This window comes from Pseudopodoces humilis, chromosome 26, assembly GCF_049639895.1.
Source record: "Pseudopodoces humilis isolate 2021_Gansu_Grassland_sample_001 chromosome 26, ASM4963989v1, whole genome shotgun sequence".
NCBI lineage: Eukaryota > Metazoa > Chordata > Aves > Passeriformes > Paridae > Pseudopodoces > Pseudopodoces humilis.
The window spans coordinates 2,528,891-2,667,679 of NC_142225.1; the positions used below are offsets into that span (position 1 = coordinate 2,528,891).

At 47.7% G+C, this 138,789-nt stretch overlaps 5 protein-coding genes across 12 annotated transcripts; all 5 read left to right on the plus strand.

The window, feature by feature from the left end:
* The first annotated feature begins 5,727 nt into the window (after window positions 1-5,727).
* On the plus strand, window positions 5,728-16,175 carry AMPD1 (adenosine monophosphate deaminase 1). 2 transcript variants are annotated; one of them, XM_014258911.2, is made up of 15 exons: window positions 5,728-5,840; window positions 8,589-8,763; window positions 9,265-9,415; window positions 10,769-10,931; window positions 11,132-11,351; window positions 11,964-12,093; window positions 12,370-12,564; window positions 12,776-12,907; window positions 12,989-13,152; window positions 13,274-13,400; window positions 13,789-13,952; window positions 14,292-14,412; window positions 14,847-15,020; window positions 15,422-15,532; window positions 15,945-16,175. In XM_014258911.2, exons 1-15 carry the CDS (start codon window positions 5,819-5,821, stop codon window positions 16,098-16,100), a joined length of 2,205 nt encoding a protein of 734 aa, XP_014114386.2. In that variant the 5' UTR covers window positions 5,728-5,818; the 3' UTR covers window positions 16,101-16,175. The 2 variants fall into 2 exon arrangements, with proteins under 2 accessions (XP_014114386.2, XP_014114385.2); XM_014258910.2 differs by having other exon boundaries at window positions 9,262-9,415; window positions 15,945-16,174.
* Window positions 16,176-16,524: 349 nt separating this feature from the next.
* On the plus strand, window positions 16,525-41,590 carry DENND2C (DENN domain containing 2C). 4 transcript variants are annotated; one of them, XM_005530141.3, is made up of 19 exons: window positions 16,525-16,597; window positions 22,888-23,810; window positions 25,268-25,416; window positions 25,957-26,069; window positions 26,431-26,598; window positions 29,254-29,350; window positions 30,054-30,098; window positions 31,712-31,893; window positions 34,247-34,356; window positions 34,803-34,872; window positions 35,211-35,288; window positions 36,047-36,187; window positions 36,835-36,983; window positions 37,390-37,567; window positions 37,894-37,935; window positions 39,241-39,346; window positions 40,137-40,376; window positions 40,674-40,760; window positions 41,354-41,590. In XM_005530141.3, exons 1-19 carry the CDS (start codon window positions 16,529-16,531, stop codon window positions 41,383-41,385), a joined length of 2,979 nt encoding a protein of 992 aa, XP_005530198.2. In that variant the 5' UTR covers window positions 16,525-16,528; the 3' UTR covers window positions 41,386-41,590. The 4 variants fall into 4 exon arrangements, with proteins under 4 accessions (XP_005530198.2, XP_087923143.1, XP_087923145.1 ...); XM_088067018.1 differs by lacking the exon at window positions 16,525-16,597 and adding an exon at window positions 18,381-18,723; XM_088067017.1 differs by lacking the exon at window positions 30,054-30,098.
* Window positions 41,591-41,812: 222 nt separating this feature from the next.
* On the plus strand, window positions 41,813-45,338 carry BCAS2 (BCAS2 pre-mRNA processing factor). The gene is made up of 7 exons (XM_005530140.2): window positions 41,813-41,967; window positions 42,054-42,146; window positions 42,729-42,799; window positions 42,893-43,054; window positions 43,738-43,788; window positions 44,315-44,395; window positions 44,909-45,338. Exons 1-7 carry the CDS (start codon window positions 41,875-41,877, stop codon window positions 45,036-45,038), a joined length of 681 nt encoding a protein of 226 aa, XP_005530197.1. The 5' UTR covers window positions 41,813-41,874; the 3' UTR covers window positions 45,039-45,338.
* A 1,112-nt stretch (window positions 45,339-46,450) lies between these two features.
* On the plus strand, window positions 46,451-85,721 carry TRIM33 (tripartite motif containing 33). Of its 2 annotated transcripts, XM_014258893.2 has the most exons (20): window positions 46,451-46,880; window positions 57,554-57,672; window positions 57,941-58,088; window positions 60,254-60,386; window positions 63,234-63,350; window positions 66,221-66,335; window positions 67,188-67,334; window positions 68,487-68,604; window positions 69,851-70,095; window positions 70,319-70,483; window positions 71,271-71,471; window positions 73,663-73,795; window positions 74,780-74,843; window positions 75,147-75,306; window positions 76,033-76,379; window positions 76,854-76,977; window positions 77,955-78,029; window positions 78,909-79,061; window positions 80,698-80,748; window positions 80,831-85,721. In XM_014258893.2, exons 1-20 carry the CDS (start codon window positions 46,451-46,453, stop codon window positions 81,041-81,043), a joined length of 3,258 nt encoding a protein of 1,085 aa, XP_014114368.2. In that variant the 3' UTR covers window positions 81,044-85,721. The 2 variants fall into 2 exon arrangements, with proteins under 2 accessions (XP_014114368.2, XP_087923197.1); XM_088067071.1 differs by lacking the exon at window positions 80,698-80,748.
* Window positions 85,722-98,955: 13,234 nt separating this feature from the next.
* SYT6 (synaptotagmin 6) lies at window positions 98,956-134,634 on the plus strand. Of its 3 annotated transcripts, none has more exons than XM_005530139.3 (7): window positions 98,956-99,109; window positions 117,466-117,799; window positions 120,352-120,910; window positions 125,010-125,130; window positions 126,358-126,529; window positions 127,134-127,284; window positions 133,191-133,400. In XM_005530139.3, the coding sequence occupies exons 1-7, from the start codon at window positions 98,956-98,958 to the stop codon at window positions 133,260-133,262; spliced, it is 1,563 nt and encodes a 520-aa protein (XP_005530196.2). In that variant the 3' UTR covers window positions 133,263-133,400. The 3 variants fall into 3 exon arrangements, with proteins under 3 accessions (XP_005530196.2, XP_087923217.1, XP_087923218.1); XM_088067092.1 differs by lacking the exons at window positions 98,956-99,109; window positions 127,134-127,284 and adding exons at window positions 104,711-104,759; window positions 105,835-105,931 and having other exon boundaries at window positions 133,191-134,634; XM_088067091.1 differs by lacking the exons at window positions 98,956-99,109; window positions 127,134-127,284 and adding an exon at window positions 104,630-104,759 and having other exon boundaries at window positions 133,191-134,634.
* Window positions 134,635-138,789: the final 4,155 nt, after the last annotated feature.

A 138,789-nucleotide genomic window follows, 5' to 3' on the forward strand; every position in this document is an offset into this window, starting at 1 on the left:
GAGGTTGCTTTGGACAGCTGCTATTCAGCTCTCTCTGTAACTTGCAAATTGTTTTATTCTGAATTATTTTCTTACCACAGACTGTAAAGAGTCTCTTCAAAATGTCTCTAGACTGTAAAATGGAGCTGGAGTTTCCTTGTCAGGGAGGGAGTGTGGGTGGTTGGGGTTGACTCTGTCAGGGGTGCAGAAAGTGGCTGCTCCATCCCTGGAAGTGCCCAAGGCCAGGTTGGACGGGACTTGGAGCAGCCAGGGATAGGGGGAGGTGTCCCTGCCGTGCCAGGGGTGGAATGAACTGAGCTTTAAGGTCCCTTCCAACCCAAACCAGTCTGGGATTGTGTGATGGAGGAGAGAAGGAGCTGCCCCAGACACCTGAGCCAGCTTCTGATCGCAGCATCCTTGCAAAGTGAGGAGGGAAATGAGTCCAGTGATGGCTCAGGGAAGGTGTGGGACAGACTGGGGGGAATTCTGGGCTCTCTCTGACAGCCTCCAGCTGAGGAAATTGTGAGCTGAGTGAGTTCTTCCCAGAACAAAACACCCTCACCTCCTTACCTGGCTGCACAGGTGTGGTCAGTGCTGCAGAACCTTCAGCACCATCCTTGGAGTGCCGTGTCCTCCTCCCCAGCCCCTGTGCTGCTGGGACTGCCCAGGCAGCAGAGCTGAATCCCCAGTTCCCAGGGGGAGCAGGAAGGAGCCCTCAGCCAACAGAGGGAGCATTTGGGCAGTGCCAGGCCAGCAGAGCAGGTGAATTGCAGGAGGCTCAGTTACAGGTTGTTGGTGTCAGTCACACATCATAATTTGGAGTGCTCAATTTCAAATGGACATTAGAAATCAGTAAACAGAGAGAGAGGAATTTTTTCCTTTTAATATTGCTTCCTTCACTACTTATAGTCTTAATTCTCTTCTGGGAATGAAGAGGATCAATCTGCATCATATTTTCTTTATCTGTGATAATCCTTATAAATACTTTTTTCAATTTATTTTAACTTTGACTGACATGACTGATAAGAATTAAACCCACAAAAAAATTAACGTAAAATATAATTTTCCAGCAATATACACACAGTAGTGGGGCAGAATTGCCTGTAGCTCAAGTTCAGTTTGTTGTTGCCCAGAGAAGCTGTGGCTGCCCCATCCCTGGAAGTGTTCAAGGCCAGGATGGAGCAACCTGGGACAGTGGAAAGTGTCCCTGCCTATGGGATGACCTTTAAGGCCCCTTCCAGCCCAAACCATTCTATGACTGATCTTGTGCTGCAGGTTAAATGTGACAGAGATGCCACCACTGCACAGCCAGGGCTGAGAAAGCTTTGTCAGGAAGAGTCTTCTGTGAAAGCTTTCCCTGTGGCAGGAGATGAGGGTCTGCTCTTAAGGAGGTTATTGGCACATGGGCGTCCAGTTAATAAAAACACCCCTGGGAAATGAGGAAAAGCTGTTGGGATGCACATCTGGTCACACAGAGCCAGCAGGAAGGAGCAGTGTGGAGTTTGTGAGGACACTGAACTGGTGACATTCTGTCGTCTAGATCCATGGGTGGGGTTTGATTTCTTGGGAAATGCAGGAATTTGTTTCCTGGCCAGCAGGATTGCTCAGAGCACGGCTGCCTGTGGCCATGGGGAGCCTCTGGCATTTGATGTTTGATGTCAGCCTGGAGAGTTATTTCCATGGAGGTTCATCACAGCAACACTCCACACTGCTCTGCATGCTCTGCTTGGCATTAAAATGTACCAGCTGTAGCTCCAAAAGCTGGGAATTCTCAGAAATGTGGGAACTGACTGGAAAATGCAACTTCTCTCTGCTGTTCCCTTTCTCTTGGGCTCTCTAAAACCTGAAAGGGAAAAGCCCTGGTCTATATTAGTGTCACCTTTGGAACCTTTAGAAGGGTTTTTAGGATTTTTTTTTTCAGTTTTTAGGATGCTGTAGAGCTGACCTGCACAGGTGATACTCCCAACTCCATCACTGTAGTTCCAAATCCAGCAAAAAAACCCCAAAATCAGAATGTCATACTAGTCAGGAGTGTGGACTGAACAGCTGTAATTTGTTTCCAGCTGTCTTACAGAGAACTCTGGGTTTGGTGGCAGCCAAGAGCTGGAAGGACAAAACTCTGTGAACTTTTGGGAAAATTATTTACAAAGTAAGCACAGAAGGTTTTTCACAAGACAGGTCCCTGGAAAAGGCAGTTTAGTAGATTTGATCCAAATATTGTTATTTAGAACAGCACAACTCTGCACTAGTGCCAAGCTGATTTCAGTGCCCTGACTGGGCAGAACAGACATGAACAACTTTTGAGGTAAAATACTAAAAAAGGGTGAAGCTCTTGTTCAGAACTTCCAAGTGCCAATGACTGTAACAAACATTTCTGCACAGCTCTGCAACAGAATTCTGTCCTTGTCCTTGCTAGGACTTTGGATTTTAACCAGGATGTTTAAGCTGCCATCATTTTTAGTGCAGCTCAGACTTAGAATTGGATTTCAAGCTGCCTCAGGCCTGGGGGGGAAGGAGAGCAGTGGAAGTTTGAATTTCATTCTGACCTGTCTGTGCTCCTCAAAAAGCCCAAATCTTGAGTGTCTGCCTGTGTGTGACCCTCAGGATGGTGGAGAAATGTTGGGATCTGGATTTTTAACCCAAGGGCTAATTTGTTGTTACTTTGTTTAATTATTTGCTTTCAATAATGCATCTCATTTGGTTTGAATTGAAGTAAATTATTTTGCTTTTTAAATAACTTTTTTAAAGAATAAACTTGGAGTTCTTTGGTTGTTTTCTTTGGGTTCTGGGCATAGGACCCACGAGTAGGTTACAGAGAGTTTATCACAGTGCCCTCTGCTCTGTCTGTGGGGTGGGATTTACTCCAGTCTGTCATGGGGCAGGGTCAGCTCTGTCACAGGTGTGCCCTACAGTATCAATGAGCAGTGAGGGTGGCCTGAGACCTTGATCCAAAGTCCAGTTTTAATGACTTCACCAATCTGCATCTTGTTGCTGCTGAATCTCTGTTTGCAGTGGGCTCCCTCATGCTGACTTATATAAAAAAATGAAGAGGGAAGCTTCTTTATTTGATATTCCAATGGCAAAACCAGCTATTAAGTTACTACTGTGCCCGAATCATGCTCTGTTAGGCTTTTAAATTGCTTGATTCAGTCTCCTAAAGCACTTCCCTATTGCCTTCCCTCCTGCAAGAAGGCAAATTGTGTCAGACCACACAGTCAGTAAAAGTGCTTCAAGGGTATTTCTCCTCAGACCTTGTGTCAGGCATCTGAAACCTGGAGTCCAATGTGGGTTTTGTGCCAGGAATTTAAAAACAGACCCCCAGGACCAGGGGCACAGAGCTCCAGCAGGCACTGCCTGTGCCTGGAGGATTCACACCCTGAGTTTGGGTGGGTGCTAAGGACCTGGGGATTTTTGGGAAGGTATCCCTGCAATGAGATTGTTCCCTGCACCTGGTCCTGCAGACGAGTTTCCTGCTAGGGAACTGATCCTGGCTGTGCCCTGGACCAGAGGCTGACCCCAGGTTTCTGGATTTGCTGTGGGTTTCCCCAATGCTGTTGATGAAAGGCCCAGCCTAGTCAGGAGTGCCCTGTTCTGTTCATACTCCTCCTCTTGAGGAATTTAAGCCATTTTCTGACAAAGCTTGCCCCATGGCCTCTGTCTGTGCTGTAGATGCAAGGCCAGGATTCAGAAGATCCTGCTCAGTAGCCCCAGCTGCCAAATTTCTGGCATGTCCAACCATTTTCCCTTGGCTGGGCCTGGGCAGAAGGAGGGCAGTGTAGAGGTGAAGGTGTGGGGTTCAGAGCCACCCCAAAGCCTCTGAGTGTGAATCACTCACTTTCCAGCTGAAAAAGAGTGGAAAGACAGGCTGTCTGTGTCAATCCTTGAGTTTGCACAGGCCCTGGATCTAACTTTAGCACAGTGTGCCCAGGCTTTACTCAGATTTCCACCATGAACACACTCAAGCTGACCCTGTGATTAAAAAAGCTGAGGGATCAAGAGACGATCAAGATTCCTTCTTTTGAGGAAGATGACCTCTGTATCCTAAAGGTTATTTTTGGTTTCAGATGTGAATCCCAAGATCCCAAGGGCAGATATAGTCCCTGTGAGAGAGCAAACAAGCAGGAGACAGATTTTATGGACCTTGAATGAAACAGTTCAACAATAATGTGGTGTGGAGACTCTCAAATTTGGAAAATGGATGAGAGCAAGAGAATTTAGAACCTGAAGATTTTATCAGCATGAGAGGGAAACCATCCTAACTTTGCCCTGGTGCTGTACCTCTGCAGGTTGGAGGGAGGGAAATTTTTTTTCTTGGGGAATAACAGGCAAGAGGGGGTAAAATTCCCTAAATTCCGGAGAATTTCTCAGTTGTCACACAGCTTGTTTTGAAGTTGTGCCCATCAAATAGTGGGCACATCTCTTCCAGAGAGTTTCTGGATGCTGTGGAAATTATCTCAGCTGGAGAAGCTGCGCCAGGTCTCAGCTCACTTCACTGGCTGGGCCACAAGTTTCCTGTGCTTCTAAGGACAAAATCCATGGCTTGTTATTTCCAGCTCTGTATTTTATTTTACTTCTGCAGGAGACTCTGTCACCTCTTCCAGCTTTCTTCTTGGATACGACCTTTCCATAGCTGCAAAATGGATCCCATATAATTCCAAATAATGGTGTTTGTTCCAGGTAGTTTTTCTGTTCCCTTCAATGCTCTGACTGAAACCACCCTTTAAACCAGAGCCAGACCATGCCCAAATGCTTTGTCCTATTCCTGAGAAGTTTTTCAACGCCATCAAGAATCGAAGCACAAACAGACAGGGAAACACTCTGCTTCACATCAGAACTATTTCATCCTCCTGGCCCGCTCAGTTCCACCACTCCCCACCAGGAATCTGAATCAGAAGCTCAGAGTTATCCTGGCCACACACAGGACACAACAAATTCTGGCCTTTCTCTTCCCACAGGAGGTGTTTTCCAGCTGCAGGTGAGATCTGAAGAAGGTTTGAGGACACCCTACAGGAGAGTACAACCCTCAAAGCAAACATGCTGGAAACAACCTGCTTCAAATGAAGCCAGGAGGTGCCTCCCAACCTAAGAGCTACTCTGCCAGCCACAAGCTTAAGGCAGGAGTTCCCTGACCCACCTTGGGCTTGACTGAGAGCTGCTCTCTGTCAGATACCCCTTGGCTATGGCTCTCCATATACAGAACTAATTATCAGATCAACATTATGACACAAAATTTGAAAAAGGCAGTTCCTGAAAAGCTCAGGAACAAACTCTGACTCCTTGCACTTTCCTTTTATTTGTTGGATTCAGCTGGGAAGAAGTGAGGACATCTGGGCAACCCTGTTGGTGAAGTCCAGGCTTTCAAAGAGATCCCCCCCTCAGAAAAAATCTCTGAACAGCTCAGGTGAGAGCACATGGTTTGTACCTATCCACAGCTCCTGTTCTGATTGGGAATTTCCTTTAAACCTTTGGTTCAGCACAAAAGGCATCAGGTTTAGTCTCTCTTAAAAGACTGAATCCCACAGATCACATTAGAAAGGTGCAGCTACCCTGGAAAGCAGAAATCTGGCCAGACACCAAGTGACACTCCACAAAGTGTAAAATGCAAACTTGACTTGAAGATTAATTAAATTTGAGCCCTGCTTTCACCTGTTTCAGTGCAAGTGCTTGTGGCTGCCCTTTAAATAGTTCCACAGTTGACCTGCACTGTCCTTTTAGAGTGGGAGAGTCTTATTACAGGAAGGGAAAGCAGTAAAATTAGTGTTAGGCTGACGGGCAGTCACTTGGTCCCTTGTGCCTGGGGACTCTGTGGTGTTCCTGAGGCTCTGCAAACGCTGCTGCGATGTCCCGGGTGAGAATTCCAGGTAGGTCTGAAAGCCCAAGGAGCCATAGGGCAGGTTCCAGGCCCACAGCCCTGGAGATTTGGATGTGTGGTGTCCAGGGGACCTCACTGGGGTCTTTGGGCATTTTTCTTCCCCCTTGGAGACACTTTTGGATAGTGCAGTAAAGAAATTGTGTTACTGTTTAAATCACGCTCTGCTTGTACTGAAGGAAAATATCATTTCTCCTGTGATGTAATGTGTCCTGTAATGACACTATTAAATCCCTGTGGAAAGGCTCAGAGGGATTTCAGGAATCTCTGCTCTGCCTGGTGAGGCTCAGATGTGGGGAACCCTGCAGGGATGGGAGCAGGAGCCAGGCAGGAGGAGCAGGGCCAGCCAGGCTCTGAAGGACAGTGCAGAGGGACATGTGACAGGTGAGTGCAGAGCCCTGAGTGATAACAGCACCGAACAGCCCCGATAGGAACGTGTTTGGGATTGCTGTGGTGTGAGACACGCTGTCCAAGCACATGAAGCTGGTGTTAAAGCCTGGCCCTGCACCATCAGTGGGAGATTATGAACCTTCCTGAGTAATTTTCATCCACTAAAGAGATGAAAGGTCAAACTAAACATTTCTGAGATACCTTGTTGGCAAATGAATTTGTGGAGTCAGGATTCCAGAGTGTGTTGCTCAGGCTGTGCTTCAGGGAGTCAGCAGCTGTGATGCCAGAGCTGCAGCCTGAACTGCTGGGGCAGGTGGAAAGGGCAAAGGCTGCACCCTCAGAATGATGCTGCCACCCTGTCTGAGCAGCAGTGAGCCTCTGTGGCAGTGCAGTGTCTCAGCTGTTATTTATTCCTGTTGGGAATATAGGGAGCTGTGACCACAGGGGGATGGAACTCAGCATCTCTGAAATGAGCACCCATCCTGAGGGCCACAAAGGAGGGTGGGTCAAGGGCAAAAACTAGCAAAGCCTGGTGCTCCGAGTCTCTGGAATATCTGCTCTGCTGGTCAGCAGGAGAAAGCTGTGCCCTGTGTTCTGCTGCAGGTGCAAGGAGAGCCCTCCCAGGCCAGCTCAGCCTCAGCACAGGACTGGTACCTGTCAGGCTCTGGTGGCATGCGGGGACAGGATCTGGGTTCTACAGAATGCTCTACCTTGGACACTGCAGGGAAAGCAGGGACAGTGCCAGGCAGAAGCTGTGCCAGAGCCACACTGGGGTGGATGGGTGAGATGGACCTGCAGTAGGGTTTGGTTCCATGCTGGGGCATCACCAAGGCAATGCAGAACTTCCCTCTTCATGTTCCTCAAAGTGACAACTTCTCTGCCTTTTCCTTCCAGTACCTAAAGGGGCTACAAGAACACTGGAGGGACTTCTCACAAGGCAGGGAATGACAGGACAAGGGGGAATGGTTTTAAGCCAAAGGAAGGTGGGTTTAGATGGGACATTGGGAAGGAATTCCTCCCTGCCAGGGTGGGGAGGCCCTGGCAGAGGCTGCCAAGAGAAGCTGCCCCCAGATCCCTGGAAGTGTCCAAGACTGGGTTGAATGGGGCTGGGAGCAACCTGGGATAGTGGGAGGTGTCTCTGCCCATCAGGTGAGCTTTGAGGTCCCATCCAACCCAAATCATTCTAAGATTCTAAGATTCTTTTATAAGTGGATGGTATGGAAGGTTTTGGCTAAACTTGTACTTTCTAATCCCTTTTAAAAGACGGGTGAGGTGATAAGGCAAAAAGGCTCAGATTTTCAAGGGCTGATCACAACAGCTTTTATTTTGTCTCTGTTTTCTCTCAAACAGCAGAACAGAAACGTGAGTATTGCTGGGTTTCTCTGTGCTCTGTGTGGTACTGTCTAGACATGATCTCTGGAACCAAGCAGCAGTTACATGATAATGAAGATCATGCTATTTCCTGGCAGTGCCAGCTCTGTCCATCAGTGTTACACGGAATGGTCCCACCTTTTGGTTCTTTGATACAGCACCAAAATATGCAGCTTGTTAAATATCATTCTGGCACCCTGAGTGCTGCTGAGAACCCTCTGTCTGTTTTGCTTTGGTCCTCACCTGTGACCATGTCCTGTGTGACACTCGATGGTGAGGTCCATCCTTGGGCACTGATCCTCTCCTTGCTTTGTGTCGAGCTGCCAAAACCTGCTGTCAGTGCCCTTGTGCTGCCATGCACACATCTGCTTCTGGGAGCTGCTGCCTCCTAGCAGAACCCTTGGGCTCTTGTTTTATGGTGTTTTGTTGGCAGTGGAAGGGCTTTTAATCTTCCTTGTCCTCCATAAAGCTCCAGCCAGCCCTGTGCCAGCCGGCTCTGGCACCTCTGCAGCCAATGCACTTGCTGGAAGTGCCTAGCTGGGGCTCCCTGGCTGCCCTGGATGGTGGGAGCTGAGTGCTCAGGCTGCCAGCTCCGCCCCCATCCATATCTCTGTTCCCCTGACTGCTGCAGCAAGTGGATTTCAGGCTCCCTGGAGCTGTAAGAGCTTTGCCAATTTTCCCCTCTTCTACCCAGTGCATACTCCCATAACTGCCCTTCCCAAAGACCTGCTTCTCTCTGGGCCTTTTGGCAGCATTCTTGGACTGTATTTACTTTTCCTGCTGTACTGGGGGCATCAAGGTATGCCTCCAGCCCACCAGGTGTGGCTCAGCCTTGCTGCAAATTTGGGAGGTGGCTCAGAGTCTTCTCTAGGGGCCACGAGGAAATGGCAGCTGAACACGGAGCTGCCTGCAAGGGGCACCTGCCTGTTCCAGTGGCTGGGAATCCCCTCCCTGTGGGACACTGAACTCCTCTTTGCAGAGATGGACGAGTCCCTGCGCTCCTTTGCCGAGAAGATCTTTGCCTCCGAGGTGAAGGATGAGGAGGTCAGGGGGGAAATCTCTCATTTTGATGTGGAAGAGATCTGCCCTATCTCCCGCCAGGAGAAGACGCTGCACATGATGCTCCAGGAGACCAGTGCAACAGTGGAAAAGCGGTGAGTTCCCAGGAGCCTGGGCAAGGAGAGAGCACAGCCTGCAGCTCCTGGCCTGAGCAAATGAGGGGGGATATAAATCAAGGCCTTTGGGCACAGCTCACCACACCTGTGGAATAAATCCTTGATAATCCCAGGGCATCTCTCAGGTACTCCAGGATTTCCTCTCCAACTGTTTCCACTGTTGGACAGAACGACACCCTTGGCCTGTTCCCTGGGTGTCAGCACAGCAATGGCCACAGAACTGCTGGGGAGGGAGACCTGGGGACTCTGGAAAGATGCAACTTCCGAAGTCTGTGGCTACTCCATGTCCTGTGGCCTGTGCTTCTGGCAGCACCTGTTTACGGTGCTCAGGGACCACCAGTGAGCTGGTTTGTGCTCAGGCATCACCAGTAAGCTGGATCATGCTGTACACAGCTGGAATGTGGCTGTGGGAAGTGCCCCTGGCTCCTGGTGTGTGACCATGGAATGGGGCTGTTTGCCTGAGCCTTTCCTCCACAGCAGGAAGAAGCTGATCCGCATGAAGACAACTGTGTTGGCCTCCTCATCTGTACCCAGCCAGGCTGTCAGTGATGGAGCCAACTCCACCTGCCCCCAGAAACAGACTGTGCCCGACTTCCAGCGGGTGCAGATCACTGGGGATTATGCCTCTGGGGTAGGTACTTTCATGGCTGCTCCCTTTTCATGCTGGCCACCCCCCTGGTCCTTGCCTGTCCCTCAGCAGTGCCTTTGACACAGGTGTCTGGACCAGCTCCTATGGAGAGGGTGTCTCCCAGTTCAGTCTGTGCTCACAAGCAGCTGGGGGTGCCCTGCTGCATCCCTGGGGATCCAGAGCTGAATTCCTCAGCAGCAGCTATGGGGTGCTGCATATTCCCATGGGATTCTCCAGGGAGGGGCTGGCAGGGCAGGCTGTGCTCACTCTGTCACATCCTCTCTGCTTGCACACAGCTCTGACTGAGGTCTGTGTACATGGAGGGACCCCAGAACAGCTGAGGGAGGTCACCAGGTGCCTGGTACAGGCAGGGTCACCTAGACCCAGCTTCCCAGGACTCTTATCATATCCCGTGCTAATCCTGCCTTCCTCTCCTCCTCTGCCTCCTATTAAATTTGTGCTGCTTCTAAGAACCTGCTGGAGGGCTGCTCAGCCAGGGGCTGCATAGCAGAGGGGATCTGAAGTCCCTCCCTGCTCAGGGACTGAGCATATTCCTCTTGCCATGACTGTCCTAGCTGGGAGTGCTGGTTTCCCAACCTGCTCCACTCCAGCCTCTTCCGACTGCCCAAAACATTTGTCTGTGTAGTAAATAAAAAATCACTGACATACAGGGTAAGTGCATGTTGTTGTTCCTGCTTCAATTTCAGCCCGGGCTCCAAAAATAACATTAATATTTTGCCCAGGCCTGGCTGCCATTTCAGGACCAATTACTGATTTCAGTGAGGAGTGTAGGAGGGGGTGACATCGGAATTCCCTGGTTTTGGAACCAGGAGCTTCCCTTTGTCATGCCTGGGACTCTGCTTATCATCCCCTCCTTGCCCTGCTCAGGAATTGATATGATATGATTTGATACAGGATATGATGAGATATATGAGATATGATACGATTATATGTGACAGGAAAGTTGGAGAAGGACTTTTTACAATACCATGTAGTGACAGGACAAGGGGAATGGCTTCCCGCTGCCAAAGGGCAGAGTTAGATGGGATATTGGGAAGGAATTCTTCCCTGTGAGGCTGCCCTGGCACAGGGTGCCCAGAGAAGCTGTGGCTGCCTCTGGATCCCTGGAAGCATCCAAGGCCAGGTTGGATGGGGCTGGGAGCACCCTGGGATAATGAAATGTGTCCTTGCCCACAGCAGGGGCTGGAACAAGATGCGATTTAGGATCCCTTCCAGCCCAAACCATTTTTTGACATTTATCTTGCTGTGACCAAAATCTGCCTCCACCTGGGTGCACCAGGGTGTCTCTTGGACACACTTGTGTTCCAGCTGCCCTCAGCATCACCTCCCTTGCAGGTAACAGTGGAAGACTTTGAGGTGGTGTGCAGAGGCCTATACCGGGCACTGTGCATCCGGGAGAAGAACATGCAGCAGTCGCTGCAGGGGTTCCCCAAGACGCCCTCGCAGTACCTGCGCATGATTGAGGGCAAGCCCTGGAAACCAAGTGACGCTGGCCCAGGTACATCCAGGCACCCCAGGGGCTTCCTGTGGCTCCAGCATGGGCAGGGCTCAGGAAAGGGCTGAGCAAGGCACTTGCCCAAGCCCCCTCCTTGGTCCCACAGTGGTGGGGTGTCCCTGCCCGCTGCATGGGGTAGGGGGAGCAAGGCAGGCCTGGGGGGTTTGGGCTGGCAGCCTTATGGAATTCTCATTTTGTTGCAGTGTTCACCCCGCCAGTGAAGGATGGACAGGATCCCTTTGACACTGGGAACCTCCCTGAGGACCTGGGATACCATGTGCAGATGAAGGATGGGATAGTTTATGTCTATGCAGACAAGGCAGCAGCTGAGAGAAATGAGCCAAAGGACCTGCCCTACCCCAGCCTCGAGCACTTCATTGATGACATGAACTTCCTCCTGGTCCTAGTTGCACAGGGGCCTGTGTAAGTGCACAAACCACCAGGCCCTGCCTCAGAGGGAGGTCAGGGTAGCCCCCTCCCCTTCCTGGGAAGAGGGAGGAACCCGCTGCTGACACACCTATCGTTATGATTCGGGACGGCAAAATGATGATACGAGACTCCGAGCCTTCATGGGAGGGCATAGAGCGAAGTTTTGTTAGAAACACACTCTTTTCATACAGAACTTGGGTACAATGAATATGATTGGTCATTTAGAACAACACCCCTTGACCGTTATTTCCAAGTAAATAACAAGTTAGATAAACACAACCTGCTAATAGTTTTTCACCTTCCAAGGATTGTTTGGATTCCTCCTTATGATTTCTCAGGCCAGAGAAAGTTGTGTACTTGACTTTAGCACAGGCTCAGGCTAATGTCTGAAGCCTGAAAATCTCTTATTTGACCACTGTCAGTTCCCACACACACCTGGCTGCCCTAGAGTCCTCAGCCCTTGTTAGCCCTTTTGACTTGGGTCTTAAGCAAAGCCGCACTCAGGGGCTGGAGACAGGACCTGCAGGTAGGCTCCCAGCTGGAATCTGTGTCCCTGTGCCGAGGGATGAGGAGCCCAGTGACTGTTCTGCCCTTTGCCCTCACCAGGAAGACCTACACTCACCGGCGCCTCAAGTTCCTCTCGTCCAAGTTCCAAGTGCATGAAATGCTCAATGAGATGGAGGAGATGAGGGAGCTGAAGAACAACCCCCACCGTGACTTCTACAACTGCAGGAAGGTAAACAGCAAGGCTTAGAGCCCCAGGGACCCTGGAAAGGAGCTGTCATGGTGCTTGCCCCTCCCTGGGAACTGGATGTTAGAGTCTATGTCTGTAGCAGCAGCAGTGAATGGGAATGTGCTGCCTTCAATGCTCTTGGCTAAGTTGTGTCCTCTGGCTGCATTCACCCACTGGGCTGAGCTCTGCTCCCCACACCTGTGCTCACCTGATGGGTTTGCTCACCTCCCTGGGATGGTACCTGAGCATCCCAGCTTGAAGCTGTCCCTGTTTTCCCAGGTGGACACGCACATCCATGCTGCAGCCTGCATGAACCAGAAGCACCTTCTGCGTTTCATCAAGAAATCCTACCATGTGGATGCTGACCGTGTGGTCTATGATGCCAAGGGCAAACAGCTCACCCTGAAACAGCTTTTCCAGAGCCTCAAACTGCACCCATATGACCTGACAGTGGATTCCCTGGATGTCCATGCTGTAAGTGGTAGAACATTTACTCTAAGATCACTCTTGGCCACTCTTGCCCCCATAGCTTTTCCCTTCCCTGTGCACCCACACTTGTTGTGTGCATTCCTATTTGTGTCAGGGCACAGCAGCTCCTGGTTTTGTCATTTTGGGTGGTTTGGCTCAGTCCCTGCTCCCTGCCAAGCTGTGAGGGCAGTGTTTGAGCCTGATCTCCCCACTCCAGGGCCGGCAGACATTCCAGCGCTTTGACAAGTTCAATGACAAGTACAACCCTGTGGGGGCCAGTGAGCTGCGCGACCTCTACCTGAAGACAGAGAACGCCATCAATGGCGAGTACTTTGCTACCATCATCAAGGTATGGAGAGAGGGGAGGAGAACAGGGTGACACTGTGCTGCTGCTGTGGCTTCCCTTGCCATGGTGTGCTCTGGTTTGCAGGAGGTTGGCTCTGACCTGGAGGATGCCAAGTACCAGCACACAGAGCCCCGGCTCTCGATCTATGGGCGGTCACCTGAGGAGTGGGCCAAGCTGGCCAAGTGGTTCAACACCCACCGGGTCTATTCCCCCAACATGAAGTGGATGATCCAAGTCCCCAGGATTTAGTACGGGCTGTGGGGCTGAGGGAGCACTGTGCATTATAGACCCCTCATCCCTGAAAGGGTTGTGGGGACAGAGCGCTGGATTGTCCCTCTGGAAGCAACTAATCCCTCTCTCTGTCCACAGTGATGTGTTCAGGTCTAAGAATTTCCTCCCCCACTTTGGGAAAATGCTGGAATATATCTTTGTTCCTGTGTTTGAGGCAACTGTCAATCCCCAAGCCCACAAAGAGCTGAGTGTCTTTCTACGCCACGTGAGTGTCACCTGGTGATGTTGTCAGGTGTGGGAAGAACTCACATTCCTGTTTGTGCCCAAGAAATGGGGTATTTGCCCTGACATGGAAAATGGCATCAGTGGGCTCTGCCTCAATTCTGGGGAAGGGGGGGTGTGGCCAGAAGTGCGGGGAGGGGTCAGACTCCTTGGGCTGGCTGCTGTGGGGCTGTGAATCGCTGTCCACTCATCTCCTGAGGAGGTTTGAGCTTTTTTTCTAGTCCTGGACAGCTCTTGGGGGGTGTGAGGAGTGAGGTCTGCAGTCTTGCCTGACCTGGGTCTGATGAGCTGTGGTGGGGCAGAGCGAGCCTGCCTGGGCATGATGAGGTGGAGAGTGTGAGATGCACCTTTTTTGTTCCCCTGCCAAGCAGATCACAGGCTTTGACAGTGTGGATGATGAATCCAAGCACAGTGGACACATGTTCAGTCTTAAAAGCCCAAAGCCAGAGGAGTGGACTTCGCAGAAGAACCCATCCTACACTTACTACATCTACTACATGTATGCCAACATCCTGGTGCTGAACAACCTGCGCAGGTGAGGCCTGGGATGTGCCAAAGGGCTGCCTCAGTTCTTTGATTGTTAGTGTGGAAGAAGTGGGGCTCTCCTCACTCTGTCTTTGGAGCATCACGTCCCAGAGCAATCCAAACAGCCTCATCATTACCTCAGTAAGAGGTGTGATGGCCTGGGCTGAAAGTTTAGGGATTGCAGAGATGCATCTATTGCACACACAGAGAAAAGAGAAGGAGTAATGTGCTCCCAGGTCAAGCTGGACTCCTGGGGACTCATGGTAGGGGCAGAGGTAGGGCCTGAAGTCGGGTCCAGCCACCCAACTCTGCTGTTTGGCTGCTCTGAGTGCTCCTTCCCTGTGCCCAGGCAGCGTGGAATGAACACGTTCCTGTTCCGCCCGCACTGCGGCGAGGCTGGGGCCATCACACACCTGCTGGCAGCCTTCATGACAGCTGATAATATCTCCCACGGGCTCAACCTCAAGAAGGTACGTGGAGCAGGCTGCCAGGAGCAGCCCAGGCACGGCAGAGCAGAAATGCTCACAGCTGCCTCGTGTGACAGTTACCTGTGCCTCTGCTTTAGACTGACACAGCCTGGCTTTAGGCAGATGTTAAGTAGTTTTCTGGGTTTCTCCAAGCATGTTTGGGGATGTGGCTGTGAAATGGATTAGATTTTGGGGGTTTAGCCTCCCAGACCCATCACAGAATATGGTTCTTATCACTGGAGCCAGCTGAGATTGGTATCAGACAGCTCCTTGGCCTCTTGTGCTCCTTGGCCTAAAGCAGTGATCACTGTCTGGCCCAGTTCTCTCCTTGCACACAATTCCCTGGGTGGGACCTGGCCTAATCTGAGGATTGACCCTGGAGAGGTGGTAGGTGCACAACTTTATCCCTAATGTGGTACCTCTGCATGTCTTTGCAGAGCCCGGTGCTGCAGTATCTGTACTTCCTTGCCCAAATTCCCATTGCCATGTCTCCACTCAGCAACAACAGCCTCTTCCTGGAGTACGCCAAGAATCCCTTGCTTGACTTCCACCAGAAAGGGCTCATGGTGTCCCTTTCTACAGATGACCCCATGCAGTTTCACTACACCAAGGTACAGTGTGAGCTGAGCACTGGGGCTGGGACTGTAGGGCTGGCACCGTGTGGGGCTTGGTTTTCCTGGAAGCCAGTGGCACTTGCAGAGGGTCCAGTCATCTCCCCCTCCACCAGCAGATGTTCAGGCAAGATATTAGGAAAAACTTCTTCACTGAAACAGGGTCAAGCAACCAAACAGGCTGCCCAGGGCAATGGTTCCTGGAAGTTTAAAAAAAATGAGAACACGCTGCATTTTGTGATATGGTTTTGTCAGCATGGTGGTATTGGTTGAAGGTTGGACTTGACTCTGGAGAACTTTTCCAGCCCCAATGATTCAGTGGTTCTGTGAGCTCTGGAACAGCCCCTGCAGAACATGGGCTGCCCTGGCAGAGGCTGCTGACCCCTAACCCTGTGCTGCAGGAGCCCCTCATGGAGGAGTACGCCATTGCTGCCCAGGTGTTCAAGCTCAGCACCTGTGACATGTGTGAGATCGCCAGGAACAGCATCCTGCAGTGTGGCCTGTCCCACGAGGTGGGTGTCCTGTCCCATGAGGGGTGTCCTGTCTTATGAGGGGTGTCTTGTACCATGAGGGATGTGTCCTGCAGTGTGTCCTGTCCCACGAGGTGGGTGTTCTGCAGTGTCTCATATCCCATGAGGTGTGTCCTGTTCCATGAAGTGGTGTCCTGCAGTGTGTCCTGTCCCATGAGGTGTGTCCTCTCCCATAACGTGGGTGTCCTGTCCCACGCAGGGGGTGTCTCGCAGAGCGTCCTGTCCCACGCAGGGGGTGTCCCGCAGTGTCCTGTCCCACGGGGTGTGTGTCATTCTGGGGCGGTCCTGCCCTCGGCCTGAGAATGGCGACCAGCTCGGCTCGTGGCTCAGGGCTTCTCTCGGGCGCTGCCAGCGGGGGTTCTGAGGTCGCTACCGGAGTCTTTGCCTCTGGCAGGAGAAACTGAAGTTCCTGGGTGAAAACTACCAGGAAGAAGGGCCCGATGGCAATGACATACGGAAGACGAACGTGGCCCAGATCCGCGTGGCGTATCGCTACGAGACCTGGTGCTACGAGCTCAACCTCATCGTCGAAGGGCTGAAGAACGAATAGGCGGGGGCCGGACCGCGGGGCCGGGGCAGTGCCGGACTGGGAGGGGGCCGGGGCCGTGCCAGAATGTGAGGGCGCCGGGGCAGCGCAGTAAAATCCCGTCTGCGAAGAGGCTCCGAGTGCCCTGAGAGAAAAGGGGAGGGATCGTCGTCTGAGTGACAGCCACGACAGCCAATGGGAGGTGGCTCTGTGTGCCCTGGAGCGGGGCGAGGGTGGGCTCTCGAACTGTGTGACAGCCACAGCAGCCAATGGACTGTGGCTCCGTGAGCGTCCAGCGGGAGCGGGCCGAGGCCACGGAGAGACGGGACGGGGCGCGGTGGGGCGGGGCCTCTTCCTGAGTGACGGCCGCATTAACCAATGAAAAGCGGCTTCTGGCTCTCCGGGGCGGGGAGAAGGCGGGACCACAGCTTGAGTGATGGCCACAGCAGCCAATGAGAGGTGGTTCCGCGCGCGCCGGGAGCGTCCTGCGGGAGCGGGGTCGGGAACGGGCCGAGGCCGAGGTGAGACGGGGCGGTGGGCGGCGGGACAGGGGGGGGCTGCTCCGGAAAGGCAAGCGGGCGGCCCGGGGGTTTGGAGCTTCCCGCAGGCGCGGCCGGGCTCGGGGCTGCGGGCCCCGAGGGGTCCCCGTGTCCCGGCTGCGGGCAGGCGGGCAGCGGCCGGTGCAGCATCTTCCCCGAGTCTGACGGGCCGGAGGAAGCAGATGCCTGCTCCAGCTGCCCGGGAGGAGACCCAGCTCGCAAGGAGAGCCGGGGTTGGGGTGGGTTCGTCTCTCCTCGTCCAGATGCCCGCAGGGAGGGCGCCGGGCGGAGGCAGCCGGGGGTGTCCGGTGGTGGACACAGCCGCACACACGGGAGGGCCCCGCTGAGCTCGTGGAATGCTTCTCCCGCTGAGGGCGATGGAGCCTGGGCTGCCCAGGGCTGCTGCAGGGTCTCCCGCGGGGATATCCAAAAGCCTTCCTGCTGTAGGTGCCCCTGTCTGAGCCGAGCAAGTCACACCGCCAGAGGGTCTCTGCCACCCTCGCCACTCTGAGTCTATACAGAGTTTTACGCACTGCTGGACTCTGGTGGTTTAGGTCTCACTGGATATTTGGGCTTTGTTGTGCGTGGGGCCGAGTGGTTACAGAGCTCCTTGGGCATGCTGGAGCAGTCCCCGCTTGCCTTCCCCAGTTCACTGCATACACACACCCTCTGTTCCAGTGACCGTGGCTGGACACGGCCTAGCTAAGAGGGTACCTGGCTGTGGCAGAGCCCAGACACTCCTCTTTTTAGTCCAGGAGCAATTCCTCCTGGCAGCCGGGACTGGTAGCAGCGAGGGATGGAAGGAAAGCAGAAGAGAAGTTACAGGAAAACCAGCCCCTGAAAATGTGTATTTGAGCACTGGTGGCTGGAGGGTCTGAGTGACCTTGAGTCCTAGTGCTGTCCATTCATACTTGGCAAATTTTTATCTCAGTCTTCTGCTTGTAATAATATAATATGGATATGACTCAGTGGGCAGCTCTGGAACACATTGTCTGAATGGTGTCTGAGAGGTTTTCTGTTGATGCCTTGGTCTGCATGCTTTGAACTTCCTGGGGCAGCTGCCTCCGTGCTGCTGAGACATTCCCAAAGGAATGAGTGGCCCCACACAGCCTGTCTGGGGTGGCTCGTGTAAAGCCACACAGGCTTTGTGACTTTCCTTTGGAATCTTACTTCTGATGGTGGCACCAAGGCACTGCTCCAGGATAAGTTGTGTTTGATTTTTAACTCCATGCCCAGCCTGTGTCTCAGTTCTCGTGTGCAGCTGCAGCATTCCTGGGGCTGGCAGCCAGCCTGGGGTGTAGGGGCTGAGTCAACTGCTGTTGTCAGTATTGCTACCCTGGGCATTCAGATGCTGTGAGTCAGGTTAAAAAGCCACGACTTTAAAAATAGTACACTGTGGGTTTCTGTCCATGTGCCCACTGGTGTAGCAGCATTCAGGGCTTACATGTTGGAAGTGCTCTGGTTTGGGGTTTTTTGATATCTTGAGGAAAAACTTGCTTTCAAGAAGTTGAATTTCATCACTTTAGAAAAAGGCAGTCAGTAGAAAAGTTTTAGACTGGCAGAGGCCAGACCCAACCTCCTTTTGCTGTGTAATTTGGATTTTCTGTGTAATTTTCTGCGTCCAGGGGCTGTGGCCATGGATCTAATGAGGCAGAACTGCTCCTCAGCAGGAGGTGCAGCAGCATGGAAGGAGTTAATACCTCGTGGTTAGAGTAGCTTTGTATCGAGATGGAAATGACTAAGCACACTGCATTCCTGAAGAGTTACAGATTTTGATATAAAATCTGCTTGTTTGGTACTGCCCATGTCTTTGAGGCATCAGCATGGCAGAATTGTTCAGAGGAGCTTTAGGGTTGTTCTGGAGAGGAACAGAATGGGAATAGCTGAGAGTTCTGGAAGAGGTCCTTTCCCTGCAGGAATGAGCTGCCAGCTTCCCTAAGCTGCGGAAGACCAGAAACTGTTTTTTATTTGGCTACTGACACAGGAGGCTTGGCGACAAGGACTCTGGGGTGGTTTAGGACTGCACAGCTTTCACAGAAGGACTGAGATTGCCTCAGAGCTGCACGGGCTGGTCCAGGTGGTGTTTGTGCTCCCAGGAGCAGGACAAGGTAAGGTGTCAGTGCCTCTGCTGCAGGGTGCTCTGGGTGCTGGGGGTTCCAGCAGCATGGCTGGTGGGGGGCCATGACCTCAGCACTAGACAGGGATTTATTCTGTAACAGCACTGGCAGCTTTCTCTCCTTGGGAATGTGGTTTCAGGAAATGGAATTGTCTCAAGGCTTTGCATGGAAAATGGGTTGTGTTCTCTCTGGCTTTCAGGGCTGGAAAAAGAGTCAGGGCTACCTGTCATGTGCTGTGAACGTGACTTATTCTTCTGCTTTGGAAGCTTCCAAACAGCGTGGATCAGAGAGCAGTCTTTTGGCAGAAATGGATGATGTTTTGCCTAGAAATTATTTTCCCCCAAACTGCTGCTTCCAGTGAAATGATTCTGTATTCTTAACTACACTGATCTCCTCTAAATCCTGATGCAGTAAGGATGATAAATTTGGCCCCTCTGGAAATACTGGGAAGCACACTGGAGCCACTGAAGGAATTTGGAAAGGGAGGTCAGGATGAAAGCAGTCACAAGTCTATTTATTCTGTGACAGAAATGATTTGTATAGTGTTTGATACAAGTGCTGGCTGCCTGACCCAGGTGGTCTCTGCCAGCTCTGTGTCCCTGAACTGTGTTTTAGTGTGTCCTGGACTGCATTTAAGGATTGCTTAACTTGGATCACACCACCCCACTGTGCTCTTTCTTCACCAAAGATCAGTCTCTACCCTTTCCTGGGCTCACGTGATGAGCTGAGATTAAACACCTGGTTCTTGATAGCAAGCCTAGGCAGGTGAAAAGCTGCATTCCTCTCCTCCTTGGATTGGTATTTTGGAAGAGACAGTCCAGGGAGCAGCACTGAGCAGGGATAACTTTAAGCTTGTGCTTGGTTGTCTGTGGATCCCTTTTCTGCATGTCCAAGGCCAGGTTGGACAGGGCTTGGAGCAACATGGGACAGTGGAAGGTGTCCCTGCCCATGGTAGGGGGTGGAAGGAGATGAGCTTTAAGGTCCAACCTAAACCATTCTGGGATGCTGGAATTCCATGTGCTGGGAAAGGCTTTAGCTTCTCCTCCACGTTTCTCAGCTCCTGGCTGTGCCTTACCATGGGAACAGGGTCCTGGGCAGTGGGACAGGACAGGAGCATTAGGCCTTGATTTTGACCATGGCTTGAGATGAGGAAGGAGAAATGGATCTGGCTGGCTGGCTGAGGAAGCTGCAGCACAGGCAGTTTTTGTTGCAGCCTTCCCAATGTGAGCCGTGGCAGGAAGGATGTGGGGCAGGCTGGCAGCCAGCAGAGCTGCCCAGCTTGGGCACAGCAAGGATGGACCCAGCAGGAAAACTGTGCAGGGCTACCCAGTGTGCAGTCATTTGTCCTCATGGATGGTGTTGGATGTCAGGAAAAGGTTCTTCTTCCCCCTGAGGGTGCTGGGACACTGAACAGGCTCCCCAGGGAATGTGCACAGCCCCAAGGCTGCCAGAGCTCCAGGAGAGTCCTGTGCAAGGCCAGGAGTTGGACCGGATGATCCTTGTGGTTCCTTTCCGAGCATATTCCATGGTTCTCTGTGGATGTTTTGCCAGGCTGCTCCCAGAGGAGCTCACAGCTGAAGTGTTTGGAGGAGAAAGCAGTGCTGTTGGGAATGAAAGCAGCTGTGGGCATGGACTGTGTGTGCTGTGGGGGTGCTGGACTTGCTCAGTGCTGTGGATAAAACCTTGCTCCACACTGCGGGGTGCTTTGGTTTTCTCTCCCTGTGCCAGTCCTGCATCCAGCAGTACTGTGTTTGAGGTCCTGGCAGGCACTGGAGGATCCTGGTGTGAAGCTGGGCTGCTGAGGAGGCTGTTTGAGCCCTGTCCTGCCCTGGCTGTCCCCAGCAGAGCCTGTCCTTTGCCAGCTGGGTCCTGGGGAGTGTCCTGGAGCACTGGAGCAGCAGTTCAGTGGCACAGCAGAGGGAAAGCTGCTTTCCTGTCTGCTAATCAGGGCTGTGCAGACACACATCAAGGAAGGATGGCTCTGCTCTGGCTCAGGATGTTTTGGCAACAATGCCTATTTCTAGGAGAGGGCAGGGGCCCCTTGCTGGTGTGGGAAGAGGGTCTCCAGCAGCTATGGAAGCACTGAGGACAGGCTGGAATGCTGATGAGGGACAGAGAGCTGATGATGGAGCAAATATCCCCAGCTCAGGGCTTACCCAGATTGTCCAAGTTTATCCCATTCACTGCTGAGTGGGAGAGTTACTAGCAGCTGTCTGGGACCATGGGCTGAGCAATTCCAGCCTGCAGGAACCCACGCTGTGGAGACAGGGAGCTGCTTCCCACAGCAACAGTGCTGCTTTGGCAGAGGGGGAGAGTGCAGCAGAGCCAAGGCTTGATGCCACGTATGCCCAAACCATCCCTGAACAGCCTGGGAGCCCTGGGATGTCCTTGACCAGTGAGCTTTCTCACTAGTGCTGTCATGCCACTAGATCTGCCAAGGCCAGTGCTTTGCTTTTAATTGCACTGCAGATGCCTCTGCCAAGCAGATCAGCAGCTCCAGGGATAGCCCCGAGTTGTGGAATTTGAGGTGTGGCACCAGCAATGGGCAGGGTGCGGGTCTACTGTGGTGGGGGCTCTCCACACCCAGCCTGGAGAGTGTGACATGACCCCTTGCCAGGCAGATTTAAGCTCCTCTGTCTCCCAGCTTGGTTTGCTGCCCATCCCTGGCTCTGCCAACTCTGCCAAGCTGTGGTGACTCAGTGCTCGCCGGGTGTGGTGGCTCTGGCTGTGGAGGACACATGCCCAGGGTGGCAGTGGCAGCTGCCAGGCTCTGTCAGCTGGAGCCCAAGCACAGCTTAGTGTGATGCTGGCCCCTGGTCCCACCTGGAGCAGGTCTGGCTGCTTTCTGCAGGGATCCTCTGCTTTTGTGCATGTGTGGAATTCTGCTGTGTCCCTGCCTTTTGCAGGAAGACTTCTTGGTGCCAGGGCAATGTTACCAGAGCCAGTGTGGCCCCTGAGCTGAGCACTTGTCTCTACTGCAAATGGAGATTATTAAATACAGCTGGAGGGTTGGAATTTCTGAAATGGGATAATTGCCCAGAGAAAGGGAGGAGTGGGGCTTGTTAGAGCCTATGAGCTGCTGTCTTCTGTCCAAGATGAATTTTCACCTGTGCTGGCATATCTGGGAATATTGGGGATGCCTTGTGAGCTACAGGGAGAGCCAAAGAGCTCCAAGGCTCAGGATTCCATATGTGAAATGTCTGTACTGAGGCCATGCTGGACCTGCAGGTGCTGGGGTACAGCCACCCCAGTTCTCCCTGGTGGTTTCACCTGCATTCCTTGCTGGATTATCTGGAGGATGTGTGCTGCATCCCCTGGATCACATGTGTGGGAAGTCTCAAAGGGCACAGCTCCTGTTTGTGCAGGCTCTGCCTGGGTAGGAGAAGGCAGAGTGTTTCTTTAGCATTCCTTCTCTGCTGATCTAAACACGGCATGATTTTTCACTTGAAGATGAGAACTCACCTGTTTCTTCTGCCTTTTGAAACTCCCCTGGCTGCAAGCCACAGGCTGGGCACCACTGCCCTCCCATCTCTTGGATGGCAAATTTAGGTCAGGTGTTGACAAACAGAACACCAGGCAGGTTTTCACTTGTGTTGTGGAGCAAGAGAGCACTTCTGGGAGGAGGATGCATTGCCAGAGTCGGGCTCTTTCCCAGCCACCACAGCTCTTCTCGTCCTGTGAAGCAGCAGCTCCTCTCTCGAGAAGCAGATGTGGCTCCTTCTAGAGCTGCCCTGGTGCCTCCTGTCCTGCTATGTCTCTGCTGAGTAGGGAGCTCAGGTGCCACAGGGATTTGTCTGATCCCTGAGTATCAGGAGGAGCTGCACTCTGGCAGAAGGGCTGGCTGAGATCCATGCTGCTGTGTTCCTCTGCCATTAAATAATTTCCTTGAGTCTGGATGCTTGGGATCCCCCAGGGTATTTTGTGCCTGCTGCATTTGTTTTTTAAGCTGGTAAAGCCTCGGCTCCCTCTTGCTCACCCTCCCAGATGTGTGCACAAACAGCCCTTGTGGGGAGCGAGCTCTGGAAGCCTGTCCTGAGCAGGTGATGGATGTGATTTGGGGAGGAATGTTCTGCAGCAGTTGCCAGGGAGCAGCTGGGGGTTTGGGGTGGGGAGCACTGCTGGGGTGCAGCTGACAGCTCTTGTTCTTGCCCGCAGGTCAGAGCAGCCAGCCCGGACTCGGTGACAGCGCCGGGCACGTCCGAGTGTGGTGCCAGCTTTGATGTGTTCAAGACACGGGAGGACGTGGCCAGGGCCGGACATGGACTGTTTGTGAGCACTCTGGCCCCTGCCATGCACCCCACGGCAGCTGGGGACAGCAGCTTCTCCCGCGCGGCTGTGCAGACCTTGTCCCGCAGCCACTGCCGCAACATCAAGCAGAAGATCTCCCAGTGGGAGGGCAGGACACGGGGCTGCCCCAGCAAGGAGAAGCAGCAGCCAAAGGACTTTGGAGTAAAGTATGATCCCAACTGCAATGCACTACCCAAAGTGAAGCCAGAATGCACAGGGAATGGCAGAAAGGCTGGGTCCAAAGATCCAAAGAGCCTGGGGCTGGATTTCAGGGAAGATGCATGGAGCTGCTGGCAGACTGAGGACTGCAGTGGCCCAGCTTCTCAAGCCAAGCAGAAAGGAGAGGGGCAAACAGGATTCCTGGCCCTGGGGGTGCCACTGCCCCCAGGGAACTTCTATACCTCACAAGCTCTGTGGAGAAAAGCAGATCCCCTCCTGCCTGGCAGAGCCCCTCCTGTTTCCTTGGACCTCCAGAGGAAGCGAGGCAGCTCTGGCTGCACGGAAAGAGAACTGCAAATCAAAGGAGTGGACACTTTCTGCGGGGCAGAGAGAAGCTTGAGAAACATTTACTCTGAGGTTGAGGGGCAAGAGGAGGAGCCAGCTCCTGATCCACCACCCAAACCCCGCAGGACTTTCTGCTACCTGGCAGAGAAGGGTGCTGGTGCTCGTAGAGATGCCACTGCCAGTAGGGAAGCTGTCCTGCAAAAGCAGAGTGGAAGTGGCTTGGTGTCATCCTCCAACAGCCCTGAGAAGAAAATAGCCAGCAGGAGGATCAGAGGGAGAGCCCAGAGGTACATAATTCATCTCTCATGTCTGAAACATTTCCTTAAATCACATTCTAGATGGGTTTGAGCAGCTTGCTTGGCATGATGTCCTTGTGGAGGTGCTGCTAGTGATGGTGCCTCTTTTCATGGGGAAAGGATGTTCCTGGGTGAAATGTTCCTGCTTTTTTGCTGACAGTCTTGCAAAGAAGGCTCCAGGTTCCAAACAGAAGTCAGCCCACACCTTAGAACAGAGTGGAGTGACAATATGCTGGCCCCAGGGAGAGACCTGCCTGCTCCCTGCCTGCTGCTTGCCCTCAGCTGCAAGCTTTCTCTTGGGGCACTGTGGCTGCTGCGTGTTTGGCTTTCCTGGGAGAGAAGGATTCTCTTGTTGCTTAAGGCTGTGCGTACTGCTGTTGTAGTAGGTGTGGCTGGTTCTCCCTCTTTCCCATACCCTTCTGAGGTGGCTTGATGCAAATCCTGCTCCCAGGTGAGCTGCCTGTGCTAGACTGGTGTGCACAGTACCAGCAGAGATGTGGCTTGAAGTTCTGAAACCTTCCACTGTGGCAAAGTGTGCAGCAGCAACTCACATTTTATGATGATGATGGGCTAAATCCCTGCCAGCTCCTCTGTGACCTCAGTGCCTTAATTTCAAAACAGTGGCTAAGTGGATGGAAATGGCAACCCACAAATGCATGAACACCCTGAGCACGAGTAGGAGAGGCCAGTAGGAAGCAGTGTCCTGGTACTGAGCTGCTGCAAGTCTGCAAAACATAGTTTGGGTTCTTGCTTCTGGCAGGATGGATCTGGCCATGCCAGAATGTGCTTGGAATGTGCTTGGTCATGGAGCCTCCCGCTCCATTTCTTACTTAACAAATTTCACAGATGAAGTGAGCAGGACTCACTTGGTGTGCTGGCTTTGATTTGGATAATTTTCTTCTTGGCATCTTGTGTGATGCTGAGTTTTGGAGTTGTGATGAAAATATTGGTAACATTGTGCTCACACAGAGCTGGGAGGGGACACAGAGGGGACAGCTGACCCCAGGGATGTTCCAGACCCTGTGGTGTTCTGCTCAGCAGTAAGAATTGGGGAAGAAGCAGAAAGAGGGGGACATCTGGAGTTTGTGTTCCCAAGTCACTGTTGCGCATTACAGAGCCCCTGGACATGGCTGAACACCTGCCTGCCAAGGAAAATAGAGAATTAATCCCTTGTTTTGCTTTCCTTGCTTGTGCAGCTTTTGCTTTACCTTCCAAACTGTCTTTATCTCGACCCATGCATGTGTTTTCTCTCTTACCCTCTGATTCCCTCCCCCATCCCACGGGGTGGGAGTGAAGGGCTGAGCTGTTGCCTGGGGTTAGACCTCAATCCTTGAAAATGCGAGTCCAGAGTGGAGCACCCGTGTGCTGGATGGTCCCACTTGTGTGTGGACTGCAGACAGCAACTCAAGCAGGTGCCTTTAGAAGAAGTTACACTGGTTTTCCTCTAGGAAATCTTTTGAGTTTGAGGACATCCAGGGCTTCCGCAAGCAGCCGGCAGCCAGCGGCTCCCACAGACCTCGGGAAGAGACAAATGGCACTGCAGGATCCAGGCTGGTCTACACTCAGTCTGAAGACAACATCTACGAGGACATTATCTGTATGTGTCTGTGCTTCTGGGGGTGCCCTCACTGTGTTTAAGGGTGGCAGTTGTGCTGGGGAGGGAGGAGTGAAGGTGAGGGTGCATTCAGGCCCTTCCCAGCTCTTTTAAGGGATTTTTAAGGTCTTCCCCATCTGGGGTTCTTTGTTGGTGTTGACGTGCACATGAACAGCCTGATTTCGGATGTCATGGGAGGTCACTAGAGTTGGCCTGTGTTAAACTGATTTCTTTATTAACTCTTGGATTGCTTTGCTTGAGTGTTGCACAGAGATCAGTGTGAACACTGCCAAAATGATCTGCTTTGCAGTAGAGCTGCTTGCTCTGCAGGGGAAAAAGTGTTTTGTTCTGCTGAGTCCACGTACAGTTTGCCAAGTTGATGGCAGTGGGTTAGGATGTCGCGGGAACCTCATCCAACTCTAAACAGGTCTCTCAGACCCTGTTAAAGCTTGGCAGATAGCTGCACACTCTCCCCACTTATATCCCTGGCAAAAAATACAGGGCTTTATCTCCTTTCATAAACCCCTCCAATGCTTTTTCCAGGTCCTACAAAAGAAGATCCTTATGAAGATATCAGAGCACTGCCCTTGCCCCTGTGGAAGGTCCCATCTGTCTGGAAGCTGCCCCCTCCTCGGAGCATTAGCAGGGCTCCCAAGGTAGGGTGGGGGGATTAAAGGGTTAGGTGTTTGCGGAATCATTCTCACAAGGGTCCTCGTTTGTGCTCACTCCCAGCCTCACATTCCACACTGCAAGTCATTGGTTTTCCTTATTGTTTTATTGCTTGTTATTAATGTAAATAATGTATAATGTAAATAATGTACAGCCATGGCAGCTGGTTAAGCTGCTAAGGAGCAAAAGATTAGGAACAAGAGAGATTTGGTGAGATGCTTGGGTGGGAAGGTGGGATGGAGAGCTCGGTAGAGCAGATGTACCAGCTGTAATCTGACTCCTCTGCCTGTGACCTTGGTCCAAAGCTTTATCTCACACTTCACTGTCTCTTCTGCTTCTGTTTTCCAGCCTCCCCCAAAACCTTCCTTCCTCAGTCGCAAGTCGCTGGAGCTGAAGCCCTCCCAGACAAGTTTCCAAGGGAAGATGGGGAAGGAGACCTCCCTGCCTGTCACTCTGTCTGAGTGGAAGCTGTTCCGAGCAGTGGAGGCTGCTAGCAGGAGAAAGAACCTGCCCTGGGTAAGATTCAAGTGTGAAACTTCACTTCTTGCCTGGCATTTCAAGCTCTTGCTGCTTTGCAAGTGCTTTGTAAGTGGCCACGGAGCTGTGAGCCAGGCAGGTGATTGCTGCTTGGCACTGCTGCTCCAGCCATTCCCTCTCCAAGTGGCAGGGCTGCTGTTTGGGGATCTGGGTGCCAGTCCTAGCTGGGACAGTGGTGTTTTTGTTGGCCAAGAGTTGGCAGACAAATTGCTCAGTGTTGACCTAGAGGTCAGGGCTGTGTGTGAACACAAACCCTTCCTTGTGCTTGGTCACCTAAGCTTTGTTCCCAGTGTTTCCATGGAGTGTGATGGTGCTGGGTTTATGCTCTTGGACAGCTACAGGGGCAGCTCTGTAACACTGTGGATGTGTCCCCTGCTCCCAATGACTTTCCAGACTGGTTCTTGTGTTCCACTGCAGGCCCTGAGCTCTGGGATAGTTGTGGGGCCCTTGGTTACTTGGAATGTTGGCCTGGAATTCTGGACTAGCATCAGGAATTGCTGTTCCATAGTTTAAAGGTGCAGAGGAACTCTCAGGGCTAAGATCATTTCACAAAGCCTCCTGTCCCTTCTGGCCTCTCCCTCCTGCCTGGCTGCAAAGACAATTATGCTTCTGAGGCCTGAGGGGTGAGGAAGGCTTTTAATCCACCTTCACACAGAGGACTATTCTGACCCTCCTTTGGTGCCTTGGGAAGGTTTCTAGATCCTCGTGTTGGTTACCAGCTCACACCCCTCAGGGATAAAAGGCACCACGTGCTGTAGAAGGGCAGCAGCAGTGCACTGTGGTGGCACTTTGAGCATGGGACTCAAATTCCAGTTGTGGTAGTGGCAAAGACTTATTTTTGCTATGGTAAAATCATTTCACTTCAGCGGATCTTTATTTCATCTGAAAATCACGTGTATTTGCTCAGATTGCACAAGACTATGAGGTAGAGTTGGACAGCTGCAAAGGACTTTTCAAACCTTTTAAAGTGCTTTGGAGTATCAAGTAACTTCTGTCTGTGTTTTTAAACAAACCCTAGGTCTGGAAAATCAGGAAGGAGATGGCAAGATTATAAAAATGCTTTGATGGAGAGTATCTCTCATTTGGAGAGGGAAAATAAAATGTTCTCCAAAAGCAAACCTATTCCAAAAATCTGGTAACAATTTGCATGCAGGAAGAGCACTTTACTCCCTTTGCTCATGAGGAATTGAGCCAAGATTGCTTGAGAGGTTGAGTAAAGGACTGGGGTCTAAAAAGACAAAACCTTTTGCCTAAGAAACACATGGCTGCCTTAAACACACCCAGGGTGGTGACTCAGCTGCACAAAAATCAGGACAGAAATGAAGATCTTCTAGCTAAGGCTGGATAAAAAGGGAAAGAATGCAGGTTTGGCAGGAGGAGCACTGTTCTCTGCTGTGGGCTGTTTGTTCCCTGCAGCCTCCTTGTGCTGGGAGGGCTGTGTGAGCCAAAAATGGGGAGAAATCGATTGGAAATGGAGAGCCTAAGCCTGATTTGCTGATGTGGGGATTAAACACTTGAGCTGAACAAACAGGTTCTCTTTAATATATTTCTTTTTATGCTGTATTTGTGATGACAAATGGCTGGGCCCCACCCTCCTGTGTTCGGTTTAATGAATTCTTGAGGCAGGAATGAACTTGACCTGCTCCCTGCATTTAGGGTAAATCCCTCTTCACGTGAAGTGAAAGCTGCCTTTGATGTGGGGAGTCAGGAGCCCCTGGGACGCTAGAAGGTGAGGGGAAAGCACAGAGCAGGCTGTGCCAGGGACACAGAAAGTGTCAGGACTTTGGCTTTAAGGCTGTTGTGACCAGTGGAGGGAAGATTGCCAGCAGCAATGCAGAGTGTCAAAATGCTGACCCTTCTTTCATGTCTGTGGCTTAGTCTCCACTGGGCTGTGCTTTTTCCCAACTTTTTTCTTCCAGTGGACCAGGTGTGTGGTCCTGCAGCACAGACCCATTGTTCTGTCTTCATTTCAAAATCACAGAATGGTTTGGGTGGAAAGGCCCTTAAATTCCACCATGGGCAGGGACACCTTCCACTAGAGCAGGTTACTCCTTTGGTGAGTACATCATCCTTTTGTTCCAGCAAACACCTGGGACAGGGCCTGTGCTTAGAGCAGCCTCACATGTCCTAAGGACACTTGAGCTGATACCCAACTACAGCAGCAAACTCCAAAAACCAACCCAAAAACCAACCCCCAAGCTACAGTGAGAGAGTGCTGCTTTTTCTGGGCTTGGAAGGAGTTGGGATGCTGTGGAGTGTATTCTGAGTCCTCTGTGCTGGAGGGTTTGTAAGATGTTCTTGCAAGTGCCTTTGCATAGAAAATGGAGATCTGATGCTAGACAGTTTGTCACTTCTATTTGGGAAGGCAAGTGTGACAATTTCCAGAATGCTTGTACAGTCTGGTGTCGGCTTTAAGCTGTGCTGACAGGGATCCCTCTCTTGCAGCAGAAATCTGTGGTCATTCTTTATCCAGTAAGCTGGGTTAGAAGGACTCCAGCCTCTGAGCCAGGGTTCCTGCAGGTTTTGTGTAGCTTTCCCCAGGTCTTGGATGGTGGCTGCTGGGCTGCCCTCCTGTTGGCACCTGGACCCTTCTCTGGACTCCCCATTAACTTCTGCTTCTGCTTTGGATTTCAGCTGGTGCTAAAAATACAGGAGATCTTTGATTCCAAGCGGGGAAAGAAGAAGGTGAAGCTGCTCAGTCCTTCTGGGAGAGAAGCAGCTCCAGTGAAAGGTATTGGGGTCTCCAGCACCACTGTCTGTGCTCTAGACACCTTGAGTGGCACAATTCCTCTGTCCCTGGCCTGGTACCACCACCTCATGCTGACACAACAGTGACTCATGGCTGGAATTGAACTTTCAGCTCAAGGAACACTTGCCTAACCCAAATTTAACAGTCACAAGTGGAGGATTCTGAGCCTGGAGAGCTGGGCTACTGGTTAAAAGTGCTTTTTTTTTTTTTTTTTTTAAAAAAAAAAAGCAGATTAAAGCGAAAATTCCTCAGAAAACCACTTGGCATCAGAACTACTTCTGACTACTGCACTCATTGTCTATGTGCCTTGTTCTGATTGTGTAGCCACAGTAGGGTCTTTTTAGTTACTCTGTTCAGCAGCTCGGTTCAGTTTTATAGTGCTCCAACCAGCCAGCTGGTTTGTGTTCTTTGCCTGTGTTCAGTTGACCTGCAGGTCATTCACTGGCAGCACTGGCTTGATATCAGCTCTGCTTTTTGAAATTTGCTGTAATGTGATGTAATGACATTTTTGAAATCTGTTGTAACACATTTTCCAGCTGCCCTTGGCTGATGCTTTGGGCAGGATTGGTGGGCAGCCCTAAGGGATGTTGATCTGATGAGTCTCAGGTTCTCTCTCTTTCCCCACTTTGGGTGTTGCCCATCTTCCTTCTGCGTGGCTAACTAGTGAAAACTATGTGTGTTTCAGGTGAAACCAGTGGGAATGAAAGCGATACGGAAAATCAGCCCAAAAGTGAGTGAATCACAGGGGCTGGTTCTGTCCCCACAGCACCCTTGGCTGAGGCCCTGGTGGGATGAGCCCGCTGACGTGTGGGGATCTGCTGAGACAGGGACAGGGAGTCTCTCAGAGGCCACATGGCCAAGCCTGTTGTCTGTTACTGTGACAAGCCAACCTCTGTTTCTGCCCTTTCCCCTGAGCCCTTGAGGTTTAATGCCATTAATCTGCCAGTCACCAGAAGCAGATTCATTTCTGGGCTGGTAGTGTGGCTTGTGGCAGGTTGTTCCTGATCACCTCTGCTGCTGCTGCTTGAGGTTATTCCACTCCTGTTTCCTTCCATGTAATGCTGTGCAGTGTCCTTTCCTCTGGGGAGAATTTGCCTGGGTATTTGTCAGTTTCCAATGTCCTGAGTTTGATCATAGACCCAAACTCCAGACCTGAAACACCTACTTGGTTTTAGCTGGTTTTAGCTTCCATGTGTAGACAGATAGAACACAAAGATCTAACATAGGGTTCCAGAGCAGCTGTGGCTGCCTCTGGATCCCTGGAAGTGCCCAAGGCCAGGTTGGATGGGGCTTGGAGCACCCTGGGCTAGTGGAAGATGTCCCTGTCCATGGCAGGGGTGGCACTGGGTGGGCTTTAAGGTCCCTTCAACCCAAACCTTTCAAGGATTCTATGAACTGTTTTAGGTGTTTCATTTACTTGGAGGGAAACATTCAAAAGGCTTTAACTTGGAATGAAAAGTGAAGTTCCATTTCTTTATGTTAAGGAGAGTAGTGGAGAGTGAAGAATCTCAACAGAAATTGAGTCACTGCCTGCTGGAAGAGTTGTTTGAGAGAGTCTAGAATGTGTCACGGTGCCTGGGCCACAGGAATTCCTGACATCAGAGGGCTGTGCCTGTGCTTGTGAGCCTTTGCTGACTGTCAGGAGAGCCCAGCCTGAGGGTGTCTTGGCCAGGGAGCTGCCTCTGAGTGCCCAGTGGTGTTTGGAGTGGCTCCCCGAGTCCTGGCAGCTCCTGACCTGGTGCAGCTGGGCTTCACTCCCTGGTACCCTGTTGTGTCACTCTGAGATATGTAAGAACATCAGGGCAGCAGGAGAAATTTCAGTATCTGTCAGGGAGGATTTACAGAGCTGCTGCCAGGTCAGTGCTCCCTGTCTGAATCACAGAATCCTGGAATTGTTTAGGTTGGGAAAGACCTCTAAGGTCATCGAGTCAGTCATCAGTCATCAACCCAGCACCACCACCATGCTCACCACTAAACCACATCCTCAAGTGCCACATCCACACATTTTTTAAACACCTCCAGGGATGGTGACTCCGCCACTGCCCTGGAGAGCCTTCTCCAATGCTTAACAACCATTCCAGTGAAGAAATTGTCCCTAATGTCCAATCTAAACCTCCTCCAGTGGAATCTGAGGTTATTTCCTCTTCTCCTGACACTTGTTCCCTTGGGGAAGATCCGCTCTGTGCATGAGGAGCTGACACAGGCACCCCATATCCCATGGAGGTGGGGAAATCCACCCATCCCTTTTCCCTCTCTGATGGCAATGCTGAATCCTCTTCTGTGCCCTGTAGGTGTGTGGCAGTGCCAGCCACAGGCTGGTTTGGAATTTATTCCTCTCCCCAGGTCATCACAGGTGCCCAAGGCACTCGGCCTCCAAGAGGAACCCACACTACCAGACCTTGGAGAGGGATCTCATCGAGCTCCAGGAGCAGCGGCTGTTTGAGCTCTTCGTGGTGGTGTCCCTGCACAAGAAGGCATCTGAGGTCACCTACACACCACACATCATCCAGCAGTTCCCCAGCAAGGTAGGAGCTGTGTGGAAATCTGCCCAGGGAACTGCTCAGCTCTGTGTTTCCCCTCCTAAGCTACACTGGTCAGGATCTGGGCTTGGAACGTGAAGCACCTTGCTCTGTTACACACCTAGTGTGTAGTGTCAGGAGGTTCTTTGCTATAATTTCTAATGTCCCCTGCCTCTCTGCCACCACTGTCCTCCCCGCAGCAGCCAGGGAGACAGGGGAGATAGATTAGCTTATCAAAGAAGAACCTAAAAACGAGGCTTCTTCCCTTGCTGAGATGGCAGTTACAGCTTTATTTCTTGGGATCCTACGGAGTGAGGTCGCAGGAGGGAAAGAGGAAGAGGTATCGATAAGCACTCCTTTTTGAAGACAGGGGGAAAGGGGTGGAGGGAATTCACACAACCAATAAGGGGAACTGGGGAGAACAAGATAAGGGAAAGAAACTTACAATTCTACATTTTCGGGGGTTCATTTTTTGGGTCATACCATTTTTCCTAACTGCATTACAACAGTTCTTGAATATGTGTCTTGGTAATGAGTTTGTTGACGTTTTTGAACTAGGAAGGCTCCTACTTAATTCGAATTTCATGAAGCCGTGAGGTATTTGATACCAGCTGAAGGAGACGAAGGAGAGTTCTGTCCCAAAGCTTGCAGGAACGTCGTCCTGGCAGTCTGTCCTTTGTAAACAAGGAGTGAAGCACTGATGGTGCACAGGAACTGGAATCCCAGGGCTTTTGTGCTTATTTATACTGTTTTGAAAAAAAATAATAATAAAATGGCAAAGCTGTTTGTACAAGCCTCCAAAACCAGGAGAGCTATGGAAGTTGAAGGGCTGTAGCTAAATCAAGCCCTTTGAAATAAGCTGTTCAGCCCAAATGGGTGACAAAAACACTGTGTGACTGAGTTACAGCTCAGTGTCCTAAGCTGGGAAGCTGAGATGGAGCCTTGGTTTTTCTGTGGTACCAGATTTGGAAGAATATTCAGTTGTCACTGTCTGGGCTTATACCTGCTGCCTTCCACGGAAAACAGAGCCAGGAATTCTGGCTGTGCCATCAGGAGAAAGCCAGGGATTATTGAGGAATCTGCATGTCATCCACATAGAGGAGATGTCAGATCCATTCAGGGAAGTTGTGTGGGACCCCAGAAGGTCCCACAGTGTCCCAGTTCCTGCTGCCTAAAGAATTTGTGTGCAAATAACCACAGTGTTTTAAGTGTGTAAATACCTTGGGTTCACAAGATGGATAAGGAACTACAGCCAGAAGGAGTGCACAGTGTTAATTTAGTGGGTAAAACTGATTACTCAGAAATAATATCTGCTGAAAGTGCAAACTTTAGGGTGTTGGGAGGAAGAAAGGAATGCAGTAGATTTGGCTTTTCCCTGGTGCAGCCTCCCAGTCTGTCCATTGCCTTTGGGACAGGCACTGCAGGGCTCCCCTACCACTCTTTACTGGCTTTTATAAAGGCACTGACACAAAAAAATATTTTCTCAGTATTTATTTATCCTCTGCTCAAATAGAAGTGTTTTGGTGAGTGACTTTAGATGGGACAATGTGTCAGATTGGGTGTCTCCCTTCTAATGTTAGCTTTGCTTCCAAGTAATCTGCTGTCACCCTCTGCTTTGGGCTGTGTGCCTAGGGACATCTAAGCTTTTGTACAACTGTTACTCCATGAAAATGCTGTTCTGTTTTCCTAACACTTAGTGCTGTCACAGCTTGGGACACTGGAATAGCCTGGATGTGCTGAGTGCCTAAAATCAACTTTACGCAATAAACTTTCCACTTCTTGGGGGCATTTCCTACTTAAATGTGTAAAATTTCCTTACATTTCTTACAGAGCCTCTTATCTGAACATCTTTCTTTTGCCCTTTCTGGGCAGCTTTGAGCATGGAAAGTGTTTTGGAGTCCTTGAGGGATTTGATTTCAACCCACATGTAGTGTGGCTGGAACATGTGGTTCAGGGACAGTTTTGCACTTCAGTTATGAGTGATCTGCACATCAAAAGCTGAACACATTCCTGTTCCTATTAGTGTTTTCAAATCTCCCAGGGGTAGAACCAAGGCAGGCTGACCCAGCCATCATTTGGGGGGTCATTTCTACATTCATTTTCCAATAAACATAGCCATGCTTGTAGATCCTTACTCCACCCTTACAAAGCTGGGTCATTTTACAAAGGTGCCATCAGCAGGAAAAATGCAAGAGGGAACTGGGAATCTGCTAACAGTTAGAACATGTTCTTCTGTACCTGTGCATTAGCTATGTAACGGATCAGCCTTTGGAAGTGTCAGGAAGATGCTTTCTGTATTTTAAATGCTGCAGCTGTGCACCAACTTCAGTGACTTCAAATGCATCTGTTACCCCTCCAGCCTGAACATCCTTTCAGACCATCAAAGGATACTGAAGAGAGGCTAAAGGTCATTCCCAAATTCTGCTTTCCAGATCCCAAAGACTGGTTCCCATCATCAGACCTTAAAAGGTAAAGACTTGGTTTTGAATACTTGGGGCTGAGACAGGCAATGCTGAAAGCTTTGGAGTGTGCCTGAGGAGCTGCAGCCAGAGCAGGGGGGAAGGGGAAAGGATCCAGGAAATCCCTGGGGTAGGAGGGAAGGTGAGGTATGGAGCTGGGGTAGAGGGCTGCTGCTGCCTTTCCTGTAAGAAGGAAGAATTTGTCCAAGGCCAGCTCCTGGGGCTGGAAGTGCTTCTGCTGCTCCTTGGCTGAGTGGGGAAGCAGCTGGGAAGGAGGAGAGATGGAAAAGCTCATGGGGTGCAAGTTTTTATCCTGAACAGATCCAAAAGTCATTGTAATGACTGTAATCGTGCCTTGGCCCTTGTCAGCATAACCAGAAGGACTTTTTGTGCTTTGTCAGTCTCTCCCCTGAGCTCTGTGGTGAATTTAACCCCATCTCTGCTTTGGTTCCCCAGTGAAACCTTTTCCTTCGTGCTGACGGGGGAGGATGGCAGCCGCTGGTTTGGATACTGCAGGAAACTCCTGGTGAGCATCTCTAGGAGGGCTGGGGGTACAGAGAGCACTGTCTGGGCACTGTCAGGACATGACTCAGGGCTGCTTTCCCACATGGGTTACTCATCCTGTGCTGCTGTGGTGGTGGCAGCCCTTGGGACGCAGAGAGAAGGGTCATGATGTTGCCCAGAAACAGTGAAATGGGCTCTGGGCATGAACCAGCTCCTGGAACTGGGTGTTCCTTGAGAGTCTTCATAGTCATAAGCGTAGGGGAGGCTGCAGCAGAAGGAATTCTGCAGATCAGCTGCAGTGTGGGTGCTGGGTTGTTCTTGCCCCCCTGTTCTCAGCAGAGCTGTTGCTTTGCCTTTCAGCCAGAAGGGAAAGGGAAACGCCTGCCTGAGGTGTACTGCATCGTGAGCCGCCTGGGCTGCTTCAACCTCTTCTCCAAGGTGAGCTGGCACAGCCTGTTCCTTGAGCCCTGACAGCCTGCAGGCTTCTCAGAGTAACTGGATGCTTCTGTCAGGCTTAGTGATTGCAGCTTATCCCAGGAGAGTGGTGCTGCCTCTCTGTCATTGCTTTGAGCAGGAAATAATATACTGGTGCTGAGCCTTGTCAGCCAATACACAAGTCCTTCAGCAATTACTGCAAGGAAGGGCCTTCTGATACCTGGTGTTACTGAGGCTGCCCCTTCATCCTCTTCTTCTGTGACTTGGAAATGGAAAATCAGTTTGGGATGGGGTTGGATCTCCCCTGGTTTTTTGTAGCACTGTGAGGAGGGGAGATAAAGAGGTGAAGACTGGAAAAAGCTGCTGCACATAAAGGGCAGTTATTGCAGAAGAGTACAGGGACAAGCTTTGATGAAAGATGGTTCTGATTGTTGGAGCAGAGTTTCTAGAACAGCATTTCAGGGAGGTTTCTTGGTGAGGGGGATGGGGTGTTGCTCCTCTTAACTCCTCAAAATAAAGAGAATTGGATTATTACATACACGACTTTTCCTTCCAGTAGCAGGAGACTGGAGAGTTTTGCTCACAGGAAGCTGTGCCTTTTTGATTGTTCAGACATTTGAGATGAATTTCACAGGGGTCCCAAGCGAGGTGGGAGAGGGCTGTGGGTCTGTGCTGGAGCCTTCTCAGTGAGAATTCTCTGGTGGGCTCTCCCCTCTGGTCAGCAGCGGCAGTGACCCAAGGCCACGTGTGTTTCCCTGCAGATCCTGGATGAGGTGGAGAAGAGGCGGGAGATGTCCCCAGCCCTGGTGCATCCCTTCATGCGCAGCGTGATGGAGGCCCCGTTCCCTGCCCCGGGACGCACCATCACCGTCAGGAGCTTCCTGCCAGGAGCAGGAGATGAGGTAACGCAGGTCAGGGTGAGCTGCCTGTTCTCTCTAGGGTCTCTGGAGCACAGAGGCTCTTTGCAAACTGCACAGTGCTGCCTGGAAATGATTAGTCTGAAGAAAACATCCTGGAGTTGGAAGGGAGGCTGTCCCAGAAACGTGTTTGCTGTGGAATCATCTACTGTGGAAGTGATTCCCTGCTTCTTAATGAAGAGCTTCAGGAGCACTCTTTTGTGCTGCCCCACGCCAACTGTCTGAGATTCTGTGTAGAATCATGGATTCAGAGAATATCCTGAACTGGAAGGGACCCATAAGGATCATTGAGTCCAACCCCTGGCCCTGCACAGACACCCCAACAGTCCCACCCTGTGCATCCCTGGAGCAGTGTCCAAAGGCTCCTGGAGCTCTGGCAGCCTCAGGGCTGTGCCCATTCCCTGGGGAGTCTGGGCAGTGCCCAGCACCTTCTGGGGGAGAAAACTTTTCCTGAGATCCAACCTAAATTCCCCTGGCCCAGCTCCAGCCCTTCCCTGGATTCTGTCCCTGGTCCTGCCCCTCAGGAGGAGCTGCAGCCTGTGGTGAGCTCTGACCTCGGGCCCCGTGCTGCAGGATGAGGGTCCCTGCTCTGGGCTGCTCCTCCAGCTCTCTCTGTGGCTGTGTCCTCTCAGGTGATGGAGCTGTGCCGCCCCTTGGACTCCCGGCTGGAACACGTTGACTTTGAGTGCCTCTTGCAGTGTCTGAGTGTCTCCCACACCATCCGGGTCTTTGCCTCTCTCCTGCTGGAAAGGAGGGTCATCTTTGTGGCTGACAACTTAAGGTAAGAGATGAGTCTGAGTGGTTCTTTCTGAGGAATGCTATCACTGGATATTATTGTTTCTTTTGCCTTTGGGACTTTGTTTCTTTTGCATGGGACCTGTCCCATGTCCAAGCTTGTCTAGTTTTGCACTTAGTTCCATTTGAAAACCTTCTGCACTCCCGACACAGCAGTGTGCATGCCTAGAATTTGGAGTATGCTATTTACACAAGAGGAGATAAGGGAATGTTTCCTTTTTGCCTCTTTATCTGGGGTTGATGGTGGTTTTAGCTCCCCATAACTGAGTTCAGAAGTGGCTGCATGGGGCCTCTGCTGATGCACAGACTGTACACGAGTGACACCTGCTCTGAGCGTTTCCAGCCTGAAGGAGACACTAACCACCCTCCCTGTGCTTCTCCCACCTCTCCAGCACTCTGTCTAAATGTGGGCATGCTGCAGTGGCAACACTTTACCCCTTCACCTGGCAGCACACCTACATCCCCGTCCTGCCAGCTTCCATGATCGACATTGTGTGCTCTCCGACCCCATTCCTCATTGGCATCCTCTCCTGCTCCCTGCCACAGCTCCAGGACCTGCCCATAGAAGAGGTGAGGATATCTGAGACACAGACAGCGTCAGTGGAATGAGGTTGACCTGTCTGGAATAATATCTAGATTCTGTCTGAGTATAAACTCTCAAACTTCTCCGAGCCACTTGGTGAATTTGCCAGATAAATGTCAGGATGTTCCAGCATTATCAAACATAAATAATAGTCACTGTTCTCAGAGACAGGCTGCATTTATGCAGAACTTGTGCTTTGTGTGTGACAGCCCTATTTAAAAAACATCTCACATTTAAAAAACAAAAACGTTGTTTATTTTCTATACGGTAACATACCTGGTTATGAGTCAGTGTGTTTTCTATGTCTCCCCAGGTTCTGATTGTTGATCTTTGTGCTGATAAGTTCTTGCAAGAGGTGAGTGAAATAACAGTACCAGTAACTCATGGGTTTATGCCAGGAAAAGGCATCGATGAAAGAAACTAATAAATCAGGAGAAGCTGGTGTTCATATGGAGACTCTAGTGCCTGAAGAAATACCTTGTAATCCTTTGGAACTGACAGAGAAGGGAACAGGCTTACGAATCTTTGCTGCAAGGTTGAGGTTGCACAAGGTGGAGAGCTCTGCAAAGCCACAGATGCTGCTTGTCTGAGCTGAGTTTACAAACTATTACTTGGTTTCTTAGGTGAAGGGTGTTGTATTAGGAACAGTGATAGTGATGACACAGACTCTCAAGCTTAGTTGCCAAAGAGAGCGTGTTTTATTCTTCCAGATCCTATTTTATAGACAGTTTTGAAAAGGTCTGAAAGGGTTAAACTTTCATTGGCCACCAGACCAACACATCACCATCCTTGGACAGTTGGGAACAACACCCCTCAGGCGTTTCTTGCAAGTAAACAAAAAGGAGACAAACAACACCTGCAAAGGTTATTTTCCTTCTCCAAGGACTGTTTGAGTTCTTCCTCACAATTTCTCAGACCCTCAGGCTAGTGTGGGAAAGTTCTGTGACTTAGTTTCAGGCAGACACTGTGCTACCTGCCTGATCTCTCACATTCAGCATCCACAGAGGGGGATTCCCTAAGATTCTCTGCTGCTTTCTGTCTGTCTCTCCCTGTTCTGTACAACACTTTCTCCTCTCTCATCCAGCTGGGGGGTGTTTGTTGGTTTGGGTTGTTGTTTTTCCCAGGAGTGACAGTTTAGGGTACAAATTATCACAGTACACTTGGGGTTCTCTGCTGAACTTCCCCAAAAGTACTTCTGCATCCCCAGACAAGTAGCTATAAAAATACTGGGGATTTTGTTACTAGTTCAAGATATTTGCTTCTCCTTTTCCTTGCCTCACTGTTCTGTTTTGCATTGCAGCCTGCAACTGGAGAAAGGTATTAAAGGATTGGGGGATTTTTTTAAACCATATTATTGAGACCCTTTATTATTTCCTCAACAGACTTTGATTGTTTTTGTTGTTTTACTGGTGAAATAAGCCTGAATCTGTGTGGTGGCCAGATGTGCGTGTGACTCTAATGAAATGTACTTGGGGCATGCTGAGCAAATGTGTTTAATTTCTGTGGCTGCAAGATAAATATATTGTCCCCCTTAAGATAAATCACAGAATAACTCCCCTCTAACTGCTTTAGGCATGTTATGAATATTTCTAATCTACCCCTTGGTTCTCCTGCTGATGGGAGTAACACAAAAGTCCTTCCTTGGCTGTCCTGTCTGTAGGTATCAGATGAGGATGAGATCCTGCCCCATAAACTCCAGGCTGCACTTGTACAAATCCTGGAAGAACGGAGTGAAATCCTGTCACATGGGCAGAGTGACACACAAGGTACTTTCTGTGAAAAAGTTTCTATGGAAAAGTGTTATGCCATTAGCAGATCTCTACCATGGAGTTGATAAAAATGAGAAAATTGAAATAAATGCTAAGAATTTTAGTTGTTTCCCTGTGATCTTGCTGAGAACATCTTGTGAATGTGTGCTGACAGTTCCTCTTTTCAGAATTTATGTGTGCAGAACTGTAGTTTTCTTTGGGCCAACAGCATCAGTTCCTGCGCTTTGAATTTTATGATATTTTTCCAAGTGGCAGAGACAATGTTTTTCTCAGAGAATGTAGAAAATTTCTGTATTTTAGAGGGTAATCTGGCCGATCATTTTCAAAGCTGAACTGTTTTATACATGATTCATCAGATAAGGAAGTGTGAGAAACTTAAAAAGCCCTGAGTGGCTTGAGAAAATGGCACCAGCAAATGATATAATTTCATAAAAACAAAGTTTGTTTTCCAGAGAGTTTGTCTTCTGTAGTTTGCCTAATTCTTGAAGAGAATTAAACTTAGCCTGTTATGAGCTGGCAGCTCATTACACACCAGATGTTTAACAGGGAAAATGAAATTACGGATGTTTTAAATTCTGGAAAAGCTTTAGAATCGAACGTGTCCCAAATGCAGCAGAAGTTGACATTGGGAAATTGAATATTGAAATTGAGCTGAGACTTCTTTGATACCAATCACCTGGAAGTTCCTAGTCTGAGACAGCCAGTACAAAAAGTGACTGAGCTCTCTAAAAATGCCACTCCTCCTTTAGGGGAGGAATGACCCAAGTGACAAATGTCCTCCCTACAGGTGACATGACCCTGAACTCCCTGGTCTCGGAGGCTTTTGTGCAGTTCTTCGTGGAGATTGTGGGGCACTACTCCCTGCACATGAGCGTGACGGAGAAGGGGGAGCGCGTGTTCCAGCGGGAGCCCTTCCGCAAATCCCACGGCTCCCGCACCGTGCGCCACTTCCTGCACTGCTTCATGGAGACCCAGATGTTCGCAGGCTTCATCCAGGACCGGGAGCTCAGCAAGAACCTGGTCAAAGGTAGATGTGGCATCACCTTCCTGTTTCAAGTGTGCTTCACAGACTCCCTTTTGAAGCATGATGCCATCTGCCTCTGCTGTTGGAATTCTGTCACGTGGAACAGCCCTTCTAATTACTCAAAAGAATTGCATTGATAAAGCAAAGAACTTCTGCATCTGTCTCCTTTCTCCTTGATCCTGCAGCTTGCACACACTACATGCAGGATTTCCTTTTGTAGCCTTGATGCCACATGCTAAAAGATAGAGTAGCTCATTTGGTGATTGATTTTTAATTTTTTATTTTTTTTTTTCTCTTTAGGCCTTTTTGAGGTTCGTGCCTTGGAATATTTGGAGAGTATTCCAGAGACGGAACGAACTGGAATGAACAAAATCCTTCGCAGTCTTGGTAAAGGAAGACCCCTTACTTTTGTTCATTCATTTTGTTCATTCATTGTTAATTTTTTTTTCAATTAATTGTAGATATTGAATAATTAATTTGTTACAAAGGAGAGGAAGGCTCCTTCTTTGCCTTCTGCACCTGTATTCCCTTGTTTACATTTACTGCTTCAGGGGATATTGAACACCGTCTAAGATTTTTCTTTTATTTTTAAGCTTTTGTATCTTTAGATAAAGTTGGTGGGAACTGCTGCTCTGAGTATTTGTTCCTTAACTTTGGTCCTGGCTGAGGAATTGCCCCGGGGACGGAAGTTGTGTCTGCTGGCAGAGGTGGCCATGTGTGGCTCTTCACCTCAGCCTGATGAGTCCTGGAGTGTCTCCAGCTCACAGAATCCCACAGGGTCCCATTCCCCGCAATGATTTGGAAAGGATTTTGAAAAGGACCAGTTCTGGTTCTCCCACCATCCCAGGCTGCTCCAAGCCGTGTCCAGCCTGGCCTTGGACACTCCCAGGGATCCAGAGGCAGCCACAGCTGCTTTGGGCACCCTGTGCCAGGGTCTCCCTCCCTCGCCTAAAGCTCCTAATGCTGTTTTTTCTCTGCAGGCATTAAAATGAAATTCCTCCAGAAGAAGTGACCGGGCGCTGCTGCGGGACAGCGGCGGGAGGGGAACCCCGGGCCGGGCCGGGTTGAGCTGTGCCCTGGGAGGGCCGGGCCAGGCCGGGGGCTCCGCGTGTGCTGCGGTAACAACCAGCGCGGATCGATAACCAGCTCACGGATCGATAACCAGCTCCATGGATCCATAACAGCTCATGGATCAATAACATCGATCCAACCCTTCACGTGTCTCCGTTCCTTAAGGGGGCGCGGCCGCAACGGGAGGAGCGGGGCCGGGAGGGGGGAGGGGGGAGCGGGGCCGGGAGGGGGCCGGGGGGGGCGGGACCGGGGTCGGAATCGCACCGGGAGCGGCGGAACCGGAGCAGGAGTCAAACCGGGAGGGGCGTGGCCTGGGCTGAGGGGAGGGGCTGGGGCAGGCAGAGGTGGGCGGGGTCTGAGCCCGAGCCGTGTGCGATCTGGCCGGGCGTGACGCGAGTGCGCACGCGCAGTGCGTGCGACCGCGGCCAAGATGTCGGGCCCGGGGCTGGTGGCTGGGGACGTGGTGGTGGATGCGCTGCCCTACTTCGACCAGGGCTACGAGGCCCCGGGCGTGCGGGAGGCGGTGCGTGCGGGGCCGGGGTGGCTGCGGAGAGGGGCTGGGGCTGGGGCGGCGGGCGGGCCGCTCGCCTGACGCCCCGTGTGCTTTAGGCCGCGGCGCTGGTGGAGGAGGAGACGCGGCGGTACCGGCCGACCAAGAACTACCTCAGCTACCTGCCCGCACACGACTACAGCGCCTTCGAGGTGAGCTGAGGCGGCCTAGCAGCTCCCAGAGCCCAGCCCAGCTCCTCCCCGTACCCCGAGCGGGCTCCGACGCCCCCGTAGCCCGCTTGTCCCTAGTCCGTAACCTGGCTGTGACATTCCCGGCCTGTCTCCGTCCTTCCCCGCACACCCGTCTGCTATGCCCGCCGCTGTACCCACAGAATCACCAGGTTGGAAGAGACCTTCAAGATCTTCGAGTCCAACCCATACCCCAATACCTCAACTAAACCATGGGACCGTATCCACTCTTTTTTAAAACGCATGCAGGGATGGTGACTCCACCACCTCCCCAGGCAGACCATTCCAGTATTTTATCACTCTTTCCGGGAAGAACTTTTCCCTAACGTCCAACCTAAATTTCCCTTGGCGCAGCTTAAGGCTGTGTCCTCTCGTTCTGTTAGTTGCTGCCTACCCTCCCCACCCCGCATCCCGCTGTGTCTCCGCCCGTGCCCCGGCTGTCCCTCCCCCGTTACCCGTTTGTGCCTTGTCCCCGTCCTCCTCAGACAAACCCCGCTTGTGTTGCACCCTGTTCCCCACCTGTCCCTCACCGCTGCCTTTCTGCAGACTGAGATCATGCGGAACGAGTTTGAGCGCCTGGCGGCCCGGCAGCCCTTGGAGCTACTCAGTATGAAGAGGTGAGTGGGGCTGGCCTGGGCAGTGCCTGGCCCAGGTGAGCTGTGCCCGGTGCCCAGGTGAGCTGTGCCCTAGGTGAGCTGTGCCCTTTACAGGTACGAGCTGCCCGCCCCCTCTTCTGGGCAGAAGAACGACATCACAGCGTGGCAGGAGTGTGTGAACAATTCCATGGCACAGCTGGAGCACCAGGCCGTGCGCATCGAGAACCTGGAGCTCATGTCCCAGCATGGCTGCAACGCCTGGAAGGTGTACAATGAGTAAGGCCTCAGATGCTCTGCTCAACACCAAATTCTCTGTTGAATTTCTGTGTATTTATTGTATGTAAATCCAGTGGGGAATCTTTAGAATGTAGCCTGGAATAGATTAACCTCTGTGAGAGAGCTGTGAGTGAAAGAGGAGGCTGATCTCAAAGCTGTCTCTGTGACCAAGGACAGCATGTGTTTTAACACATCTCAGTCTTGAATGTTGTTGGTTATTGTTGATGACAGTGGGTGTTAATTAAGACTAGTGATAGCCTGTGAAGGAATAACTCAGTGGTGGAAATGAGGATGAGTTACTACAGATCCTGGGTTTAGTCTGGAGTCATAATAAAGCTGCTGCAAAAGCCAAGAAAAGTTTGTAGAGGATGGCTGCAGGAAGCACTGGGGCTTATTCAGACAGAGAATGTTAATGTCCACTTTTGAGAAGGGTTAGCTGAGCCTTAGATAAAAGAGTAGGCCAAAGAAATGGCAAACGTAGCTCAGAGAGAAGGCAGAGGGTTCCTGAGCTCAGGAGAAGGGAAGCAGGTGAAGGATCTGCTGGCTGGGACAAGGTATTTGGGTTGCAGGGGCTTGTTGAATCCTTAACTCTGAGAAGTTAAATGTCAGATGAAATGATTTAGCTGATCAGGCTGATTTAGCACTTGTGTGTTTTTAATGCTTTGCTTGCATTTTGTCATCAGGCACCTGGTTCATATGATAGAACAAGCCCAGAAAGAGCTTCAGAAATTGAGGTGGGTCGTTCTTATTTATATTTTTGTACTGAAATTGGAAGTGAACCTTTCTCTCCCCCCAAGCTGTACAAAGGAAGATGTATGTGCTGGCTGCTGCCATGGTCACAGGGAAAAAGACCCAGTTAAAACAATAATTAAGAAATGTGACCTTGCCCTTCCCAAGCAGTTACACTCATCATGTCTGTTCTTTTCAAAATTCTGTGTTTGGTTTGTTCGAACTTCTGCTCTGGATTTGTGGAATCCTCCCTGAAATGTAGTAGTGCTTTCTTTTCACTGCTGATAATTTAATGTGCAGTTGTGTCTGTAGGGACATTGTCCCTGAAGCTGGGTTTGGCCCTTTATTTATCTCAGGGTTCTCTGTGAACCCTGTACTGGGATTTGTCCCTCTGGATGTTGTCATTACAGTCCTGGCTACACAAATGTTTTCTGGCAGTACTTCTAGGGATTGAGTGTACTTGGAAATTAGCAACAGGTACTGCAGATGCTAAAAAAAAGAGGAAATAAAAATACATCTTTTTCTCCCCAGGAAAAACATTCAAGACCTTAACTGGCAGAGGAAGAACATGCAGCTCACAGCTGGGGCTAAGCTGCGAGAGATGGAATCCACGTGAGTATTGGCATTCTCTATTAACCCCTTCACAGGTTTCTCTATTGTTTGAAATTTACTTGAAATTCTTCTTCCACTGGAAATTGAGTGATCCTTTGGTGCTGCTGTAGGATACTGTTGCTTTGCAGAAAGTGTTTTAAAGTATTTATAGTTTGGTTCCATATTATATTTATTGAGGTTGAGTGATCAACAGATAGGAACAGGATATATTTATTAGCTGCTTCAAATTTCCTAAATTGTCTTAAAACACTTCTTTATCTCAATATTGGCAGTTAGTGGATGAGTCTAGTCTTATATCTTGTGTGTTTTCAGGTTTAAGAGGGTTAAAAATTTCTCATTGTCACTTTGGTTGTTCGAATGACCATTGATGTCAACTGAGGATATCATGTGTTAAGAGAAATACTGCTTTATTTGGCATTTATACTTGCTTTGGAGCAATGGTTGTCTTTGATTTTAAACCAGAGGACTGTTAAATAACACATAAAGGCTCTTTTTATTTCTTTTCCCTTCCAGGTGGGTCTCTCTTGTCAGTAAAAATTATGAGATTGAACGAACTATAGTGCAGCTGGAAAATGAAATTTCACAAATCAAGCAGCAGCATGGGGAAGCAAACAAGGAGAATATCCAGCAAGACTTTCAGTGACTTAATCCTGACTTGTCTTAATGCAGCATGTGTTAAAAACTACAAACCAGACACTTAGGAGATGCTGTGTCTGTAGACACCTCTAGTTGCAGTTGCGTGAGGTGGTAAAAGGGTATTTCCATCATTTCTTTTCCTTGTTTTAAATTCAAGGAGGAGGTAGGGTGGACTCAAAACATCCTGTTTAAATGTATTACAGGCACCATTAAATGTACTGTGAATTGTTTCACTTTTTATATACTTAAAGCAGGAGCTTGTGTTGTTGTGTTTCCCCCTACGCCTTTAATAAATCCTGTTTTGCTATTTGTCTGGTTTCTGCTTCATGTCCAAAGCCCAGGAGCTGTGGAGGGGATGGCTGGGCCAGGTGGACCCCAGAATTCCCTGCAGGGGCAGTGTGGGGAAGCGGGACTTTGGGGTGGGGAAGTCTGCAGTTCCCACAGAGGGGGCTCTGCTGCCACCTCCTGCACTGTTCCTCATCCCAGGGCATTATTCCTGATCTTGCTCCTGCCCTGTTCCCTGTCCCCATGCACTGACTCCCATCCCCATGCACTGCTCTGTGCCCCAGTGCCCTTTTCCCTGTGCCAGTGGGCCATTTCCCATCTCGCTGCTCTGTTCACCATCCCACTGTGTTATTCCCAGTCCAGGTCTGCGATTTCCTCTCTTGGTGCCCTGTTTTCCATGCTGGTCCATCATCCCTATCCCAGTGCATTATTCCCCATCCTGGTGCCCTATTCCCCTTCCCCGTGGGTATTCCCTAACCCAATGGGTTGTTCCCTAGCCCGGTGCCCTATTCTGCCCCCACTGGTGCATTAGTCCCTATCCCTATGGGTTATTCCCCTTCCCGGGCCGTTATTCCCCAGCCCAATGGGTATTCCCCATCCCGATGGATTTCCCCCGTCTTCATGCCTTATTCCCCGGTGGGTTATTCCCCTTCCTGATGCGTTTTTCCCCTCCCCCATCGGTTATTTCCCAGGCTGTGTGAGTCATTTCCCGTTAGGAAGGGTTATTCCCCACCCCGGTGCGTTATTCCCCCTCCCGATGGGAATTCCCCAGCCTGGTGTGCTATTCCCTGTTTCCAGTGCGTTATTCCCCGGCTCGGTGCTCTGTTCTCGCTGCTCTATACCCGGTGCTCTCTTCTCCATCCCCATTCCCGTTCCCGGCGCGCGGTCCCGGGGGGCGTGGCCACGCCCCAACTGCTACCGTCCATTGACTGGGCGGCCGCCAGCACCGCCCAATAGACTCTTAGCGCTTGGCCCAGTGACCGCCCAGAGCCCCGCCTCCCTGTGACGTCACGGCCCGCCCTCCCGACCCTACCGTTGCCGCGGGAGCGCGCGCGCGCGCGCGGCGCCGGTCCCGCCCGGTGACGCGGTGACGCGGAGCGTGCGCGGAGCGGGGTCGGGTTCAAAGGAGGAAACATGGCGGAAAACAAAGGAGGCGGCGGCGGTGGGGACGCGGCTGCCGAGGCCGCGCCGGGCAGCGGCGGCGGCCCGGAGCCTCCCGCCGGCTCGCCGTCCACCGCCGTGCCGCCCGAGGAGCGCGAGAGCCCCGGGGCGGCGGCGGCGGCGGAGCGCGGCGGCGCCGAGGGCGGGGCCGAGGCGGCGGGAGGGGCCGGGGCGGCAGCGGGGCCCGGCCCCAGCCCGGTGCCGCCGCTGACACCCGCGGCGCCGGGGCCGTTCTCGCTGCTAGACACGTGTGCGGTGTGCGCGCAGAGCCTGCAGAGCCGGCGGGAGGCCGAGCCCAAGCTGCTGCCCTGCCTTCACTCCTTCTGCCGCCGCTGCCTGCCCGAGCCCGAGCGCCAGCTCAGCGTGCCCGTGCCCGGCGGCGCCAACGGCGACGTGCAGCAAGGTGAGCGCGGCGAGCGCGGGGCTCTCTGGTACGTCCCGCCGGGAGCGGCCCGCCTGCCCCGCAGCGCGGGGCTCGCCCGGGCCCGCCCGGCCTCTCTCGGGAGCGCGCGGCCGTTGCGGGCCCGAGCCGCGGTGCTGCGGGAGGGCACGGGCAGCCGGGGCCGGGGCAGTTGTTGGGATGAGGAGTGCGGACGGAGTCCTGAGGGTGTCTGTCGCAGGAAGGAGGGACGCGGACCTGGTGGAGCGGGCGCCGAGTTGGTCAGAGGGATGGAGCAACTGTGCTGTGAGGAAGGCTGAGGGGACTGGGATTGTTCAGCCTGGAGAAGCTCTAGGGAGACCCTAAAGCCGCTTCCGGTGTCTAAAGACAGTCTGTAATAAAAACGGGGACGGACTTTTTAGCAGCACCTGTTGCGATAGGACTGGGGATAATGGTTTTAAACTGGAGCTAGATCGGTTTAGATTAAGTATAAACAAAAAATGTTTACCGTGAGGGTGTTAAAACACCGGAACAAGTTGCTCAGGGAGGTAGTGGAAACATTCAGTGTTAGGCTGGACCAGGCTCTGAGCATCTAAGCCGTCTAAGATGTCCCTGCTCGTGGCAGGTGGGTTGGACTAATGACCTTTAAAGGCTCTTTCTAACCCCAAATATTCTGTCATTCTCTCCTGTCTGTTTTGTTTCGGCTTTCAGGGGTGGCACAGCGAAGGCGAGTCAGGAAGGGGGTGGGCAGCTCGGTTCTACAGCGCTGGGGTAAAACGTGTCTAATTAAATTCAGATGTTCTGTTGTTGCAGTATTGCCTGCCCAGGTGGGAACGCTGTGTGCACTGCACCTGCTTTCCTGTGCGCTGAGATAAAGCCTTGCAGTACTGTTTGTCACCTGTGCCCCAGGGCTCTGCCTGGACAGAACTTGTGCTAGGGAACAGGAGTACGCTGCTCCTTCCATGTGTTCTTATCAGAATCACAGCTTGGGGTTAATTTTTCATTTCTAATATGTGTTCAGGGATGGAATTGAAAAGCTTCTGGAGCTTTAGATGGGATGACTCGTGTGCTGTGGTGTACAGACCAAAGTAGGGCCCTGCTAAGTGGTTTTGCAGGTCCTAAATGGGCACTATAGTCAGGGAGACCTTGTTTGGTGACACCTTTGCACTCAAACCTTCCCTGTGTTCCCCAGTGAAGGAATTAACCTGGCATGGTAGAGATTTTTTCATCCCGACTGTTCAGAAGTTCATCTGAGATGTGCTTTTAGAAAGTTCATCGGTTTTAAGAAGATGATGTATTAAATACAGTTTGACAATGCACTCAGTAAAGCACTCAGATGGTCTTGTGATCCGTGCTTTTAAATTCCAGGTTCTACATTTTGTGTAATATCATGGAGTGTCAGAGTGGTTTGGTTTGGAGGGTACTTTAAAGCTCATCCAGTGCCACCCCTGCCCTGGACAGGGACACCTTCCACTGTCCCAGGTTGCTCCAAGCCCCATCCAACCTGGCCTTGGGCACTTCCAGGGATCCAGAGGCAGCCACAGCTGCTCTGGCACCTGTGCCGGGGCCTCCCACCCTCACAGGGCAGTGATACACCAGTGACATACACAGAACCCAGGAAGCAGGGTTTATTTTATTAGAAATTAGCAGGATTATCTGAGTCCTGCTGTGTCTGTAGGATACAGGTATGAGAACCACTGTGTACAAGCTGGAATATCACTTCCTGTTGTACACGTTTTAAGAATGCTTGTTGGTGTGCTTTGATGTAGGGTTCATGTTTGGACTGTTGCAGTAAAAAAGTTTTAGATGGAGTGAGCAAGGTACAGGGGACTGGAGCATCTTTCTTGTGAGGAGAGACTGTGGGGCTGGGCCTGGTTTGTCTGGAGAAGAGAAGACTGAGAGGGGATCCCATCAATCCGTATGAATATATCCAGGGTGAGTCAGAGGATGGTGTGAGACTATTCAGTGGTGCCCAGGGCAGGACAAGGAGCAATGGCCATAAATTATAACACAAGAAGTTCCACCTGAATGAGAAGGAAGTTTTTTCTGTGGAGGGTGGCAGCTGCCCAGGGAGAGGGTGGAGTCTCCCTCTCTGGACACATTCCAAACCCACCTGGACACATTCCTGTGTCACCTGCTCCAGTTGACCCTGCCTCAGCAGGGGTTGGACTGGAGGTGCCTTCCAACCCTAGCTGTTGCGGGAGTGTCCTGCAGGGCTGTGTGATCCAGCTGTGGATCCAGCTGTGGATCCAGCTGTGGTGGCACCTCAGCCTGCACGAGGACAGGAACTGGCAGCAGCTCAGCTGAGGATGGGCCATGAAGAAGCATTTTTGTGGGCAGCTCTCTGCACCTTGAGAGTAGAATCAGCTGTGTGGCACAGGAGATGGTAACCAGTAAATCAGATAGAAAATGGACATTCTGAGCCTCCTGAGGAGCAGCGCAGTGCCTAGTGACGCAGGTTCCTTCCCTGTTTTGGTAGTCACAAAGTGTGAAGTGTTACTTCCACTTCTCCTGATTTTCAAGTCTCCTTCATGATGAGCAGGTGCTTTTTCATGAAGGAAGAATTAAACAGAAGTGGTACCTGTAGCTGTACCTGAGGTGGGTTGCACTTTATTACAGTTTTACACTTCTGGGTGGTGTGCCTGCTATCTTTCAGCATCTCTTCACACAGACCAGAGAAGTACAAGTGATATTTTCCTTGTTGCTTTCTTAGTTTCAGAGTTTGCTCAGTGAGAACTGTCAGGACTTAAAACAGTATATACATGTATTTATTGGGTAAAAACTGTGGAAATGGAATGTGAGCTTGGTGCTTGCAGAGCAGTTCTTTGAGTGACAGCTCCTTTCCTGGAGAGAGCAGTAAGGATGCTGGAGACAATGGTGTTGGGTCTGGATCAGCATCTCTGCTCCTGCCAGGCTCCCACTCCCTTCAGAACCACTCCTAAAGAAAACAGAAGAATCGTCGCAATTCCTAAAAGTTAGAGAACCCCTGACTAAAGCTTAAAAGAATGATCTGAAGTTGTGGTTTGCTGTATGAAAAACAAGTACTTGGTAGGTTCATACTTGTTTTGTTGGTGAAAGATGTTTATTTTGCTGTTGGTTACATTTATGCGAGGAAAAAAATAGAAGATTCTTGTTTTATATATTTAACATGAAACAAATTAGTAATAAATAAATAAACAAATTAAACATTTGTTTAACATGAAAAGTAGCATCTCATATTCAGTTTAATGTCTTAATTGGTTATGGGAATGTGCATTTTATTTGGTGGATAGATGATTTCGTAGTGGTGTTTCAGCTGTCCAGCTCCTCTTTTCAGATTGAATAGGTTACAAGAAAATGCCTCCATTTGTATCACAGTATTCTGAAAAAAAACCCCAGCTGATTTCTAAGTTAGAGATTTTAGACTGTAACAGATTCTGTAAAACAACTTTTTCTGCACCCACAGCTGCTCCTGCTCCTGGAGGAGAGGTTTTTTTGTGGTTTCACTGCCTGGATGAGATATTTACAATCTGTCTTAAGAAGATTATCTCAATAGAGAGAGTGTGGGGCTCTCCCAGCTCCTTGGGAATGTCATAATTACGATTAGGCTGAAAAACGAGCTGAAAAACTTCCACAGTTGGCTGTGTGTGTAAACTGAGGAACAACACATTTAGTACCCAGAGCTGTGATATTTGGTATCATAAATAGGTTTGATATGCTGAATTCAGCTCCTGTACCCAGTGTTGTATTAATCACACTTAAAGTTTCCGGTTTTTTAATTTGCTGTGGAAGGAGGACATAAAAGGTGTGATGTGTGTGAGGATGTGACATGTCCCTTACATGTTACGTGAGTTTGGTGGTAGTTACTGTATTTTCAGTCTAGAAGAATTAAAATTCTTGCATCAAATAAGGCTGTTTAAGGTGTGTAAATGCAGCATCTTAAGTTTTATCAAACTGGATGTGAGTAAACATCACCTGGACTCACTTGATTCTTTACTTTTCTCCTGTGTTAATAAGTGAGGCTCATGAATATATGTTGGAGCCCAGCATGAGTCCTAGAAAATGTTCAATTCATATTCTGGACTTATTAAAAATCTTACTTAAAAAAACCTTAAATTTCAGTCTAAATTAATAGTGTATTGTAAAATATTTCCGTCTGAGAACATTAAGACACATGTTATTTTTATAAGAATATCTGTGGCAGCTGTAGATTTTTTTTCTTACTAAATATAATGTATTGTCAGTTCAGTGTGTGATAATTGCAATATAATCAAGGATTGTTCAATAAACAAAAAGCTGAGTTAAGAGTGGACCTTGAAAACAGTTAATTATTTTTAATGTATTTTTATTCTGACAGCTTTCAATCTGATAGCGTTGCTCCCTTGACCTGTGAGGGTTTGTTTCAAGGTCTAATCACTGAAATTAGAGCAGGTGTTTGATGTATGGCTGTGCAGAAATATGCTTGGACCCTTGCAGCGCTGAGAGAAATAAATATTATGCACAGGGAATAACTACTATTGAGTTCTCACCCAATAAATGGTACCTGGCAGAGATTCATTCCTGAGAGGGCTGATTCCCTGCCAAGCTTGAACCCAGAACGGAAGCTGGAGTTACTGGATTGCATAAGTGCTTGCAAATATTTCCTGAACTGGGAAGCTTCCTTGTCATTTTAACAGTGTAAACATCTGACAGGACTTTAATTATCTTACAGTCACTCAGTACTTCCGGGGGAAATCAGGCTGGTACTGCCACCCAACCCAAGCCTGTTGTGGAGCCAGATGTCTCCAGTGATGCTGCTTGCTCGACAGAAATTGGGTTTTGGGAGGTTGATTGTCAGGGGATGATGTGATAGGGTTTTAGGCTTGTGCTCACTGATGTCTCCCATGTATCAGCAGAATTTGAAGCCATTCCTTGGCACAAATGTGGTTGGAGTGGTGCATCAGGTGGGGTGGCAGGGCCAGGTGTGTCCAGCCCCATCCCTGGCCCAGAGCCGGTCTGGTGAGAGGTGACAGGAGCTTCCTCAGAGCCTGGTCCAGGTGTTTGCTGGCTGTGGGATGAGCAGTGTTGGCCCACGCTCCTTGGGCCATGGGGATAGCAATTCCTTTATGCCTTTATTGCTTTAATCCTTTACTCCTGCTTGCCCTGTCCATGGTTTTGCTGTCCTGCCCTTGGCTCACACCGCTGCGTTTGCCCCACTTTGGGAGTCTGTCCTGTACTGGGAACCCTGTGCTGGCCCAGTGGGTCTCCTGGAGTGCTGAGGAGGAAGAGGGATGGCTATCCTTGTCCTGCTGGTGTAGCCTGGACACACTGCCCTCTCGTGAAAGACGTGCTGTTGGCTCCTGTTCAACTCGGTGTCCATAACACACTTTAAACATTTATATTAGGGAATTAAGTGGGGTCAAAGTTACTTTATCCTCGTGTTTTCATGGTTTCAGTACTCAGAATGTTACAAAACAACTAAAAAATTGATAAAGATTTTTGTGCTACAGATCAGGGCTGCTCTTAAAGGAGCTGGATCGTAGGAAAATAGGAATTTTAGTATGTAAGTAGAGGTGTTTAGGAGCACAAGTGTTTGAGGTCAATGTTTGATTAATCTTTGAATTTATAAAGTTGAACTACAGTGTCATGATGGAGAGGATCTGTTGGGTGCTGCTGAGGTGCAAAGTGATTTTTTGATCTCACACATCATGTGCATGCTCTGCTCTCCCTTGTTTGTGTCCGTGAGCTCATCAGATCATGCTATCATCATTCAGATCAATAACTCTCTTAATTATTCCATTATTACTTTTTGTTTTGTGTGAGATTTCAGTGAGATTGGGTTGGGCTGTTATGTGTTTATTTTAAGCTGATTAAAGTCAGCTTAGACTTGAAGCCAGCAAGTGAATGTGGAGCCCTCAGTGTGGTGCTTCTTATAAAAGTTCCTTATTTTGCTTTAGCTCCTTTGGTGGTTTTAGGCAGTAGATAAGTTTCCATGGCTTCTTTTGTGTTCCCCTTTCCTTTCACCCCACATCCCCCTTGTCTCCCAGGGCTGGAGGCTCCCAGGAGGCTTCTGCAGTGTTGGTAAACAAAACCTAAAAATACAGATTAGAGGATGGTTGTAGGTGGGTTTGGTGGGGGAACAGGTTCATTCTTACTGGCTCAGGAAGCCTTGTTGTTGTAGAGCTGGTTTCTGAAACATCTGAGGGAATTCCAGAAGGAAATGCCCAGAAGGGTGGGTAGGGAGCAAAGAAGATGCAGAAAATTCCAGGTTTTTTTCTTGTGCAAAAGCAATGGGTATGAGTTGAACACACTGATTCCTGAATATGAAGCTGAAGTGGGGACAGTAGCCAAAGAGTTGGCATGAGCTTTCACTGGAGTGTCTCTGCTTTGATCCTACAAGACTGTAAATACAGAGAAATCCACCTTTTCCCTTCCTTTGCTGTAGCTCTCAAGCATCCTTGAAATTTGGCAGTATTTTAGTATCCTTGGAATTGATATGTCAGCCTGGAGAAAGCAATTCTAAGCAGATTTTTAATATTTGTTTTATTGAAACTAGTTCAAAATGAAACCTGTTGAAAAAATTACCTGTTTTGAGATGCATTCAGAGGAACTTCACTGGGAAGTGTTAAACTTAAATATATGAGTTTAAATATATAAGAGTTCTGAGTTACAATTAAGAAAAATACTTGTGTTGCATGTTTAGGTGTGAATTGGGAGCGGCAGATTAAAAAGCATCTTCCTCTTGAAATCTGGAGGTTTTTGCAGTGTTCCATAGTGATTTGCTGCTGGATTGTGATGCAGGGTTTTTAGCAGCCTTTCTGTTTTTAGGAAAACAAAATCAACTTTCCTCCTCAGTTTACTTTGGTTTTGTGCTTTCTGCCATGCTTTGATGTCTGGTGTAGTTCAGTGTGCTTTATCTACACCATAAGCACTTAAAAAGATTACAGAGATGCTGCTCTCATTAGTGTTCTTACTGTCTTTGGCAAATCAGGAGGTCTGATGTGCAGTGTAAGATGTGCTGCAGTTGTATAACTGTCAGGGAAATCTGTGTGCTGGCATTTCCCTGCTCGGCCAGGACCTTCTGGTCTGCTGGTGAGAGCAGGTCCTGGCCTCAGCAGGAGCTGCCAGCAGAGCTGGAGCCTCCAGGAAGGTTCTTGTTGTGTCCTTGGTTTCACTGTCACGGTGATCTGGGCTCCCACTGGGGCAGGAGCAGTCCTTCCCAGGACACGGATCATTCTTGGGATGTGCCAGATTCCCATTTCCATGGTGTGGGCTCTGTCCCAGCTCCCATCAGTGTGCTGGGGAGACCTGCTCCCAGGGGTAGGTTCCTGTAGTTCTTAAGGATCCATCCCTGACCGCACTCCTGTGTTTCTGTCGGTGCTTTGTGTTGGTCCTCAGCTGCAGAAAGTCTCTGTCTGTCTCAGGAGACTCCATGGGAGTGTGGCACAAGGAATCTGGGAGCCTCATTCCTCCCTGAATTGTGAGCTGCGGGCTCTGGCAGGGAGGAACGGCTCAGGTGAGAAGATGAAACCCCTCTCCCTTTGAGCAGGGTTGGCAGTGCGAGGCAGGCTTTTCCTGCCTGCTGGACTGGAGACTCGTAGTCCAAATTTCCAGATAGGAAACTATTTCTGCTTCTCCCTTCAGTCAGCTTTAGGCAGGATGAAAGGAAAAACAAAACTCCATTTGGGCTGAGCGTTGTGTGTTGCAACAGATGGGGGACAAGGAATTGTGTATGATTGGAAATTTTTGCTGTTCTGCAGAAGCGTGGGAGCAAAAGCAGAATCTGATCCAAACTTCATCATTAATTTGGAATAGGACATAAGGGAAGGGGAAATGCAGTGCAGAGGACTGTGTTTTTAGAGTGCTGTGGAAGAGGAGTAATGAGTGTTTGTGCTCATGGTTGTTACAGGTCTTACACACTTGAGGTGTGTAGAAACAAGTGGGAAAATGGGCAGTGTGGATCCTTTAATGTACAATTAAAGAAGCTTGGAAGCCCACTCCTGTTATCTGCAGCTCTTATAAAATAGTTCATCGTTTCCTCTGGCCTTTCAAGTCTAAAAGATGATTCTGAATTTCTTCATGGAAGTATTGATATCCGCAGAAGCATCTGTGGGTGGCTGAAGTTTGTAGGGTGCTGAATTGTTCTTTTTTTAGGACCTGAAGCATAACTGTGTTCCTGCAGTTAATACTGAGGGCAGGATTTTGGTGACAGCATTCTGGAAGGCACAAAGGAACCGCTGCACAAAGTCTTTCGGACCCTCAGTGCAGGGTTTCACGTGGTGTGGTCAGAACTTCTTGAGAGAAACTTCCCTTTTCTCCTCTTTTTGCTTCAGTGCTGCTCTTGTCTGGAGCAATGATTTACAGCTCAAAAATAATATGAAGCCATCTCTGAGGACACAGGAAACCTTGATGGTAATAATTGGGCTTGAGGGAGATCATAAACCAGTCTGACCTTCATAATTTGTATGAATGTGTCTAATTCTAGTTCAGCTGTGATTTGCAAAATAGGTTTGATCTTTAAACAGTAATTTTGACTATGTGCTAATGCTTTTGGGAAAGCAGAGTTACAGTGGGAATATTTGTACCAGGGCTAATGTGTTTGATTTGTTTGATGCAAAAAAACAACATAGTAAGTTCTGCTGGAGTGTAAATGGGATGATACTTTTATATTTACTTTTATTTTCTTATATAAGTTTTTTAAATATTGAAACTGACAGTGAAAACTTGTTTTTCTCAGAGATTAGTTTGTGATAAAATACAGTCTCACTAAGGTTTTGCTATAAACTTTGTTAGCTCACAAACCATCTCAAGTTTTGACAGCTAAGAATTTCTTTTTTCTATGTAAATGCTGTTTCAGTGTGTTTTTCTCTACTTTTCTCTCTTGCCTCACAAAATTAGCCACATCTGTATATTTTCAGTACATTCAGTTTCTAGTACAAATAGTGCTGCAGCAATTTATTTTTTATTAGATTAAAAGACCAGGATATTAGATGTTTAGTGGCTCATATATTATTGGAAAGCTACTGCTGCGAATAAATGTGTTGAGATATGGAAAAGGTGTGTAATGTGCTAAATGAGAATTACAAGGCCTTGTCTTTGGGTTTTGATCTCTTGAGGTGTGTGCAGGTTTTATTTGAATGGAAGTGCAAAAATCGGGTTTTGGACTGTGAGAGCAGGACCTGCCCATCCCCTGTGTCCTCTGACAGGGGCAGTGGACAAGGTGGAATTACCCCTGGCCATAATCCAGCCTCTGGGCTCTCACTTGGATCAAAAAGCTTGTTTTTATTGAAGCTTTCATTGGTTACTTTAAAACCAACACAAAAGTTGCCTTGCAGGAAGGTGTTTTCATCTATAGGATTTGACTTGCTGTTGTCTAGAGATTACAAACCTTGAGCTTCTCCTGAAATATTTTGTGTGTTGTACCCAAGGTAGGACTAAAAATTGAGTTTAGGTTAGGTTTGGTTTGGATGTAGTAGCTTTAATGGTAAATATCTGAAATTTTTGTTCTGTGAGTATATACACTTCAGCTGGTATTCCCTAAAGAATTTTGTCTCTCAATTGTAAGAAAACCTCAAAGTTCAGCATATGAAGAAGGTTTCACTGTGTGTGAAAGCTCTTGTACGTGTAGCTGTTGCAGTACTGGTTATTTTTCATATCCTGCTCTTGAGATCTGTTTGATTTGGTGAGACAGGGAATTTTTAGTTGGATTATTGTTGCTTTGCAGTGAATCTCCTGTGTTCTGAAGCCATCATTAATTTTAGCACTTGAAAAAATTAATACTACTCCACTACTAATGTAATTAATCTCCCTGAAATAAGGCCTGCTGTCCTAATTGAATATCCACAAAGGAGCTTAGCATCATTTAATTACACTCCTCAAAGTTGTTTTAGTGTATAAAAATACCCAATGACTTGGAAAGCTTCTTGAAGATTATGTTCTCAATAAATTGTATAGGAATTTGATTTAAGATCAAATGACACTTCTTTGAAGTGCGAGCCACTACCTAAGTTATAAATAGCTTTTCAAACCTTTACGGGGGTTGTTCATAGGCATCTTTAAATGTCAATTTTGTTCATGTAGTAACTTCTTTGCAGCTCTGCTGAGGATTTAAAACTAATTTAGTGATTAAAAAGGATAACAAAACAGGATGCTGGTATTGTATTGTTTCATCTGATCTCATGGAAATAGATTATATTAGAAATCTTCCTGGCCTGCCTGGGAGAGCACTGAGACATGGTACTGCCATGGTGTTTTCAGGAACATCACTAAAGTCACCCCAGCTACCTGGGCACAGCCTCTTAATGCTTGTCTTGAGACAGGCTGGACCACAGACTGTTCTAAAAAATAATTAAAAAACCAAATGTCTTGAGTTTCGTAATCTAAAATGAACAGAAGAAAAAATTAAATATTCGCTTGGGGAGAACAAATTACTTGGCTAAAAAATAGGATTTTTTGGGAAGAAATAAGTAGGAAAAAAAGTATGATGTAGAAATTATCCCACCTAGGTGGGGGATCCTTTTCTGTAGAGATTTTTGGGGGTTTTTTGGGATTAGTTGAGGGAGTATATTTTTGGGTGAAACCTGTTCTACAGCTGCAATGGCTGGCTTTTAATGACAGTGTCAACTGTGGAATCCTTTACCCAGGTGAAACGAGGAGTGTGCTTTGTGTTCTGTGCTCCTGGGCACATTGATTTGTGAGTTTTGTTGCCCTGAAGGTCTGTGGGCTGCTGTGTTTTGCAGTGGGGGTGATCCGGTGCCCAATCTGCCGCCAGGAGTGCCGGCAGATTGACCTGGTGGACAACTACTTTGTGAAGGACACCTCAGAGAGCCCCAGCAGCTCCGACGAGAAGTCAGAACAGGTAGGGACCTCCCTGCCTGCCCAGCCTCTGATTTCTGGGGCTGTCAGTGCTCCCCAGTACAATTCTGGTGCCTTTTCCCCAACCCTCCTCTGATTTCTGGGACATCAGTGCTCCCCAGAACATTCTGGTGCCCTTTCCCCTGCCCTGCTCTGCTCTCTGGTCCTGTCAGTGCTCCCCAGAACAATCCTGGTGCTGTTTCCCCAGCCCTTTCTGCTCTCTGGGGCTGTCAGTGTTCCCCAGGACCATTCTGGTGGCTTTTCACCTGCAGGTGTGTACCAGCTGCGAGGACAACGCCAGTGCCGTGGGTTTCTGTGTGGAATGTGGGGAATGGCTGTGTAAGACCTGCATAGAAGCTCACCAGCGAGTAAAGTTTACTAAAGATCACATGATCAGGAAAAAAGAGGATGTGTCATCAGGTGAGTGTTGGGTGTCACTTTGTCCTGCATGTTCCAAGAGCCTTTTCTCATTATATGTTAAAAGAGAGGGGGAGGATGATAGAGTTAACAACCAACTCTGTCTTTCCCCCAGGATTTGGGAAAAACACAGTAAAAAGTTACCAGTTCAAAATTAGTAGCCATAATAATAGAAGAACGGAATTTATGACAGTTATAGATATATATATATATGTATTTAGTGATACTTTGTTTAGTTTGATGTCCAATGCCTTTGGAAAGTATTTAGATTCATTTTTAATTATCTTTCTGTTTAGTAGAACAAGTAACTAAATGGAGGGGTTGGAATCTGGAGAGCAGTGGCATATTGATAGTCTTATCCATTGTCCAAGAAAATGACACATTTTGCTGCATTTTGTTATAAGAAGCAATTTCTGTTCTCCCTGTAGAAATGTATATATAAATTTATAGTTGCCATCAATATATGGTGTTACTTTGTATTGATATTGTTGAGAAAATGTAGAATTTTAATCCATTTTAGGTTTAATCTCTCAGTGAGCAAAATTTAATACATGAAGTGTGTGTGTAGGGTTTGTTTAGGTGTGCAGCCTTATTAGAAGTAAACTCTTAAACTGTTGTTTGATCATATAACATTTGTAGCCTATTGAGGTAATGTGGAAAATCATCTCAGAACAGGTCCAGGCTATCTGGGTTTTCTCATGTATAGCCTGTTGAGGTAATGTGGGAAATGTTCTCCAAAAAAGGTCCAGGGTATCTGATTTTAGCTTAGAAAATTCTGCTTGTAAATGGGTTAAAAGTTCTTATTTGAAGACTTGTAGGTTCTCCACAGTCTGTGTCTGAAGAATGATCATACTGAGGAAGAGAAATCTTGACACTTTGCTCTCTTCATTTAGATTAATTTAAAATTAATTAAAATCTTCATAATTGTTTTGTTGTATCATTTCAAAGGAACAAACAGTACTTTTCTTTCTGAAAATGGTGTAATAGTTAAAAAGTTTGCTGTTTGAGCTTAGTTCTTTCAGACACGGATCTTATTTCATTTGCTCTATCAAATAAACCTCATTTTGGAGAGGCTTCTCTTTATGTCTTAATGAATATCTTTAATAAGAAATATTATCCATTTAAGATTAAATGCATTAAGCCTCATAGATGAGAAACCCTTAAATTCAATCAAATTATAGGGACTGAAAAAGAATTACTGCTGTTTTTACAAGGAATGCTAAATTGTGACTCTCAATGTGATATTACAGCTCAGCTTTCCCTTTGATACCTGCTGGGAAGGGGCTGGAAAGTGACTGTTCCAATAAAATAAACTTTCCATCAGAAATGTTGTTCATTGTGATTGTGGGGAAGGGCTGGTCATTGTGGTTTTTTCTTCTTAAACTCAAAGATGTGCCATGGAGATTTTAAATTTCTCTCAGTGAGTGGCAGCTGTAGGTTCATCAGCTCTTTCTTTATAATAACTTGCATGATATAACCAGCTTCAGGAATGTTAGAGTGAGGGAAATGTTCATGTTTTAAACCTTACCTGCTGTACCTTCCAAAGGCTGCTTTCCTCTTTGCTAAACTTGAAGTATCTTCAGAACACGGTGCAGCACTTTTTTAGTAAACCCAGAACTATTTTTTTGCCATGACTTGTTGTTTGGGGGTTTAAGTAACTCTTAACACAGGCAACATTTGCTTTGCAGTTCCCACTTCAGTTGTGTTTGACTAAATGAGGTGTTTGAAGGGATAACATAGAAAACCCCATGGGGTCAAAAATAAAAAGTTTTGAGAGGTTTGACCCATCCTTCAGCATGTCAGAGGTGAAATTGTATGGAATTAAATCTCTGTGAGCACATATACATGGTGCTGGTGTTTGTATGCAGTCTTACAGGGCCTTTTGGGTGCTCATGAGAAAAGAGGAATTTCTCCTTCTCCTTGAATGAATAAAGTGAAAACAGCTATTAACCACTGGCACAGTAAATCAGAGTCATGAAGGTTGCAAAAGACCTCTGAGATCATCAAGTCCAACCCCTGACCTGATGTACTCACAGTAACTGCAGCATGAGAACAGACCTGGAGGCGCCTTTGCAAGTTCTTGGTTGTTACTGGAAGTTAGTTGTTTTGCTCTTCAGATTGTCTAAATTTTCTTTTAAAATGCACAAATGGTTTGTTTTTAAAAACAGAGGCCGTGGGAGCATCTGGTCAACGTCCTGTTTTCTGCCCTGTCCACAAACAAGAGCAGTTAAAACTTTTCTGTGAAACCTGTGACAGGCTGACATGCAGAGACTGTCAGTTATTGGAACACAAAGAACACAGGTACAAATATTCCCATGTCTTAACTCCTGTGGTGTGCTGTCTCAGAGGATGAAGTGGCATTGATGTGAGCTGCTTGTGTTGGAAATTCTGCTGCATTTAGTCCTTGTTGGACTGAAACCCATCCCTTGCAAAGGAGAACTTGAGTGAGTGATGAAAACTTGGTCAGTTGGTTGAGCTTTGTCAAGTCTTTTAAGATCAGAACCAAACAAAGATGGGCTGAGAAGGTTTGGTGTGATTCAGGTGTTAATTTGCTTGGCAGTTCCCAGGGCTGTCACTGTGTTTGGGATTTGAATGGAAATTCCTGCAGCCCTGAACACCTGGTACTGTAAAAGAAGCAAAAGTGATGGAGTGAGTCATGGGTGAGGTAATTTTCTGAAAGGGCTTATTTGATTGTGCAACAGTCTTTAAGGGAATTTCGTAAAGGAAAGTCTAAATTTTGCCTCTTACATTGGTATATTCTTCTAGTGCAGAGAGGAAAAATTGTTTGGGCTTAGTTGGTTAAAAGTTGCCTCATTCCAAGTAAAAAGAAATGTTGGATTTGCCTGCGCTAGAAAAAGAGTTGGAACTCCTTTAAGACACATTCTGAGTTCCTGCTCTTTAGCAGCTCTGTAGACTGCTCTGTAGCAGTCATGTAGTTGTTTGAATGTCTGAACAAATATTTTTTCAGTGTTATAAGAGAGAATCTGGAGATAGCACACTTATCAACCACTGCACCACTGCTTTTCCTTAACTCTTCTCTGTAAAGGTGTAATATCGAATTTAGAGGTGTTTTTTTCAGAACAGTGATTATTCTCAGACTGCTACAGCAGCCTGTGGAGAACTTTTACTTTTGAAATTATTCTTATTAAAACATTAACACCCTCAAATATTCCTGCTGTGTTCTTTCATAGGCTTGATCATAAGCATCCTGGATGACTCCCTGATCACAAAGGGTGCTCTCCTTGATATATTCGCTAACTTGGTTTCTTTGCATCTGTTTTATGCATGTTGCTAATAGATTAACAGATGGATCTTGTCTTACCTACCTGTGCTCTTCCAGAAAGAGAATTCATTGTTATTAATGTGCTTTTTTTTTTCAGAATAATATTTCCATATGGTTCTGTGTGCAGGTGTGAATTACAGATGATTAAGGCACTGCTTTGTCTGCCTGAAGTACAGCTGAGATTTTGTGGAGAATCATGCCAAGTGGAGAAAGAATTGATTTTAATCCCCTGTTTTCTTCTTACCTGAAATCCTAACAGTTTACACCAAAGGAGGGGAATCAGCATTTCAGTAGCTCCATGGTCCAGTGTTCAGAGTTTCAGTCATAGAATTCCAGAATGGTTTGGGGTTGGAAGGGACCTTAAAGATCATCCAGTTTCACCCTTGTAATGGGCAGGGATTGCTAGGGATTCTGTAGAAAGCTGACAATTCTTTTAGCAGCCTGTGTGATTCCTCTAATTTGGGTAGTTCCCAGTCCACACACTTGGGAAGCTGGAAGTACAATACTGAAAAAAGAAAAGTATTTCGGCTTTAGCATGAGCTACAGCAAAATTTTAGCAGCACAAGCTGAATGTAGATTTTTCATTTCTCCTTCAAGTGAAAATATGAGTTGGAACTTAATGAAAATCATTTCAGAAAATCAGCAGTTCCCAAATATTTCAAATTTTGCTGTCTTTGGGCCTTAGGAATGCTACTTTTTAGTATTATACTATCTAAAATCTCATGCTGCTGTCTGTCTGCAAGAACTTTAGACTGTTCTTAGAAAGAGCAAAATTCCAGCATTGAGACTGAAGAATCTGGATTCTTAGAGTTCAGACTTGTCTGTTTCTGGTACAAACTGAATTAACAGTAGCAGAGTTGTTTTTGTTGTGAATGATATTCTTTATCTGAGTCCCTGTTATCATGGTTGTGAGTTTGATGACAATCCAGACAGTCTTTTCCTGTTGGATTGTAATGTTCTGGATTTTGATAGAAAACAACACTATTGTCTTCTTCCTTTTCTTTGGGAGATGGTGTAAGTTGTTTCGAATGCACTTTATATAATGCTTCATTAATTGCAGGAATTTTCTGCCAATCTGAATATTGGGAAAACATTGCCAAAGTGTTCTGGGACCTTAAGTTTTCCCTGTTCTTAACAAATTACATTTCAGAAGCATGAAATTTATTTATTGCAAAGACAAGACTTAGCAAGTGACTGTTAGGAATCCTGGATCTTGACCAGTTGATCAGAAAACATGGAAATTCATGGAGCTGCTTTAATTCCCCTTTTCCATTTTCAGCAGAGGCATTTTGCTTCTGTGGCATTCTTAATTCCAATATTTTAGGAAAAGGCACCTAATCCTGTTATTTTCCCTCAGTGTTGGTGTTCTTCACTTGGAAGTATTAGAGGTGGAAAAAACTTGAAGTTTTTTAATAGGGAAATTTTCTTCAGATTAAACTAATGCAGTCAAATATGAACAGTGTCATCTCAGCTGAAAAACTGGGCAATTTGGGATAGTTTAGGGTTGTTGTTCTTTTAGGGGGGAATCCTTTAATGTGTGTTTAAGCTATTGGTGCATTTTCCTCATCCCTCATCAAACTCTGAGGTTCCTGTTCCATAGCCTGCTATGCTGGGAAACAATGCAGTGCATCTCTGTGTGGTTGGAATTGGTAATTCCCACAGAGTTTTGGTCTCCTGGCCAGTAGCAAAGGACTTTATCAGCATTTAAACATTTTGCACACTGGTCAGACTATGCAGAGTCTAGTTTTTCTCAGTGTTTTGTCGTATTTTTTTCAAAATTTCATGGCTTTATACCTAAACTGGGAACCCTGAGTTTCAGCCCACTGCCCCTTGGTAATCACTGTCTTCTCTTGCCTGTTGAAAAGGTACCAGTTCCTGGAAGAAGCTTTTCAGAACCAGAAGGGTGCAATTGAGAACCTATTGGCCAAACTTCTTGAGAAGAAGAATTATGTAAATTTTGCAGCTGCCCAAGTTCAAAATAGGTGAGTTGCCCAAAATGATAATCTATTTCACTGGTTTTTTAATGAATCACAGTAAGATGAATGATGGGACTGGAATAATACATTGGAGTTAATTATATATCTTAATTATTATTCATAATGATTATTTTCCCACCTACAAGACTCTGCATGTCTTGGAAGTTGTTACAACAAATGTTAAAGGTTATCTTTAGTGACAACTTTGAATAGAACCAAAGATGTGCCATATTTCTTACATTTTGGGGATGGGGCAGAAAAAGAAGTAAAAAAGGCAAGAAAACCCATCCTATGGTTTCTTCTAAGTTAGCTCTAGGTGACAGAAAGGTTGAAATGTTAAAATATTTTTATGTTCCTTATGAACGCCTCTGACAACTGTAACAAAAACTTGGTGTGAATTTGAATAGGAAATTGTGGTTGGTTGTGGGGTTTTGATAGGGTTGGTTTTTTTTAGGCAGCTTCACTTAAGATTTCCAGGGTTATCTGAAATTCAGCCATGTTAAATACTGAATATAGAGGCAGAGGGAGCACGTGATCTCTGGTGGCTTTGCACCCACTTGGGTGACGTGGTTGTGCTGCAGCTCAGGGAATTCCACCATGATTCTCAGTGGTTTTGTGAGCCTTTGCAGCTTTTAGGTCATTTGCAAACTGACACATCAGTTGGGGGTGGAAAGTACGAGGGCAGGAGGAGGATGTGCACCGCGGATAGAAAGAGAAGTTCTGCAAATTTTTAACTCCTTGTGGTGCCATCTACATTTAAAAAAAAAAGCAGTGTAAGGGAGGAAGAACATACAGCATGACAGAGGCAAATGTGTGAAGAGGGAAGTAATAAAAATTACTTTTTTTTGGTATTTTTATGTGCTGATTTTCCATGGAAGTCTTTGAAAGGTCCCAAAATACAACACTATTGTGAAGCATAGAATTTTTACACACTTGAAGAGACAGAAGTGCAGTCACATAGGCAGTAATTAAGCTAAAAGTTCAAGAAATATCACAAAACATTCTCTGATAGGAATTCCAGGCCAGGAATGGGTGATGCACATGTGAGTAACAAATTGTAATGGGGGAGGTTTTTTGCCCAAGAGTTTCTGGCTTCAGTGAATTTCTGCAGCGTGGGATTGAGTTGTGTCAAGATCTCAATTTTCTGCTGAGCCAAATGGCTGGTGCAGATGAGGCAATTCATTACACTGCTTTGCTGGTGTGTAGGACACAAAATCCATCATCGTAAAAACTTCAGGGAATGGGAAAAAGAAAGTTATTGCAATCTTGTTGCCAGTGTTGGCAGATGGTACAAAGTCACCATCATCTGTGATGGTGGAACTTGGAAGTGTTGAAGGAACAGCTCTGCTGGAATAACTGTTGGGTACCAAAGCCAAGGTGGATGCCATGGACTTAATGAAGGGTTGGTTGGGTGTTTTTTGGAGTGGGAGACCAGGTTGTCATGAAAAACCACATGTGTCCCAGGTGCCTGTCTTGGTTTGAAAAGACTGCTAAGGAAGGCAGGGATGTCACTTAAAATGGAAAAATGTAACCCCCACCCCCCCCTTCTGAATTATTATAATCTTGAAATCAAAGGTCTGTCAGGCAAAGATATGGGAATAGGAATAACAGTGCTTTACTAGGAAAATTAAAATTAAAATGCAGAAGTACAAGAAAAAAACAAACAAAAGGAAAACAACAGAGTCAGAGTACAGCCTGACACTCTGTTCGGCAGACTGTTGGTAGCAGTCCCATTAAATGGTGGCTGCAGTCCTGGGGTGACAGATGTGGTTCTGTTGGAGCATTGATCTTGTAGATGGGTGTAGTTTTCCTCTGAAGGTTCAGTAGTGGTGAAATGGGTCCGGTCTCCTCTGGGAATCCAGTGGAGAAAGGCTGACTCTGGTGCTCTAAATCCCAGATTATATCCAGGTAGGAATGCTTGGCTCCTCCCACTGGGTGGAGCATCTCACAATGGGATGATGGAATTGTATCAGTCCGGCAGTGAGGCTCAATGGCCCATTAACAGAAGAGATCCCCCTGCAGGGAGGATGGGTCATGGAAGAGATAAAGAACTCTGTCCCACCTGGTTTTGAAATGGTAATAGAATACAAACTTTAGGTTACATCCTGCATTGCAACCCAAGACAGTGCTTTAAAGGGCTTTGACCCCAGCATGTTCATCATCAGACAGTGAGTATTGGTCCTGTGGCTGAGTGACATCAGATCCTTCATCTGGCAGCAAAAAAGCTCTTAAAAAAAGGACAACTTACATCTTCCATTGGCTCATGGCTAAGGTTCTGCAGCAATGTAATCTCATTAGATTAAGGATCAAATAAATCCAGAATTTCCATGAGTTTAAGAAACACTATTTCAAATTCTGTGGGCAGAGCTCAAGATGATTTGCTTGAATGTGAAGAAGCTGCAAATGCACTAAAACGGAGGAAGAATGGCAGTGATGAAGAGGGTATAAAAATCTGACAGCCAGTAGTAGTAAAGCACAAGAGAATAATCTAGACTAATACCAGGCACATAATTAGTGAAGTGTTTATGTCTTTATTGTGTATTAATTACAGGTCTGTAATAACCTTTTTGTTACAAGGGAGGAATTAATTTGAAATTCAAGGTTGATTTCTTTTCTGGTTAATATAAATTATCTTAAAAGTTTAAAGCATCAGATATAAATTTTTCATAGTGAGTGACAGAATTTGGATATAAATGTGTAAATGTACATACAGACACATGTGGTTTTGGCTGGTTATTTCTCTATATTTCTCTATATAAAGTATGTAAACTACAAGGACTTTCATATACTTGAAGTAAAACTAGTTGTGAATTTGTATTTGGCAGTGAAGTGTAAAATGCCTGACAATCCACTGCTTTTTTGTTATTGTTTTTTAGGATAAAAGAAGTAAATGAAACCAACAAACGAGTAGAACAGGAAATCAAAGTGGCTATATTCACCCTCATCAATGAAATCAATAAAAAGGGAAAATCTCTCCTACAGCACCTTGAGGTACACTTGAAATAAAAAGGAATGGTGGTGTTGAGTTTCCAGTCCTTTATTGAGGACTCATATTTGAAAATGGTTTGTTTGGTGTGACTGCAGGTGCTGTGGTACTGAAACTGCCTCTGAGTGGCATGGTGGAATTAAATCTCTTGTTTCTCCTCTCATTAAAGCCCATAGCTCCTTCAGTTTGGTGTCTATGCCTCATATTCAAAATTGCACTCATTGTAAAGAAGTGTCTGAAAATCTCCTTTTCATGCTCTGTTTGCCATATTTCTGTATTATAACATAATTCTAAGGTGTGTATAATTTAATTATTTCCTCAAATAGCTTTTTAAGGTTCATGTAAGAACAGACAGAGCAGTTTCATTTGTACATGAAGGTGTAATGCTGGTATTTAAAGTTGTATAATATAGCATAATAAAGGAGACCATGAGTTCAAGCATCCTTTCCAGATGGCACATTATGAATAACTGCATTCTGACTTTTATTAAAATCCTTGAAAATTTAACTTATTACTTGTTTTATCTGAAAGGAGGAAATCCATTGTATGAAGTTGGTTCAGTGCATATGGCCAGGCTGCCATGAAAAATTTAAGATCAGATGAATCACAATAGATTTTTCCTGCTTAAGGAACAATTATATGGCAAGGAAATCAAATGTTCCTGGAAGAATAGAGTAACTTGATCATTAGTAAAAGAAATAATGTAAAATTACATGAATTTTGGCTTTTCTTGTTTAAAGAAACATTTGTTTAAAATTTTCTTGGGCTGTTTTCCTTTAGATCCAAAACCTGACAGCAATTTATGTTTTCCTCCTACATCTGAAAGCCCAGTTGTAATAAAGTTTGTTTCTTTGCAGAATGTAACAAAGGAGAGACAGATGAAGTTGATACAGCAGCAGAATGACATCACTGGTCTGTCACGACAAGTGAAGCATGTGATGAACTTCACTAATTGGGCGATCGCGAGCGGCAGCAGCACTGCCCTGCTCTACAGCAAGCGCCTGGTGAGGGCACCATGGGGCTGGGAGCCAGAGAATCCCCTGGGCTGGAAGGGACTCACTCACAGGGGTCATTCAGTCCAACCCCTGGCCCTGCACAGACACCCCAAACCCCACCCTGGGCATCCCTGGAGCACTGTCCAAACGCTCCTGGAGCTCTGGCAGCCTCCAGGCTGTGCCCATTCCCTGGGGAGCCTGGGCAGTGCTTTTTTTCTTCCTGGGGGAAGAAACTTCCTTGAGATCCAACCTAACCCTCTTCTGACGTTGCTCCAGCCATTCCTGGCTCCTGTCCCTGCTCACAGAGATCAGAGCTGTCCCTCTGCTGCTCCTGAGGAAGAAGCTGCAGCCCTCAGTGAGGTCTGACCTCAGGCCCCTCTTCTCCAGCAGAACAGAGTGCTCTCAGCCACTCCTCGTGTGGCTGCACATGCTTGGCTGTGCAGTTCTGTCTCAATCCCTGTGTCCAGAGAGGAGAAAAATTCCAGTATACCTGGAGCAAGATAAGACACGAAGTCAAGTGTTGGTAACCAAAAGAGTAATTCACTTTTCCTGCCATGGATACACCCAGTTCTGCATGGGCAGGGGCGTTCACCTGTAAACCCAGAGGTGTGCTCACCACTGGTACTGTAGACCGTCATTCTCACACCAACTTTCACAGTCTGGGAACATGTCCTGAGCCACAAACACAGAGGGGCAGGGGAATCAAATGTATCCATAGTGAGATTAAGACACAAATGAGGTCAAATGTTGGTAATCCGAAGGATACACCCAGTTCTGCCATGTGGGTCCATCATGGCCCTTCGTGGTACCGTATCTTCAAATCTTAAAACAGAGCAAAGCAAATTCACTCTTTACCATAAGGGTTTAGGGAGTGTTAGTGTAGAAGGAATGGGGTCAGCTCGGTGAAGGCACCTCAGTGTTTCACTGGAGTCATTGCAGTAGTGTTGTGGTGGAAGTGCTGCTCTGCAATCCTCAAAGTAAAGAAGTTGTGCAATGTGGGGTTTTCCCAATGAACTGAGAATTTTCCAGACTATGAACCAAAGTTGCTGCTGCCAGTCCTTGCTGGTGTTCCATGGCCTAAACTCTCGGGGCAAACACACACTTGTTGTTTCTCATTATTGATTTCTTTGTCAGCAGCAGAGTGCTTTTGTTTTCTCTTAGATAACGTTCCAGCTGCGGCACATCCTGAAGGCCCGGTGCGATCCCGTCCCAGCTGCCAATGGAGCCATCCGCTTCCATTGTGACCCCACCTTCTGGGCTAAGAATGTTGTCAATTTGGGTGAGAAAACTGTGGTTTTTTAATTCTGTGATATTGGGAAAACTCTTGAATTGAGGGTGTTCATCCAGCAGGAGTGAGTGCAGTGCAATACATCTCTTAATGTAGGAGACAAAATTCTCCTGACATAACCCATCCAGTCCAGATTCTCCTCATCTGCTCTGTTCTTTCTATTAGCAAAGCTTTCTCTAAATGGATATTGTTTTCCAGTGGGAATGGTTCTAGGAAAGGCCCTAATCACAGAATGGTGTGCATTGAAAGGGACCTTAAAAGTCATCTCATTCCACCCCCTGCCATGGGCAGGGACACTTTCCACTACCCCAGATTGCTCCAAGCCCTGTCCAACCTGGCCTTGGTTGGACTTCCAGGGCTGGGGCAGCCACAGCTTCTCTGGACTGGACATTAGACCTGTGTCATTTCTAGTATATTAAATATAATCACTTTGAGTTTGCAAAGCACAGGTTTTGAATGAGAGAAGAGGGCAGAATACAGTGAGACGGGTACCTGTTTGCACCTGCTTGTGAACTTCTCTGTTGGATAAAAATCTCAAAGAAAATCTGATAAAAATACCAACTTTTGTATGCACTCACTTCTTGCTCTGAGTCCATCATCCAGGTTGGGGTATTCCTGTCTTCAGTCAAGGATATTTATTCTCTGGGGCAGACAGGAAACAGAAAGGAAGTTGTCAACCTTAATAAAAAGGAACTTGCAGATTCCACTGAGTACACATTCACAGTCAAAAATCAACATTTTGCCTTTTCCATACAAAAATGGGACAGGGAGAGGCAACATGGTCCATGACTTTGGAGCAAGACAGGACTTGCTTGTAGCAATGTTTTGTTTCATGTTTGTGGAACCTGTCTGAAGTCATTCCGTGGTGGGACACTCAAATATCTCTTCCCAGGCTTTGTGTCTTTAGACACAGAAACTTCATGTTCAACATGTTTGTTTTCTGTTTATTTCTCATCTTGTCCATTTCTTGTGAACACAGAGAAGTCATTTCTGTCTGCTGTGGCTTTCAGGCTGTGCACTCTTCCCTCACAGATCATGTTTTTAATTTTGCAGTTCTTGTAGTCTGAATTCTCTTTTTGCTTTTATCGTGTATGGTTACTGAAGACATAAAGAGGTAATTTCAAACTTAAATTGTGCTGAGAAAACTGCATTAGAAACATCTGAATATTCCACATATGCCAACCTTTGGAGGATGATGAGACATAACTGTTGATTGCTGCTTTTGGGTTTTTTTTAGGTAACCTGGTCATTGAAAATAAACCAACCCCTAGTTACACTCCCAATGTAGTGGTTGGGCAAACTCCTCCAGGAACAAACCACATCAACAAAGCTCCAGGACAAATCAATCTGGCCCAGCTTCGACTGCAGCACATGCAGCAGCAAGTGTATGCCCAAAAACACCAGCAGCTGCAGCAGATGAGAATGGCCCAACCATCTACATCCGTGCCCAGGCAGAGCAGCCCCCAAGTCCTGCAGCAGCAGGTGAGTCCCTTATGTGTTCTTATTTCACCTTCTTTCACCATAACACTGAGATTTAAACTTGCCCTGTCAAATCTAAACTTACAAAGAAATTTATAAACTAAAATCTTTTTGAGATTTGAGATACTTTAATTGCTTGATGTTATGTTACTACTGCTGTGGAAAGAGATGGGCTTCTTTTCTCCATGTTGAAAGTACAAATTTTAAAAAACCCAAACCCTTGCAGCCTCCCAGGTTGATCAGCATGCAGACCATGCAGAGGGGTAACATGAACTGTGGGGCTTTCCAAGCACATCAGATGAGAATGGCTCAGAATGCTGCTCGTATACCAGGAATCCCACGCCACAATGGACCTCAATACTCCATGATGCAACCTCACCTTCAAAGACAAGTATATCCTGTGTACACGCTTCATTTGTGCCATTGTGCCAGACTTTCATTCCAGTAGATGGTACCTCCAGCTGTAAATGTGTTTATCTGTCCCTCTGTAGCTCACAGCTACACACATTTATATGCTTCTATTCCATGTTGCATTACTGTGCTGTGACAGTTTTGCTGAACGTAAGGAAATTCAAACCTTAGGGGTGGAAATGAAAGCCAGTGTTGTATTGCAGTTTAGTTCTGGGAAGGAAAATGTTTCCTTTTGCACTTTTCAGTGGCATTCAGCTGAAAAAGAACGTTCAGAGGTTTATTAGAGAACAGTGAGGAGTAGTGAAGTTCAAAGGGATGTAGTTGAGGGGTTTTGATTAAATCAGCTGCTGAAGTGTTTTCAAATTCACACCTGAAGCATTGATGCAGAGCTCTGCATGCCATTAAGAATAAAAATCCTTGACAGTGAACGTTAATGTGACTGAAATACCAAAAGTGACTTTGTATTACTTGAAACAGTTAATTTTATCTTAGAAAAAAGAATTAGACATGTAAACTCTAAAGTTATCTTTGGAGGAAGTAACTGCTTTAAGAAAACACAACTATATAGGAAATAATTTGGTGGAAGAAGTGCTGTCTGTTTAAAATCCAGCCACATAAAGTATTTTTTCCTTTCCAAGTGAAGAAGAATAGCAGTTGCTCTGCCCTCAGTGCTGGCAGGTGCTATGCTAGTTGTGAGTTTTGCCCCACTTGGGTTGAGGTCTCTCCCCAGGGCCCCATGACCCAGCCCCGTGTCTGTGTCTCCCCAGCACTCCAACCCCGGCCATGCGGGGCCCTTCCCGGTGGTCTCCGTGCACAACACCACCATCAACCCCACCAGCCCCACCACAGCCACCATGGCCAGCGCCAACCGCGGCCCCACCAGCCCGTCCGTGTCGGCCATCGAGCTCATCCCGTCCGTCACCAACCCGGAGAACCTGCCCTCCCTGCCGGACATCCCTCCCATCCAGGTCAGTGCAGCTCCCCTCTCTCTCTCTGCTTTTGTAGCAGCACCAGCACTCGCCCATGGAATTGTGTTGTTATCATTCCAAGTTGGAGAATTGTCTTGATAGGACATTCGTGGTTGGGTTCTTTTTCCCCTTGGACTGAGATTGATGAGAGAGAGGCAGTTTTCTCTTGTTCAGACTTGGTTGTTTATTCTTCTTTTATCTATATTATATATACACAAGGTACAAGGAGCTATATGCACTAAGATAGAAAGGTGCAAAATGGCTAACAAGCAACTTCTTCAAGGTTTTTTATGTCTATTTACCTAATTAACAAATGCCAAGTAAATGATTTTTCTTAGTGACTCAATGATCCAACACCTGTGTGCTGCGCTGCGGCATTTTCTATCCAATCACCTACTACTACCCAAAAACCTCTTGAAGAAGAAAGAAGGACAAGAGACAACACCCTGAATCCTCCGTCTTGTCTTCGGTTTTTTAAACTACTTTAAACTCTAACTTTTTCACCCAGTGACTTAAGAAAACTTTCTAATCTACACACTTACACTCTTAGTTTTTCTATTTGACTTTAACAGTTGTTTTCAGAATGTTATATGAAATTCAGTGCTTTCTTGGATGTCAGAGCCAGGTATTAGAGATAAGGGCACACTCTCTGTGCCTCTGACTCCAACATATAATTAAAATAGGCATGTAGCTGGTTTATCCATATAGGGCTGACCTGCTCTCCCTGGTAGCCTTTAGATTAATCAATATTTAATGTGTCCTGTAGTAAAATTAAGACTTAAATAAAAATTAAAATTAAACCCTTAAAATTAACCCTTAATTAATCTCATGAACGGTGTTTACTTCTTTTCTTCTGCAACACCATCTTGTGGGAAGATATCAGTAGAATAATTAATAGTGATGTATTATTTTGAGTGCCCTGAAGGGTGATTTATTCAGGGTTAAAGCTGCCTGGAGTTTCTCTTCAATATTCCTAGAAGGAACAGGAAGCACAGAGGGGACATGTCCCATTGTCCCACAGAGGGGAAACAGGCTGAGGTAGATGTAGAAGTCGAGCTCATTTGGAGAGGGGAAAAGCACAATGTGATGTTCATGTGGAGGCAAAGGAAGTAAAAGTAATGTGTTTTCTGCAGGAGTGTTTAGGAGGGGAGGAGGATGATGGCTTCATCCTGAGAACAGCATCTTTCCATTGAAATGCTTGTGTAAAACCCAGGAGGTTTGGTCACGATACAGGAAACAAAAATAAATTTCATCCAAGATGATCTGCTGGAATATCTTTGAAAACTTTGCAGTTCCTAAATGTTCAGGGCCTTCTCAGGAGGCTGCAGCTCATTTACTAATGTGAGAATGGTGGGGAAGGAGGAATCCCATCTCAGTGTGAGCAATCTGCAGTGCTGAGGCTTTAGAACCAAACACCAGTGTGAGTGGTTGTGGCTGCTTCAGCTGAGTGTGTGAAGCTCATCAGATACCAGATTAGAAATTGTGGGATAGTCCAAAGCATTACCATGCAACTTCCAGGTGCACTGAAAATGCAGAATTCTGCTAAGATACTTTTCTTTTTATACCCATTCATGTAATAGCTGTTGTGGATTTTAGTTGGATTTTTAGTGGATAGGAAGTGTTAGTCCTTCAGGCTGCTGGCTCAGTCATTAAAACCTACTTGGAATGCACAGTGTTTCAAACACATTATTGCAGTTAACACATTTAATCAGTTATAGCAACAGGGTCCCTGTTTCTTTGGCTTTAACAGGTACTAAAATCTGTTTGAAAAGTGAGAGTGGGAGATTTCCCATCTCGTTAAGGAAAGACAAGATTATGGCTTCCCTTAATGTCATAATTATGGAATAACCTTCGCAGCCTCAGTAATCTGGTAGTTCATGACTAACACAACACCAGTGTGACCAACGCACTGAGCAGCTGGGAACCAGAAAGTTTGCAGTGACCTTGTGTCGGTCAGCTCAGGATCATACTGGAAAAACTCAGATTTAGGAGCTTTTGAAAAACATTACTTGAAGCTTCTGATTTGAAAGCCTGATCTCTGCATGAAACTGATAAAAGTATTTGCTGATGTCCTGAACCGTTGAAGGGAGAGGGAATTCTAGTAAAGATATTGATCACAGTTTAAAGGGATAGAACTGGTATGAAAGTTGAATTAGACCTCTCTGATTCAGATTTTTGTTTTCCTTCTTAGCTGGAAGATGCTGGTTCCAGCAGTTTAGATAATCTGCTAAGTAGATACATCACAGGCAGCCACCTCCCCCCACAGCCTACAAGCACCATGAATCCCTCCCCAGGACCTTCAGCTCTGTCTCCAGGGTCATCAGGTAAATCTGATGGGTTCTTCTAGAGATCCAGAAAGTGATGGGTATTTCTGATATTTAAGTTGAAAATAATTGCCTTCTCTTCCTGCCAGAAGGGAAGTGATGTTTTATTTAAAGTTTGTTTTGCTCAGAAATAGATTCTTCTGGAAATTTAAATTTTACCGTCCTTCAAAAATGTCTTTATAGACACAAACTGCCAGCACATGGATGCAGTGTTGCAGATCCATATAGAGGCCCTGGCAGGGTCATTCTGAGTATAACTAATTAATGGTAGAGCTTTTCTTATGCACGTGAACAAAGTCACCAGTACCTAATTCTGAGCTATTTAAACATTGAAAATCTCTATTTCTATGAGTAAAGAGATTATTTCAGTTAGTAAGAAGAAATCCTTCCCTGTGAGGGTGAGGATGTCCTGGCACAGGTGCCCAGAGGAGCTGGGGCTGCCCCTGGATTCATTTAAGTGTCCAAGACCAGGCTGGACAGGGCTTGGAGCAGCCTGGGATGATGGGAGGTATCCCTGCCATGGCAGATGCTGGCACTGGGTTATTTTTAAGGTCCCTTCCAACCCAAACCATTCTGGGACTTGATGTTTCTCTTGGTTTTCTCTACAAGACTTGTAAGATCCTGTAAAGGAATGGGTGCAGCAGTGGGGCTTCCTGGGTTTCTCAAAACCTGCCTGCAAACCATGCAGAGGCTGCTTTTTTGACTTTATTGGTGGCTCTCAGTGCATAAAATTTGAGGATGTAATGGTCTGAAGGCTTTAGCACTGTTTGGATTAGGTGAAATAATTATTGGGACTCTAAGAACTGTTGTCACTTTTTTATTTAGTGTGATGTGCTAGATTTGTTGTGATCAGAAGACTGAAAGAACAGCTGCCTTAGGTGACTTAGTAAATTAGGATATTCCTGCAACACTTCTGGGATTAGTCAGCATTAGTCAGTGAATGTAAACTTGTACCAAATCAGCTTCTCTGCTGCTTCTTTGCAGGTTTATCCAACTCCCACACTCCTGTGAGGCCCCCCAGCACCTCCAGCACAGGCAGCAGAGGAAGGTGAGTGTCACATTAACACTGTCAGGCTAAAAAAAGTCAGACATGAAGAATTCCAAAAAGGAATTGGCAGTTGGCAAATTGTGCTTTGCCATAACTGTGATGGAGGAATGGAAGAATGCTTATGTGAAGATTTATATTTTTAATTTTTTTTCCCTGTGCTATGATTCTTCTGTATCTTGTAAACTGGAGCTGTTGTAAATGTTCTAACAGCCTTTGCCTTTCTCTTGAGAAAGGTTACCTGAATTTCTTTGCCCTGTTGATTTATCCTCTTATTTATCTCATGATATGCTGATGTCTTTGCAGCTGTGGCTCCTCAGGCAGGACTGCTGACAAAACTGGCATCGGCTTCAAGGCTGACCAAGTGAAAGTAAAGCAAGAGCCAGGCACAGAGGAAGAGATCTGCAGTTTCTCAGGAACAGTAAAGCAGGAAAAAACAGAGGATGGCAGAAGAAGTGCTTGCATGGTAAAGTTAGTTTGTGCCCAGTGTGTTGTGGTTTTCCTGGCTGCATGTTTAAGAATTTGGAAAAGAAAAGGAAAAGAAAAAAAAGCATTTTTACTCTAAAGCTTCGTTCTAAGACATATTGTCTTCCTGGTAATGCTCTGCCAGGCACAGGATGGTCTGTAATGTAAATTTTATCTTTACCTATTAAAATGAACTGTTATAGAGTGTATTTGCTGCTTTTAGTCCCTAATTAATAAAAGCTGTGAGTCACCCATTGATAGTGGACATTTCAACATAGGTAATTGCATTCAGAAAACCTCCAGTCAGTCAGAAGTTCTTAGACCAAAGTATAAATTAAATAATTAGCAAATTACTATTTTTCAGTGTTTTCCAATGATGCTTGATTGACCAGGAATGTGTGCAGGGAGCAGGGTGCTGGAGTTGAGGATTTTTCCTAATGACAATGAAGTTGCCATTAACAGCTTTTAATGACTTAGTGTGTTTGGCTTGTAGCATTTCTCATCTTCTATATCAGAAGAAATGAGTGTGTTCTTCTAAGAAAGGACATGTGAAAAAGCAGTTTTCTTTACTGTGTGCAACTCAGCTCTTCCTCATGTTTTCCAGTGGTTTTTTTTGGGATATGAGCATGGTACCTTTGAATGGTGGGAGGCTTTTGAATTCCACCACAGGCAGAAAGATGCTGCCGTAAAATCAACTCTGATTTTCAGTGTGCTACTTTCATTCCAGCTCAGCAGCCCCGAGAGCAGCTTGACACCACCACTGTCCACTAACTTACACCTGGAGAGTGAACTGGAAGCTTTGGGAAGCCTGGAAAACCACGTGAAGACAGAGCCAGCAGATCTGAGTGAGAGCTGCAAACAGTCTGGGCACAGTCTGGTGAACGGGAAATCGCCGGTGCGGAGCCTCATGCACCGCTCGGCCCGAGTGGCAGGAGAAGGGAATAACAAGGATGACGACCCCAATGAGGACTGGTGTGCTGTGTGCCAGAACGGGGGGGACCTGCTGTGCTGTGAGAAGTGCCCCAAGGTGTTCCACCTCACCTGCCACGTCCCCACACTCCTCAGCTTCCCCAGGTACCAGCAGCAGTGTTGCCGTGTGGGCTGAGATTGTGCACAGAACCTAAACTGGTGTTTCCTCCAAAATCAGCTTGTTCTGGGTGGTTTCTTATACTACAGAAATATGACATTCCCAAAGCCTTGTCTAAGTTGTTTGTGTGTAGCTGATCTGTGTTTATCTAATAGCAGAATCCTGTTGTGTTCATCTGTAGTTTGTGTAAGGTCTCCCAATGCGATTCTCTTGTGTGAAATTAATTTTAAGGCAAGGTGAGAAAGGTGTTAATGAGGTATTAAGGCATCATAAGAGGGCAGGAAAAATGGCATTGACTGAGAGAATTCTTGTGAGCATTAAGGGTCGTTCCTTAGCTTTGGGTGTCCACGTTTTTACTGCAGTAGAATGTGAATCTTTAAGAGTGAATAAAAACTACTTATAGTCATCACTGATGAGAATTTATCCCTGGATGTCTGGAATAATTGTGTTTTTCTCTTTAGTGGAGAGTGGATATGTACATTCTGCAGAGACCTGAGCAAACCTGAAGTGGAGTATGATTGTGACAATTCCCAGCACAGCAAGAAGGGGAAGACAGCACAAGGCCTGAGTCCTGTGGACCAAAGGGTGAGTCTCCAACCTGCAGGAATTTGCTTCCCAGGAAAAAGTGCTTTCCTACATCAGCTACCCCCCACTGACTGGAGATGGTTTTGTTTTGGCTGAAGCAAGTTAAATGTAGTTATGGCTTTGCAAAACAACTCGAGATGATTAATGAGATTTTTCCTGCTGTGGCCACATCTCCAGGTGTTGGTGACTGTGGGAGTGCCCTGGTTCATTGGAACTGTAGTCACTTAGGAGCTAAAATTTAGCATTAACACAAATTCTGTATTTAAAAACATCATTTAACATGCACTTAATGAAAAGTCCTTTGCATTAAGCATTGGTCACCCTCATAAAATATTTGTGTGAGCTTGGTGTGTTGATGTGCATTCTGTGAGAGGCAGTATTCAAGTGCATTCTTGGGGAATTTCAGTGACCTTGACAATCAAAATTAGTTTTAAGTTTTAGCTGTTTTTTTATTTTTAACACTGTGTAGTGTTAAGAGCATTATCAAATCAAATTCCTCCAAAGGAATTACAAGCAAAGCAAGGAAAAATATTTCAACAGGGGAATTTATAGAAACACTCTGGCTCTGCTTTCGGATTGTTCAATTTTGTCTTGTGGGGAAGAGAGAAATCTGCAGCTCAGTCCCTTTCTGTTACATGTGGTTGTTTTTGGACAAAAGCAGTAAAAGTGGTTGTAGTTGGTATTTAATTTTTTAATTTGCAGTATATTAGCATGTCTCTCCGTGCTTGACTTCAGCTCTAGGCTTTTGGTTAGGAGGGATAAAACAGAGGAAATTTGTGAACAGTAAATGGGGTTCTGCCTCTCAACTCTGCCCTCCCAAGAACTTTACCTTTTTTTAATTAAGTTGAGGGGGTTGCATTATAATTTTCTAGTACTAAGCTGTTAAAGTACAAACCTATTTAAAGTAGAGTGGTATGAATTTCTGGGACAGGGTTTAATTAAGAATATTAATCTGACCCTGTTTATTTCTTTATAAGAAATGTGAACGCCTCCTGCTTTACCTGTACTGCCACGAGCTGAGCATTGAGTTCCAAGAGCCAGTCCCAGCCTCGGTGAGTCTCCTGCAAAACAGCTTGTGGTTTATATTTGGTATAACCCTGAGAGTCTGGAGCTGAATTTGGGAAGGAACTGACTGCTTTCACAGGAGCTTGTCTCCCTTGATGAGTCAAAAAGTTCTGTCAGTCATCCAGCATTTCATGGGTCTGAGAGGGAGAGCATCTGATTCTGGAGCTGCTCCAGGCAGATGCTTCACTCCCAATGTCAAAAAAAGGTATTTAAAAATAATTCCAATTAGCAGTTATTGAATTGGAACAAGATGTCTCAGGATACCCATGAAACTCAAAATGCTTTAGGAGAGCTTTTTGTTTCTTTTCGGACAAACTTTTGAATGAGAGGAGGGAAGAAGCTGCTTTGCCTCTTGTGTTTTCAGCTGTAAGAGGAGTAAGTGTAATGCAAAGCTTTGCTGTGCCATGAGAGACACTGAAGGTTAGAAAGAATCCCTGAGTGGTTTGGGTTGGAAAGGACCTTAAAGCTCATTCAGTGCCACCCCTGCCATGGACAGGGACACCTCCCACTGTCCCAGGCTGCTCCAAGCCCTGTCCAACCTGGCCTTGGAGACTTCCAGGGATCCAGGAGCAGCCACAGCTGCTCTGGGCGCCTGTGCCAGGGCATCCCCACCCTGACAGGGAAGAATTTCTCCCCAATATCCAATCTAAATCTACCCTCCTTCAATTTAAAGCAAATCCTTCTTGTCCTGTCACACCATATTCTTACAAATAACTTTTTAAACAGTTTGAGGAAAGGAAATTGTTCTGCTTTGCTGAACATGCCTGAAGTATGTGATGAGATTAAGGGATTGATACCTTCAGTGTAGAAATTCAGCTGTGAAGTCTGTAGCCATTCAGTGATAAATCACTGTTGGATTTTTACAGATACCAAACTACTATAAAATCATAAAGAAACCAATGGATTTATCCACGGTGAAGAAGAAACTGCAGAAGAAGCATTCCCAACACTACCAGACCCCCGAGGACTTCGTGGCTGATGTCCGGTTGATCTTCAAGAACTGTGAAAGGTTTAATGAAGTATGTTAACTTCCAATCTAAACATCATCTGTAATTTTAGATGAAGATTTATTTCAACCTGGTTGTGCAGCTTCTCCCAGGAAAGGCTCTGCTTTCAGCTGTAACTTCTGCTTTTGGAGCAGATGCTGAATCAGACACTTAAAAACCAAACAAAACTCAAGGCAATTGCAGAATTACTTCTTATTTTTAGCTAAATTGGGAGAGCAGAGGGAACTTGTGAAATGCATTCAGTGGTGTCTGTGAGTGAAGAGCAGGGTGACCTGGTTACTGTGCATCAGATTGATTGCAGAAGTTCTCAGGAAGTTCCATAAAGACAACCAAGAGTACTTAAAAGTGTCTCAAGCTGCCCAGGTAATTGTTTTACACTTGTGGAACATGGTGGAATCTGTTGAGAAATTTCCTCTACTAAGGAGAAATCTGTCTTTTTGAAGTTATTCTTGTTTTAGTTCCTCACATAGGTTGAATCCAACAAAGCTTTGTGGCAATTATGGCTTTTAACCTTCCTGCTTGAACTCCTTGGTAGCTGGGCTCTCACAAAAATCAGTTTTCAGTGCATAACTTGGGTATGGGGTCATATTTTTTACTAATTTTACAATGATCCCATCTGATAATGAAATATCCCGTACACTTGAAATGTGACTTGGGGAGGTAAATGACCTGAATGTTACTGTTTGTGGAGCAATGGAAAAAATAATCTAAATATCAGAAAAAAAGGTGATACTGTGCTGAAACTGAGTAGGGAGCTAAGAGGGTTCCTGGTCTTTGAAATGCTTTAAAGCAAGGATGACAGGGAATGGCTTTCTTCTGACCTTAGAAATGCAGCCAATATTTCTTAAAATGTAACCTGAACTTGCAGTGTTTGGGCTGCATTTCTGGCCCTGTGCAGAAGGAAACTGAAGGAACTGCACAAAGCTACAATTAAAACCAAACTAGGAAAAATCAGGGTCAGTGATGTGGTGCTGGAGCTGCTCAGAAGCATTTGGGACTTTGACAGCCCTGACTCCTTCGTGTCCCTGCATTAAGGGAAGTTCATGAGGTAATTATGTGAACTTCTCAATCAAGGGAATTAATGAAGCATGCACTGTAGAGGAAAGCATGCTGCAGCTCTTAGAGACCAGAGTAGAACAAGGGAGGAAGGACTGAGGGATGTGGTGATTTTTTTCTTACTTTTTTAAAAAACAAATAAAACGTGTTTCAGCTTGCCTGGCTCATGGCAAAAGTTGAGTCACTTTGACCTCTCACAGCAGCATCATGTCGAGTGCCTCTAAGCCAAATGCTTTTCCAAAGCAGAAATCCAAGTGGGGTAATCCCCAGGAAAGCGATCTCCTGGAGCTCTTCCCTCCAAAGGAGACTTTCCCACAATCATGTCCAGGCAACTCCAATTTATCCTGAAGAAAGCAGTGATGAGTAGCAAATGGCTGGGAGCCACTTGTACAAAAGTTGTGTGTTTTGTTGAAGGTTTATTTACCACCTAAGGCTGTTTTAAACCTGCTGCTTAAGTTTGGGAACTAAAGCTAACAAACCATAACAAACTGTGTTGTTGTTATGGCTGACTTTAGTCATCCAATCCTATGCAATCTCGTAACTTTAGAAAGGATTATAATTTCATTTTTTTTGACTCTGGTATCCTTTTTAGATGATGAAAGTTGTTCAAGTTTATGCAGAAACACAAGAGATTAATTTGAAGGTAAGCGTTTCAGACCATGCACACTTGGTGAAGGGATGTGCATTTCCAACAGGTGAATATTCCTGTCTTCTTTCATCCACAGGCTGATTCAGAAGTAGCACAGGCAGGGAAGGCAGTTGCATTGTACTTTGAAGATAAACTTACAGAGATCTACTCAGACAGGACCTTCCAGCCTTTGCCTGAATTTGAGCAGGAAGAGGATGATGGTGAAATAACTGAGGACTCCGATGAAGATTTTATACAACCACGTAGAAAACGCCTAAAATCAGATGAGAGACCAGTGCATATAAAGTAATCTAATGATATGGACCTAAAATTTATTGTAAAAACTGTTATTTAAGTGTTTCTGGAATATTATCATGCCTACAGTGGCCATCTTGAAGAAGCTGGTAGCTTTTTAAACAGTATTAGATAACAAACAACACTTGTACAGAAAAACATTTGCATCAAAAGGGGAAAAAAAACCTGTATTGTAAATTTTTGGTGGTTTGTATTTTTTTTTCCTCGATTTCTTGCTATATTCTTTCTTTTCCTGATGGAGAGGACACACTCATCCTGGTCTCGCAGACAGAGGTGGAGGAATGTTGAAGAGAAGCAGATTTGGTAGGAGATGTTCCATGCACAGATAAGACTGTGTAGTGACACGATCTGCAGGACTGGACCCACTCAGTGACTGTATCTTGTATTACACTGCAGTGTAAACTCTGAGCAGAGCTCCTGAAATCCCCTCTGTGTCCGCCCAAGTGTGTGTTGGTCATTGCTTTGATCATCTCACTGAAGCAGGATTGTGAATAACTGATCTTCTGTGTTGATCCAACTGTTGCCGTTTTGCTTTCTTTACTCCATTTTATGTAGAGCGAAAGGAAAAAGAAAGAAAAATCATTAAACTGTTCTGAATGGGCAAGTGCAGGAGTGTGAGGTTTTGGCAGATGAAAGGCTAAGCTGGTGGCTCCAATCCCTTTCAGTAGAACAAGGTGTATTCATTAAAGTCCTGTACCCAGAACATTTTAATGGCATCCATGGCAGAAGTCTCACCGTTGTCATCTGTCCCTGACCCCCTGACGAGGCAGAATGTTCTCTTCAGTATTCATTCTCTAGTTTTCTGTACTTAAAATATAGACTGAAGAGGTAATAACTGGTTGGGGTGTTTTTCCAGTCTTCCTAAATATCAGTTTCTAATAGACCACTTGGCAAACAATAACGTATTAACTACCAAATGTGTAAAATTTCCTGTATTCACTTTGTCTTATTTGTAAATAGTGAATTGAGATTTCTTGCAGGTCAGCAACATTTGCTGAACTGTTTTTAAGCTAATATGTATTCTTATTGATTGTTCCTATCAAGAAGAGATTTGTAATATATGCTATTTCTAACATTGCATTCATTTTGAGGTTCTATCTTATTTTTCTTAGAGTACTTCTCAGAACTTTCTTCAGAAGCAACTTGTGAGGGAAATGTGCAGGAAGATTGGAATCAGTCTGAGTTTGGGTTGCCTGTCCATCCATTGAACAAAGCACTTGCACATGGTTTGGCCTTGAGTGGTTTCTGCTCAAAGAGTGAGAACAGAACAATTTCCCAGTTCCCTCTACCCCCTGAGGCACCTCTGCAGTGTCTTCCCTTACACTGCTCCATCCCAGCATTCCTGGTTAGAAATCATGGAATCACAAGGAGTTACAGCTCGAGAAGTTGTTTTCTTTACTGACACAAGTCAGTACTAGAAATAAATACAATTTCTGGCCTTCATATTGATCTTGTTAAAGGAAGTTGAAGGATTCATGTAATCAATGAACTCGAGATGGCAGAATCTCAATTTGCCAGAATTTGTGTGGATCCAGCAATTCTTGGAGAGATCCCTGGGGATTTGGTGTACTCAGCATAGCAATTCCTGTGACACTGTACACGCTTTACCATCCTGGTAAAGAGAACTGTTTTAGCACAATATCAAATTGAGAAATGCTCTCAGCAGTTTTTATGCAAATCACTGCAGATTTGGTTTCTTTTATAAGAACCAGGTCTGTGTACCTTGGGATTCTCCCTCTTGCAATAAATGAGGGGACTGAAGATGTTTGTAACTTCCACCTCATTTCTTTACTCAAATGTTACACTTCAAACTCAAAACTGGTTGGCTTTTTCTTTTTTTAATTTCTCAGACATTAACAGTGCTGTTTTAAGTTTATTTTTTGCCAGTTTGTATGTGAAAGGAAAATGAATTCCACTTCAACATATTCAATTGACAAAGAGCAACAACTTTGCCTGTGGAAAGGCTGACGTGTGAATAGGACACTGGTAGTGACAAGGGATTATTTCATGGCTCTGTGTATTGCCTATTTATGCATTTCTAGTTTCTCATCTTCATTTTGCAAAAGGAATATTATTAAAATTATAATGAAAATAAGATTCTGTGAACTCTCTTCACTCGGGGCTCCTGTTTTTATGGCATTATTGGTACCTTCAGGCCTCGCCTGTTGAGCTATTCCCTGGGCAGCAGGTGGGGATTGGATCCTGCAGATCCTTGGGGATGAGCTAGAGCATGGGATGGACATGGGAGGGATCCCAGATGGAGCTCAGGGGATCCCAGCTCAGTGGGAAGGACTCACCCCAAACCCTCCAGGGAGGCTCATGCCCCCTGGCTGCTGCAGGAACAGGACCCCCTGCTCCCCACCCAGACCCCAGAGCAGTTCCCAGTGTTTTGGGACAGCCTTTCCTTTGAGGTAGCCTCTCCAACTCTTTACTCCAGGTGCAGAACTTGTCCAGCTCATGCTCAGCATCTTCTGCATACCAGAAGTGAGCTGGGCTGGACCCTGCTGAGGCCAAGTTCTTCCCTTGCACAGACCCCACTGAGCCTCCAGAACTGCTCCTCCCATCCGTTCCCCAGTGCTCAGCAGGAATATGTGGAATTTTGAATGTGTGCAAGAAATCTCAAGTGTTTCTTTTATACAAGAAAACAAAACATTCTCTTCATCTTCCCCTTTGTTTTTGAATTCCCAGAGCAGCAATTCAGTGATTGTTTGGAAAGCAGCAAAGTTCTATTTGAAATTATTTCAAAGGGTAGATAAACTCTGCTAATCTCTGATCTTGTAGTTTGGTTGTTCATCACAGAACTGGGAAGAGTTTGTTCAGTGGAAACAATTTTTGGTGCCTCACTGTTTGGAGCTCATTCAGGAGCAAATTACTGGGTTTGTATTAATGAGCCACTAATTCTCTGGGCACCTCATGTGCAATGTGTGAGGATTTTACCTGGGCACAGCTGACATCAGGAATTCCTGTAAAACTGATCCCAAGGGGTGGCAGGAGGAATCTGGCACTTGGTGCAGCTCTGCTCTCACTTAAAATACCCCCAATAATTTGTGTCTCCATTTTGGCTGAGAACTTTTGTTGCCCCTGAAATTTTAAGTTAATCCAAAGAAGGAAAAGGCAATTTGCTTTTGAAATGAGAGTGCAGAATTCCCAGTGTGAGCTGCTCCATGACCTCAGCACGTCCTGCCATGGAATTCCTGGTGATGAGTGGGAATTCAACAGCTAAATGGGCTCAGGCCTTTTATTTAGCTGTGCCCTGGAATGAAATGGTCCAGAGCACAGTAAGGCAGAGTTATTATCCTAAAAAAGGGGCTTTTCCCAATTTCTGCACACAGAAATGCTCAGTTAAGTGTGGAGAGGTTGTTCCTCTGTGTGGGATCTGACACTTCACTGTGACACTCTTTATCTGCATCAAACATTTCAAGCTACTGGAAAAGTCCTTAAAGTGAGCCCAAATTTTGGTTTTGTCACCTGGTTTTGGCTGACCAGGAAAAGTTTAGGTTATTGCAACAGTATTTTGAAGCTGTGTGTGTTGTGTACTGGGAATTGGCATTTCCCAGTTAGCTTCTCCTTGTTTTTCTCACTTCCTCTGAAAAAAAGCAATAAAACTGCTTTGTCAGCTGCCTATCAGCATGACAGGAATCCTTTCCTTTGGATAACGATTTTATAGGGAAGTTTGTATGTAAATCACCAAGTCTAGCTTCTAAAAACAGTGTGCAGCAGCTCCTGACAATATAGATTGTGGCATTTTATTTTAAAAAACTGGGGAAAGTTCCATATTTTTTTAAGAAGTAGCTGAGCAAATAATGGAGGTACTTTTTTTTAAAATAAAAATGTGAATGCCACAGTTTACACAGATGGCACATATAGATTGTACCTTTGGGTGTGGTGATTTGTCTTCTCCAAGCATGTGCGCAGTAACTCTTCGATCTACTTCCACTTGGCTTATGGGGATCCTTTTTTCTGTGCTTTCTAATGTGTCAGGATCAAATCAGCTTTCCAAAATTGCAGTTAATTTGGGAATCTTTATTATAAGTGGACTATAAAATGTACAAAATGCAGTTTGGGCCTTTTCTGTTGAGTGAAATCACAGCTCAAGGCTGCTGGCTTTAGAATTTATGGGATTTCTACAAAGAGAGGTACTGGAATATTTTGCAAGCTGGATTTTGGCAGGATTCAGTCTGGAGCAAGCTCCCCTGGCACGTCTGTGCTCACCTGCAGTGGGGGATTTTTAGGCTCAGAACACCAGGGCAGATGTAAATAATCCTATACAGATTTGTGCAGTGCTAAGCTTGTTTTACATGTAAGCATTCTCCTGGAAGGGTTAAATCATGACATTCTTTGGTTCTTTGATTATTTCCTGCTTCCAGTACTAGAGCTGGCTCATTTTACACATAATAAACTGGCCTCATCTTTTAATATGATTCTTCAAAAAAACCCAAGTGCTGTTTCTGTGATAATGTATTTGAATCATCCTATTTTACTTTATTTTTTTAAAGTTATCATTTCTAATTGTTCTGTTCCTGTGTTCTTTTGCTGGTGTGTAATTAAAAACAGGAAATTTTCTTTCCCTGGTTATTTAATACTTTAGCTGCCTGTAAATATTTCTTGTTAAGTGCTCTGGAATGTGCTGTAGAAGTTGTATTAGCTCAGTTTAAAGCATTGTTTGGAACTCATTTTGGTTGGTTATTTCTATTAAATTAGAAAAATCATTCTTTCAATTTGAGTTTCTTTCTTGCACATCATCAGATATGGAGTCACACCTGTCAAAAAACTTTTCCTGACAACACCTGCAGTGTGGAAATGGGGTGAAATTTAGGCTGCAGGAGCCCAGGTGAGCCCAGCTGAGGCTGCAGAAAATGATTTGTCATATTTATCTACACCTGACTGTCCCTTGTCCTTTGCTACATGAAACATGAGCGTTTAGAGGTCTCTGGACCTTTTGCATGCAATGAAAAAGCTGCAGACCTGGAATTCTCTTTGTTCCCTCAGCCTGGGGCTGCAGTTCAGTGGCTGTGCTGTTCCCCACCACTGGTAAATCCCATTTTTGGAGCAGTGTCCTGAATTTCCTGCTTGGGAAGGCAGAGGCAGAACTGAGCTCTGCAGATCCTGGGCTGTGGCCCAGCTCAGTCCCAGCTCTGCAGGGACTTGTCTGGCAGGTTTTGGAATGGCTGCAGCTCCTGCAGTGCCCAGCTGAGCACAGACCTGAAAGAAGGAACGGGAGTGAGTTTGCACCTCAGCTAAAATTCCCTTGGAATAATTTCTCTGCAGCCAGTGAGGGAGAGCTCTGGGAATCTGGAATGCCTCCCAGCCTGGGGGTGTCTGAACACCCAAACCCCAGGTGAAGGTTCTGATCCAGGCAGGTCTGTTCCCTACCAGTAGCTCCCTTCAGGCTATGGCTCATAACAAACCCAAATTTTTCTCATCCTCTTTGTTTATTCCTTAAGTGCCTGTGGTGGCTGAGGTTCCTTGATGAGAGCTGTCTTCTAGGAAAAGCTTCAGTGAGCTTCACTGGAGCTTCTGTTCCCCTAAAACAGAAAACAGCTGCACTCACTGCTGCTCTGCTCCCTGCACGGTGGAACAGGTGAGTTACACCTGAACCACTGCAGGTCCAGCCCCAGCTCTGCAGCGCTCTGTGGGTGCTCTGAGTGCCGAGTGCTCTGGGCACTCTTTGTGCCCTGAATGCTGTGGGTGTCCTCAGTGCTCTGAGTGCTCTGGGTGCTCAAGTGCTTTGGGTGCTCTGGGTGCTCTGAGTGCTCTGGGTGTCCTGGGTGCCCAAGTGCCCCTCTCTGCCTCCCCTGCAGCCAGCAGAGGAGCGGTGAGGAGCTCTTGGAGGGGCTTTTTTTTTCTCTTTGCCAGATGCTGCCTGGCTGTGTCCCGGCACTCTCAGCTCCCCCAGACCATCTTTGGCTGGTTGCTGCTGGCCTTTGTAGCTGGGCTGGCACTTGGCATTTGCAGCTCCTGTGTCTGACTCTGCTCAGGCTTGCTTGGATTTTCCTTCTCTTAACGCCCTGGGTTTCATTCTCCTGGCTTTAATTAATTCTCCTGGCTGGCTCTGGTGACACTGAGCTGTTCACCCCATCAAACCGTGCTGCACTTCAGTTGCCAACTTTCATTTCAGCCCAGAGTGAAAAATCCCATCCCAAAATCCTACCAAGGATTAGAAATGGCTGCTAAACTGTTCAACCCCTTGCTGCCATTGTAGAATTCACATTTATTACAGAATCCCAGAATGGTTTGGGTTGGAAGAGACTTTAAACTCATCCAGTTCCACCCCTGCTGTGGCAGCAACACCTTCCAGTATCCAAGGTTGCTTCAAGTCCATCTTACCTGGCCTCTGACACTTCCAGGGCTGTGGATATCTCTGTGGACACAGATGATTTTGGAGTTCTGATGTCTGAGATGATTAGTCTGGATCTTCTCCAGAGCACTGGCCTTCCTTCCCCTCATTAATCTCCCTCCCCATGTGAGCTCTGGGTCACTCCAGTGCCTGAACAGGTTCACAGGGGCTGAACTGCACTCCTGACTGTTCCCATGTCCTTTGCTCAGTGCTGCTGGAGCAGATTGAGCAGAACAAAGTACTTTAAGGCTAAGCAAACTGCTCTTTGCCAAATCACCTTCCCCTGCTTCCCAGGGGCTGCAGCACCGCACTGGCTGATCCCACCTGGGATAATGCTTAGGATAATGTTTGCTAAATTAGCAGGGTTTAAAACCAGGGATACAAATTCCTGCTCCTCTCATTAACACATCAGAGATGAGCATGTTCAGCACAGAACTTCAGCAAGCAGATGGCACAAAGTTGGGTCACAGTGGCTCAGGGTGCTGGGGCCTCCTCACTGAGGAGCAGGCAGGGTGTGCAGGGCTGTATCAGCTGCTTCATCCTCAACTGACATTCATCTTCCATCCCTGGAAGTGTTCTAGGCCAGGCTGGACAGGCCTTGGGGCAGCCTGGGACAGTGGAAGGTGTCCCTGCCCATGGCAGGGGGTGCAGTGAGAGGAGCTTTAAGGTTCCTTCAAAACCAAACAATCTGGGGATTCTGTGATGCGCTGACTGGCCCTTTTTGCAGCCCCAGCACTGCCCAGGGGCAGAGCTTGCTGCTGTTGGTGCAGCTCAGCCCCTGCCCTCCCTCGGGGCCCAGGCACAACCTCTGAGGCTGGGCAGGATGAGCCACCCTGTCGGGGTGTGACACTGGTGGCTGGGTTCTTTTCCCCAGGACTGAGAGTGACGAGACAGAGGCTGTTTTCTCCTGTTCAAGCTTGGTTGTTTATTCTTTCCTTATCTATATTACATATATACAGAGTACAGGGAGCTGCATAGACTAAGTTAGAGAGGTGCAAAGTGGCTAACGAAGAACTTCCTCAAATTCCTTTATGTGTCTCTTTGTTCAATTAACAAATGCCAAGTAAGTTATTTTTATTAGTGACCCAATGACACCTGTGTGCTGCACTGCAGAATTCTTTGTCCAATCACTCATTATTATCCAAAAACCCTTAGAAGAAGAAGATGAAGGAAGAAGGAGAAAGGGACAACGCCCTAAATTCTCCATATTGTCTCTTACTTTCTAAAACACCTTAAACCTTAAACTCTAACTTTCTCACCCAGTGACTTAAGAAAACCCTATTTAACCTACACACCCACATTCCCAGTTTCTCTACTTTAAAAGCTGTCTCCATGGTGTTATGTGAAACTCAGAGCTCTCTTGGCTGTCAGAGCCAGGCAGCAGAGATGAAGGCACATTTTCTGTGCTTCTGACCCCACCACCACCCTAAACCTGTCCAGCAACTGCCTGCGTGAGAGGGTCTTTACTTTTTTGTCTTGTATTTCAGAAACAAAACCGAAAGCCTTTTGTGGCAGAAGAATTGCTCAGAAGTGTTCAGAAATCACATCTATTGGGGATTTCCACTGCTGTGGGAATATGGGGCTGGGATACACCAATGGGATCTGCACTGCAGTGTGCATTTGCTTCAGATCACTTTCCTGTCAGGAAAGAGAGAGCTCTGAAAGTGACTGGAACCCCCATTCCTTTGGAATTTTTCTGTGCCCTGGATCTGACAGGGGTTTTGCTGTTCACTGCAGAACGAGGTGCAAAATTCCGAAGTTTTGTTTCCTCTTGGAGTTTGTGTCTCCAGGCAACCCCAAATGTAGGTTCTTTGTTTTCTCTGCTTGCAGCAGATGTTAGAGGAAGGAGACCTTGCAGCCAGCATCGCTGGCAGCAGGGCCCGAGCTCAGGGGGAATTCTGCTCCCTAAATGAGGATGGATCATCGGCCAGCCTGGGGTTCAACCAGCTCACAGCGCTGGGAAGGTGCCTATAGCTCAGAGATGGGGTGTGGGGGAAACACGGAGAGCTCTGGATAACCAACCCCACCCCTGCCTGAAGGAGGGGAGCAGGGCGTGGAATGGATTTTGGCACCCTCCTGCCAAAAATCCGTGGATGCAGAATCAGCGCTGGGAACCTCCCGGGTCCGGCACCAGGTGGTGCCGCTAACACAGCTCTGGTCACGCCGGCAGCAGCAGCTTCTCCTGGGCAAGGAAGCCTTGGCTGTGGGCTTGGCAGGTGGGCTAGGGGCTGTGCTGTGACCCTCGGAGATGCTCCGGCCCGTGGAATGCCTGGGAAGGAGCTTTGGGAAGAGAGATTTACCCCGAGCGAGTCTCTGCACCATCTGCCGGGTAGGATGTGCGGCCCTGGGGGCTCAATTTCACCCATTTCTGTCCCTGCCAGGCTCAGAGGGGGTGTGAGCAGAGCTGAGCACGGAGAAAGCTCCATCTCTCCCTACCCCTGCCCCTGCCCCTGCCCCTGTCCTGGGCAGCTCCATGGGGCACTAAAGCTGAGGAGGAGAGCAGGGTGGCGTGCGAGCGCTCCGTCCCCTCCTGTCGCTGTCACCGCAGGGCTCTGTGGAGGTCACCGGCTTCGTCCTGCCCCTGAGAAGTGTAAATGAACCATTCACTCTGAAAAACCTTCGGTGTGGGCATGTCAGCAGGCAGAGCCGAAGGGCAGAATCACAGAATGTCCTGAGCTGGAAGGGACCCACCAGGATCACCAGTCTAATCCCTGCTCTGCTCAGACACCCCCAAATCCCACCCTGGGCATCCTTGGAGCGGTGCCCAAACTCTCCTGGAGCTCTGGCAGCCTTGGGGCTGTGCCCATTCCCTGGGGAGCCTGGGCAGTGCCAGCACCTTCTGGGGGAAGAAACTTCCCTGAGATCCAACCTAAACTCCCCCTGACAGCTCCAGCCCTTCCCTGGGTCCTGTCCCTGGTCACAGAGAGCAGAGATCAGCATCTGCTCCTCCTCCCCCCTCGAGGAAGCTGTAACTGCAATGAGGCAGTTATTATATAACTTATCTATAATTATATTAATTATATATTTATATTTATACATTATTAATATATAATTAATTATTATATGATTATATACAGAGGAGCCTCCTCAGCCTCCTCCAGGCTGAACACCACCAAGGAACTTCTCATTTGAAATCTCCTGGATTTCTCACTTGAGCCAGAGGGATGTAGTGTAGCTCTGGGTGCTCTCTGCATTGCTGAGACCTGTCCAGGAAGGAGATGCTCCTCAGCCACTTTCTGTCTCTCAAAGTTTTGCTTTGGGATCCTTTCTATGAGCAGAGCAGGTGCCCAGGGCAGTCACTGCTCTGAGGTCTGAGCCCACCTGCAGGCAGGAGCTTGGTCTGATGCTCCTCTGGGGTCTGTGTGTCCTTGGTGCTGAGCTGAGCAGAGGGCAGATCGCAGCCTGCCAGGGATCTCAGCCCCAGATTTCTGTGTCAAATCAGGCCCTGCAATGGATGTTGGGTGTGTTGATCCTGCCTGGAGCTCAGGACACGGAGTGTTAATGACTGTGGGGTGGGCTGGACTTTCCCTGTGTCCATCTCTTGTCCTGCTGCCCTGCACTGAATAGAAAGGAAGGGTAAAAACACCTGGAATGAGTTAAGGAACAGGCAGAGCCAGAACTGGGAATACTGAGACATTTTGGCTCTTCCTCATTACTCGTTCTAAGAGCTGATGGGGCTGTGGGTACCTGTGTGTGCTCTGGGGCCCCTGGTGAAGCTGAAGTGTGTTCCTGGTTTTACCAGCCTTGTGCCATGCTCTCCTGCCCCCTGGAAAACCTGATTGATCAGAGTGTGCTATCAGCATTCAATCCTCTCCTCTGCTGGCTGGAGATTCTCTTTCCCAGCCAGGTGTCCAGAGCTCAGCCTGGTTTTTGCTAACTCCTCCATCCCCCAGCTGGAATCCCCCTGTTCCCCTTCCCAGCAGGAGAGCTGGTGCTCAGTGTGCTGCTGGTTCAGGGGGTGACTGTGGACACGTCAAACCAGTTTAACCCCCTGCCCAATTACAATCAACCTAATTCTTCTGCAGATACAAAGCCAAGTTCCTTCCAGTGCCTGAGCAAAACATCAGTGTGCCAGGCCATCATATTTGCTGCTGGCTGATGAAAAAAAATTCTGGGGGAAGTAATTCAGTTACGCTCGTGGGTCTGGAGACTGTCCTGCCCTGTGGTTTCCAAGGATCTCTCTTCTCCTTGCCTTTCCTTGTGATAGGCACAGAAAGTGGTTTCACAGGAAGGATTTCTGCCTGCAGAATCATGGCTGAAATGTGATTTATGGGGCCATATTTGTAAGATAACAGAACTTCATCCAAACCAATACCTGTATCCTCAGTTAGCTGATGAGTTACTTCTTCCTTTTGACTAAACAGAGTTCTTTCCTGTCTGCTCCTGAGTTCTCAGGGTCACAGAATCACAGAGTAGTTTGGGTTGAAGGCACCTTAAAGACCATCCCATTGTCCCCTGCCCTGGCTGCTGGGTTCTGAGGGCAGTGCTGGGAGGATGCCTGACTGTCACCTTGGCAGATGAACTCAGCAAAATCAACTTTCTGCCAAAGCTAATGGCAGGGTGCACTTGTCTCTTGTCATTTAGAGCCTTGGGAAATAATGTCATCAGTAAGAAAAGATGCTTAACCAAAAAAAAAAAAAAAGAAAAAAGAAAAAAGAAAAAAAGTCCCAGTGAACAAAAAAAGTCCCAGTGAACTCTTTTGGCCCTTGGATCTGATGCTGGCAGGAGCAGCCAACACCCAACAGAGAATCTCCCCACACACTCCCTTTGCCCATCACCCCATCCTTTTCTCCAGGTGAGTCCTTGTAGGCTGCACTTTTGTGTTTGGTAAAGCAACCTGTACATTTTCTCCTGGCAGCATCCCAGGCCAGGCTGGACGGGGCTTGGAGCACCCTGGGACAGTGGGAGGGGTCCCTGCCATGGCAGGGGTGGCTCTGGGTGGGCTTTAAGGGCCCTTCCCTCCCAAACCATTCCATTGTTGTGGGCTCTGCTGCTCTGCCTATGGGCAGCTGGCAAGGACAGCCTTATCCCAGACTGATGCCCCTCTTCTGGGGAATGTGGAGCTCTGGGGAAGAGGGTGCAGCAGAAACCAAAGCTGGGAAAGGCCCACATGCTGCATGGCTCAGCTGAACCTGGTTATTTCTCCATGAGGGTCCTTGGGAACATGATTGCCAGCACATCTGTCATTCAGGATTCTGTTGTCACCTGTGGAAGGAGATTATTAAGTAGTGAAGTGATTGACAAGGGCTTTCTCTTTTCTTTTTATTAATAGGAGTATGGCAAATGCTGCTCTGGGCTCCCAGGGGAGCTCCCTGCAGAGGATGCTCTGAGGGTGATCTGGATGTGTAAACAGCTCCTCCGCACAGATCCACACGTCTCTAACCAGACAAAAACACTTGGATTGTTGGCTGTGGGTCTTGTGAAAGAGGTTTGGGATGGCTGAATGGGATGAGCTGTGACCTACAGCACATTCCCAAGGGCTGGAAGCTGCCTGGGTGAGCAGGAGAGGAAGGGATAAGGAGGCTTGGTCAAAGACTTGGCTCCTTGAGGGTGTTGGGTGGTAAGCAACAGCCCAGGAAAAACAGCTCCTGCACATCCATGCTCCTCCCTGGAGGCTTCTGGAGCAGGTTAATCAAGGAGCTCTCAGGTTTCTTTTCACATGTTAATATTCTCCTGAAATAAAAACATTACAGCATTTTCTCTCAGAGGCACGATTGTGCACCATAGATTTTGTTTTCCCTGTTATAAAATACTGCTATTTTTATTACTTGTATTTCTACTGGGAGAGATGAAAATAACCAAAATACAGCAAATACTTTTTTAGCACACTGGGGAAAAATACCCCAGCTTATAACTCCTTATTTCCCATTACAGACAGCAACTCAGAGGAGTTCTTCCAGAGGGCTGAGATTAAGGATAAACTATTTTGCTTTTTGGTTTCCATGAAAACACTCATGGTTTAAAACCTGGGTTAATTCCAGGGAATGTTGGGACTTGGGACCTCCTGCCCTCTCTGCCAGGTGTTACTGGGAGGTGGCTGCAGATGGATATGCTCAATCTCTGGCTGTGCAGACAGATGGAATTTATCCAGGGCCTTCTCTCCAACCCCCTCATCTTTCCTGGTGGAAATGGTGCTGAGATAAAGCCATATGCTGTGTGGATGTTTCAAGATTTCATGGCTGCTGGAGCTGGGGATCAATGGCCAAAGCCTTGTCCTGCTCTGGAAACCCTGAAATCCTAGAGCCTGCTGGGATTAAATGTCAAAGAGCTCCTCCTGTTTCCCTGAGCTGCACTCGTTGAGAAGGCTGTGAGAGCAAAGGCTTCCCAGGAATCTGTAGCACTTTATAACCAAGCACAAATTTTAATCTCTCTTCTAGGTTTTAACACCAACACTTCATTTGCCTTCAAAGAAAGTGCAGTCTCTTAAAAATAAATTATGCAGCGATACTGATAGAGGTGTCCATGGCACAGAAGGCTGAAATGAGACTCTAAAAGCAACAGTTTTTCATCTGCTCTCAGAAAGGATGTGTTAATATTGATCATTAACATTTGGGCAAAGGCCAGCTTGAGCCTTCTGACAGCTCTGGACCAACAACAGCCACTCTGACCTGGGGGAGGTAGGATTAGCTGTTTGAGTCAGGGAGAGGAATTGAAATGGGTATAATCCCAGCCTAATGCTCGTTCCAGGGATTGGCTGCCATAATTTTCCTGAAATTTATGTCCTAAATAAGCCCAGCTTGCCAGGCTGACAGCCTTGGGAGGCACCAGGATGCCAAGTCATGGAATGATGGAACCCCCTGAGCTGGAAGGATCCACCAGGACCATCTAACCCCTGGCCCTGCACAGACACCCCCAGATCCCACCCTGGGCATCCCTGGAGCAGTGTCCAAATGCTCCTGGCAGCCTCAGGGCTGTGCCCATTCCCTGGGGAGCCTGGGCAATGCCAGCACCCTGTGGGGGAAGAAACTTCCCTGAGATCCAACCTAAATCCTCCTGACAGCTCCAGCCCCTCCCTGGGTCCTTGGGCAGGTCCCTCAGCCAGGCCAGGCTCTCACTTCATTCATTTTATTGAGCTTGTGGCTCATGTTAAAGGCAGCTGTGAAAGGTCAGAGCTCCCTGAGCTCTCTGGAAAATGATTTTGAGCACAGCTCATTCTCCACCTCCCCTAGCCCAGCTCAGCTGATATCAGCAGCTATCTGATGCTGCTGGAGCAGAAATGACTTTTTAGAGCTCCCAGCCCTGCCAAGTCAGGCTCCATCTCTTAACCTTGAGGATATGCAAAGATTCCAGGTCAATAAAATGTTTTTCAGAAGTTTCACCACCAGGAAAGAGCTTTTGGTGGTAGTCCTGCCTCTGGAACCCTACCTGCCTGGATGCACACAGCTCCAAAGCCACCTGGCTCCAGCTCCAGCTTTGTGTGCAGCATATTCCAAGATGCCTCCTGGAATCGGAGCTTTTCAGGACACAGAGCCACATTTCCTTGCCTTGAATCCAACAAAGCCAGCCCTGCACAGAATACCTCGCTGGCACTGCAGGACAGGAGCTGGCAGCAGGGACTGCCACCCCCTGCCACTGTGGCCTTTGGGCTGAGCAGTTTCCTCCCAGGCTGTGCCCGGAAGGGAAATGTGTTATTTATCTTCAAACTCCTGATCTCAGAGTGTGCTCGTGCCTCAGTCCAGGGATTTTCATTTTAGGTTACAAATTCAGCATGATCCCCTCCCTCCCTCCCTCCCTCCCTCCCTCCCTCCCTCCCTCCCTCCCTCCCTCCCTCCCTCCCTCCCTCCCTCCCTTCTCCAGGAGTACAGTGTCTATAATTTAATAACTCCTCCCACACCCCAAGTTTCCACAGGGACTGAACAGCCAAGAGAGAACACACAAGGAGGGAACCAACATTTATATTTCTGCTGTTGCTCTGTGCGGCAGATTTGATACTTAGCACAAAGTAATTGGTTTTTAAACTAATTGTATTGGACTTCAACTAATTCTACCTCCCTGTCTCCATAGGATAAAGTGCTCTCCTCCTCTGTGCAGGCAGGAATGAGGTGAAGATTTTGGATTTCCCGCTGTTCACACACCTTCAGCCACCCTGGAGAAGTGTGTGGAGGGGCACAGCAATGCACATCGTGTTTATCCACAGATGACTCGGCGCCGTTGCCAAAGGATCCAGATCCGCGTCATTTTTCCTGGCAAGAAGCTCTGGATCCTTTGTGAGCTGTTTCCAATTATTATATTAACTGAGAAAGTAAACAATGCCGTGCTATTAGATAGAGCTGGCACAAATAAATGCTGCTGCTCCCTCTCCAGACTTGATTATTATTAAGAAATAAAAATATCAGTTTCAAGTAGCTCCTAATGCAGATTAAATGAACAGCATGATCTGTCTCAGTTGGACAAATTTATCTGTGATTCCAACTTAGCTGCACACATTCATGGAATCATGGAATGGTTTGGGTTGGAAGGGATTTAGAGCTCATCCCCTTCCAGCCCCTGCCACGGGCAGGGACACCTCCTGCTAGCCCAGGTTGCTCCAGCCCCGAAATAAATCCCCTCCATTGGGTTTGTCTGGAGCTCACCACACTCATTAATCCAATTGCAGCGTGCTACGAAACCTCCCAGCTCCTCAAAGGTTTGTGCAATGCTTTCTCTGGTGCTTGGCTTCTGCTTTACTGCAGGGAAAATGATCCTCTTCAGCCCCTCTCAGATTTTAGGAATTTTCCCACTCCCTGCCTTGTTCACTGAGCTTCCACAAGTTGCAGTTTTCCTTCTTTCCTTGCAGTTTTCATTCATGTTGTGCTCTTGTCCTCAGGGATTTTTTCAGAGGCAGCTCAAGAGCTGCTGTGCTGCCTGTAATTTATTTCTCTGTTGGAGTCTGCCGAAGTTTACTCCACTCCCAGCCCTTCTGCTGCTGTGTTTAACTGTGGCTCTGCCTCTCCAAGGGTGACACCAGGCCCCTGGACAGGAGCAGGGAGGAGGTAAATGCTGCTCTCTGAGAGAGAGGCGTCCATGCTTCCCTGACTGCCAAGGGTACGCAGCTGCAGGGAAAAGCTCTGCCAGGAGTGGATATGGATGAGACAACAGCACCGAGCCCCTGCAGAGACCATCAGCTCTGCTAGGTCCCTGGGATTTGGGAAATTGTCTCTCCTTCTCGTGCTGGGAGGTGCAAACGCAGCTTGGGGAGCAGTTTGGCTTCCAAGTACCAACTCAGTCTGAGGCAGCTGGGAAAAGGAAGCTCTGGCCAGCCCAGGAGCTGTGCTGGGCTGCCCTGGGAGTTGCAGGGGATGGGGATGAGATCTGACTTCTCCATGGGGTAAAGCGGGAGCTTCTCACCAGGACATGGGAGGGAAAATCTGTATCCCAAGTGCTGTGTGTGTATGGATGTGGGACAGGAACACTGGGAACCAGAGCTACTGCTTGGGACAAGCAGAGTTTGGATTTTCAGCTGCTGCCTGGCTCTTTCCCAGCCTTCTGTGCTGGACAATAAAGAGCGTCTATGACATAAATTCAAAGGTACAAAGTGTAAAAAAAGTCTGGTTTTTGCTCTGATTTGTTGACAGTGTGGATGCAGGATCTTTTGTTATTGGTATCCAGCGAGCCCGGAATCCTCTGATATGTAAATCAAGGTGAATATTTGACCCAAGGCAACTTTAAATTTAAAAGTAAAAGTCCTTGGTATTACCCTTGTAATAAAATTAGCCTTTTTTCTCCCAAACAATTGAATTTTATCATTGATTCCTGTGTTACAAGCTCTCAATGGGGCATTAACCTTTTAAAGAGTTTAGCTGGGGTGGTTCTTTTTTGTCTGTTGAAATCTCTTTAAGATAAATTCAAATTTCAAATGCAAGACTGATATGTTCAAGGAACTCCTCTCATGGTGCCAGTTTTGGTGGCTCAGGCAGAAACTGTTGCTGTGCTGGAGACATGACATGATGCCTGGGGCTCATTGCATCCTCTTGGGTACAAATCCTTTGGTTTTGGGGCTCTGGGACACAAATGCCCCAGGGCAGGCAGTGAAGGGAGGGGCAGAGAAGAGGAGCTGTTCCCCCCCCCAGCCAAGTAGATGTTGTATGGACCCAAATCTCAGGTTTGAGGCATAATTTGAGCCTCAAGTTTCTTAAAAACTAAATGAGTGGGTGGGTTTAGGGAGTTTGGCAGCTAAATATAGTGCAAACTCTACCTGAGCTTCATCTCTGGTTTAGCTCCCAGTGCCTGAGGCTCTCTCCAGTGAACTCAGAGCTTTGGGGCTGCTGGTGTCAGGTGCCAAAACAGCCTCAGCAGCAGTTCTGTGTGCAGCTCTGCCTCAGCCTGTGGACAGCAGCAGCTCAAGGAGCCCTGGCCAGGCCGGGTTGTGGCTGATTAAAAAGTCTCTGGTTGTGACCAGTTGCTGCTAATAAAAGGTTTCACTCCCGTTGTCCTGGCAACAGAAGTTTTTGGGAGGAGCGGAGCTGGGCGGAGAAGTCGCTGTGCCAGGCACAGGTGCCAAGTGGGGACAGGAGGGATGTGGTGGGGACGTATCCAAACAGCCATGGTCTGGTCAAGGAGGGACCAGGGTGGCCAAAAGGGCCCTGATGCAGCTTTCCAGGGCAATGCCTTTGTGCTCCTCAGCTGCCACCCAGAGCCTTTGTGTCTCACTAGCTGAAGAGCTGGAGGAATTCTGCAGCCTAGGAATGGGCTATGGAGCAGGCTCTGTTCTGTCCTAGGTGCTGGTGCCACCCCTGTGACAGCTCCAGGGCTCCAGCAGGTCATTAACAGGAGCACAAACACGATCTGGGCACGCCCTGCTGTGCTGTGGGGCTGAGGGACCTGTGCAGCCTCAGCCCTGGCTCTCCACAATGCTCATTAGGTTTGTACAAGCTGCAAGAAGTCATCTTGCTGTACATAATTTTAATTGCCTGCTCCACAATTGCCTGTCAAATATATGCTCTGTTGAGTGGCATAACCTGCCTGCTAAATTGCAACAGGGATTAAAAAAAAAAAAAAAAATACTGCAGAAAGTAAAAGGAAAAAATCTAATTATGAACTAGAATGGCATTCTCAATCTCTATTGCCATCTGCAGCCTGGTGTGTTAGGACCAGCACAAACAAATCAATAAAACCTGCAGCTTTTCTTCTGCTGCCTTTGGCAGTTGTGAGGAGTTTGTGCAGTGTTTGTGGGAGCTCTCTGGTTCCTCCTCTCTGGTGAAGTGCTGTCCTCAGCCAGGAGGTTTCACCGCTCATTTTATTTAAAAAATCCAGGGTTGGGATGTGAAAACTCTGCACCTGGAGGGTGGGCAGCAGTGAAAGGGTTAAAACGAATTATCTGGGCTGCAGCTTTAATACGTCTCGTGTGGAGGACACGAAACTGAGTTTGGTAGGAGGTTCTTTGTCTGGAGCAGCCTTGGCAGTAAACAGAGCTGTGATCTCAGAGGCAATGAGGCTCCCGGGAGCGCCGGGAGCAGCGGCCGTGGGGCAGCTCCGAGTGACCAGCAGGATGGAACTGGAGTGAAGCTGCTCCTGTGGTGAGCCAAGCCCACCCTCTCCTCTTAGTCTGAGTTTCCTAGAGAGCAGAGGGAGCGGAGGATGAGGAGAGGGCAATGAGCGGTCCCAGGGAGGACGGCCGCTGTCGCAGGGCCATCAGCATCCTCACCGAGCTGTGCCAGAAGAAAAGCCTGCCCAGCTTGGACCTGGATACCTGCAGGGAATTCCTCCTGCTGCCTTCTGACCAGAGCCTGATTATCTCCGAGCCAGGTATGGCCCCTGCTCCCGTCTGTTGGAGGGTGCTCGTGGAAGGCAGGAGGGACATCCAGCCCCTACAGGGGAAAGAAAATGTTTGGTAGCTCCTGTTAGACCCAGGGGTTGGTCCTGGCACCCCTCTGGGAGGGTTCCTTCCCATTCCACATGTTCCATGGTGAAGTTTTGGGTCCTGCCTCACCTGTTGATGTGTAACGGGACAGTTGCACAGGATGTTCTGAGCTGCTTCACCAGATAAAGTTCCTGTGAAAATTCCTTTCTCAAAAACACAGGCTCCTGTCCTGTATGAAGCAAGACCAAACCAACAAAAAAGCAGTAAAGAGCTGACTTAAGCCACTGGGATGGCAGGAACTGGTTGGTGCTATCCCAGTTTGAGAAATGGAGGGACTCACAGGGATTTCTGTTCATCCGTAAGGGATCTCAGTGTACTTTCATGTGTGTGTTCTACCTTCCCTAAGAACTGCCTGAGTTGTTCCTGGTCAGGCTGTAGAGCCAGGGAGGGACTCTGGTGTGTCAGGGATGAGTCAGGAGCAGGAATTCTGCTCCAGGAGCAAAGGGGCAGCTCCGTGTTGCAAAGTGGGGAATTTTCCCTGCACCTGTTCTCACAGCTGCTTGCTCCAGAAAGCTCCTGCTGTCACCTCACAAGACATTGGCTGGGGCAGTTGGAAGCCCAGGCTCATGTGCTGAGGAGCAAAACCCTAAACCTCACAGCTTTTAGAACTATTGGTAACCTGCTGAAAGTTGCTTGTGTATTCCAACATTTTCATAGACAGCTTCTTCTAAAGTTCCCGTAGGCAATGATCTGTAAATCCAACGGATTTCACATCGTTTTTTACAGCATGAGTTTTCACAAACTTTCCTCCTCTGCTAAGCACACCGTGCAGAGCCCCTGTGCAGCATAGGTGCCCATCAATCCCTGGCCAAGGCTTTCTGTGTCACCTTCCCTCCCTTTCTCCTGCCCCTCTGTGCCAAGACCTGGTGTTGGGGTGCAGCTGGCATCCCCAGGGCACAGGGCACCAGGATTCTGCCAGCCCTTGGTTTGCAGTGGTGCTTTGCGGATACCTCCAGGCAAATCCCTTCCTTCCTCTTCACCTCTAACTTAATTCTCTTCCTGAAATGAGTTTGCTTCATACCTGCCTGCTGTGGAGGCCTCTTATCACTGCTGTGTCCTTACACATCACATCCCAGGCAGCAATTTTCTCTATTGCAAATAGAACAAACAGTTTGCAAACTTATTGCATCGATTTGGAATTCTTTACCTTGCACCAAAATTAACATTTTCCTGACTCTGCAGCAGAAATAAAATATAAAAAAATAAATAAATAAATAAAAATAATAATTTAAAAAAATTTGTTCTGCTCTTGTTCTGGTCCACCCTGATATGACAGATCTGCATGTGTTTGTGAAGCCTGTCCAAGGCCTTGTGTTCAGGTTGGGATCACATCATCATCATCATCATCATCATCATCATCATCATCGTCTGCCTCCAGCACATCGAATGTCTATGTGCTCTGAGCTGTGGTTTGAGCGTCAACCCCAGCACCCCAGGCAAGCTGTGCCGGGCTGGCTGCACGAACAGCCAGGGCTGCTGTCTCTGCTCTGCACGACTGGGCCCATTTTTATGTCTAGACAGCACTGAGGACACAGTTTGGGCCTGACATGTACGAATATTTCTCAGCCCCGTGCTGTAAAGCTGCTCCAGCAAGGGGCAAAAAATCTGTGAGCGTCAAGAGTTACAGAGATACCATGCCCTCCCCATCAGTGTCTGGATGTTTATCTAATTATCTGAACTGATGCTTTGTCCATTTCTCACATTGAGCAGGTTTGCTCTGGGTTGCCTGCTGTCCCGTGCTCAGCCCATCCTCACAAGGCAGGCAGAGGGAAGCTGTGTTTGTGTGCTTTGTGTGGAGGTGGCAGATGGCAGCAGGCAGGTGCTATGTCAGGAGCAGTGCAGAGGAGCCCTGGCTCCCGCCGGAGCGTCCCCGTGTGGGCAGCACAGCCCCAGCAGCCAAACGCCAAATTTGCTGGAGTCAAACTGGCCTTGTTTGTCATCATCATGTGGAGTCCCTGGCTTCTCGGGCAGTTTGTTGCCTCCTGGATAAATATATTAACTGCTGGCTGGATCAGCTTGGTTTGTGGGGTGTCCTGCTGAAGTTCAGGTTGAAGGAAGCACTGCCGAAGCTGGAGCCAGGCTGCTCCTGCACTGCTCAGCACAGGGGCAGTTTGGTCTTTTCTGCTGTTTCATGCCTGGATGAAACTGCAGTATCTTCAGGGAATGCGTGGATCCAAGAGGAAAAAAAACTATGAACATAAAAACATTGCTAAACAGTTTATGTAAGAGTAAGTTTTTGTACGGTTATTTAATTTCTTTTAAGCCATTGTGGACTGAGTGGCTGAAAGGGCTACGTGAAGTGGATGCACCTCTACCCCCTGGTTACGTAACAGCTAAATCTGCTCCTCACAGCCAACGAGAGCTGCAGCATTTCTCTCTCCACACCCGGCAGAGGAGAATTGCAGGCTTCTGCCAAATCTGTCAGAAGAAAGAGGAGTTTGGCTGGGGAAGGTTTTTGGGGTGTGAGGGGCAGCTCTCCATGCAGTTGGGCCTGTGGTGGTGCCAGGAATAGAACTGATCTCCTGACTGGGGGCCCCGAGATGGAGCGAGCTGCAGCATCCTTTTGTTGTGGTTGTCTCCAGTCCTCCCCCAGAGCTGCCTCCATCTGATCGCTCCCTTCCCTGCCAGGCGCTGGCAGTGGCACCCAGGCTGTGGGTAGTGACACTGCCTGTGCTGTGGGGACAGCAGTCACCACAGGTGATGGCCTTCAGAGGATGGACTCATTCCCTATGTGCCCTGGAGGGGTGATGGGAGCTCCTGGATGAAGCTGAGAGGGTTTGGGGCACAGCTGTACTGAGGGACAATGTCCTTGGCTGACACCTGGAGAAGCTGACCTGGATCAGAAGCTGGACAGAGTTCAGAATAAAGCAGGGATTTATTGGAAGGCCTTAAAGGACATACTTTGGGCAATACAGGAGCCTGGCCAGGGCTGCACCTTTCAGGATGGACCTGAAAATGGGTGATTGGTCACAAGGTCTCACATTTTTTTAAGTTTTGGTCCATCTGCATATTTTGGGTTAATTGTCCAATTACAACTCCAGGTTATGAAGTCCCATCCTTCTTGTTTTCTCTCTTCAGCCCATTGTTGTTGATGCTTTTGGGCCTGTAATGATTGTCCTTGGTATCAAGCTAGAAAAGGAATTGTTTTGTCTGCCTGCTCTGTGAAGAGAGCTCACTAACACTTCATATGAAGCTCAAAGCTACACACATGGACAGCACAGAATCTGAAAAATATGGAAGTTAAAAATTAAGGCATCATGGCAGTGGAGCAGGGGAGTCAGGACCCCGCAGGGCTTTGGGGACAGTGATCTGTCCCCTCTTCCCATCCCCTCTGCCTGTGGTAGTGGAGCTGCCACAGGCTCCGGGCTCTTTGGGATGCAGGGTGCTTGGGGTGGAGCAGTGCAGGTGCAGGAACTGGGCTTCAGGGACCTTGGTGAGTCCCTCCAGCTTGGGATGCTCTGTGCTCCTGTGGCTCCCCACAGCCTCCCCTGAGCTGTTCCTGCTCCCTGGGGGCTCACACAGCCTGGCTGAGGTCAGAGGCTGACAGCCCATCCCAGGAGATCCTGGGGGGGAAAGAGGAGGCTTGACTAGTTCTGAAATGATCCTGCAGGGCTGAGGAGTGTTACTAAAGAGAGTAGGTTTTGATAGGATATTGGGAAGGAATTGTTCCCTGTGAGGGTGGGCAGGCCCTGGCACAGGATGCCCAGAGAAGCTGTGGCTGCCCCATCCCTGGAAATGTCCAAGGCCAGGCTGGGCAGGGCTTGGAGCACCATGGACAGTGGAAGGTGTCCCAGCCATGGCAGGGGGTGGGACTGGATGAGCTTCAAGCTCCTTCCCACCCAAACCAGTCTGGGATCCCATGGTTCTGTGACTGGAACTGGCATCTCATGATGTTGATTTAAAGGACGGTGCCTGGGTACAGGAAGAAATTTATCCTGGGATAAATACATCCCTGGGATAAAATCCTTTGATAAGCACATCCAGGAGAAAACCTCCGGGTTTGATTTCTACCTTCAGCCCTTCCATGCCGCGACTTTCTTTAAACAATTTAATCTGGTTTTTTTTGCCTTAGTGACCCATTTGTACCAAGCTTTGCTGCAGTGAGTGATGTGCAGAGGGGCTGCAGGTTTTCCCCAGCAGACCCTTTTCATCTCAGCATGGTGAGAACCCTCCTCAAACCTTCCCTCGTGCACTGATCCATCCCAGCTAAATGCTCCTGTGCTTTCCTGCTGCAGGAGGAGAGGGCTGGAGTGAGAGGAGGGAGCAGGACAGCTGGGGAAGACACAGAGAGACCTTCTGATAACCCATGCTCCCCAGCACACGGTGTCAGCTCTCCTGTGCTCCAGCCCTCAGTAATTCAGAGCACATTTACTGCTTTACCCCTTGTGTGAACTGCTCTTTTTGAAGGGCCTGGTGCAGGCAGTACAGCTTGTACAGCGCTGAACACCCTCCTGGCACTTGGCAAAGACTATTAAAATGTTAAACCAAGCACAGAAGTGTTCTTGCTGCGGGCAGAAAAAGGGGAGAATTTCTGGGCAATAGAGGATTTTTCATTGCAGGAATGTTGGTGCAGAAAGATCATTTTTTTAATTGAGAAATTGGTTCTGGAGTATTTTCTGGGGGCAAAAACCCTGGCAGATTAGCTTGACTAATGGGAGAACTGATGACACCCCCATTCATGGTTATGGGATACCTTCAGCCGCTACCTGTGAAATATGGGCATATCTTGAATTTACTTACCAGGCATAATAACACACTTTGTGAATCACCATTCAAGAGTATTTGAAGTCAATATAACAGTAAACATGCTCCAAGTCACACTGGCAAAGCTAATATTAATCACTGAAGCCTGAGTTTCCAGAGGCCTAGCATGTGAGGAGCAGCTCCTTGGGGCAAATTTCTATTTTATCACAGAGTAATGCACTTGCAAAATGGATCTTGCCTTTCCTCCCTCGAAAGAGCCAGCCAGAGCTACGTGCAGCAGATTTGCTCTTTAGCCCAGCTAAACCAGGCTTGAATCCTGGAGGTATCAGGTTCAAACCTTGCTGCCAGAGGAAGGTTTGTAAAAGTGTATTGAAATAAGGTTGAAACCGGCCAAGTAAATTGAGGAAAAAACGGATTAAATCACCTGTCTACAGACATGTGTCTCTACTCATGTGTTGTGTGCAGATCCATGGCTCTCCAGCTGCCTCTGGCTATGCTTTGCAATGGTACTGGTAAATAAAATGCCCCTCTGGAGCTGAGTGGAGTGTGCGTGTTTGGGAGCCCTGCGAGCACCTCTCTCTGCATAGGCGCAGCTTTGCAGCCACCTAATTGCTACTGCTCGATTCATTCCCGAGGCAGAGCAGGGAGGCTGCTCGTGTTTGTAGCTCCGTGCGGAGCCGGGAGCCTGTTCCAATGCAGCTGCAGTAGCCTCATGCATAGTCAGGGATCAGCATCCCAACTCCATAGAAACAGCAGCGGGATTGCTGCCGCCGGTAATCGATGCTTGAGAGGCATCACCAGGGACCGCGCTGAGGAGCTGCCACTGCTCTGGTGAGTCCACATTTCTAAAGTTACTTTAATGATTCTCTGCCTTTTTTTTTTTTCATAACATGAAGCATATTTTCATAATTTTGCTTCAGCAAGATGCCTTTGCTGTCGAAATATTTCTCCCTGTGCTGAGACCTGGTGTGTGCTTTGAGCTGGTTCAAACCAGGGCACAGCCTGGCTTGGATCTTCCCCGCGGTTTTGTGGGATGTATCTGGGAAGGTGTTTAGTGTTTCTGGGTTTGCAGGTATTTGTTGCTTGGCATCCTGGCTGTGCTGGAGTTGCTGCACTTGCTGTGTGCTCCTGGCAGCTGGATCGTCTCCCATGCGCGTGTTCATTGTGCAGGGATAAACGAGACCCAGAATGGGGGCTCCTGTCTGCCACAATTGTTTAATTTAACCATACCTCAACTACCCTTGTTTTTCATAACTGTTTCTTCTCGGTGCTCACATTTCCAGGTACAACTGAGTATTCTTTCTCAGGACCCCAGGTTCCCATCTCATCTTGGTTAGGCAGTTCTTCTACCTTTAATATTTGCCATTTCTTTTTCAAAGATGACAATCAGTATTTTCCCTACCCATCTACATGTTGAAAAATCAGGCATCTTGTCTGTGAGTGTTTCCATTCAGCAGACTCCTTGAGAGAGCAATCACGCTGGCAGCTGTTGGGGAGATATGCAATTAAGTCCCTCTGCCATGTATTGTCTTTAATTATATTTGTACCTTGCAAAATGGCATCCTGGAGGGTCAGGGAGGGGATGTTTTGGAGTGATTGTCTATTAACTGTACATCTTCCCTGCCTTGGGGAAAAAAGAAAGTTCTCCTGCAGGGAGCTGGAGCCGCAGCTGCTGGCTGGGGGTGTCTCTCTGCTCAGCTCAGTTTGTTGTGCTGTAGCAGGTTCATGTTTGACAACATCACAGCAAACTGTACAGCGAAGCCTGAAGGCAGCAAGCCAAGAGCTCCCTTCACACCAGCCCTCTCCAAACCATCCTTAAGGCACACGGCCCTGGACAGTCTGGAATAATAATTGCCCAGGAATTCTAGCCCCTGCTGTAATAATCTAATTTTCTGTGCGTTTGTAGCTGCTGCAAAGAAATGAATACAGTTGTGTGACATGGTGTGAAGTGATACCTCCTCAGTTTCTCTTTCCAGATGCAGCACTTCATCTCCTGGATGCTGGTGAGTGTTTGCTTGGAGTTGTTTGATCCCAGCTCTGAGCCTGGGCTCTGGTCAAAAAGCTCATGCTGAAAGAATAGTGAGCTGCAGGGTATGGAGGGGTAGGAGCCCTTGGAAAAGGGCATCTCAGAATCCATTAAATCAATGTGTAGCACCAGGCAGTCCAGCCTGCACACTCCACTGCTGCACAGCAGCACATTGGAAGGGTTAAAGATCCTGTCTTTGCTCCAAGCTAATGGAAGCAGCAGCAGCTGACGGCAGGAGCAGAGCCATGGGGAGGAAGTTCTCACTCAGGGCAGTTTGAAAAAAGAAATGCTCTGTTCCAAACCTCTGCATTTCAGTGCAGGGTCCCTGAACCAGCTGCGGGCTCCAGACAGTCCTTCCTGGCTGCTCTGTCTGAATCCAGCTCTGGATCTGCCAGCGTTGGCTCTGCTCGATGTGTGCTGGTGTCAGGAGTGTCACAAGTTGAGAGGCACAGAGGAAGAGGGACTGCCATGGCTTTGTGTGGCTGTTTTGGGTCTAGGTGTCTCCAGCTTGAGGGCAGCAGGCTGGGTATCACCCGGCCTTTGCAGCACCTGGAGCCAGGGCAGCTCTGGAAGAACCCTGCACCTCCAGTTTTGGGTTTCCCATGGGGCAGGTCCAGGCAATAAGCTCGGCCAGAACATCTCAGGAGCTCAAGGAGCCCCTTGTGCTGGAGGGGCTCCATGTCCTGAGCAGGGGAGACTCGGGAAAGCCTCTGGGAAGCTTTTCAGTGCTGCCTTGTGCAGTGCTTGGAGTCTTCTACCCACCCTGGCTGAGGTTTTTGGGATCCCCAGACTGTGTCCTCTTGTGGAGACTGGATCCCAGCACTGGGATGGGGAGAGAGCCCAGTTCTGCTCCCTGCCAAGCTTTATCCTGAGATCTTTTCAAGGCAGCCTGGTTTTGGTGGGTTTTTGAGCAAAAATGGAGTCTGAGAGGGAGTCACAGGGAAGCCTTTCCCCAAAATTGATCCCACTGTAGGAAGCGAGGGGCAGCAAGGTGGCAGCTCCAGGGTGGAGAGTCTGGGCACAGAAGCACTGCTGAGCCTGGCCTTGCTGGTGTCTCACAGCAGACGAGGTTTTGATCAAGTTTTTGAAAGGAAATTTCAAGTTCCAGGGTTTTCGGTTGCTCAAGGCAGACAGAGAGAGAGTGAACAAGTTTACTTGTTCTGTTTGCTTTGCGTCCTGAAGCGCAATTGGATTTCTGCATCCCAAAGTGTCTGGATTGCCATGGTTTCCCCTCTGCCTGGCTCTGCTCAGCTCCAGCTCTGCATAAGAGGCTTCCCCCTTGCTGAGCAGCCTCAGCCAGGCCTCCCTGGAACACAGGGCTCAGCTCAGGGCCTGTCTGTGCAGGGTCACAGCCCAGGGGATGAGGATGTTCAGTGGGGATTTAACTCCAGCCCTGGTTGCTGTGTGTGTTCAGCACCACTGGGTTGTTTACAGATGTTGCTACAGCATATTGTGATAAAATGTCATGGGATTAGCACACAGCCTTGTGCCATAATTGCATTCACTGTGGCTTATAATAGTTCATTAGCTTGTCATCAGGCAGAAAGCAATGACAACTCTTCCTATCACATTTATAATGCTCTAGAGAGCAGCTGATTAAGTCACAAAGTGACATAAATCACTAGGGAATGTTTCCTTCGGCTCGAAAAAGTTTTTTTCTCTTTTTTGTCACTTTTGATAACAGAAATGCTGCATTTCTGACAGCACAAAGTTCCCCTTTGGGTTGCACACGCCAGCAGAAGTTTCAGTGACAAATCTGCAGCCTGGAGGGAAAGCCCAAATCAGTCAATAACGGCTGAAAACCAACATTTTCTTGTCTCCAGGAGCCTGTGATGGGTCTCCTCCAGCCCAGGCACTTCACGGGGGGTCAGTTCTTGTCCCTGAAGTCTCTCAGCACTGTGTGATGCCACAATCACTGATGGGATTTGTGAGTGGTGGTGTGAGAGGGGAGTTCCATCTCCAGGTCCATCTGAGGAGGTGAAGCTGGGGATGGGCTGAGGGCTGTCCATGGGCACAGTCAAGATCCAGAAGGGAATCTGGGACATTGAATGCTCAGATTTGGTGTTGCAGCTTCTGTGGGGTTTCAGAGCTCTGTTCTGGCTGCTGCTCTAGAGGCTCCTCCTGCCCAGAGAGCCATGTGGTGCTCGCCAGCTGTTCAGGATTTTTTCCTTTTTTTTGGGCAATTAACTATTTTTCTATTTTGTTTCAGTAGGAAAAGCACAAGCTCCAGGCCACCAAACTCTCATCCTACTTCACATGATGATCTTAGAGGCATTTTCCAACCTTAGTGATTCTGTGATTCGGAAGTGTTGATTTTTTCCCATTTTTTTTGGTTACATATTCACATAGGGACGTGAAGTGCCTCACAGTTGATTCTGCACTTGAAAACCAACTTCGATGTGTCCCTCTGAATTACTCTGCTCAGATTTCCCTCTGGTTTTTTGAACTCCCCCAGGGCCCGGAGCAGCTCCCACTCCCGTGTCTGATGGCATTTGCCATCTGTTTGCTGGGTGAAAGAAGGACCAAACCATGAGCTGGAGAGCACCAGGTGGCAGAGGGTTTGACAGTGTCTTTTCTGTGTTTAATTTATTCTTTAATCAGCTCTGTCAGGCCACGAGGAGTGACAGTCCCCACCCCAGGGTGCAGAGGGCACAGGGACAGCACCGGCATCACCCACACCTCTGTGCTGCCTCCTCCAGGTCCAGACACAGCAGGAGCTTCAGCTGCAGCCTGGATATGTAGGCAAGGATAAAAATAACTCTCTTTGCCCCTTGCAGGCAGGGCAGAAAGCAGGTGACAGCTTGGGGGTGTCCCAGGAGATCATCCTCTCACAGCCCTGAGGTGCCAAAGGCTCCAGCGTAAAATGGGAAAGCCTTGAGGATGTGGCTGGGGATGTTGGAATAGATCTTTATTCCATGTGCAGATTTATGATTTAAGCATTTTCTCTTTAATTTTAACTCGAAGTTTATAAAATTGGGGAATTTGCAAGTATTTGCACTAACGAGCTGAGAGCTGCTATCCAGGACAGCAAATTCTCTCTGATCTCTGTGACCACTGACAGCACCCAAGAGAGTGGCTGGAGCTGTGCCAGGGAAGTTTAGGTTGGATTTTGGGGAAAGTTCTTCCCCCAGAGCGTGCTGGCACTGCCCAGGCTCCCCAGGGAATGGGCACATCCCCAAGGCTGCCAGAACTCCAGGAGTGTTTGGACACCACTCCAGGGATGCCCAGGGTGGGATTTGGGGATGTCTGTGCAAGGCCAGGGGTTGGACTTGATGATCCCTGTGGATCAGGATATTCTGTGAGTCTAAATTATGCAACAGTTAAAGGAACCACACTTTGGATGAAGTCATCCTGTTCCAGTTCATTTCCCAGCTACAGAACCACATCTCCACAAGAAATACAGCAAACAGTGAGGAAAACCCTGGTATTGCTCAGTGAAGCAAGTTCTGCCTGGCTGGGAAGAATGAGGTTGCTTTTTGCTCTTGGGCCATGGATCAGCCACTGGAAACACTGGATCCCTGCAAAGTCTCCATATGAAGGGTTGTCTCCATCCTCAACGTGCAATAATGAGATGGTTTGAGTTTTATAGTCTTATATAATTACTCTCAAAATAGCTTCTGATTCATCCTCCCCTTTGAAGCTTATAGTTTGCATTCTGATAAGCTCTTGCATGGCAGGAACCCTGTGGTAGCAGTAAATTAATTTTTAAGAAGTTTCTTGCTGTCTAACTCAAACTTTGGCACAGCCAGTCAGAGCATTCCTGTCCTGACCTTCCCAGGATCCATTCCATGGCTGAGTGTGTGCAGGAGATGAGGAGGCTCTGTCGGGGTTCCTGGGGAGCCTGTGTTGGCAGGAGGAAGCTGGTGGGAGCTGATAGTGCAGAACTCAGTGTGCAAGGACTGGGGAAGCACAGGAACAGGAAAAAAAATCTCATTTTAGCTTCCAGGGAGACTCTGTGGCTGGGTGGGGCTTGGAGCAGCCTGGGATAGTGGAAGGTGCTCCTGCCCATGGCAGGGGATGTAAGGAAAGGAGCTTTAAAGTCCCTTCCAACCCAAACCATCCCACGATTCTACGATTCTCTGTCTCCTATCAGAACATCCCCTCCTGAGCACTCCCACCCCTCTGCTTTGAGAGGGACCTTTGCCCCTAAGCTCTGTGTGATGAGTTGAGTGTGAAAGTGCTCAACAAACCGTGAGAACTTGTTTCAATTCACATTCCTTGTGCTGTCTTCTGTGGAATTACTTGTGGTTGGTATGGAATAACAAAACAAGGCTTGGGCATGTCCAGAGCAGCTGGGACTGGCTGCCTTCACCTGGAGAAACCTGTCCTGTGGTGCTGGGAGTGTGGACAGAGTGGGGGGGGTCTTTCAGGGTCTCCCTGGATGTTTCATACCATTGTGCAGCCCTGCCCAGCTGAGAGGAACAATCAGTGGATTTTTACTTTCACGACCAAGAGATAAAACCAAGCTGGCTTGTGACAGGGACAGGACCCAGGGAGTGGCTGGAGCTGTGTCAGGGGGGTTTGGGTTGGATCTCAAGGAAGTTTCTTCCCCCAGAGGGTGCTGGCACTACCCAGGCTCCCCAGAAAATGGGCACTGCCCTGCCAGAGCTCCAGGAGAGTTTGGGCACTGCTCCAGGGATGCCCAGGGTGGGGTTTGGGGTGTTTGTGCACGGCCAGGGGATGGACTGGGTGATCCTCGTGGTTCCCTTCCAACTCAGGATACTCTATAATTCTATGATTCTGCTTCTTTCTGAATGGGTTATGGTACCAAGTGCTTCTTCATCTCCCTCTCCCCCAAAACTCTGGGGGTGCAGCACTGCCCTGGACTGGTCTCTGTCCCCACGAGGGAGCAGCAGCTGAGCTCTGGCTGCTTGGAGAAGGGTGTCCACAGGTGACAGCTGACATGTGCTCCTGGTGTTGGGATCACTGCCAAGGCAGGAGAAGCCAGGAGGGTCTAAAAAGCCATGTTTGTGACCCTCAGAGCCGCAGGTGACCCATGGGGTTGGATGTGCTGCTGCAGGGGCTCTGCAGCCCCTCCCACCTGCCACAGCATGAGGGGCAGCAGGAGCTCTGCCCCACACAGATCTGTGTCCTGACCTGACCCTTTGACATCTGCTGAGGAGCTGATGAAATATTTGAATGCTGAAATATTTCCCCCTCGCCAGGACCCACCTGGGTGCTGTTTGAGCAGCAGCTGGGAGCTGCCAGGCTGCCTGTGAAAAGCAAACTGACGACAGCCAGACTTTGAAGTGACAGCTCCTAATGACTTGCCTAACTCAGGAATATTTCAGGGCATATTCCTGTAGCTCCTGCCTGCCTGGAGAACACCACCAGCAAATCAAGAACTCGATGAAGTTTCAAGTGGGAGCCAAATGGCAGTGGGGGGGCCTGAAATGTGACAACAAAGCCATCAGTAGGACACTGGCATGCTGGACACAGCCCCAGCAAAGTGGATCGGTCAGAGAGTGGGCTTGCAGTGCTTCCCACAGAGCCTGCTGGGGTAGGAACGTGTGGGGGGGGGGGGGGGGTGGCAGGCACAGTCTGCCTTGTACCTTTTGCTCTGCTGCCATTTCTGAGGCCGTGGAAGGCTTGAGCAGGGATGAGGAGATGGCTGAGGACTGCACAGTGCTGCACTGCAGCTCACCTCTCACCCAGCACAGCATCCCAGGATTTATAAACCAACCAGCTTCCTTTCCAGAATGGCTGTTGCAAAGGGCTCTGCTTGCTGCTGCCCTCCCTGGTGCCCCTCAGGGTTTGCTCTGTGCTGTGTCCCCAAAGGGGACATTATTCCCTCGTGTCACTGTGGTGCTGCTGGATGCTACTGGGGGGATTCTAATACGTGATTTCAGTTCCATCCAGTCCCTGTGCCTTCCTCCAAAGCTGGGCAGCTTTGCTAAATAAACATCTCCATGGCTGGGGTTTAATGGAACCCTTCCTCCTCCTCCTCTGCAGCTGCTGCCCTGTGCTCCCCCCTGTCCTGGCCTTTGAGATCCACCACAGCTCCCCACGCCCAGTTTGAGCCCTCAGCTAGTCAGGCTCACGTTGCAGATGCTCCTCAATCGAGAGAAAATGGGATCAGCAGTTGGCCTCACGTGGTGTGTTGTAGCCCCAGAGCTGCCTGCTCTCCTCCAGCAGCACCTCTTGTAGTAATCCATCACTCGAGTGCGTGCTCCCTGCAAAGCCCCGCAGAAACAGAACCATATATCCTCACAAACACTCCTGCAAGAGAAAAACGTAGCAGAAAAATAAACAGAGAAGTCTGGAAGTATTGGCTGGGGTGGTGTGGGTGGTGCTGGGTGTGTGGCACTGGGGAGGCACTCACAGGCAGAGTGAGTGAGGGGATCACCATAGCCCCTGGAGCTGCCCTTCCAGGAGCCTTGGAACTTCTGTGGGAGGATGTTCCATGCTCCAGGCTGCAGCTCAGAATAGCCAGGAGCTGCTTTTGCAGCCGAAGGGACCCCAGCAGACAGCAAAGCAGCTTGAGCTCTCCCTGATGCCCAGATTTTCCGTGATCCACCAGAGGGATTAGGAGGAAGAACCTCTGACAGGGCAGATGTCCCTGGGCACCTGGCAGGGCCAGGCTGGTGGCTGTGTCCGGCAGAAGGTGGCAGAAAGTCAGGTCAGTGTCCCCACGGCCCTGGTGAGGGGCTCCAGGGCCTGAGGAAACCTCACAGATGACAAGGGAGGAAGGGGACAGCCAGGTCCTGGAAGCTGGTGGCATCACCCTGCTCCCATGCTGCACCTCAAGGAGAATTTCTAGCCTCTCCAACTTCCACTCGTGCCATTCCAACTTAGTTTAAGTGCAACAGGTAGCTGGAATAACTAATGGCTGGTGGAGTGCTGAGGGAGCCATCAAATATGTTGTGTTTTCTCTGTAGGGAGTGGGTGGAAGGAAAACTAAATTACATCTTTGGGATATGAAATATAACTCTGCACATTAAACTCAGAGGTATCCATGAATCTCTTTAATGACAGTGCAAGCTACTTCACAGCGGTAAAAGTCAATGTTGCCACAATTAGACCACTATTTTCTTTAATAGACATGTCAGTTAATAGACTGCTCTAATCATGACTTTGTCATATTATTAATTGCTTTTGGGTTGGACTTTGCAAATTATCCCCTTTGGCAACTCAGTTTGGGCATTAGGAAGTCAGCAGGGACATCAAGCTGAAAGGCAGCTTGAACGTATCTCTTCATTAGCTCCATCCAGGATGAAACAAAAAGGGGGGTTGGCTGAGGACCTGCTCCACGAGTCCACGGACACTGTGGTGGGAAGGGCTGGACTAACCAAGGAATGTTTGCCCCATCCTCAGTTTGCTTTTAGCTCTAATTTTACATTGCAAACCACTTCTTTCTTTCTCCTTCCTTGGGCTGTTTGTCTTTGATTAAAAGGCAGTAGGAAGTGAACTTGGAAATTGTTGCAGTTTTGAGCTTTTTAGTGTGGTTCAGTACCAAGGGGTTTGGGTGTTACAAAATGAATAAAAACACAGACCAAGAAGTCAGAGGAGAACTGGGATCAGTTTTGGGTGACAGTGAGAGAATCCAGTCTTGTTTGTGCTCTTGGTGTCCTCATCGCTATCAGCTTCAGGTCTTTTATGTGGTGTTTATATATTTTATATTTATTAGAATAAATATATAAGCTCAATGGCTTATCCTAAGCATATCAGCTCAAGCAGGTAGATTATAGAATCACAGAATCATGGAATACTGAGGGGTTGGAATGAACCTTAAAGATCATCTGGTCCCAAATCCCTGCCAAGCGTGGGGACACCTCCCACTAGAACAGGTTGCTCAAGGTCTTGGCCTGGCTTTGGGCACTTCCAGGGTGGATCCTCTCAGTGTCCATGTCCATCCCTTCCTTCCCTGTTCCTCTTTGCTCAGGAGGGAGCTCTGTCTCTGCTGCCCTGCAGCCAAAAGCATTTTCCAGCCAAAGGTTCCCGGGGAAGCAGCGCTTGCTCCCGGGAGGGGGGCAGGCAGGAAAACAACCATGTTAATTTGTGTTTACAAACTCCTTTTTCAAGCTTTTTATTTCCAATTACAAGTTGTAATAAGACCTATTTTCCAGCTTCACCCATGTCTCCCATGGGAACTGGGTAAGGATGAGGGAGCAGCAGTGAGTTTTATGGGACTGGAGTGAGGAATGGCTGGAGCTGCTCTGCACTTGCACCACAGCACTTACCTTGATAATAAAGTGCGAAATAACTGTGAATTTTTAAGAGAGAAAGGGAATGAAAATGTAGCTCTTGTCATGTTTTTCCCCAGATGGGACATTGCTCAGAATGCTGATGTGACTCTCCCTTGTGAGCCGCTGGGATCTGAGCTTCTCCTGCATTAGAACCCTTCCTCACTGCTGGATGCAGACACATCCTTCTTTTCCCTCTTTTCCCTCTTTTCCCTCTTTTCCCTCTTTTCCCTCTTTTCCCTCTTTTCCCTCTTTTCCCTCTCATCCCTACCCCTTGGATCCAAACCTTGAAGAAGGGGGGTTAATATCAACCAAGGAGCTCATTCTTCCCCTGGGCTGAGGTGTCCTTTGGGGGAACTGGCCTTACCTCCACTGGTACAGGGAATACCAAAGCAGCCTCTGGCCCCGGGGCATTTTCTCTTAGGTGGGGAATTATTTTGTTTTTATGGTTTATTGTAAGTTAAAGGACATTTAAAGCATAGCATTTTCAATAGCAGGTATTTTTTAGAAATTAACGGGTATTTTCAAATTCATAAGGGAAAGCTCATTAAATCAATGAAGGTCAACTCTGTCCAACTGATATTTAAGTTTAATAAGTCACAAAAAAGTCTTGGACAATTCAATGTCATCTTCAAACAATCCAATATTCTAAGCAGGCAGATGCTTAAAAACTGTCTGTAAAATTCTGATCCCTTCCACTCGTGCTTTGTGTCAGCTGTCAGAGGAAGGAGTAGGAGGTCATGCATAAAAGTATCTGTGAATCTTGTCAGAGACATTATGAATGCCAGCCCTGCAAGGAGTGACAGAAACCAGGATCTTTCTCAAGCTGGCAACAGGTTTTCTGAAAGGATAATTGATTATTTCTGATGGTTTCCATTAATGAGCCTGCTGTGCTGGCAGAGACATGTAGCTTATAAAACTCCCTGGAATGGGTGAAAATATATTTTTAAAAATCTTCTCTGTCACGCAGGAATTCCCAGCAGTGAGAGATTCTGCATTGCAATGATTTCCTTTGTACCAACACAGACATATTTGCGAAAAGTCCAGGTTCTTGAGTTTTCTTATGAATGTTTGACACTGAGTTTCCTGGGCACCATTCCAAGATTTCACTCAAAGGATTGGGAAGTGGAACCTCTGTGCTTTCGGCTTTGGTGAGAATACATTTAGGCAAATCTCTGAGGAAGCTCTGCTGCTGACTGGTACAACCTTATTTATTATTGAGTAAGATTGGACCTGTTTGTTCACCCCAGCATCAATCTGTGTTTCCACCTCGGAGCTACAACAGAAAATAAATGACCTGTACAAGAGGCTGGGAAGGGAAAGAGAAGTTGCAAAAACCTCTGGGTGATGTTTATCCATCCCATCCCTTCCAGCCCTTCCCTTGGAGTCAAAAACTCACAGGCATCCAGGGAGCTCTGCCTGCAGCTCCTGCTGGATTTGCTGGGCTCAGTAATTTAGTGGAAAAACAAAATCCTCCAGGACATCAGGAACAACAGATGGCTTCCCAGGCACTGCACAGGGCTGGCTTGTTCGGGTGTGGATGTCACATTTTGTGTCTGATGCTGCCTGGAGATTTCACTTACGGGAGCTGGCGCAAGAATCCCAAATTTGCAGTGGCTGCTGCATTCCCAGAGAGACCCGAGCAAAATTTGATGATACAAATGTGCTCCTGAACACTTTGCTGTAGTGGTTCACCAATGGTGGGTGGGGGGTTTGTTGTGATTGGGGGAGTTTTGCCATATTTTTTTTAATTCAGCTATTCATTCAAGATTAAAAACCTAGTCTTTCCTCGTATTTCACAGATTTTTCTCAGCCTTAACATCAAGGCAAGGTTAGATCTAGGGTCTGAGCAAGCTGGTCTAGTGGAAGGTGTCCCTGCCAACGGCAGGGGGTGGAATGAGACGATTTTTAAGGCTCCTTCTACCCAAATCATCCCGTGATTCTATGATTAAATGTCTTATTATAGCTTTACAAAACTAAACGACCAAAGGGAACAGAAGGTGTTTTATGGCTCCTGTTTAAGGCAAAGCACCTCAGGAATTACGTTTAGAGCAGCTGAGATGCGGCATAGAGGGGAGTTCCCCAGCTCAGAAATGCTCAGGGCACCCACCCCATTCCTTGGGGCTCGGGTAGGGAATTCAAATTCACACAAAACATTTATTGTCCAAGAATAGACATAAATAGGGTGGATAAGAGGTGATGCTTGTTCCATACAAACTTTTGGGGGTTTTGGTGTATTTTGTTTGTCTTTCTGTCATGACTTGCACTTGGGTAATTTAAGGAGTGTGGCTTTACTGGGCACTACAAATAGCACAGATCAAGGAATTGTCCATGAGCTCAAGGCAATCCATGATGGAATTGTCCATGCTGAAGACTTACCTCCAGAACAAAACCTGCCTCCTCCATCAGGGACTGATATTCCTTGGAATCCTGATCTCTCGGAGTTTTGGCCTGAGAGAATATTCCTGAGGAAGCAAAAATAGCCAATGTTTATCTTTGTGCAGTGCTGTGAATCATTTCACAGCCTAGATTATATATATATATATATATATATATATATATATATATATATATACATGTATATATATATCTTCCATTTTCCATTTTTCCTGATTCGTCAGCCACACATAAGGAAGCTCTTTCCAGAAAAGGAGTGAAATACACCACACATGAGGTAAAAGGGTCTCAGAGCATCAGAGCACACTCACAGCTCCTGTGCTGTTCAGAGTGAGGAGGATTGTGTAGTATCTTCTGTACAAACTCCTGCTATGTTTGGTTTTTCTGCATCAGCAGCTTGTGATTATTTTTTCCTTGGTGTTGGTATTTACTTTTTATTCCCTATGGGCACATCTGGACAAGATGTGGGTGCTGATAGTACAACAACAATCCACTTCCAGGACCCTGGTAGATGGATTTTTTTCATTACTGTGCCTGAGTATCTGTGACTCGAAGCAAAAAGGCACTTTCTGTGGTACAGCACCCAAGCTTGTTTCTATCATGGAATTGTACCAATCTCCTTGATTTCAGACTCAGCAATTTGCTGATGCCACAGAATAAACCAAGGATGGTATTTTATAGCCAGTTGAAGCATCAGGGTGTAAAACTTCACAGCTCTGCCCATATGGAGACACCCATTTTCTCCCCAGGTGTGTCCCCAGCCTGTCAGGGGGTGCTCACTTGGTCTCTGGCTTGAAGAATATGCTAACAGCTTTCCATTAGTTGTGATTTAAGTCCGTTTGGACCATTTCTTCCTTTTACTTATGATTTTCTCCCCATCCATCTCTTCTTTTCTTCTTTCCCATCGCTTCCTGTCACTTCTCTCCCTCAGAGCTCTCCGTCAGCCTCCTTGCGGTGATAGTCATTGTGTGTGGCCTGGCCCTGGTGGCAGTGTTTGTGTTCCTCTTTTGGAAGCTGTGCTGGGTTCCCTGGAGGAACAAGGCCCTTTCCTCCCACCTGGCTGTGCTGCGGAGCGAGGCAGGCAACAAGACCAGCATGGCAGACAAGCTCAAGGACACGGGGGCCATCAGCTTCCTGGAGGCGGCTGTGAAGATCAGCCACACTTCCCCGGACATCCCTGCAGAGGTGCAGATGTCCATGAAGGATCACATTATGCGGCGCACACGGATCCAGAGGCAAACCACAGAGCCGGCATCTTCCACCAGGTGGGGGTGGGGTGGGGTGGGATGGGATGGGATGGGATGAGATGGGATGGGATGGGATGGGGTGGGATGGGATGGGATGGGATGGGATAGGATGAGATGGGATAGGATGGGATGGGGTGCTCAGCTTGAGGTTGGAGTTCATCAGGCACTGCAGCTCCTCCTGAGGGGCAGCTCAGGATGCTGATCTCAGCTCTCTGTGACAGTGGCAGGACCCAGGGAAGGGCTGGAGCTGTGCCAGGGGAATTTAGGTTGGATCTCAGGGAAGTTTCTTCCCCCAGAGGGTGCTGGCACTGCGCAGGCTCCCCAGGGAATGGGCACGGCCCTGCCAGAACTCCAGAAGTGTTTGGACTCCACTCCAGGGATGCCCAGGGTGGGATCTGGGGGTGTCTGCGCAGGGGTTGGAGCTGGACTTTATGATCCTGGTGGGTCCCCTCCAGCTCAGGATATTAGATAGAACATGATCCTGCTGGGTGGGGATGAGGTGCTCAGCAGGGACACTGCTCTGTGAGCAGCTGGAGAGGTGGCAGGATTGTTGGATGGAGACAAGGGTTTAGATACCATCAAGGAGACTAAAGAGAGCACCTACACACCAGATTACTGACCAAAGCTTGGCCATTAAACAATGAATGTGTTAAGACTGGCTCACCATGGCTCTTTTTAAAAATCAGGGATTTGAGCCCTATTACTGCATGACCTCATTGTGTCAAGTAACCCGCATGCTTTGGCCACTTTAATTTTGTTCCAGCATGAGAGGCAGGCTGAAGTATCAATGATGCACCCTGTCAGACAAAATTAGGCCTTTTGGCTCTCCCTCTCTGTTGTGGCTCCTGGCAGAAGCAATTAGATCAGCACAGTTGATGGATTGCTCGTTGCACGAGGCCAGACCCAGCTGCGCTTGGTGCTTGTGCTCAGATGGGGACAGAGACATCAACATCATCCTCAGGAATTCAGGGAAAGGCTGTGTGAACCCTGGGACACCCTCCCAGCTTGGATACTGAGGAGAGATTTAGATTAGATGTTAGAAAAGGGTTCTTTACTCGGAGTGGGGTGAGGCCCTGGCACAGGCTGCCCAGAGAAGCCGTGGCTGCCCCACCCCTGGAAGTGTCCAAGGCCAGGTTGGAGCAGCCTGGGACAGTGGAAGGTGGGATGAGGTGAATTGTGAGGTTCCTTTAACACAAACCATTCTGTGAAATGCAGCATCTCTCCTTGACACAGAAGGTGGTGAAACTGGGACAGGAAAGTGATCGCAGGGTCCTGGCTGTGCCCCAGCACTCCTGTTTGCCTCGCTGGCCATGCCTGGGACGTGCACAGTAGTGTGACAAGGAAATCAGGCACTGCTCAGAAAATTGGCTGCACTTTTGCAGGATTAGTGAGGCATGGATGGCAGTCCCCTGTTTGTAGGAGCTGAGTTAGAGCAGCACGGTGCCACCTGTGTTTGTGATCCACACTCTTTTATTTATCCACACTGTGTTTTGGGCAGCTGATTCCCTCTCTGCATGCACACGCTCCTTCTGCTTTTACTTCACCTTTCCAACAGAGGAGAAAAAAACCCTCAGCCAGTCTGAATTAGGACAAACAAAGTGGGACTTGTCTGTACGTGGGCAGGTTTCAAACCCACTTTCTCCTTGTCAGGTTCTTCTGATTCACAGCCCAGCCTAACCCTCCCCAAAATACCTCTTAGGAACCTGCCAAGGCCTCCAAGCACCACATATCACTGAAAGCTAATGCTGTGGCTGTAGAGTTCTTAGTTTGGTTAAATAACTCTATAAACTGCTCTTGTAAACGCCAGATAATCTAAAATAATGCCCTCAGTGCACAGAAAGCTTTTATGCTTTGTTCAGATAAAGCTTTACTTACATACAGCTTGTGCTGGAGGAGAGCTCAAGGCAAGAGACGCTTCCCAACGAGGCTGTGCCTCCCTCCCTGTCAACAATTATCTATCAGTCTCTGATGAGTCTGTTGGAAAAGTTTGGAAGCAGCAATACCCAGCAAAGCCAGGCTGGATAGGGCTTGAAGCAAGCTGATCTAGGAGAAGGTGTCCCTGATGCAATGAGATGAGCTTTAAAACCCTCTGAACCCAAACCATTCTGTGGTTCTATGAGTAAAGCCTGGCCTTCTGAACTGGTTGTGACTCTCTCACCAAAAAAAAAAAGCAAAAATAAGGTGGTTTTGGTTTTGCCTGAGAGAGTTTAGTGCCAGTATCTTACAAGGACTGAGGGTGGGGAAATTCTCCACGTGGTGCTGTCTGTGTGCTGGGTGAGGAGTTGTTCGGGCCCATCTGTTCAGCTGTGGACTGTGACTCGTGCCACAGGTGAGAAAACATAGCTTGTGGAAAATACTCTGGAATTTAAGAAATTTGCTGGATTGGTTCCTTGAAGGTTTTTAGAGGTGTTTCCCCTCTGTTCACCTCCACAATACCCATGGCTTCAGAGCAGAGCTCAGGAGCACCTATGGAACTTGTTCTGTGCTCTCTTGCTTTCTGAGTCTGGAGGCGAAAAAGGAGAGCCATGTCCTTGTAAACACAGAGAGCTGCTGGTGTCTTCCTCCTGCAGGCACATATCGTTCAAGAGGCACCTCCCTCGCCAGATGCACGTGTCCAGCATGGATTACGGCCTGGAGCCGCCAGCCGTGGCTGAGCAGCCCACCAGCATCGGCCGCATCAAGCCCGAGCTCTACAAACAAAAGACTGTGGACACCGAGGACCCCAAGAAAGAGGCAGAGAAAACCTGTGGGAAAATCAACTTCACCCTCAAGTATGACTATGAGAACGAGACGCTGACTGTCCGAATTCTCAGGGCTTTTGACTTGCCAGCCAAAGACTTCTGCGGCAGCTCGGATCCCTACGTGAAGATCTACCTCCTGCCTGACCGCAAGCGCAAGTTCCAGACACGAGTGCACAGGAAGACTCTGAACCCCACCTTCGACGAGTCCTTCCACTTCCCCGTGCCCCACGAGGAGCTGGCCAGCAGGAAGCTCCACCTGAGCGTCTTTGACTTTGACAGGTTCTCCAGGCATGACATGATAGGAGAAGTTGTCTTGGAGAACCTGTTTGAGGACTCGGACCTCTCCCGGGAGACTTCCATCTGGAGGGACATTCAGTATGCCACGACGGTGAGTGTCTGCTGGCAGGGTGGGGGCTCTCCACAGGGGTAAATCCTCCAGCTGATGGGCTCCTTGGCCTCCTGTTAGCCCCAGGGACCCTCAGCCATGGCACAGTTCTCTGCCATATGCACCTGTGATGAGCTAGACAGAGTTAAGAGAATAAAGCGAGTGCTTATTAAAGTTCTTCAACAGACACACCTTTGGCAGTCAAAAGCCTCCCAGAGGCTACACCCAAGATGGACAATGGTCACAAATTTTTCAGACAGGTATGAGTTTGGTCTGTTTGCATATCAGGGGTTTATTCTCCAATTACAGCTTCAGGTAATGAAATCATATTCCCCCAGTTTGCTCCCCCTACAATTCACTTTTGTTTATACTTCTCAGGGCCTGAGGCAGAGGGTGTCCTTAGTTCTCAGGCCTGGAAGGATTGTTTTGTCTGACAAAAATGTGGAGAGAGCTTGCTAACAGTCTATATGGAGTTCAGAGTTATTCACAAATGGAGTACAGAATCTGAAAAATAGAAAAGCTAAAAGCTTAAGGCATCACATGGTCGCAATAAGGAAGAGCTCTGTGGGGCCCTTGGTGCTAAGAGATGCTGGATGTGCTGCTGGCAACTCTTCCAGCAGCTGGGCTTGGGTCTTTTAGGAGTTCTGTTGTATTCCCTCTGAAAGAGAAGCCAAGCCTCAGAGAGGAAAAGTCCCAGCCCCTTCTGTGTCACACAGAGCTGGCAGGAGAAGCCAAGTGTTCACATTGACCACTGAGTGCAGAGCAATGACATTAACCTCTCCATTATAGCTGACTGCTCCTCCACTGCCCTCCCAGGAGGATCTGGCTGGTCTTAAGGGCCAATGAACGATTGAACTGTTCTGCAGCTGGACACCAAATCAGCCAATGTCATTGTCATTTCACATTATTTCTGAGACTGAAAGATGAGACATCCCCACCCCTGTGGCTGGAAGCGTGGGCCCTGTCACATCTTTCCTGGTGACTGGCAGAACGCCACAACTCACAAAAATCTGTCCTGCAGCTTTCCTCATACTCATCTCATACTTTTGTTCCCCTGCTCTGTGCTGAGGAGGGAGCTGTCAAACACAAATATTTCTTGTGGCCAGCAGTGCCAGAAGACAATTTGCTTTGTAACTCTGGTGTTTTTTTTCCCAGCACCATGTTCCCCACCAGTCTGCTGCAGGGCGTTCAGAACCTCCTGACAGCTCTGTGAAGTCCAACAGGTTTGCACAGCCCTGTGTCCTGTGCTGCTGTGCCCAAGGGGGACACAGTCCTGGGGCATTTGCGGGGCATGGGGTGCACACAGAACATCAGCCTGGAAGGTGGATCAGGGGCTGGAGCTGTGCTGGGAGGGCATGGAGAGCTTTGGCTCTGCCAGCCTGAGGACACAGGGATGGAGGTGCTGCCTTCCAGGCACCCTGGGGCAGCGCTGGGGGTGTGCTGGGAGCTGCTGCTGTGCTGCCTTTTGAGCATCTCGCCTGGGAGGGCAGTGGGAAGGAGGCGCAGGATCAACCATGAGGAAAGCAACAGTTTGAGTTAGCAGGGTGCTCACAGCTCTTGGCTTCCAAGCTGCAAACAGCCATGATTGCTGTGATTGATGGATGGTAATTGAAGCAGAAATGCTGGCAGAGAGGCAAGCAGGCACCAGGCACATCCTTCACCCCAGAGAAGGACTGCTGGAAGGGGAGCAAAGTGCACCTGATGTTCTGGTGCCTCCTGGAGGAGCCTGCCTGTTGGTTCTGCAAGCCATAGTGGACGTTTTCCTGGCTAAATAATCTCATTTAATGGGGGAAAACACCACAAAAGCAGGTGGAGATGCACCTACAAAAGGGCTGTTGAGGGAAAAGCCTCCAGAGAAGGTGTGAGGGGAGCAGAGCCAACTCTATGCCCAAGACGTGTTGAGCAGGAGCCTGGAAGAGCTGCAACAGACACATCCAGCACCACATTTGGCTCCATCCCCTTGTCCTGTCTGTGCCATTCTTATGGAATGTGCTGCTCCTGGGGCATCTCAGCCAGCTGTAGCACACCCAAGGACATTTCTGTTTAATCAAAATTGGGAAGGGTAAATACAGTTTGCACAAAGCCCCAAGAAAGCTCTGTGTGCCTAATAATGCATGAGATCAGTGGTGTGGGTAAGAGGGTAGGAACACATTTAAGCACTGAGCTGGCCAAATAGCCAGCACTCAGCTACTTAATTAATGACTGTACAGCTTGTGAATCAGGGAAACATCTTTGGTTTCAAGTCTATTGATTCAGAACTTCCATTATTTCCTAAAAGGTACTGATATGAATTTTGGAAATATCCCAATGTCTATAATCTGCAAGAAAATAATGTACCCACAGGACACACTTCGCTCTCTTGTATTTATGGTTGCAAAGAAAAATCTCTTGACCTGATACAATGAGGTCAAAGAACAATTTATGCTCATTTTATACCCTGAATTGGTCCTCTCAGTGCAAGGAGGGGAATAGAAGATGGTGTTCAGAGGATGTTCTCAGCATCTCACAGGGGGCTGCTCTCTTCTGACATCTTGTCCAAGGTCTCCTGCCTTCATCCCTCCCACACCAACTAACAACAAAGAATGCATGAAAGAACAGAGCCAATCAAAATTTTATATAATATTCATTAGTATTCTGCACATCTAAGTGGAATAAAGATTTAATCTTTGCCTTACCTGAGAATGAGCAGGAAATAATTTGGCAAAAACCTCATCCATCAACAAGATCTATTCCCCTAACACTTAGCAAAGCTTTAAGTGCATTTACTTGTCTTTCCAATTCCACCACACTACTCCTAACAGCTACAATTTCTTTTCAGCAGATCATTGTATCACATTGAAAGGAATCAAACACACTGTTTCCAAAAATAAATGGGTTGTTTGCTCTACAGATGTGGGATCTGTATGTAGAAAATAATTATTTTTTTTTTTTAATCCATTTTTAGAAGGTGTTTGGAAATCTTTCTGCTGACTTTGGATAATGATGCTTTCCAGTTGAAATAAGACATTTGGTTTGTTTATTTTTCCCTGAATTCCTGTGGGCAAGGCAATGATGGAAAGGGCTTTTAGGAGGTGTAGTCGATGAAGCTGCAGTGCTAAGAAGTGCTAAGAGCCATGGATAAAAGTTATTTGGTGGGGCACTAAAAGAGTAAATTGTGTTGGCCTCTGTGTAATCCAAAAGTACCAAACATTTCTGAGTGCCATCTGCTGGTTAATTCCCCATTTGTACTCACACACACACAGCCCCAAGCTGTGCCAGCTCCTTGAGGCCATCTCAGAGGGCTTGGTGCTCCAAATGTAGACACGTCACAAACAAAAAACTCAATGGGCCCTTCTTGGTTGTCTTCTGGCTTGAATCTTTGACCCCACAGTTGCCAAAAAAACCTCTTGCCCAGCTCTAGAGAAAACCGCTGTGCTACTCAAAGACATTTTCATTTTATGCAGAAATGTTAGGCACTGTCAGTCATAAACCTTTATTACTGAATTCATCCCTGTCTGCAGCAGGGGGTTGAAACTAGAATATATTCAAGGTCTCTTCCAACCCAAACCAGTCTGTGATGTTATGAACTGATGGCACTGGCTGTCACATAAAGTTTCTGAGGAGATTTTTGCAGTGCACAGCCAGGGAACACAGCTCCTGCATGTTAGGAGTGCATCTTTCTGTCACCTTCCTGTGTTTGTCACATTCCTGGAAGAACCAGGCACTGGAGACATGTTCTGTACATTCAAATAAGACTTAATACTAATTTGATTACCTCACTGCATTGATTTGGTGTGAGAAATCTCATCTCCTCTGTGTGAGCAGTGGAGCAGCAGTGTATCAGCTGGGCATTAGCTGTGCATAGCTGGGAGGTTGCAATAGGAAAGCATGGACTCCAATGAGGCAGAGGAAGATTGTCCTTAACTAAGATGTGAAGGTGTAACTTGTTTTTCCTGTTCTCTGTATTCATTTTTAACCAAATCGTGTTGGGGGGCACTGGAATCACCACCATAAAGTGCCCTTCACTCCAAATGGCAGAACAGAGGAAGTGCTGGGGTGGGGGAGGAGGCACCTGGCTGGTTCTGCACATTTCCAATAAAATGTATTCTCTGTTTTATTGAAGGAAAGCGTGGACCTGGGAGAGATCATGTTTTCCCTTTGTTATTTGCCAACTGCAGGTCGCCTCACTTTAACAGTCATTAAATGCAGGAATCTCAAAGCTATGGACATCACAGGTTACTCAGGTGGGTGTTTGGTGGCTGAGGAGGACCCCCCTGCATGCACATTTCCTCCTCTTCCTTCACCGTATCCTCAGTAGATGGTGGGTGAACCATCATGTTTTTCAGAAATACCTCAAAAAGCCTTGTCCGTGTTTTAAGTGCAAACAAAATTTTTAAAGCAGAATTATCTGTGGCTTGTTTCCCATCCCACTGGAGGGTTTGCAGGGCCAGAGCTCTGATCCATCTCTTGGGTTAGACACTTAGATCTCTTGGAACCCTCTGTAGCCAGAATCAATTCTTCCACCCCAAGATCAGGAAAGGATCATAAATCCTGGATAAACTCCACTGGAATGTACATTTCCCTGTACAGTGGCCAGTAGTCACACCTGAGGCTCACAACCACCTGAAGACTGTTTGCATTTGAAATTTCAAAGGGCTGACTTGCGAAGTTAGCATGCACAAATTCTGGTTTTCATCATAAAACCCAGTTTCTTTTCCAGACACCAAGTTCAGAGTATTTGCATTTCATTGTACAAAAAGCAGTAACAACAGAGACCTTTGCAGAAAATGTTTCTGTCCAGCTGGAGCTTAATGCTATATGAAATGTCTCAGAATTGAGTCTTCAGGTGAAGCCAGCTCAGCCTTTCTGCAATAATAATAATAATGCAGTGCTGGTTCTCTGGTGCCTGAACCTCAGGTCACCACCCACACCAGAATGAGAAATGGAGGATTTTACTGGTCTGCAAACAAACTTTTAGAAAAAGTCTATTTGAAGTGTTGCAGTCTACAACCTCAGGATCTCGTCTAGGGAAGCTGCAGGGTTCTGGGGACCAGCATGGAACACCAATGAGACTGGCTTCCGGTTTATGAAACCCTTTATTCAGCATGAGAACAAACTCAGATCCAGAACAGAGAGCCCCGAACAAAGGCAGAGCCGGGGTTTTTGGGGGACAGAACCCCCGAGGGTCTCCACCCTTGAGGGTGGAGTTCAGGGTCAGGGACCACTAGAAACACAGCAAGGGAGAAACCCTCCAGGGACTCAGTATCAATCAGAACTCCTGGGCCGCCCTTCACAAGGGGTTTGGGGTGGGACAATGTAACTCTTTGTCTCCCCCTAGTCACGTCGCCACATTGAAGAGTGCCTCTGGCTCCTGGGAGCTCACAGCCCATCCTCTGATAAACCTGTTTCTATATTGCAAAGGTAACAACGCACCTCTATCAACAAAAGGTCTTCTATCTTTTCCTCCCTAGATCCATATGTCAAAGTGTCTTTGCTCTGTGATGGACGAAGACTAAAAAAGAAGAAAACCACCATAAAGAAAAACACACTTAATCCCACCTACAATGAAGCAATAATCTTTGACATTCCCCCCGAGAACATGGATCAAGTCAGCCTCCTTATCTCTGTCATGGATTATGATCGGTAGGTGGGAGGCTCTGGAGAGCTGGAGGGGAGAGAATCCCATTGGGTGCAGATTTTCCTGCTCAAATGCAATTTTCCACGGTGCTTTCCATAGCCTCGATGCACAGAGTTCAGTGGTATCCACCTGTCTCTGGTGATTTATCGCTACAGTGACATTGATATTTATGGCTATGGAAAAACAGCAAGTTTGGCAAAGCTGGTCCTTGCTTTATGGCATTTCCTTGAGCAAGTGCCATGTCTCCCTTGGTTATTTACTTGTCCTGCAACCCATTTTAGAAAGCAAATAATGTCAGTCCTAGCAGCATGGGGTGTATGAATTAGGCATTACTGAACCTGGGGTTATTCTTGCTATGGAGCACTACTCACACCTCTGTGTCTGGGCTGACCTGAAGTTGAAATAATTTAAGAACTGTAATTAATTACCTATGGTGATGGCAGTGCTGGGGCAGACACGACAACCCAGGCTCACCAGCAGTGGGGTCCCGGCTCTACCTGGCCAGGTGTGGGCAGCCTGAGGGATGGATGGATGGATGGATGGATGGATGGATGGATGGATGGATGGATGGATGGATGGTGATGGTGCTGCTTCTCTGCTGTTCCTCAGGGTGGGCCACAACGAGATCATCGGGGTTTGCCGTGTGGGGGTCAATGCCGAGGGGCTGGGCAGAGACCACTGGAACGAGATGCTGGCCTACCCCCGCAAGCCCATCGCCCACTGGCACCCACTGGTGGAGGTGAAGAAATCCTTTAAAGAGGTGTGTGGGCTTGTCCTTCCCTTCCAGTGCCAGTGCTGTGTGGGAGTGGGCTGGCTCCAGGCTTTCAGAGAGCTCCTGCTCTCGCCTGGGATTTTCTGAGCAGAACTGAGGGAATTTTCTCACCAGAAATGAACTCTAGAAAACAAGAACTTCTGTATTGCCTCAAAATAGCTCCTTGAGCTCATGAGCGAGACTGAACAGAACTGTATTTACAGATGTGACTGTTACATTTTAGGGATTTTTCTTTTTTTTTTTTTTTTTCCTTTTTAAATTAGAGATTGAAAGCAGTAAGGAAAGAGAATGCTGCTCTGATTGCAGAACAAATTGTCCAGGGATATTGCCTATTTCAAGTTTCAATTTTTCATCCTAAAAGATTTTTCTGTTGACTCATCTCCAAGCCTTTGAGGGAGAATAAATAGAACAAACGTAATAGCTCTAAGCATCTCCAGAGAAAGAGATTGACTTGATGCAGCCCTAGATGATAAAATAGGGCTGAAATGCCTGGGTACCATTTTGACCATCTCTGGAATTTTCTTCCCCCTTGCACTCCAATTTCTCAGGCTTCTATAGAGCTATTTGGCTTTGCCTGATTTAGGTCATAATTTCTGGAGGAGAGAGATGTGGAGAAGGGCACACACGCCTTTGACACTTCAAGTATGAGAAAAAAGCACAAGTGTTTGAGGCCAGTGATACTATAATAAAGGCAATAAAACCTCCCTCTGTGTCTGGGACTGGGGAGGTATTTTCCCTCAAAGCCACAGAATAAGTACTTAAGAAAAAGCATCTCATTTTCCCCTCGAAGTTCAGTGCTGAGCTGCACTGAAAGGCAGAGACAGGGCTTGCTGAGACTCCACAGTAGAGTGAATTACTGTATAAACCCTGTCTTTCTTTGAAATCTGCTCTTTCCTCCAACAAGAAGGGGTGGGGAGGTGGCACAGGGTGCCCAGAGATGCTGTGGCTGCCCCTGGATCCCTGGAAGAGCCCAAGGCCAGGCTGGATGGGGTTTGGAGCAGCCTGGGACAGTGGAAGGTGTCCCTGCCCATAGCAGGGGATTGGAACTGGATGATTTTTAAGTTCCTTCCCAACCCAAACCATTGTATAATTAAGAAATCTGTTTGTGCTCAGTGCCCTCTGTCCCACCCCAGGTCAATTATACACAAAGGAAAACGTGGCACTGATATTTTAGCTTAAGACCCACTGGAGGTGGATGTATCAGCCAGTGGACACCTGTAAATTCACCCTCCCTTTTTTGAGGTGATCTGTGAGCTCACCTTGAGCTGTGAATCAGCACAGGGATCAGCTATTCAGGGCTGAGTCAGAGCAGAATTAAACCCTTGTGCACTTCATGTGCAGTGCTAAATCTGCCTTGGGTGCTGAACAGCAACCAGGAGTTCATTCCCCTTCCCTTGCTGGGCCTGGGCAGGCTCTGTGTGTCACCTCCCACCGCCACAGGGAGCTGGGGACCAGCAGCCACAAGGTTTCAGCAGAAAATGAATTATTTCTCATTTGATCTCTTGGCATCTGTAGCATCTCACAATGTGACTACAGTTGCCATGGCTGACCCAGGGGCAGGAGTTCTTTGTCCAGGTTGCAATATTTATGGCTTTACTGCACTGTTCTTCAGATGCAGGTGGAGTTTTTAAAGAAAAACTCCTGCAAAGTTTTTGAAAATCACTAAGAAAAAAGTAATAAAGAGGCATTTTTGTTATGATGAAACACAGAGAAACCAAGGAAGACATGTAAGATGACTCACCTTCTAAAATGCACTTTTAAAACCATGGCTGAGCCCCCAAGACTCTGGAAAAAAACCGAGTGAATCATTTCACCCCTCAGTGCACAGGTCAGGAGCTCTGCTTAAAAGGAAAGAAAAAACCCTCTGATCATCTGTTCTGGTATTTTTGCCACAAACTGGTGCACAGAGTGAGCAAGCAAATGGTCCCTGTGTTTATTTGCCCTTTTAAGTTTTAGCACGGCTGTCTGCAAATCCCCAGTGCAGCCTAAAAGAAAAACTGAACAGAAAAGGCATAGGCTCCTGGAGAGAAATTAATGGGAAATGATATTTGTTGGTTGCAAGACATTGCATCATCTCTTCTATGTTGTGTTTGGGTACCTTTGAAAAGAAATTTGGGGTTTTGGTCCTGCAATCCCAGCTCTGGGTCCCTGTGCAGCTGCTCCATCCTTCCAGGCTCTGTGGGCTGCTGGCTCTCTGTCCATCTGTCCTGAGGATGCTGGGGGAGAACTGTCGGCCCTTCATGCCTTCCTCACCCTTTGTGGGGATGAACTTGGGCTGTGCCAGCATCCTGAGCCATCATTTTCACCTTCCTCTTTGTCTTCTTCATCTTCATCTCCAAGAGTGTTTGTGCTGGGCAGCAGCAAATGGAGCATTCGCTTCCCAGATGATCCTTGTGATGGTCTCTGTGTGCTCTGACCATCAGGAGCAGCCTCTGGCCTCATCTGAGTCTCCTCTGAGTGCTTGACCTCAAACCAAGGCGAGGGAGCCGGATTGAGTTGTCCCTTGGATGTCTAAATGGAGGGATGGGTGACTGGAGCAGTGTGTGTGGGGACACGGAGCTGCTCCAGGTGCTGCCATCTCCCCACGCTGTAGCTGGGGTCCCACCCCCCTCCCCACTACTCAGGGAGGAGAAAAGTGTGGGAATATGGAATTTCTTTGCTAACCGACACCCTGCCTGGCGCCTTGGAAAATCTTTGGCCAGGAGGAGCTCCCACCATAATTTGAGTACAGCTCAGAGTCACAATTTCTGGTGAATTTGCCAGGAAAATGTCACCAGGGCTATGTGCTGCTTCAGGAGGATGGCCCAGCCCTGACCCCCTTACCCTGCCACAACAGGGAGTGATGGATGGATGGATGGATGGATGGGTGGATGGTTGTGTCTGTGGTGTTGGACCAGCCTCCTCCTGTGTTGGGCCATGATTCTTTGTCCACCGTGAGGACCTGGGCAGCTTCAGCCTGTCCCAGCATCCATAGTGCTGGGCTAACATGACCTAACCCCTCATTTCTGTGCCAACAGCAATTTGGGCCCTTCCTCCACGAGCTGGTGCCGCTCCCTCTTTGCTTTCAGTGCTGGAAAAGGCTCCAGTGAAAAGGGAAACGCTTCAGATGCACATCATGTCTTTCGTTGCTCCATATTTATCAACAGGGAGTAACAAACCATAATGACTGCACTTCTCTAATGACCATCATCATTAAAGAGGGAACATGGAGAACATGTGCAAATGAATCATTAATTACAGGCTTTTAAGTGCTATCCTCCTCACACAGATGTTCAGAAGGCGAGTTTCTGAGCAGAAAGGGAGAATCCTTCTTTGTAGGGTTGTTCTGACAATAAATTCTTCCCCTCAGCACAAGCTGTTCCCAGTGTTTAACCCCGAGGTCTCGCTGGCAGCTGCACCCTCCCTGGGTGCTTCAGCCACCCCACCCATGTTCCTTCTGCGTTCCTCCACCCATCAGCCAGGTTCTGGGGTGTGTGCACAAAGGGAAATAGAATATTACATCTTGTTCTTCCAGGCTTTGAAAAGGGAACTTCTGAAAATGGGGATTTTCCCTGTTATCTCTGAAGGACAAACCCTGGTGTGGCAGAGTTGTGTCATCAGCATGATGCAAAACGGGTCTTTGGTGTTGCCAAGTGCCTCTGACATGCAGCAGGGGAGAACTTATTTGCTTAAAACATTGCTCCAGATAAAAACTGATAACTCTGCTGAGAGCCAAGTCATGTCCATAATAGAGAATAATCATTTATCTTTAAAGATAAGCCCTCCCAGACTTCTGGGCCTGTTTGACTTTGATTGAACTTTGATTGATTTGTTTCTGACTGTTGGCTAAACTATGCATGGCCCACCTTTTCTAATTAAATGAAGGAAAAGCATCTCCAGGTTCCTCTCTAGTCATTTGGATCTATCCTTGGTACTGGGATTCTGAGACATGGGACTACTGGGAGATGTTTTAAAGCATGATTTATTACTCTTCTTTTACGGTCTCATGGAGGAGTGAGAATGTCTTCAACATATGTGCCAGATGTTCATGGTCAGGGGTCACAAGACCACAGGTTAGCAGGTCTCTTAAAGGTTAATTGGCCAAAAAACTACTGCCACAAAGAATGTTTTTACTTTCACACCAAGAGTTAATTATTTTGTCTAACACATCTTTGCCACAGTGCGGGCTTTCTTAACCAATCGTGTAATGACACACAAAACTACTTGGTACATCTTAAAACTTCTTATTACCTTTATAACTCCTTCTATATCTTAACTTTAAAACCTTAGAATTTTCCACTACCTAGCTTAATGTCTTTCTATCTAAACTACCAACCCACATTTTTGCTCGTGGTCTCTAAATTAAGAAGTCTTTTCCAAGGTCTCAGGTCAAACCCTGCACTCTATCTCTGTGCTCAGAACCTGCATGCACAAGATTTTGAAAATTTTCTGTGCTTGGAATTCCCACACCTTGGAAGAGTTTTCAGTCACATTTTTGGAGTAGCAGCGCTGTCATTGTCATTCATACAGCATGAGGCAAAGAGCATGGGGAAGGCTCTGCCAAAAGCCCATTTCTGTTGTAATTTCTTCAATCTGATCATTGGCAGTCCCCATGGGGAGGTTGTACCTGTATTATCAATTCCTCAGGGATTTTTGCCAATTTTTTTGACAAGAGAAGCATAGAAGGAAGTGTTTCCTTACCTTAAGGCAGCTGTTTGCCAGGACAAGCTTCTCATCTTCATTCATTAATTTCTGCTCAGCCCTGATAAAATACAGGATTTTCAATGCAAACCTGTGCAGTGAGTTACTCTACACTGACAGGCTCCTTTGGGGAAGGAAATTGGCCAAATTGGCTAAATTTTTGACCACTCCAAACCCATGGAGCATCTGCAAGGGCCTGCTGGCCCTGCTCAGCCGCCCTGTGAGCACCAGGCTGCTGTTCTCTTGTTTTCATTCGAGATGGCTTTGCCAAGGCAAGGGTGAGGTCTGCTTCCCCAAGTAAGTTTTCACCCAGAGAAATGAAATTCATACATGCTTAAGCATTAATATCAACCAGCAAAGAGTTTCTAATGATGTGGGAGGAGAGGGAATTGATTCAGGCAGTGGAAATTCTTCCTCCCGTTGTCTCTGGGAGATGTCTATCATTTGTCACTGGAATTTAATAAAACAAGATGGTGAGATGGGCAAGTGCTCAAAAGCTTCAGGAATAATGGGTTTGAATTATGATAATAGCCCCCAAGGCAGATGAAAAATAATTTATGATCCCCTAAGTATGGCAAAAAAAATGTTTGCTCCATCCACCGAGTCTCTGATCTGATTTCCCTTTGAGAAATGTCTCCGGTGCTGTGGACAGAGCTGCTGTGGAGTAAAATTACCAGACTGGAAAGCCTCAAGTACTTCTGAGCTTAGACAGTATTTTTAAACTGAAAAGACAACAGCAATAAAGCAGGGAAGAGCTGAGAGCGCTTTGTCTTCACAGCACACACAGACACTGTTTATTTTCCTTTTTTTTGATGAGGAATCCTCGCAATTGGGAATTGATTTACAAGACAATAAAGTAAATTGTTCAGCAATTCCTCCTGAGTGGTTAAACACGGGCATTGCATAAGTTGGAACTCGTAGAGCAGATGAGAACATGTCAGGGCAGGAGCTGGGCAAGGGTGGGATGGGATGGGATGGGATGGGATGGGATGGGATGGGATGGGATGGGATGGGATGGGATGGGATGGGATGGGATGGGATGGGATGGGATGGGATGGGATGGGATGGGATGGGATGGGATGGGATGGGATGGGATGGGATGGGATGGGATGGGAATACTGAGGAAGAGGAGATGGACAACACGGTGCAGGATTGGGAATAATCCCAGATCATCTCTCCTGTTTGGTCACCTTGATTTCTCTTCTGTCCCCCAGTGGCACGGCCGGGCAGCAAGCTTCGACAGCCAGGGCTCATGTCCCTCCCCCAAACCACCCCCCACACCATGATCTGCAGCAAGGACAGCAAAATGGGACTAAACCAAGTAATTTTTGCACTTGGCCTTCAGTCTCAGTGGTTGCTGAGGGGCGGTGGCTGCAGCGGGACTTCTGGTCTAGTTGTTCCTGCGTAAGTGAAGGTAGAAATCTGTTTTGTGGTCAAATATGTTTTTGTCTGATATGTCTCCCAAGGTGATGTTATTTTTGTGGCTTTTGCTGTACGGATCTGTTTCCAGAGGGAGTAGGTGGACTGAGACATACTGGGAGTTCGGTCTGTAAAATAACGTGTAAAATAATTTTTAGTGTGTGCAAAGGCTGGAAAGGGGTGAGGAGGTGTCTGCAGAGAGCAGAGGTGGCCGGGACAGGGGACAGTGGCCACTGGAAAGCTGTGGCAGAAGATGGGAGAGACCCTCCCAAGCCACCAGCAGCTCCATCCTTGTGGTCAGCCCCAGCCCTGCAGAGTGTCCCCAGGATTCCTGTTCATGTAGAGGTGTCCATGAGCTCTTTAGAAGTTTGTGCAGTGTGTACCCCATAATTCCTTTTGTCATATATATAAAAAAAAAAATGCTGTTGATTCCTCAGGAGGGGAACCCTGGGGTTTTTTCCCCTGTATCTGAAGTCTCCCCTGAGCTATTTGCATGAACAGTTCCTTCAGCCCCCTTTGTAGCTGCTGCTCATCCCCCATGACACCCCTGCGTTATCTGGAGTGGAGGGAACAGCGTTGCTGCAGGTGGAATTCAGGAAAAAATTGGGGAAGATGTTACAGAAATGTGTGACAGCCCTGCATGACCACTGGATCTCTATTTCTTATCTCATCCAAGTAATAAAGGGTGACCCAAGGGGGAAAGGGAAATACAGAAACATGACTGATGTTGAAAAAAGCTTCCAATCTATTTTCTTGAGACTGTCAGCACTTCCTTAAAGAATAAAGTTTCTCAGCCCAAGCCCTGAAGGAAGGTCAAGTTCTGGAAAAAAAAAAGAAGCTTTGCTGGTTCCTTGGCTGCAGAGGCCAAGAATGAAGTTAGAATATCCCAAGTACTGGCTTTACAGCTAAATCAGCTGATCTTTATCAGCCAGCTGTGGATTTTGGACACTTTCTCATCCTGGATTTTTCTCTGAGTTAAGAAGTGCATTAGTGCTGTTTATTCCACCTTAATTAAATTAGGCAAAAGCAAATATTTTTGTTTTGAGGTAGTCAGCTCTCCTCCCCTCAGGTTAGCAGGACTGTGTTCATCAGCCACAATCTTCAGGTCAACTTCAGTTTCCATTCTCCCAAATGTCACCGCATCACCCCTGGCTGCACATCACAGCTGGCAGAGAGGGGTGTTTGCATTGCTCCTGGCTGAGATGAATCCTTTGTTCAGTGAAGGGTAAATATATCATTCCTCATCACACCTTGTGTCTTAATTCTCTTTATGTGCCACATGCTATAGGAGCAGAAACTCAATAAAATTGTTTTATTTGTAAGTTCTGCCCTGTCTGGTGAAATATTTTCTGCTGTGGAAGCAGAAATTGTGTGTTGTGTGGTTGTGGGTGGGAGCAGTGATCACAGTGGGTGCCATAAAATGTGATAATGACAGAGCCTGGCAAGGTGTGGGGCTGGGCAAGGGCAGATGGAGCAAATTTGGAGCAGACATGGGCCCTGCAGCTCCTACCTGGGCTGGGACAGCCACACCATCTCTGGGGCAGCAGCTGAGCACCAGCTGCAGCAGCAAAAAGAGTACTCCAAGCACACTGCAACAAAAAAAGTGGTAGAACTGCATTAGTTTCCCAGCACAGAGCATTCTGAGGGCTTCTGCTGGGGAACAGCACAGAAGCTGGGAGGAGAAGCTTTCTGAGACCATCATCCTTTCTGGGAATGTCCCGTGTTTAATTAGGGGAAGAGTTTCTGAACATTAAAACTGCTTGACTGTGTGGGTCAAACACTGGCCACGAGCCCCTGGACCTTTGACTGAGCTGGAGGAGCCTCAGGGGAGCAGGACAATGAGCTGGCAGTGCCTCTGGCAGGTTGGCAAACCAAAGGACAAGATGTCCCCACAAGAAGCCACAGCAGTCCCAGCTGATGGCACTTGACAATCATTAATTGCAGCAACCCACTCAAATCCTTTTCTTCTCTAATCCAGGCTTTTTGGGTTTTGGCATTCTCTGTATAATCTCCATCTTTTATCCCTTCTCCTTGTTATTGAGGATTTAGTCAAAACATACGTGGGGTTTGACACAAAGCTGCTATTTTTAATCCCTGCTTCACACAGATAATCAATTTCCACTCAATACTGGCTGTCACTTGCATTGCTGGAAAACTGCATCTCAGGTTATGAATAACACCCACACCTGGTCTGCTCAGATCCTCCCCCCCCCCCAGCATTTATATTTAAAATGCTGAGATTTTGCCACATCCCTCAGCCAGGGAATAATCAGCCCATTTTGTGTTTGTCAGCCACTCAGGGGGATTGGTCACACTCGTGTGTGAGCTCCACACACCAGGGCAAACACTTCCCATTCATCAAGAGGGTGTTTGGAACCCTGGGAAGGAGCTGAGCCCGACACAAGTGCCGTGCCAAGATTTGTTGAGTTGTTTTCTTGCTCCTCACTTGCTGCTCTCAACCCTGTAATAGCAACTCATAGAGACATCTCAATTATTTCTAAGCAAAATAAGGAGGGTCACCCCAGGGCCACATCCCACAGGAGACTTGGCCATGCTGGGGCTCCTTTGAAAGTCACTGCAGAGGGGAGGATGCTGCTGCAAGCAGCCACAAATGAATAGTCTGTTTTATTGAGTACTGCAAGCAAAATAAACACGTGGAACATTCCCAGACCTTCCTTTTCATTTTTCTCCTCCTTTCTCTTCAGTTTTCGTCTCACAGTCCCCAATTTCATCAAAGACTGACTGGCTGCAGCGGGGTAGGGGACACTGAAAGGAGGGTGGCCAAGGCTGGTTTCATGTGGGGACTCGGGGGCAAGGGAAATCCCATGGGTCCAGCTCATTGCAAGGGATCAGAGGGCTGGGAACTGTCCCAACCTTGCTCCTCCCCACCAACTTGAGAACAAAATAAGTTGTATCTGAGAAGAAAAGTGGAAAACATCCAGTGGGAAGTGAGTTCCAGACATGGAATCCCAGAATGGTTTGGGTTGGAAGGGACATTAAAATCCATCTCATCCCACCCTTGCCGTAGCAGGAACACTTTCCACCATCCCAGGCTGCTCCAAGCCCTGTCCAACCTGGCCTTGGGCACTCCCAGGGATCCAGGGGCAGCCACAGCTGCTCTGGGCACCTGTGCCAGGGCCTGCCCACCCTCACAGGGAGGAATTCCTTCCCAATATCCAGCCAGGGTGATATCCTACAATACTGGCTTCCCACTGATCACGTTATTGTGTGGTGGGGTTTTTTTTTCATACATCAGCAACACATTTGTTTGGCAAAGTGAAGAATCTTGTCATAACAATTTATATTTAGCCTCCAAATGTGGCCTTTAATTGCTAACTACAGAATGCTACTCACAGGTTGGCAAATCACACACACCAAAAAAAAAAACCCCAAACCAAACAAAACCAGTGAGGAAGAAAACAATTGGGGGTCTATAAGGGTTTAAGAAATAAACAAACATGGTCTTTAATTATCTTAGGGCAAAAAAAAAATAGTAGCTAAGAAATAAATGTAATTCAACATTGATGTTGAGAGGGGTGGAGTGTCACAGCTGCCACAACAAGGCTGTCGCGATGGCCGGGAATCACTTATACTACAGGAAGTGTTTGGGACCAAGAGCTGCAAATCCCCATGGAAGCAGCAGAGAGGCCAGTGCAGGGGCACTCGGGACATTCTCAGGGCACTCCAAAGAGTGACTCAGTGGGGACAGACACAGGTTTGTGGGCACGGGGCAACTCCAGCTGCCCTGGGCCCAACTCTCTGGCAGGAGCAGCTTTGTGTGCTTTGATTTCATTTTTGTTTTATTTCTTCACAAACCTTTTTTTTTATAAATAATTTTTGATTAGCCTGTAAAGAGCATTCAGTCAATGGGCTCAGTCCCAAACACATCCCAGTCCTCCTTCAGTCTTTAGTTCAAGCAATGTCAGTCCAGATAATTTTATTTTTTTTCTTGCAATATAATAAATTAGACAGAAAGCTATATATAGCTTTATAGGAGAAAATTACAGCCCTGATCCTTGAGATCCTGATCTCAGTCCTCTGTTTGTTCTTCACTTTTACTACTTCTGTTATTTGCCCTGCTAATCGTGTCTCTAATTAGGCAACCCCAGACTTCTCAATCTCATTTTGCCAGAGGTTTTCTCCCCCAGGGCCCTCACTGTTCTTCCTGCCATTAAGATTAACCATCACTGCAGTTGTGCACTTATTTAAATGCCAGGTCAGGCATCTCATCTCTGCTTCAAATGCCTCATGCAAGGATGTTCTCCCTGGGACTACAAATCCTGTCTCATTTCCAGGGAGTCTCAGCTCCTGGGTGAACAAAGCCAGGGGTCACAGGGGTCTGGGGTGCTCCTCCCAGCACTGGATGTCCCAGGAGAGCTGGGCTGTCTCTGCACAGTGCAAGAGATGCCAGCTGGATTAGGACAGGGGGAAATGGTTTTAAACTAAAGGAGGGTGGATTTAGTTTAGATGTTGGGAAGGAATTGTTCCCTGTGAGGTTGGGGAGGCCCTGGCACAGGGCGCCCAGAGAAGCTGTGGCTGTCCCTGGATCCCTGTGAGTGCCCAAGGCCAGGTTGGATGGGGCTTGGAGCAGCCTGGGACAGTGGAAGGTGTCGGGGTTGAAACTGGATGAGCTTTAAGGTCCCTTCCAACCCAAACCATCCCATGATTCCATGATCCATTTGGCAACAGGAGGTGATGCTGTTCCTTTGCTGGGGTGAGCATCACTCCAAAATCCACTTTGACGAGAAGCTAGAGCGGCAGGTGAGCCTGGGAAAAGTGGTATTTGTCTCCTCTTTGCAGAAGCACAGGCTTGGATATTCTGGATTTCTGTCCAAGAGCCAGAGGCATCCCAGGAGCTCTCCCTGGCTCCCAAACTCCGCAGCCAGCCTTCGGCAGCAATGCTACTTAAATGTACAAGAAATGTATTTTTTTTTCCTGGACTTTTCCCAAAGATAATCTGCAATTATATTTTACAGCTTTATATACATATATATATATACATTTAAGACAGTGCATTAGTCATGCAAACATAATTATATATTTTATGTTCCCATGTAATTTTTAATTAAAAACATGGCATTTAAAGCACACACATTTCAAAAATCCAATACAGACTTCTATTAAAAATGCTGTTCGTTAAAGCTAATGAAGTACCTGGATGGGCCAGGACAAGCGCAGAGCCTTTTCTGTTGCCGTGGGAACAGCCGGCATCAAAGCCGAGAGCAGCCGCAACCTGCGGCTCCCGAAATAACAGGGAAATGTGATTAGGGGACAGAACCAGCCCGAAGCCGAGCGGCGTTTGCCTGGCTGCGGTGCCAGATGTGGCAGGTCTGTGCCAGATGTGGCAAGTCTGTGCCAGATGTGGCAGGTCTGTGCCAGATCCCGTTTCCCGGG

Bases quoted from the DNA above. Each gene is read 5' to 3' on its own strand.
- BCAS2 (XM_005530140.2), top strand. From the start codon at position 41,875: ATGTCGGGCCCGGGGCTGGTGGCTGGGGACGTGGTGGTGGATGCGCTG. The intron at 42,147-42,728 runs GTGAGCTGAGGC...GCCTTTCTGCAG, and splicing joins ACGACTACAGCGCCTTCGAG to ACTGAGATCATGCGGAACGA. The intron at 43,789-44,314 runs GTGGGTCGTTCT...TTTTCTCCCCAG, and splicing joins AAAGAGCTTCAGAAATTGAG to GAAAAACATTCAAGACCTTA.
- AMPD1 (XM_014258910.2), top strand. From the start codon at position 5,819: ATGTCCCGGGTGAGAATTCCAG. The intron at 14,413-14,846 runs GTACGTGGAGCA...ATGTCTTTGCAG, and splicing joins ACGGGCTCAACCTCAAGAAG to AGCCCGGTGCTGCAGTATCT. The intron at 15,533-15,944 runs GTGGGTGTCCTG...TGCCTCTGGCAG, and splicing joins AGTGTGGCCTGTCCCACGAG to GAGAAACTGAAGTTCCTGGG.
- SYT6 (XM_005530139.3), top strand. From the start codon at position 98,956: ATGAGCGGTCCCAGGGAGGACGGCCGCTGTCGCAGGGCCATCAGCATC. The intron at 117,800-120,351 runs GTGGGGGTGGGG...TTCCTCCTGCAG, and splicing joins GAGCCGGCATCTTCCACCAG to GCACATATCGTTCAAGAGGC. The intron at 126,530-127,133 runs GTAGGTGGGAGG...GCTGTTCCTCAG, and splicing joins TCTGTCATGGATTATGATCG to GGTGGGCCACAACGAGATCA.
- TRIM33 (XM_014258893.2), top strand. From the start codon at position 46,451: ATGGCGGAAAACAAAGGAGGCGGCGGCGGTGGGGACGCGGCTGCCGAG. The intron at 57,673-57,940 runs GTAGGGACCTCC...TTTCACCTGCAG, and splicing joins CCGACGAGAAGTCAGAACAG to GTGTGTACCAGCTGCGAGGA. The intron at 71,472-73,662 runs GTCAGTGCAGCT...TTTCCTTCTTAG, and splicing joins CGGACATCCCTCCCATCCAG to CTGGAAGATGCTGGTTCCAG.
- DENND2C (XM_005530141.3), top strand. From the start codon at position 16,529: ATGAGAGGTGGTTCCGCGCGCGCCGGGAGCGTCCTGCGGGAGCGGGGT. The intron at 40,377-40,673 runs GTAGATGTGGCA...TTTTCTCTTTAG, and splicing joins CAGCAAGAACCTGGTCAAAG to GCCTTTTTGAGGTTCGTGCC. The intron at 40,761-41,353 runs GTAAAGGAAGAC...TTTTCTCTGCAG, and splicing joins CAAAATCCTTCGCAGTCTTG to GCATTAAAATGAAATTCCTC.